The sequence below is a fragment of the Trifolium pratense genome, linkage group LG2, assembly GCF_020283565.1.
Source record: "Trifolium pratense cultivar HEN17-A07 linkage group LG2, ARS_RC_1.1, whole genome shotgun sequence".
Taxonomy (NCBI): domain Eukaryota; kingdom Viridiplantae; phylum Streptophyta; class Magnoliopsida; order Fabales; family Fabaceae; genus Trifolium; species Trifolium pratense.
The window spans coordinates 48,106,737-48,250,915 of NC_060060.1; the positions used below are offsets into that span (position 1 = coordinate 48,106,737).

The window sequence follows — 144,179 nt, forward strand, 5'->3', positions numbered from 1 at the left end:
CACTTTTTGTAGGAAAATTTGGATTTAATGGAATTTGGAATGAAGAGATAAAGATTTTGAGTATAAGTTGTTGGCTAAGCGACGACAAAGCGACACAAGTTGTCAGAAAATGCAGAAAAATCAGTGTCGTCGCTGAGCGAGAGATAGCGAGGGATTACGAGTCAAGTCAGTGGCAGGATGAGCTGTAGCGAGAGATAGCGAGGGATAGCGAGCTGTAGCGAGAGCCAGCGAAGCTGTGGCGGCTAAAGAGTACTTAAGGGTGAAGAAACCTTCGTCGCTAAGCGAACAGTTCCGTCGCTAAGCGAAGATCCACTTTTCTGTCACTTATAAAAGGCCATCAGACTTCATTTTTTCATATCCCATTCACTTTCAACCGCTCAAAAACACGTCTAGAAGCAGAGAGAGACCCCAGGAGCCAGAACCAAGGAGATTTGAGGGTGGATCTACAACTTTTGTTGGGAAATCATCATTGATGTTTGTTCATCTCTCTTTTCTTCTTATCTTTTATAAAGCTATCATGAAAATGAATAGCTAATCTCTATTTTGTTGGGATTAGGTATAAATTACTCTATTAATATGTATTTATCTTGATCTTGTTATATATGTTTTAGTTTATCTATCAATATTGATATTATCTTTGAATCTCATGTTTTATTTTAAGATTTGAATTGTTATAGACATATACTCTTTGAATCTAAAAGAACTAAGATGATATCTATTAAAGCTTAAATGCTAGACATAGATTTAGGTTTAACATTTACTTTTTGTATCGGATCTATTGTATTGATTGATCATCCGAGACATCGGAGGTTAATAGGTATAATAGATATCTCGGCGTTATCTGGACACAAAAACGTACGACGAGCGATACGTGATAATATTGGTAGATGGCTAAAATCTATATAACTAATTAGGGAAATACAAATGAATGAGTTAATGAAATCTAATCCCAACAATCTTATCTCTATGTTATTTCCATCATTTCTTTATCGTTGCATACTTTCTCGAACTTTCACGAACAAACACTTTCAATCACTTTACTTAAAATTATATTAATTGTTGAACGGCATCGATATCACATCAATCCCTGTGAAGACGATAAAAATATACTTACTTTTGTACTTGATGACATTAGTCATTACATGGAAATAAAGACCATTTTCAAGTATTTTTAGAGGTTTTTGACCTAAATCATGAAGAATGAAACATTGATTTGAAGCTACATGCGAAGAAAGATAGCAAATGAAAATTGGTGGATTGTATAGTATTTTTACGCCTAAAACGGAAGTTTTTCCGCCTGGGGCGGAAATTTCACTGAAGAACCAAGATTGCTCTCTGTTTTGCCGTTTCAGGCGGAAAAAGCTGTGCCTGAAACGTAATTCTTTACGCCTGAGGCGGAAATTCTGTGCCTCAGGCGGAAAACGTTACTTTTGATCATTTTTATAAAAAGGAAACATCAGATCTGGATCATTATCGAATTTTGACGCAAAAGAACAGCTATTGGAGCGATTTTGGAGGATCAAGAGCGACCAAGCAAGGATTCCAGTGTGGAAACACATCAAGATTCTTCTTGTAATCATGCTTTCTTTCATTTTATTTGATGTAATTTCTGAATTTGCAATGTCTAGCTAAATTCTCATGATTGGTCCTTAGGTGATTCTAATTACTTTTGATCTTGAATTATGTGATTGTCATATGATATGATTAATGAATTACGAAGTTAGTTTCTATTGATTGTTCTTTGTGCTTAATGCTTTGTATGAATTCGCGACTTATATGATGATTGCAATGATTTGTTTTACTATGACGATAGGAATAACTCATCGATCTAGGAACGATTGATCAATTAATTTTCACTTAAGAAATTTTGGATTGTTAATTGAGATTAAAAGATTAAAGGTTGTAAACCTCAATTGATCATAGATTACCTAAGACATTAGGAATCGATGATCAAGGGAGAGGATTATGTTACCAAGACATTGGGCATAATCATTTTTGATTTAATCTAATCATGAAACTAATTTGAATAATTCGTTATCATACATGGCGTTACCAAGAGAAATAGTAATTAGATGACCCAAAAAGGACCAATCGCTTTTCTTACATCAATCTAAACACCAAAGCAATTCCAAAGTTTAAAAGTTTGAACTTGAAACCAAACAAGAACCCCCTTTTTACAATTTATGTCAATTTACATGAGTATGTCTTCAAATTACAATTGATTTACAACAATCCCTGCGGAAAGAACGATTTTATTATACTACTTGACGGCTATTTAGTACACTTGCTAAATTTCTATCAAGTTTTTGGCGCCGTTGCCGGGGATTGTTGATTAAATCAACAAGGCAATTGAGTCATACTTTTAAATTTTATTGTTTTATTGATTAAGTTTTTGTTTATTTTAATTATAAATATATATAAAAAAAAAATATAAGTTCTGAATTTTATTTTCATTTTCATTCTTGTGTAGTGCAGTTGCTTCTTAAGGTATTTTCTGGTTGTTTATGCAAGGTAGGAAAGTAGCAAGAGAACTTGTCTTTGATCCTGAAATAGAGAAAACAGCTAAAGCAAACAGGAAAGCAGTTCGGTTAGCCCGAGAGGCTGCCCGGTTAGCAGGTGTTGCACAAGAGAGTAGTGAAGAAGCGGTTTCTAGTCCAAACACAACGGACAACGAAGCCAACATCATGGCTGAAAATCCACCACCACCTCCACCAGTTGTGCCTGAGAGGATGTTAGGTGACTATGGGCAAAGAAACAATGGAGAGCTTGCCAATCTGGGTTTCCAACCGAGAAATCATGTGTCATTTGATATCAAGAATTCAGTGCTCAGCGCCCTCAAGGAGAATCAATACTCAGGGGCAGAAACACAATGTCCAAATCTCCACCTGGAGCATTTCTATGAAGCTTGTGACTATACAGACCCACCAGGAGTATCTGAATCAGATAAAAGATTAAGGCTTTTCAAGTACTCGTTAACTGGAAGAGCTAAAGACTGGTTGGACACAATACCACCTAACACCATCAATACTTGGCAAGAGCTAGAGATGAAGTTCATGGATAGGTACTTCCCAATTCATAAGTATCTTGAAAGAAGAGCTGACATTACAAGTTTTGAGCAAGGAGACTCCGAAACATTGTATGATGCCTGGGAAAGATTCAAACTGAGCCTGAAGAAGTGTCCTAAGCATGGGCTTGATAGTCATACTCAAATGCAACATTTCACACAAGGATTGAGAGCTCAAACTAGAATGTTTCTAGATGCATCGGCAGGTGGATCCTTGAAAAATAAAAATCAAACTCAAGCTAGAGAGTTGGTGGAATCCATGGCTCAAAATGAGTACAGAGTTGAAAATGATCGTGGTGCAAAGAAGAAGGCAGGCATGATAGAGCTTGATACTCAAACTGCTCTTTTGGCCCAATCTACATTGATGAATTCTCAAATGGCAGCTGTGTTGAAACACCTCACTAGCACTCCTAATGCCCAAATGCCAGTCATGGCAGCTAATGAAGTGAAATGTGATTTTTGTGGACAAGGGCATGCTAATGGCCAATGTTTTCCTGAAGGGTCAGAAGAGGCAAAGTACCTAGCCAACTTCAAAAGGAACAACCCAAAGTATGATCCATATTCAAACACTTATAACCCAGGTTGGAGAGATCATCCAAACTTTGGTTGGGGAGGAAATCAAAACTCAAATCAATCTCAACAACAATCTTCTTCACAAAACTCTCAACAAAGGAGACCTTCTCAATTAGAGGATACACTTACTCAATTCATAAAGGTGACTCAAGGGAACTTCGAAGCTATGAAGGTTAGCCAAGATCAAATGAAAGCCAACCAAGATGTTGCCAACAAAAATCATGAAGCTTCAATTAAGAACTTGGAAACTCAAGTTGGGCAATTGTCAAGGCAATTCGCGGCTACTCAAAATAATGGTTTTGAAGGTTCTACAAAGGATAATCCGAGGAATGAAAGTTGCAAGGCGATTAATTTGAGAAATAGAGTGGTTCCTTCACCTGAGATTGTAACGAAGAAAAAGAGTGAGCCTAGTGTTGAGGGAGTGAAAGAAAAAAATAATGTTGAGGGAGAAGTTGAACATGAGAATGAGGGAGAAGTTGAGAATGAGAAAGAGAAAAAAATTGAAAAAGAGAATGATGAGAAGTTAGTTGAAAAGAAAGGCAAGGGTGTAGAGGAGAAAGAAAGTTCTGTCCATGCTAAATTGCCATATCCGCGCAAGAAGAAGGCAAAGGCTAATGATCATCAACAATTCAAAAAGTTTATGAAGATGCTTCATGATCTCCAAATTAACATTCCTTTTGCTGAAGTGTTGGAACAAATGCCTGTTTATGCCAAATTCATGAAAGATCTCTTGACAAAGAAAAGGAAACCTCTTGATGATGACACAGTTGATATGACAGAGGAATGTAGCGCCATAATTCAAAAGAAGCTTCCTCAAAAGAAGAAAGATCCGGGAAGTTTTACTATCCCATGTTCTATTGGCAACATTTCCGTTGGTCGAGCTCTATGTGATTTGGGAGCAAGCATAAATCTCATGCCATTGTCAATGATGAAAAAGATTCCGGGAGCCGTTGCTAAACCTACAAAAATGCAACTCTCTTTGGCTGATCGATCAATAGTACATCCATATGGCATACTACATGATGTTTTGGTAAGAGTTGCTGAATTTGTTTTTCCGGCTGATTTTGTCATCCTTGATATGGAAGATGATGCAGATGTAGAACCGTTATTATTGGGTAGGCCATTCTTAGCTACCGGAAGAGCATTGATTGATGTTGAGATGGGAGAACTTATGTTGAGAACACATGGGGAACAAGTCATGTTTAACGTGTTCAAAGCTATGAAACACCATGATGATGAGCCACAATGTTACAAGGTTGACGTGATTGAGGAAGTGGTAGAAGATGTCTTAGTGGAAGAAACACCATCCCTACCATTAGAAAGAGTAATTGTTAATTCCATTGATGATTTGGAAGAGGAATGGGACAAGGAGATTGAAATTTGTCTCCGTCAACTTGAAGCATGTAAAGAAGAAGAAGCACAAAAAGATTTTGAAAACGTTTATGCTGTGGAAGAGAAAGTTAGTGGTAAGAAGGACCTAAAAGTTACTATTCCGGAGTTGAAAGAGCTCCCACCTCACTTAAAATATGTTTTCTTAGGAGAAGATGCTTCACAACCGGCAATCATAAGCAACAGGTTGAGTTCTTTGGAAGCAGAGAAGCTAACTAGAGTCTTGCGAGAAAATAAAGAAGCCATGGGTTGGAGCATCTCTGATTTGAAAGGGATTAGTCCCGGATTCTGTATGCATAAGATAAAAATGGAAGATGAATACAAACCTGTGGTGCAACCTCAAAGAAGACTAAATCCAACCATGAAAGAAGTGGTGAAGAAAGAGGTTCTTAAACTTCTAGAAGCTGGTATGATTTATCCAATCTCGGATAGTGCGTGGGTTAGTCCTGTCCATGTGGTCCCGAAAAAAGGTGGTATGACAGTTGTGAGAAATGAAAAAAATGAACTGATACCCACTCGAACCGTCACTGGGTGGCGGATGTGTATAGACTACAGGCGGTTGAACTCGGCAACAAGGAAGGACCATTTTCCTCTTCCATTCATGGACCAAATGTTGGAAAGGCTTGCAGGGCAGGCCTATTATTGCTTTTTGGATGGATATTCTGGGTACAATCAGATTGTGGTAGACCCAGAGGATCAGGAGAAAACAGCTTTTACTTGTCCTTTTGGAGTATTTGCTTACCGGAAGATGCCTTTCGGGTTGTGCAACGCACCGGCCACATTCCAGCGGTGTATGCTATCTATTTTTGCTGATATGATGGAGGACACAATCGAGGTATTTATGGATGATTTTTCTGTGTTTGGTAAGTCTTTTGATAAATGTTTAGCCAATTTGAATGCCGTATTGAAGAGATGCATAAGTACCAATTTAGTTTTAAATTGGGAAAAATGTCATTTTATGGTTAAAGAAGGTATTGTGCTTGGACACAAAATCTCTTCAAAGGGCATTCAAGTTGACCAAGCAAAGATAGAGGTTATTAAGGAATTGCCCCCTCCCGTTAATGTTAAGGGAGTGAGAAGTTTCTTGGGTCATGCCGGTTTCTATCGGCGTTTCATCAAAGACTTTTCGAAAATAGCTAAGCCCTTAAGTAACCTCCTTGTGAAGGAAAATGAATTTAAATTTGATGATGAATGTTTGAATGCTTTTGTTGTGATTAAAGAAAAGTTGGTCACCGCGCCCATAATCGTTGCACCTAATTGGGATCTCCCTTTTGAATTAATGTGTGATGCAAGTGATTATGCGGTTGGAGCGGTGCTTGGCCAACGTCATGCGAAATTTTTCCATGCTATATATTATGCAAGCAAGGTTTTGAATGAAAACCAAATCAATTACACAACTACTGAAAAAGAGTTGCTTGCAATAGTGTTTGCTTTGGAAAAATTTCGCTCTTATCTAATTGGATCGAAAGTTGTTGTTTTTTCAGATCACTCGGCACTTAAGTACCTCCTCACAAAAGGCGACTCAAAGCCTAGACTCTTGAGGTGGGTACTACTTTTGCAGGAATTTGATTTGGAGATAAAAGACAAGAAAGGTGTGGAGAATGTGGTCGCGGACCATTTGTCAAGGTTAGAAAATCCAATGGTGACCACAAAAGAGAAGTGCATTAACGAAGAGTTCCCGGATGAAAAATTGCTGATGGTTTCTAAAAGGCCTTGGTTTGCTGACATGGCTAATTTCAAAGCAGGAAATGAAATCCCGGAGGACTATTCCTATCAGCAAAAGAAGAAATTCTTTAGAGATGCTAACTTCTATTTTTGGGATGATCCATACCTATTTAAGGTGGGGCAAGATGGTTTGATCCGTAGATGTGTTGATGAAGAAGAGGCGCAAAGTATAATGTGGCACTGCCACAGTTCTCCATATGGTGGTCATCACAGTGGTCCACGAACAGCAGCAAAGGTGCTTCAAAGTGGTTTCTTTTGGCCGACACTGTTTGCAGATTGTGTAGAATTTGCTAGAAGATGTGATAATTGCCAGAGGACCGGCAATGTTTCAAAGCGGGATGAGATGCCTCTAAACCAAATGCTCGAAGTAGAACCTTTTGATTGTTGGGGGATTGATTTCATGGGACCTTTTCCATCTTCACGGTCTAACCTTCATATATTGGTGTGTGTAGATTATGTTACAAAATGGGTGGAAGCTATTCCTTGCCAAGCAAATGACTCTCATACCGTGGTCAAGTTTCTTAAAGAAAATATTTTTACTCGGTTTGGGGTTCCTAGAATTCTCATTAGTGATGGAGGCAAACATTTTTGTAACAAATACTTGGAGAATGTCTTGGAGAAATATAATGTTAAGCACAAGGTGGCCACTCCATACCATCCTCAGACAAGTGGACAAGTTGAAGTATCTAACCGGCAATTGAAACAAATTCTGGAGAAAACGGTTTCTACTTCAAGAAAAGACTGGTCAATGAAGCTTAATGATACACTTTGGGCTTATAGAACCGCGTTCAAGACACACTTGGGGTTCTCTCCGTACCAACTAGTTTATGGCAAAGCATGTCACCTACCGGTTGAGCTAGAACACAAGGCATATTGGGCTGTGAAATTTTTAAATTTTGATGCAGGTCTTGCGGGTGAGAAAAGATTGCTTAAGCTGAATGAACTTGAAGAATGGCGGATGCAAGCATATGAAAATGCTGTGATTTTTAAAGCAAGAACAAAGAAGTATCACGATAAAGGGCTGGTAAGAAAGGAGTTTAAGAAAGGACAGCAAGTCTTGTTGTTCAACTCTCGTTTAAGGTTATTCCCGGGTAAGCTGATGTCTCGGTGGTCTGGTCCGTTTGTCATTAAGGAAGTTTTTCCACACGGGGCTGTGGAAATTTTTACACCAGGAGAGGAGGAGAAATCTTTCAAAGTAAATGGACAAAGACTCAAGTTTTATAAGGGAGGAGATTTTAATCGCCACAAGGTGGCAGTACTTTTCGAAGACCCTTGAGATTTCGAGACCGTCAAGCTAATGACGCTAAAAGTAGCGCTGCTTGGGAGGCAACCCAAGGTTTTATTTAACCGTAATAGTTTTTCTTTTGATTTTTTGTGTTTTGCAGGTCAAATTGAAAAAAAAGAGGAGTGTGAAAAGTGTACAACCAGGAAATTACGTTTGGGGCGGAAAAAATGGAGCCTGGGGCGTAAAAAAAATTCTGGAAAATGTGGGTTGTTCTCTGTGTGCCGTTTGGGGCGTAAGAAGTGCCGTTTGGGGCGGAAAAGTTTGAAGAAAAAAACATTGCTCTCTGTTTTGCCGTTTGGGGCGGAAATGTTGGTGTTTGGGGCGTAAAAAAATCCTGAAGAAAGTGGCTGTCATTTATTTTTCCGTTTGAGGCGGAAGGGTTTCCGCCTGGGGCGTAAAAAAGTCTGAAAAATGTTGGTTGCCCTCTGTTGTGCCGTTTGGGGCGGAAAAGTCACGTTTTAGGCGGAGAAACACATGAAACCCTCATTCTTTCTCTCAAACTTCATCTTCTTCAACAAACCTTATCCTTTCTCTCAAACTTCATCTCCTTCCTCACACAAATTCTCCATTAACCACCATCCAAACCTTCAAACCCAACACAAATCCTTCATTAAAACAACAACCACAACAAATTCACCCATTATCTTTCATCAATTTCATCCTAAATTCTCAAACCCCTCTTGAACCTAAACCTCCCAAATCCTTCAAACTCCATTAAAACAACAACCTCTCTCACACCCATAACACCAAACCCACGAAATTTCTTCCATCCAACTCTATTCTTCAAAACCCATCATCAACAACAACCAATTCTTCAAATTTTTCCAAAACCCAAAATCAAAAACCCTTCAAAACCCTACACGAAAATTCATCCAAAACCACCATAAATTTTCATCTTTTCCATCAAACACCCATAACACCAAACCCACGAAATTTCTTCCATCCAACTCTATTCTTCAAAACCCATCATCAACAACAACCAATTCTTCAAATTTTTCCAAAACCCAAAATCAAAAACCCTTCAAAACCCTACACGAAAATTCATCCAAAACCACCATAAATTTTCATCTTTTCCATCAATCACCCATAAACCATTACCCTTCTCAATCTTTACCTTTCTCACCATGAAGAACATATTCAAAAAATCCTCAAAAGACAAGGAAGTTGAAGTTGGGTCTTCAAAATCAAGGTCAAAAGTGGTGAAGAAAAGGAGAGTAGTCCGAACTCCTACACCGTCACCTTCGCCTTCTCCTCCACCATCACCGCCTAGAGAGCAATCACCACCTCCTCCAACGCCGGTTGTGACTGAAATTCCTCGGTCACGTTTTGTTCGTCCAACGGCCTACAATCGGTACCAGACTCTCAAAAGTAAGGACTTCAAACCTGAAAGGCGTCTCACGGATGAAGTGCTAGCATTTCCCTTAATTGAAGCAGAATTCCGCAACAGGCATTGGTATGAGTTTAATTTCTGTCTTCGGTCTGGAAATCGTACTTTAGCATTAGAATTTTTGAGTAATGCATGGCGAGTGAAAAATTCGTCACCACGGATTGCTAAAGTACGCGGGGTAGATGTAGACTACTCCCCGGAAACTATAAATAGGATATTTCATTTCAATGTTCCTGAATTCTGTGTTCTGAATCATCGACGTGAGAATAGGGCAACCATGGCATCAGATAAGCGTGAGGCTTTAAAATCTCAGCTGACTGCACCCGGAAGTGTGTGGGTGAGACCATCTAGGCAGCTCCCACCCCAGCGGTTTAAAACCGCTCATTTGTTGGATATTCCACGGATTTGGGCTGAATTTTGGATAAATAACGTGGAGCCAAGTGGGAACAATTCTGAGATTCCTATGGATGTAGGGCTAGCACTTCAAGCTATTTTGTTAGGTGAAGACATAGACTTGGGCACAATTCTGAGTGATGATTTGTCTGCAATTATCCAGAAAGATCCCGGGTCATATAGTCTAACACATCTCTGTTTGATCACTAAACTGTGTCTGGATCAAAATGTTGCTACTTTTGATGATGATCAAATGGAAGAGCCTAGAAAAGTCACTACGGCTTTTATGAGAGATGTGAGAAGAAAAACTTTCGGGAAGACATTCATTCCATTTGCTGATGTGGATGATGTAATGGATTACACGGTGGAGGGAGGAGGTGAAGAAAGGGAGGAGAATGTTGAAAACGTGATGCACCATGAAGTGCCACAGGCTCCGGAGATGGAGGGTTTTCCAGCTCCGCAATTTGATGTGAATGTTCTTGCTGACATGGTGTGGAAAATGGACATGAGCACCCAACAGGGCATTGATATGGCGGACCACTATGACACTTCATCCGCTTTATGGCAAGCATCCATGCGTTACCGGGAGCAAGTCCCGGCATATTTCTATCCGAGATATCCAACAATGCATGAATTTGATGAAGCTCACAATCAAAGAGTTAGGAGCATGGCGGCTACACATGAAAGGAACCGTGCTACCTACATTCGCCAAAGGAGGGCAGCTGGCCTTCCAGATGAAGGAGGGTCCTCATCAATGCAATTTCCTGGAAATCTGCCTCGTTTTGATCATGATCACAACATGCCCGAGCAGGATTGAGGTTTTGTGCCATTCACCTTTACTGTTCTTCTCCGCTATAGATTCTTTTTGGCCTGTGTATTATGATTCCTTTGTTTAATTTGTTGCATGCTTGATGTTGGTCTATAATAAGTACTTGAGCTAGTCGGTTTGTTTTCTTTGAATGTTTTAGTCTTTTTGAAAACTTCACACTATTGAAATTTGTTTGGCTATCATCTTAGATTCAAAATTGTTGACCAAATGTGTGATATGAATTTGTGATGTTTTTGATTGTTTCGGATGCATCATAGTGATGATTTAGGCAAGGCTTAGGGACTCTCACAAATATTGACCATAGTTTAATTCAGCAAAAACTGTGAGATTTTGAGCCTAAACACTGATTTCTTTTGATGATTATGAGAATTCCACACTTAGCTATGTCTCTAGAATTTGCGCATGTTCTCTTTAATTGATTTATTGTTGTGATGTACACACGAGGCAAGTTGTTTGGTACCTTGAGCCTGTTCTAGCCACCCTTATCATTGCTTATCCGTTGTTTAACCCCTTTTGAGCTTAAAGAAAAATGTTTTGTTTGTATCTGACCCAAGTTATCAAAATAATATAAAAAAAAAAAAAAAAAAAATGATTTTCTTGGAAAATTAGATACCTTTAGTGGTTTTTGCACAATGCATTTCACTAAGTTTGGGGTTGCTTTTGGAACTAGCAACAACTTAAGTTTGGGGTGGATATACTATACTAGAGAACTAAAAAAATTATGAAAGAAAAATTCAAAAGTTCACCAAGAAAAGAAGTATCGAAAAAAAAAAAAAAAGAAGAAAAAAAAAAAAAAATAATAATCATGGTGATCTTTTTGAAAACAAAAAGGAATTTTGTGAATTGTTCTCTAAGTATAAATTCTTACAAAGTAGGGTGGGGTGTTGTATCTATTTGACTCAGTGGTATCTAATTTCAAGTTTTTTTTTACTCACTTACCAGAAAAGCCACCATCCACCTTTTAACCAGGCCACGTTATAACCTTTAAAAGTCCTCTAATGTGTGTGCTCATGACATGGTGATTGATTTTTGAGAATGTCTGCAAATTTATAGTAGTCTAGTTATGATGTGTTGATTGAGTGATTATATTACCCTTAAACAGGAGAGTCGGTGAGGGTGTGAAGAAATTAAGTATGGTCAATCTTTGTTTGATGCTCTTTGTTTTGCCTAAATTTGAAACTGTGTGTACTTGAATCATGACGAAATTGATCATTGAAATATCATGCAAATTACGTCTAACTTGATTGGGTTTGAGTTTGTTTAGCCAGATGAATCGAGGTAGTGTTTTGTTTTCCTGGAGATTGAGATATTCCTTGAGGACAAGGAAAAGTTCAAGTTTGGGGTTGTGATGACATTAGTCATTACATGGAAATAAAGACCATTTTCAAGTATTTTTAGAGGTTTTTGACCTAAATCATGAAGAATGAAACATTGATTTGAAGCTACATGCGAAGAAAGATAGCAAATGAAAATTGGTGGATTGTATAGTATTTTTACGCCTAAAACGGAAGTTTTTCCGCCTGGGGCGGAAATTTCACTGAAGAACCAAGATTGCTCTCTGTTTTGCCGTTTCAGGCGGAAAAAGCTGTGCCTGAAACGTAATTCTTTACGCCTGAGGCGGAAATTCTGTGCCTCAGGCGGAAAACGTTACTTTTGATCATTTTTATAAAAAGGAAACATCAGATCTGGATCATTATCGAATTTTGACGCAAAAGAACAGCTATTGGAGCGATTTTGGAGGATCAAGAGCGACCAAGCAAGGATTCCAGTGTGGAAACACATCAAGATTCTTCTTGTAATCATGCTTTCTTTCATTTTATTTGATGTAATTTCTGAATTTGCAATGTCTAGCTAAATTCTCATGATTGGTCCTTAGGTGATTCTAATTACTTTTGATCTTGAATTATGTGATTGTCATATGATATGATTAATGAATTACGAAGTTAGTTTCTTCAAATTACAATTGATTTACAACAATCCCTGCGGAAAGAACGATTTTATTATACTACTTGACGGCTATTTAGTACACTTGCTAAATTTCTATCAGTACTTCAACACGAGTTGTTGTTACCATAGAATGAACACACATAACATGAAAATAGTTGTTGATAACATGAAAATCGAAATGAACACACAGAGTTGTTGTTACCATAAATCGAAATGAACACACATAACATGAAAAGAAAGCAAAAAACGTTGCCAATAATACAACTTTCAATGACGACGACGACAACAACAACAACAACAACAAAAACAACATGAAACTCGTTCTAATATCTTATTCGCAACAACAATCACAAATTGGAGTTGGAAATATGAAGATGTAAACTGAAAATGTAAAAAGAAGATATGCATTTGGTGAACTTACCTCAAGAATTTGCTAGCTGTTCTTTCTGTAATGTGAAAAAGGTGATATGATGTTTATATTGAAAGAAGTAATAATAGACGACCTTAGGAAAAAAGAGGGAAAGAAGGTAGTATTTAATGTAAGTGCCGCATGTATTTTTTTTGAACTTGTGAAAGGTAAGGGGTATGTCGGTCATTTAATAGAATATTTCTTTGTTGGATAGAATTAGACTAGAGATAAGCTATTATTAGAATTAAGACTCATGGGTAGTTAGGGAAAATCTTAGTATAACCACATATATACCCTTCATTCGTAAGTCTAATATGAATTAAGGGTCCGTTTGACCCTACTTATTTTCTACTTTTTTTCTTCTCCTTAAAAGTAGTAAAGAAGTAAAAAATTGTGTTTGACTCAACTTCTCCTTATTTTCTACTTCTTTACTTTATTTATCTAATTCTTTTAAAGAGAAATAGCGCCAAATACAATTTTCCACTTCTCTATTTCTTTTAAGGAGAAGTAGAAAAATAGAAAATAACTAGGTCAAACAGTATAATTAAGTTGAGTATCAGTTCATCATTAGATTTATTGATGGATGAAATATGCCACATTCAATTTAATATCAATTTTAGCTTCTGGGCAAATATCAGGGTTAACCTTTGGGTTAGTGTGGATTCCTGTATATTATTAAGAATCTCATTAGGTTATAATCGTGAGCTTCAACCGTGTTGATGTTTTATATATGACAGATAGACTAGTCAGACCTCTGAGATTGGCTTAACTCGGAGTGTCCTTCAAAAGTTAAAATGAACGAGATAATTAAATTGTGTGATACACTTTATTCATGTGCTAAATAACCATGTTATGTAAGTTTATATTATTTTGGAAAGAGATTAAAATACATAAACAGACAAAGTAAAAGAATGTTACACAAACAACCAATAATGTTTTGTGTTTCTGCAATATCACCCCACTCATGTATAAATATTTTAAAACTACTTATATGGCATGAAAGAGTGATGGTTTCTCATTGAATGTCTGTGTAAACTTTCATTACACTGACTGCTTACCATCTTTAAACTCTTTTGAAAATGGATTGGATTCAATTGTTTTTTTTTGTGCAGTCATGCAGTTATCACATTTTTTATGGCCGTCTGATCAGATCAAACAGTCTATAAAAAATGATCTTATTTTTATTTTAAAATTCTTAAAATTCTGTAGTTAAACCAGGACCGTCCGATTGGGACGACCAATAATATCCAACTGTAGTGACTTTTTAACCGTACAGAATCCAGATCCACTCAAAATTAATCATTGTCACCCGAGAAACAAAGATGAACTCAACTGAATCTTAAATACACGTGCAATTTAGGTAAGATAAGATGAATGGAAGAGACCCGTGTGTGACGTGTCCCAGCGTACTTCAAACAGCAAATTCCCCACATTACCCTTTTCCTCTAACAATAAACAAAACAAAATCAGAGCAAAATCTTCTCACTTCCAAAATCATCACCACCAAAATCCAAACTACTGGATTCTTCACAAGGCAATGCCTTGCTCTTCCATCACTTCTACTACAACCGGCACCGATAACACCACCGCCAAAAACAACAACAACGAGAAGAAAAACAACGATGCTTCTTCTCTTCTCGATTTCAAACTGAACGAATCTACCTTCTTAGCTTCACTCATGCCGAAGAAAGAAATCGGAGTTAATCGATTCCTTGATTCTAACCCTAATTACGATGGTCGTGGTGCTCTAATCGCTATTTTCGGTACTGTTTTTACTACTCAGTTGACTTTCACTCTTTCATTTATCGCTTGTGAAAATTATTAATCTCAATTAACCAAACATTACTGTGTGTATTTGGATTGATTAATTAATTAATTTATTGCATGTTTAACATTTTTTTGATGGTTATTGCATGTTTAACATGATCACACTATGAGGCACCGACAGTGATATAGTTCATAAGTGTCCGTGTCTGGACATGACACAGACACCGACAAGGACATTGACACATCAACACTCTTAATAATTTGAGAAAATGACGCAGTTCAATGTTTCATAAGTGTCAGTGTCGTGTTGTATAGTGTTGTATACACACCTCTAATCTGAGGAGTGTCCGTGCTTAGTAGTTTTTTTTTGTTAGGTAGCTTAGTGACTAGACATTCCACCTTTTAAGATGGATAAGTGGAGTGTCCGGGGTTCGAACCTTGACTCTGCATTTAAAATGCCGATGTCCAATCTGAGCTAAACTCACGGGACTATGTGCTTCTTAGTTATCACATGTTATGATGTTATGTGAGTAAATACATAATTTGGTCTATGAAATTGAAGAATGTATCAATCTAAGTGCTTTACATTAACAATATTAAAAGCGGTACACAATTGCCTCTTAAACTCGTGGTTTAAGATATTAGGTCCACCGAAAAGGGTACAGAAATACTGAATACTCTCAACTAATTAAAACGATTAAAAGAACTAGGCTTTTTTGTGAATCTTCCCCCAAAATGACAATATAGCGGGCGTGGAACCGCTCTGACTCCGGGATTGTGCTGCAATGGCGCTGTTACTCAGCCGCTATTCCCGGTCGCTATGACTGCTTCTCTCACTAGCGCTTCACGGCTCTCTGGTGTGGAAGTGGAGGGCATCGCGACGATGCTCTTGCGCAAAATCGACAATATAGGTTTTAGATTCTCTAAAAAATATTTTTTATATAAATAATTTGGAGATTATTCTTCAGAGACTTTTAAAAAGGTATAAACATTGGATGGAAAAGTATTCAAGTTGAAAACAGTGATGCATGCTAAATAATTTTTCATTAATATGGTTAAAAAGCATAGACATTATTAGAATTGGGAGTTGGACCTAACTCAACCCTACAAAACCAACTTGTAAGGCGAGGATTGCCTCTACTTTATAAACCCATACACAGGCCATTTCACATCCTAATGTGGAACTTCTTAACCAACACCATAAATTATGATTTTCTCTCCATTCTATTAAAAATGGTTTTCGTCAAAAGCTAATCAATAGCTATTTCATTTTCAACATCAAATGCATTATTCATAAATATGATTTTTGAGAATAGTCTACACATAAACATACTTAGAACATAAAAAATGATTATAAAAAATCTAAAACAAATGGCCCTTAGTATGTTTCAATTATTGAATTGGAAATTTATGGATATGCATAATTGTGTAAAATTATTTTACTTGCAGTCTTGATATGCTGCTTGTATTCTAATGTGTTATGCTGTAATTGTTTTTGTTTAGTGGTTCATATTACATATTTGTTCAATCATTGTATCTGGTATTTGCATGTGTACAGATTCTGGTGTAGACCCGGCTGTTGATGGATTGCAGGTTACCTCAGATGGGAAACCGAAAATTCTTGATGTCATTGATTGGTAAACAGAAAGCTACTTCATGTTGAATTTTTATCTGATAATCCTTGTTAGTTGTACTTGATTTTCTGAGAATGATACTATGCCTTTTCTTTCTTCAGTACTGGGAGTGGTGATATTGATACCTCAAAGGTCGTGAAGGCTGATGCAGATGGTTGTATATCTGGGGCATCAGGTTAGTTCTAGAAAATTTCAAGTAGGATGTAAATGCAAATCATCGTAGTAAGACATTCTTCAATACTCGTTAAATTATGGTTGAGCCTAATTCTATTCCCCAAAGCCGGTTTGTAAGGTGTGAAATACCTCCCACTTATAAATACTTTTTCAGGCCTATCAGTATGTCACGTGATACATTTTGGGACTCTTAACAAATAATATATTGTAGTTTAGAAAGAAATAGAGGAATGCTACTATGTTTATTCCTCAGCCTTTGGCCGGTTTAAGTAAAGAAAATACAGTTAATAATATTAATCCTTGAATCAAGGAGAAGTTTTAGGAACATAGAAACAATAATTTAAAAAGAGAAAGACTTACACGGATTCTCCAACACCCCCCTCAAGTTGGTGCATAGATATCTATCATACCCAACTTGCTTATCAAACGCTCAAAGATGGGTCTGGCCAAGCTTTTGGTTAAGATATCCGCCGTTTGTTGACTAGAAGTCACAAATGGTAGACACATGATTCCAACATCTAATTTTACCTCTATGAAATGGCAGTCAATCTCAATATGCTTGGTTCTGTCGTACTGAACTGGTTTCTGAGCAGTGCTAATGGCTGCTGTACTATCAGAATATAATTTCAAGGGAAGCTCAATTTTTTATTTTACTTTACAAAATAAAAAAATAAAAAATATTTTGAAACTGTTATTATTTTTATTATATTTTGGAGGAAAATAATATCAGAAAACACTCTTCCAGACAGTTTACTTATTTTTTAAAACAAAAATTATTTTCGGAACAACAACCAAATAGACAAGCTCTAGAGTTTTCTTCTTTCAACTAGTACTAGCATGAAGTATTCATTTATTTATTAATTTTCTTTCTATTTTCCCTTTGAGTATATTTTTGTATCTTACCTTGCACATATCACCTTACTTTTGAGTTTGTTTCTTCTTTGTTTTCCCTTCTTGTTCTTCATAAAAAATTATTTACAGGGGCATCTTTGGTTATCAATACTTCATGGAAAAATCCTTCTGGTGAATGGCATGTGGGTTATAAATTGGTTTATGAGCTCTTTACAGAAGATTTGACCTCTCGTTTGAAGGTAGCATTTCAGTTCTATGAAATGTTTTAGTTCTCTTACCTATGGCTAGTAGATCTAATTTCCATTTTCTTCTCCTGAATTTTTGATTGGCAGAAAGAAAGAAGGATAAAATGGGATGAGAAAAACCAAGAGGAAATTGCGAGGGCTGTAAAACAACTTGATGATTTTGATAAGGTTCTTTGTAAAATTTGATTGATTGTTAAATATTCCAAAATCATATATTGTCAATTATGTAATCATTACTCTTTTTAATATTTTATGTAGTATGCATATTACAGGGGCAAGCTGTGTTCTGTTTTTGTTATTGCATTTTCTTATCATAATATGTTAATTCATGTCCTGTTGTATTTGCATGCATTAATTAATTCTGTTTTCAAGAAAGAACATGAAATTTCTCCTTTCGAATTCCTGCCTGTTGTAATTAATTCTGTACGTTATATGCTCTTATGAACAGAAGAGAAAGAAAAAATAAAATATGAATGTTGCTGAGAAGGGAAAGATATGAGAGACATGTTGAATTACAGAGAATATATATAGAAAGAGTCATAAATGCACGTGTTTTTGTACTTCACTTTTTTAAATTTAATTAGCAGGTCACGTTGCATTTAATACTCCTAATTTTGTAAATACTACCACGTCTTCTAGATTTGACATAGTTGTTTTGTTTGCATTTTATTATATTTGCTTATGCTTATTACATGTAACTCAAACCATCATGCATTTTGTAGCAACACATCAAAGTTGAGGATGGAAAACTTAAGAGGGTTCGTGAAGATCTGCAACACAGGCTTGATCTTCTTAGGAAGCAATCTGAGGTGAGTGTTGATCATGTCACATTACTTTGTTGCTCTTTGGTTATTGCTGTCTTTCCAGTCTTTGAAATTGAAAGTGAGTAGTTTATTCCAATTTATTATTCCTTATAGAACTCAACTCTAAGGAGTGAAATCATAATATTGAGAGAATGCTCCATGCTAGGAAATAATGTTGTAAAACCATTTCATGTCCCCTCAGAAACAATGAAATTCATGTGTTTTTGTCTATCCGACTCTTATGCTGAACACTCAAACTACGGCATTTATGCTTGTGTTTGTGCACTATTCCCAAATTTTGTCAATTGAAATTCCTTACTTTGAAAAGTGAATGCTGTTTGTTCCAGAGCTATGACGATAAAGGACCTGCTGTAGATGCTGTTGTCTGGCATGATGGGGAGGTCTGGAGGGCTGCTCTTGACACACAGAGTCTTGAAGATGATCCAGATTGTGGATTGCTTGCTAATTCTGTGCCTTTAACTAATTATAGGTACACTTTGTTTCTTGTTTTAATTTTGTTTTTATGAATATCTATTTTTTATTTATAGCTGTTGTGCAGAGATATCTAGTGAAATCGATAGATACTTACTAAGTATTACTTAGTCTTGGCAACATATTTTCAAGCCTAACAAAATTTTACTTCACCTGTCACTACATACATCCCCTGATTTGAAAACCGTATAGTCCTATTGATTCATAGCGTGTTTTCTTGATTGATTTCTTCTGCAATAAAATGCTACTGTAAAGGTTGTATATATGAAGATGCATGCTAATGTGAATAAGTTTCATGGAATTAGCGCCTTAGTGAGTTGTTCTTGTGTTTCTTGAAATATTTATTTCGTTTGAAACAATTCAACACTAACCATTTTATAAGATGTTGATAATATTTATATTGAACAGATTTGTTTATTTATTTTATGGTTGTACAATCATATTGAACAGTTTACATGACATCCACAAACTGCACTTCTCAATATATTTGGTCCTACTCTGCTTTTATAGATTTCTATACTGTTTTGTGTATAACTGAATAAAATCACATATTGATGTTATTATTTCCTTGGAAAAGAGAAGCTAACAATTACGCACGTAGAACTCGGTTATTACATATCTTTTTCATAATTGAGACATTCCTGAAATAATATAATTCACAGTTGAAGAAATTTTATATGGTCTAGCTATTGAACCGATTACCATTTTATTTCTTCAAGTATGATGTAATTTTATTCCATTCCAATGCTAACTATGACATCCTTTTATTTCAGGATTGAGAGGAAATTTGGCGTCTTCAGCAAATTAGATGCTTGTACATTTGTTGCTAATATCTATAATAATGGGAATGTTTTAAGTGTTGTAACAGACTGTTCTCCCCATGCCACCCATGTTGCTGGTATAGCTGCAGCTTTCCACCCGACGGTACTGATAATTTGATCTGTGCTTTGAAACTCTTATGAGGGATATTATACCTATTCATACATGATATTGTTTTTAGGAGCCTTTGTTGAATGGAGTTGCACCTGGAGCACAATTAATATCCTGTAAAATTGGGGATTCCCGCTTAGGATCAATGGAAACCGGAACTGGTTTAATTCGGGCACTGATAGCTGCTGTGGAGGTGCAAAAAATGTTTTTGTTTTTTGTAGTCTTCTGCTGATTATACTTTGATATTCCAATAAGTGATATTTGATTTTCCTTTTGCTTCTTATATTTGTGTTTGCCGAACTTTGATTTGCCTATTGCACGTTTCTTTTTCAGCATAAATGCGATCTTATTAATATGAGTTATGGTGAACCAACTTTACTGCCCGACTATGGACGCTTTGTTGACCTTGTGAATGAGGTATTTTCTTGGGATTTTGATTTCAACTGGGCACTTATATATATATATATATATATATATATATATATTTTTTTTTTTTCCTTCTAATTATAGAGGTTTTGGTTGTTCTACATCTAGGCGGTGAACAAGCATCGTCTGATATTTGTGAGCAGCGCTGGTAATAGTGGTCCAGCATTGAGCACTGTTGGTGCACCGGGTGGTACATCTTCGAGTATCATCGGTGTTGGTGCATATGTTTCTCCTGCAATGGCTGCTGGTGCTCATTGTGTTGTTGAAGCTCCATCAGAGGGGCTTGAATACACTTGGTATATTTCTTTTATACGTTTTATCCTTAATTTTTTAATTTTAATTTGTGTTGTTATCATTGTATGATTGATTAGATTAACTTGCAGGTCTAGCCGAGGGCCAACAGCTGATGGAGATCTTGGTGTCTGTATAAGTGCTCCTGGTGGCGCTGTTGCTCAGGTTCCTAAGTGGACTCTTCAACGGCGCATGCTCATGAACGGGACATCCATGGCATCACCATCAGCCTGTGGAGGAACTGCATTGCTCATAAGTGCAATGAAGGTTTTCGGTTGCATTTCTTTTGCAGTAAATTTTATTTGATTGGTACTACCTTGCTTACATTTTTATGATTTTCTGATGTGTATGTTCCCCGCGCAGGCTGAGGGAATTCCTGTGAGTCCATATAGTGTGAGGAAGGCCCTTGAGAATACCTCAGTTCCCATAGGTGATTTACCTGAAGATAAATTAACCACTGGACAAGGGCTTATGCAAGTTGACAAGTTAGATAATTTACTCATTCTTTACATTCAGAGAAACTTAGTAAAAATATAATTTTATAAGATTCATATTGACTTAAATCATATCCTCTATGACAGGGCTTTTGAATATATACAGAAGTGTCAAAATTTTCCATGTGTTCATTATCAGATAAATATCCAGCAAACTGGAAAAACAAGTGAGTTTACATTCTACCACGGATATTTAACCTCTCCGTTCTATGTAACCAAAGGAAGGCTGCATTATGTTTCTCTGTTGGCTTTTCTTTATATTTATAATTGTAGAAAGTACAGTATGTTAGTAATAAATTTGAGATACTGTGATTTCAAACCATTCACGCTCCTTCACTTAATAACATAATTTTTTCTTTTAGGATACATATTATCAGAGACTCTATAATCATGCAGTCTTGACTCTATAATCATACATATTGTCATTTCGTCTATCTACCATTAAAAATAAGAAATGAACTTTGTCCTTCCTTATTAGAGTTTGAACTTCCTTTCTTCAGTCTAAAGTTAGTAATGAAGTTATATTCGTACCAAATTTGTAAAACTCGGTAGATTATGCCGAGGTTTTCAATAGCACAGAATAGTGCCGTGATTGCTCCGGTGCAGTGCGGAACAGGGGCTGGTCACTTGTTGTTTCCTTAAGCTAGATTTAGGGAAAAAAGGGCAACATTTGGGTCCTTAAAGCCCACCGCAGAAAATATATAACTGAAGACTTTTAAAATAGAATAATAGTAGTAATAAAACAATAATAAAATAAGTTAATAAAAACTTACGTCCTTTATATGATTGATTAATGCAGGTCCTTCATCACGAGGCATCTACCTGAGGGAGCCTAGTGCTTGTAGGCAGACTACTGAGGTGAGATCATTCATAAATTTTGTGTTCACCACTTCATTGATGATGAAGATTATTGAGTCAGGAGTTTCAAAACTTGTAAATGATTAAGTCAGAAAACCAATTACTAATGTCTTGAATCTAATCTTGGTTAACTAGTACAGAGATCAAATCAAATAATGACAAATTATAGACTAAGGGTCCGTTTGTTATAGATTAAAAAAATAGTGATTTTGATGTAAAATAATTTAGAGATTAGTTTTTAGAGATTTTTAGAAAAGTTGAATTTACTTTGTGTTTGTTTATTATAATAAAAATCACTTTTTTTTTTTAAATAAAATAATCTTTAGTTTGTTTGGATACAACTTATAAAAGTGATTTTTTTAATTACAAATAACTTTCTTCTTTTAACGTTTCTTTTCTCTCTCCTCTAAAAAAAATCTATTATTTTATAAGCTACTCTTAGTAGTTTCTCATTTTTAGCTGTTTTCTGATTATTTTTAGCTTCTGATTAATATACAAATCTGTAACAAACATATGAAAAACAATTAAAAGTGATTATTTTTATTAAAAAAGTGATATTTTTTTCTAAAATAAGCTATAAAAAACGGCCTCTAAATAATCCTAAACAAGTTTACAATACTTGCTAAGATATTGATGAAGTAACTCTAACTGACAATTCTGTTGTTAAAAATTGATGAGGGGTTATATGATGAAATGTGATAACTCCTATTAGTGACATAGTTTGAAAAATTCTATTATATCTAGAGCTCAGAGCTTTGAAGTGGTATAGAAAGAAGGACATAGCCAGAGAAAATGTGAAGGGTTGTAGTATGAGACACATTGAATCTGGTGAACACCTGCATCTAATTTAGACAAAAGATTAGAAAATAGTGGATTGTTTTATTAGACTTCTGATTTCCAACCGTATTTAATTATAATCAGTTGGCCAATTAATTTGGTTCCGTATCCTGGAATACATTTTGAATTTTTGACCCAGATATTGATTCACTTTAAGTGCCTTTCTGGTTGCTTCTGTTTTATCTCACATCCCAATCATTTTATCACATACCAGTAAATTTTAATGAGTCCTCTTATTTCAATTGGTAGCTCTTTAATTTGTGGTTGTACTTATTCACAGTGGACAGTGACAGTTAATCCAAAGTTTCATGATGATGCCAGTAACTTTGAGGAAAAGATTCCTTTTGAGGAATGCCTTGAGTTATATTCTACTGAAAAGACTGTTGTGAAGACCCCTGACTATCTATTGCTCACTCATAATGGTCGCAGCTTCAAGTTAGTTTACATTTGTTCACCATTTTTTTCATGCTTATATATTTTCGTATGCAAGATAGTCAAAATCAATATTTTACATAGGACCGGGAAAGGGATTCGAGGACCTGTATCGCATAATATAAGTAAAATATAGGATTAAATATGTTTTTCGTCCCTATAAAGATAAAAAAAAATTTATTTTAGTCCCTGAGTATCTTTTAAACTTTGTCCACCATATTTTCTGCTACAATTTTAGTTCACGCTTTTAAAAATATACACCTGTCTAACGGAAGTCTACGTGGTTGTTTTGGACGATGGGACATTGGCAAGATCTTAAAATATCATTAACTTAACAATTTAACCATTTAATCTTTAATTTGGAGTTATCAATAAATTAATAAACATTAAAGATAATTGAAGATTAAATGGTTAAGTTGTTATGTTAATGATATTTTAAGGTCTCAACTCTCAACAATGCCTCATCATAAAAAAATTCACGACACATGTGACATAGACTTCTGTTAGACAGGTGTACTAAAAAAGACAGGTGTACGTTTAAAGTGAGGACTACAATGGTTAAGAAAATCTATGTGTGGGACAAAAGTTTAATGGAATTTTTTGTAGCAACTTAAAACGAAAATTGGTATATTTATAGGGATGAAAAACATATTTAACCCTAAAATATAATTCAAGTAAAAAAGTAGATATTTATTATATTAGTGATTAGTGATTATGAAAAAAAATCTATTTTTTCCTATAAGGAAATAGGTCAAACATCTGTTCACTTCTAGATTGCAAAATTTTGTACTGCGGAATTTAGAAAATATGAGTAATTCCCACAATTCTAAACTAAAAACACAGTATCTTCTTCATTATGACATCATCCATGAGGGTGCCTTCACCAGGCAGAACTAAAACAAAATAAGTGTGTCTATTGCTATTGATTTCTGTTAAATGATGTTAATTTTTAGTTTTATTTTTTAATGACTTACAAGTTGTTTTCATCCTCTCTCAGTGTAGTTGTGGATCCTTCCAATCTATGCGATGGTCTTCACTACTATGAAGTCTATGGTATTGATTGCAAAGCACCATGGCGTGGTCCTATATTCAGAATTCCTATTACCATAACAAAGGCCAAGGCTGTAACCAACCAGCGTCAACAAGTTGTATTTTCAAATATGTTATTCCAGCCAGGTTTGCATTAGCCCATTAAGTTAATCTCCTACATTCTGCTGGCGTCCTACTACTAAGATTTAAACTGGGCTACATGTAATGAATTCCAACAAAAACATTTGAGCTGCTTCCCAGGGGCCTTTTGGTTTCTCCCGTACATCGTTTGTTTGAAATTGAAGTTTCTTAAATTATATACCACATTGCATTCACAACATAGGTGTAGTATGTCTGGTATTCAGTCCTGTTAGAATATATGAATAAAATATTCGTTCACATAATTATTACATTATAATAAATTATATTAAACTATTTTAGTTTATCTCTTAAGATTAGCTTTCATATTTCCTTATATATAATTATGACTGTGCTTACTCTATTTGTGTGTGTGCGTGTCTGAGTGAGAGTGTCTCTATGCGGATTGTCAAATTTTATATTGGGCCTAACTCATCCCTATAAAACCGGCTTGTAAGGTGAGGACTACCACTTGCTTATAAAGACTGCACAGGCCATATCTCTAAGCAATGTGGGACTAAATCCACCCCTTCACACCCAACAGAATGAAGGTGTTGGAGGCTGCAATGAAGGCAACCCAAATGCCGCAATTAGGCGGATGGGGGCGGACCGCAATGAATGCGGAATTTCCAACACGGATGCTTCCAACTTATTAGCTAGTCTGTCTATTATAATGTTACTATTCGTGTTAGAGTGAATGCAAGTATTTACAAGTGTCCTATACATATGCCCAGTCATACTTATCTTTGTCCAAATACAAACAGTCAAGTGCATAATACAGAGTCTAACACTTTCAATTATTTCTTCTATTTCGATAGGTCATATAGAAAGGAGATATATAGAAGTGCCACATGGTGCATCTTGGGTCAATGTATCAATTAAAACATCAGGGTTTGACACACCTCGAAAATTTTATTTGGATGCTGTTCAGGTAAAATTTGCAGCTTTAAATGTTTGTTTGATTGTGGGGTCCATTTTCACACGATTTCTTTGTCCAGTTGTGCCCATTGGAAAGACCTCTGACATGGGAAAAGGTGGTAACTTTTGCTTCTTCGGGTATCAAAAGCTTTTCCTTTAAGGTAATAAGTGGTCAGACATTGGAACTAGTCATATCTCAGTTTTGGTCAAGCGGCATAGGGAGTCATGAGACTGCCAGTGTGGATTTTGAGGTAACATAATCATTATTAAGATAAACTTGTTTTTCCCACCTGATATTTGGATAGACTTTGTTGTTTCTTATATATAACTGAAAAATGTTTCTAATTTTTGAAATGATTGGCATATGATGAATGTTCCTATTACTTTCTATAGTGGTCTTGATGATTATCTTGATTCATTATATTACTTTTTTCAGAGGTTGATAATTTGTCATATTTAAGCAATAGAACACGAATTATAAATAACATGTTGAAATGAATAGACAGGTCATAAACACGATTTTGTCCTTCCTCATAGGCTAGTACTTTTATATTTGTCTGTATACATGGTGCAGCCTCTGAAAAAAGCATCATGGGCTAGTCTTCTGTGGAGGGGATCGCTCTGTTTTTTTGCATGTGTTATCTATCTCTAGGGATTCTCTCTGTTTTTTTGCATGTGTTATCTCTGCTTAAAAGCAGGGATGTGATGTGTTATTTCATTCCTCATTGAAGACACATTGGTGTTAACATGGAATTTCAGGTTGTTTTTCATGGGATAAAAGTGAATCAAGAAGAACTTATACTTGACGGAAGTGATGCACCAGTCAGAATTGATGCTGAAACACTACTGATATCTGAGGAACTTGCTCCATTGGCTATTCTAAACAAGGTCATATTTCAAAGTTTTAATACCTTTTCATTTTGTTCTTTTCCATTATGCTGTTGACGTCGGATGCCAATGAGAGTTTAACCTGTTCCATTTATGTATACTTCTATACAAAACATGCAGATTAGGGTTCCATATCGACCAATAGATTCTAAGATTTATGCACTCTCAGCAGACCGGGATAAACTTCCATCTGGAAAACAGATACTGGCTCTGATTTTGACGTGAGTTTTGAATTTATTGTGTTGTTTGACTGTGGATCATTTAGACAGCCTTTTTATCAGTATTCTGATATTGCAGCTACAAGGTCAAATTGGAAGATGGAGCTCAAGTAAAACCTCACATACCATTGCTAAATGACCGTATATATGACACTAAATTCGAGTCCCAATTTTATATGATTTCCGACTCAAATAAGGTATGGTAATACTATGTGATTTCCCTTTTGTTTTGAAAATGAGTTGGGTAGTTTCCATTTTTATAAAATACCCCAATCATACGAGTAATAAATTGCCTGCAAGTTATGCATGTACTTAGGCATGCTGACTTTTATATTGCTTACTATGCCATATTTCTAGTTGATAAAGAGATGCGCTAATGTTGTACCAAAAAAAAAAAAAGAGATGCGCTAATGATATTGGGTCATAGTGTGTGTGGCAATCAATAATATTTTTCTTTACTTGATGGCTTTCTTTCTTCCATCATGTTTTCAATTTTGGTAGATTCATTTGTGAGACCAAGATTATTTTTCAATTCATCTCCTCCTGCCGAGGTTCAATTCATCTTCTAGAAAGGACTGTAAACCATCTTAGTGTTTAGCTTTGAGACTAACTCAACCCACTTATAATCATATTTAGACCATATCAATGGCCGCCGTGAGACTCATTTTGACATAATGGCTTTCTTTATGTGATTCCAACAATTTTTGTATTTTGGTTGCTTCGTTTGTTTCATACATTAATCTCTTTAGTTTTTTCACTGTTCTGATAATAGCGTGTATATTCACGTGGAGATGCCTATCCAAGCTCTACAAATCTTCCCAAGGGAGAATATAATTTGCAGCTCTATTTAAGGTATATGAACTTTTCTAGGCATATATGAGTGCATACACATTTTTGTTCCCACTGTAGCTTTCTATAGACCTGATGAAGTTATTAACTCCAAACTTGTATATTTGAAAATTTTGAATTCATTAAATTCCTAGTATTGTTTAGAGGACTTTGAAGTTTGGTTTATATATTAAATACTTGTTATAAGAAGTTGTTCATAAAAGATTTACACAAATGTGTTCATTCAAATTATTCCTCTACATTCACTATAATGTATTTGTTTCAGGCATGACAATGTGCAAATTTTGGAAAAGATGAGGCATTTGGTGTTATTCGTTGAGAGAAATTTGGAGGAGAAGGTAGTTTATTGCTTCAATATTATGTTTTTCTCAAATGGTCAACTGTTGCTTAAGTCTATTGTGGTTTAAGTTTTTGAGATGAGATTATACAATTTATATGACTCATGATAAAGTTGGGATCTATGAACTACGAACCCTGACACAGACACCTGACATGACACTGCTAATGTAAACAACATATTAATTTAATTATTATATTTTTTAAAAATATTAATATTATTTATAAAAGATGAAATTTGAGAATCAAAACCTATACACGTGCATCTAAATTGTGCAATTTATTTCATTAAAAAAATTCCTAAAACAAGATACGATGATGGTATTTGACCTTTATTTATCCATCTATTATTGAAATAGCTAAAAATGTTGTGACCAAATTTAATGTCTATAACCCTTCATTGATCAACATTGCTTTGACTCATCTTTAACCCTTGTAAATGTGTCCAAGGTGTGTTGAAGCAATTTTTTTTTTGGACAATTGTCCAAGCTGTCAGACATGTGTTGTACGAGTGTCATACAAGTATCCTTCTTTAATTTAAATTTTAAACATTTATTACTTAATATGTTTTGAATTTTGTCTCCAGGATGTTATTCATTTAAATTTTTTCTCTCAACCTGATGGCCCGCTTATGGGAAATGGTTCCTTTAAGTCCTCACTATTGATTCCAGGGTATGTGAGTAGGTTTTATAGTTCCGATTTTTTCTCAAGTATTAAATGTTTTCTTGTGATGTGGTGTTGATGTTTTTCTTAAATGTTTATAGTATAAAAGAAGGATTGTATCTTGGTCCACCACAAAAAGAAAAGCTTCCCAAGGTATATTGTTCACCGTTGTTAACTCTCTAGATATTACCACTAATAGTGCATAATGGTATTTGTATATTTCTGTAGAATTCTCAACAAGGTTCTGTATTGGTTGGGGCAATTTCGTATGGGAAACTGATAGATCAGGAGAAAAAAGATCCGGAAAAGCACCCTGCTTCATATCAGATTTCTTATGTAGTTCCTCCAAATAAGGTCACCCTCTGTCTTATAAAGTTACCTCCCTTATAATAATTATAATTGCAGATCCCGTGCTTGTCTAGGGTTGATTTCAACATTCACCTATGTGTGCTGTGGTTGAATCTACTTTCATGTTGACCTTGATTAATGTCTAATTAGATTTCTCTTCTGTTGAAAGGTTGATGAGGACAAGGGAAAAGGTTCTTCCTTCTCTACCAAAAAGACTGTTTCTGAACGTATAAAAGAAGAGGTATAGTAGTCATCATACTTCAGTAAAAGAGCTCCCTGTTGTTTTTGTATCCTAGTATCTCCTTGTGGTTAAATATATGCCTTTTATGCATTTATTTAATTTTCTTTCCAACTGTATTGCACGAACCATATTTTATACGTTGGTTCTGTTATTTTAATTAATGTATAGGTTATTTGCTCAAAAAAATTAATTTGTTCAATAATTCAATTAATGAACAAATATTGGTTAGTGGGTGGTTTTAATTTTTTTACTTTATTTGTCAACTCGTGTGAATCTTTATCTCTTTAAAAGTTATGCTTTTTTTGATGAGTATAGAGAAAAAACAATGCATGTATTGTTAAGCTGAAAATGTAAGCATAGAATTAGATTTATGAATGAAACGATTGTAAATATATTGTACTATATTTTAATTATGACTTGACTTTACTATCTTAATGTGGATTTTATTCTATAATTCACATTTTTGAATGGTTAACTTCAGATGTCATTGCTATCTAATTTTACCTTGACTTTTAAATCAGGTAAGAGATGCAAAAATAAAAGTTCTGGGAACACTAAAACAGGAAAGTGATGAGGAGCGCTCAGAGTGGAAAGAGCTAGCCGCCTCACTTAAAGTCAGTATTTGGCTTCTTTTGTTTCTCTGTTAAATCCTGTGTTCAATTTAGTATTGCAAAAGCTATTGTATTATTTCAGTAGAGAATTCACTCCTTAAATAGGAGAATTGTACATAATATCTAATATCTAATTATCTATGCCTTGGACTAAGGAATGATAGGATCAAAAAGAGGGAAATAAACAAAATAAAATATTGATCTTAATAATAATTGCGCATATCACCAACAATGAATTGGTCCAAGTGGTAAGAGACTTGGGCCCCTTATGCAGGTGGTCAGGGGTTCGATCCCTGACTCGTGCGTATGGAAAAAATTTGGTTGGGAGGGGAGAACCCACCTTGTGTGCCCCACAGGTTCCCGGGCGGAGATTAGTCACTGCTAAAGGCGGTGGGAACTTCGTACACCTAACATGGTAACCAAAAAAAAAAAAAATCCAAATATCCTAATAATAGGAAAGTAAATGAGTGCATATTTGTTTTGTTAAATCTGTGATATCTTCTACACTATTTAATATCTTTTCTTTTACAAGATTGTTGCTTTTCTTTTCTATTTTATGTTTATCAAAATTATGATATATGTATTCAGTTGTCTATTCTCTGCGTTACATATTTACTAATATATACATGATATGATATGTTTCATTGCAGTCGGAATATCCAAAATACACTCCATTGCTAGCAAAGATTTTGGAAGGTTTAGTTTCTAGGAGTAATGTCAAAGATAAAATCCACCATGATGAAGAGGTACGCATTTTCTGTAGAAAACGATTAACATGAATTGTTCCACCACTACCTTTCTTCCCTCGTCTCTCTCTGAGTTTCCTGTATTTTAGTTATAATATCATCTTATGGAATATTATAATAGTGTGGCTAATCTATAATCATTGTTGGAGCATGATCTACTAGGTGTAAACTTTTTATCGAGGCCTTATTCAAGGCCTTATTCAATAACTCTAGATTTTTTTTACCTCCCCTCCATCTTTTTCATCTCTTCCTCTTGCATATTTCACACATCACTTCCCATTGCTCGAACCTGCAACATATGCAGGGTACTTATAACAACATCTTGCGTCACCTTTGCAGCTTATCCTTGCTACCTCAGTAATCTTATCTATAGTCATATGAGTAAAAGGTTTTATTGAAATTCTCGCAACCGATATGGGACTTATTAACAAAATTGTTTATCTTGTAGAATTTTGTACTGGTGTGTATAATTATGAATAACAGGGTTATTTTGTTCAGGTGATTGATGCAGCAAACGATGTGATTGATAGTATTGACAAGGACGAGTTAGCAAGATTTTTTGCCCTAAAAAATGATCCAGAAGATGAGGACGCAGAGGTGTTCTTTCTCCCTAAAATAATGAAACATTCGTTCACTTTTTTCAAATATTTACATATATTTAAAAATTAATAATCTTGTATTTACAAGAATAAAATTGAATTGGGCTAGTTTCCACGATTCTGAGGTTCCCTATGCTTCATAAATTTGTTTTATTTCCAAAGCTATATAACAAACACTTTTATCATTACCAACTTTAGCTATTTGAAATATGTTTACATTTAATGATCTTTTAATCTGACTGCAGAATATCAGGAAAAAGTTTGAGTCTACCCGAGACCAGTTAGCAGAGGCACTGTACCAAAAGGGGCTCGCGCTGGCAGAGATTGAATCCTTAAAGGTTAGAGCTTTTATTCTATTTCCGATCATAATTATAGCAATTTTTGTGTTTTTTCATTACTTATATCATGGTTTCGTAGGCAACAAGATAGAAACTTGGGTTCGACGGGTGTATATAAAATACAAAACTAATGCTCACCACATTATTTTTACATTTCCATGTTCATTGAGTATTTACACGTCTTAATTTGGAAATAACATTTTGAGCCTATTAACATTGCTAGCTTAGACAAGTGTTTATAAAGCTCACAATGGCTATAGATACATAGCCTTGAGGGTAACATCTACTAGGAAACTAAACTAGTCACTGGCCTAGAAAATTGTTATTGTCTTACACACACTTATGATGATATTTGTCAACATTGTTGCCCGCATGTACTATATAGGTATAAAAGCTAAAAGCTTTTCACATAGTCTCATGTGGTTAGGTTGAACTGAGTCATCTGCATTTTGCTTGTGAGGAAAATGTCGGAGGAGTCAGTTACCATCCTTAAATGAGTCACATCCATTATGATAATGATAACATTTACTCCCTCTGTTCCAAATTATAAGTCGTTTTGATCATATTACACAAATTAAGAAATGTAATTATGTTGTATGGAAAAGAGAAGTTATGAGTTAGTATACAAAATTGTCCTTCATTAATGGTATGAGAAAGATAAATTGAAGAATTAAAATAAGATAGAGTAATAAATATTTAAGGTTATAATAGGAAAAATAGCATTAAATACTTCAAAGCGACTTATAATTTAGAACTTATAATTTAAAACGGAGGGAGTAATTATTTTTTTATCAATTAAAAGTTGGCAGACTTGACTTGGTGTATATTGTCAAAGGATTTGGATGCAACGGAACAAACAAAAGATGTGGACAGTGAGCAATCTAGAGATGGTGGCAGTCATCCAGACTTGTTCGAAGAGAATTTTCTAGAACTGAAGAAATGGGTTGATGTAAAGTCGTCTAAATATGGAATTCTCACAGTAACACGTGAGAGGCGTTCTAAAAGGCTTGGGACAGCATTGAAGGTATTTTCTTTTCAAAAACTGTTTCATTTGTTGCTGTAGGGATGATAACTCACTAATTTTTTAATTACTAACTGTATCATTTATGATTCTGGTGTCCATCTGAGCAACATAGACTCAAATACACTTGCGCCAGAAAAACCCGTGCTCCAAATAAAATAGAAAATATAATATTTGGAGCACGGGTTTTTGTAGGATTCTTAGTTCCTTAATAATATTATTTGTACGTGTTTTCCTAGTTAATTCTAGGCTTGCCAATGTTATTAAATATTTTTTATTTATAATATAACAACTAATAAACCAATATACCGAAAGTAATGTAGTTTCATTATAAAGTGACATGATGATACTTCCAAAGTTCAGTAGTCATATCATTCATAATTTCTTAATGTTACAAATTGCCAATGAAGCCCAAATACTTGATACAATACGGACATGGAGATACACGAAGATTTTAAGTACACAATTTAAAATGCTTTCTTCTCCTAGAGACATTTTTTCTGTCCAAGAGATGAAACAAAATAAGAGAAGAGATGATACATAGTGTTTACTTTAGAGAGAAGACGAGAAAAAACAGAGTATTTAGAAAGAAGGAAAACAACAGAGAATGTAGACTGGAGACAATAAGAGAAAAAACAGAGCATGTAGAGAGAAGTAACAGAGAACATGTTGAGAAATAGGACAGAAATGGTGAAAAATATGAAAAAAAAAAACTGGCTTTTGGAGTATAAAGTATCCTGTATGTATCCTTGCCATACAGCCGTATCGCAAACATATTTGCCAATTTTGTTTTTTAAAAAATAAAATTTAATTGTTACTCCCCGGATATGTATCGGGCCGTATCAGACACATATCAGTGTCGGATACGTGTCAGACACCGATACTTTGGCATTTTTGGAGTATCGGAGCTTCCTAGCAAATTGCCATTTAAAATAGGCTCAGACTAATATTTAAAATAATGTCTTCTAGCCCTTTAAGAAAAACATTACGACCTTTTTTTAGGGACGCTCCAAATTGGTTCTTGTGGTTCTTTTGCTGATGAGAAACTTCAACCCCAGCGAATGATAAAACAACAGCAACTGGTTCGTAGGAGGCTCCCACTATACATATGTAGTTTGTAGGAAGGATAGGATGTCATAGGAAGTATTATGGGTTGTTTGAAACCAAATCGTTCCGGTTTTCATCATTACATATCATAACTTGTGTGATTAATGTATCTTTATATTCAGGCAAATCTAAAACAATGAATCAATGTAAGTGATGAGGAAATACTGATCTTATATGAATTTCTGCCTTTCCTGGATTCAGGTACTGAGTGACATAATTCAAAATGATGCTGAGTCTGCCAAGAAGAAATTCTATGAACTAAAGCTCTCATTGCTTGATGAGATTGGATGGAAACATTTAGCCACATATGAGAGACAATGGATGCTTGTGCGTTTCCCTCCAACCTTGCCCCTTTTCTAGGGTCTGCCTAATGGAATTAAGTTTGATAGCAATGTTGCAAAATAAGGAGCCATGTCCTCTTTGAATAATCTTTGTGAGAATAAACATGTAGCATTGATATTATTAGAACTTTTATATGTATGACCTAGTGATGGATCATGGTTTGTGGCAGGTGGCAACTTTCATATATTAAAATTGATGTTAAAACTTAAAAGAGGATATGGAACAGTATGGTGCAGTTTTACTTAAAAAGATGTATTTCATACATAAAAATAAATTGTATGGTAAATTCTCAGAAACATAAAGGTACATTTTATATTCTATTGGCAAAGAATAAATTCCAATGTCTTGTATACTGGTGTTTTTTAAAGGTCTTGCTGACGAGTGTCTTTAGGATACTCTTTTAGCATTTCATTTAAAGAAATTATTTAAAATGTGAAACATTTCAATTTTTAATGTGTTGACTTTATATATTTTTATAATTTTTTTTACAAATCTTACTATTGAATGTTAGCATTTTCCATATTATCTAATACCATTCCAAATTTCATATGACAAGAGTTGAAATATCTAGTTTTTAATTTTCTGTAAATCAAACTTACCTATAAAGTGGATGGATAACTTAAAAATCAAAACCAAAATTACACATAAAAATATACTGAAATAATTACACACTTGCGGTGCAATGATAGTATTTTATTTTTCTGTAAATCAAACATACCTATAAAGTGGATGGATAACTTAAAAATCAAAACCAAAATTACACATAAAAATAAGAATTTAATTTATATGCACCGTCAATGTAATGTTATTTTACACATGCGTCCAATAATATACCGAAACATCATGTATGATATTTAAAAATATACTGAAATAATTACACACTTGCGGTGCAATAATAGAACGGATAAACGGACATGTAAGTGTGTGAAGAAAAGAAATATAAGATTTCATCAAATTCATCCTAAAATTATATATTTCGAGAATATATTTCTTAATCTAATTCTTTTATTTAGTTATGAAAAATTACTTATAAATGAGATATCTAATATGTTAAATGTTCTTTTTTGGAGTAATTAACAAGCAACTTGCTTTAAGTATAAAATTATAGCTATGTCAACTCAAGCACATGATATTTGTCCATATTATATGGTTTGGAAAATTAACGCCTTCACCTCTCGATCTTTTGATTTGATGTTCTAAGATTTTATAAAAAGTAGGATACAATATGACATGAATAAAATTTCTTTAGAAATTCCATCAACAAAAGTATAAAATAATAGACTATGGAAAATATATTATTGGATTACTTTTCGTAATTTTATTTATTTGTTTTTTTAAGTGTTAACATTCCGGTTTTTAGGAGAAGGGGGCTTAATAATCCAGAGTTCGGCTTCATGGTAACTTGGTAAGTAAAGTTTGACTAATAAGTTGTTCTATTCAGGAACCGAATGATCCATCATTTGGTGATGCTCATTAACCATTTAAGTCTAATAACTTGGTTACTTTTTGTAATTTACGATGAAAGAAAATTACTCACATATGAATATGGTGAACAAAATAAAAACAGTATTATCAATTGCCAAAGGATGAGCACAATATTTATATTTGGACAAAGTATTATCGACAAAGTATTATCAATTGCCAAAATCCTCTATACGCGTGCGTGAAGGAACAATTATATTATTAATAACTATATATTATAAAAAATAAATAAGAAAAAACACAAAATGAAATTTAAGGGACCAATCTGGATCTTTTTTTTCTTCTTTAAGGGACTATTGTGAAATGTCTTTAAGGAACCAATAAACTAATTAAGCCTTAAAATTATTATGAGAAGAATGTACTAAGAAATTGTTACAAGACTGTTTATGAGAGTTTATGAAGATAACTTTTTTCTTTGAATGATAAATATATTATATATTAATATAAAAATAAAAAAGTACATGATAATAATATAATGTTCAGAAGAATACCCAACAATCTCTAAGGTAAGACATGAAAGCAAACAAGTAAATAAAACTACAAGAAAACACCAACAAACTAGAAGCCCTCAAAGACACCACTATGAAAAGAAGAATACTCTCAGAAAAAGAGAATCAATGATCAACCATAAGTAGGACAAAGTAATAAGGGGCACTCCAATTTCCCTGACCATCGAGACCCAACACGACACCCAAGAAACCTTACCGTTCCGTGACCATCGAGACCCAACATGACACCCAAGATACCTTACGGTGGATACAACTTATTAAAACAACTTATGACATGTGTATAAGTTGTTTTAAACTTATTTTAATAAGCTTTCAAGAAAAGTCTGACTTTATTTAATCTTTTATTCTAAAGTTAACTTATAAAAAACTTATATAATAAGTGTTTATACTATAAGCACTTAATAATGCTATCTAAACTGGGCTCTAAATGGACTGGACTATTAGAGGGAGCCCATAGGCTGGCCTTAGGGAGAGCATAAAAGAAGGTGAATGGATATAAGTTGGGGAGATTTTAAAACTAAATCTAGAGAGAAGAAGGGTTAACACTATCTTATACTCCATGAAGCTCAAGTTTCTACCAATACACATTCTTCCTCCAAACCCAAAAGGTAAGTATCCCATTTTTTGGTTGCATCCACCATTTACATCGTCCATGAACCTTTCTGGTCGAAACTCATTCACATTTTCTCCCCACAACAATGGGTCATGGTGCATCGCGACAACGTCGATCCACATGTTGGTCCCGTTAGGAATTGTTAAATTATCAAATTTAATGTCTTCTCTAGCTTGCCTTTGAACATTTGGTGCTGATGGATAGAGCCTTAGAACTTCATTCATCACCCACTTCATCTAAATATTTGGACAAAAATCACATTGAAAAAATATATCTTAGTGAATGCAAGAAAACATCATATTATTAACTACCAAAACAAATGAAATTTACTATTGAATTTTTTGGGTACATAATTTACTATTGGATTTATACATAAAAATCTATGAAATCCATTTCTATTAGTAAAATACTGTAAAAACATTTGAGATAGTGTAAATTCATGGTACAAATTCGTCCGATCTAAAATATAAAAAAAATGATTGGTAATTTTTTTTTAGACATAATTAATCCAAATTTTTTATCAAATACATCAAATTCCTTACCAATATTCCTTAATATTTTTGAAAGGAGTAGTACAATTTTCTCTGTATTTACTATGTGAGTGTTTTTTATTTAATGTGTGAATGTTTTGCATATACACACGAAAAGAATGAAGTAGTTTGAAAGTGTGGTATTGACCAATTCATAGTGGGAATTCATCTATACGTAAGCTGTTAGATATGCAAACTTGGTTTTGTCTCTCACACAACATGACAAACAACGTAACATAGATATTGCAGCATCGGTAGAGATCCTCTTCATTTTCCAAAAAAAAATTGTGCGGTTTATTATTATAGTTTTGAAATAAATCAATAATATAAATTTATATTTTTTGAAAAGCATTAACATTATTTGAATATTTATACACCAAAATTTTAATAATTATAATTTTCATTTCTTTTAAGAAATTGAGAGATCCTAACTCGGAGCATTACACGAGCTCTAAAGGAAATTATTAATTAATTTGTTTTGTGGGCCATCAAATTATGGATACAATAATGCTACATTTTAAATCTCTTAGCCACCTTTAGTAAAAAAAAAAAACATCTTAGCCACCATATACGTTTTAAATTAATTTTCCTTGAGGCTATTTATACCCAATTTTTTTTTGTGGTCTATAGCTTGTTGGATAAAAATTCCACGTGAATAAATAGAATCTCCGTGGTTCGAATCTCAACTCTTGTATATATAATGCGATGTCCCTATCAATTGAGCTAAACTCACGGAGACGATACCCAACTTTTTCTATTGATAACAAAGAATTCTCCAACATTTTAAATGAGAATACAAATTTATTTAAACAATAAATACATTTAAAATCTATAACATTTTATTATTGTTTTTATAAGCTATGAATTTTTATTATAAATATAACAAAAAAATTCTCTTATAATAAAAAGACTAAATTATGTTTTTGGTCTCTTACCTTAATATTAGATTTTTCCTTTGGTCCCTAATTTTTTGGTTTTATTTATGTCCGTTAACTTATAAGTAATCAACAATGAATACTTTGTTTAAAAAAAAATGGATATTTTAGTTTTAAATAATGAATATTTTAATTCTTTAAAATACAAATATAAGTTATTTTGATCTCTGATAAAAATAATTGTCCCTTAAAATTAGAATGAGAGGTAGTAAATTGAATGACTATATATATAGTGCTTTAAGTTTCACCATAAAACAAACATGAATGATTTATTTTTTTGGAGTAATTTTTGGTGTTTCTTATGTATATTTTTATTTTGTTTTTGAGTATTTCTGGTACTCCTTCTCAGTATTTCGACTGTTTTATCATATATATATATATATATATATATATATATATATATATATATTTCCATTAAAAAACACATGAATGATTTATATAAATTACCTTTTTCAATCCAGCAAGCACATTGATATCAACTTCTTTATCACCAACCACTTCTCTTATCTCATCTCTCAATTGATTTTGCCAATCTTCATTCATAGCTAAAAGCATCAAAGTCCAAGAAATAGCCAATGCTGTTGTCTCATGACCAGCAAAGAAGAATGTCTTGCATTCATCCACCAATTCTTTTGTGCTCAATCTTTTCCCATACTTTCCATCAACTTGATTTTCATGCAACAACAAATCCAACAAATCTTCTCTACCTTTTCTTTCCACTTTTGATTCCTTTCTACTTTCTATGAAACAAAGCAAAAGCTTATCTATCTCCTTTCCTAGTTTCTTTGCCTCTAGGGTTTTTTTGATGTCAATGAACTTTATATATGGAACACCTACATATCTTGTTGTCTTGAAAAGTGCCATTTGTAGGGTACGTAATTTTTCACATATTTTTCTTGCATTGTCATCGTTTATACCAAAGCTTGTTCTAGCTATGATCTCTCCTGCGGTTGCAACGATCTCTCTTTCAATATTAATTTCGAGGTTTCCGGAGTTGATTCGAGTAGTCCATCTATCCATCATTTTCTTTGTAGATTCTACCATCATGCTTGACATTGCCTAATATATCATTACACACAGAGTTTGTATATGTTAGTAATAAATTAATTACATAAATGTCTTCATGAATATCGCTCAATTGATAAATAGGACGATGTGTATATATTTGGTGTGAAATAATATTGTGTTCCTATATCATTTTTGTAATCTAAAAGATGACAACAAACTTAGCCAAAAAAAGAAAAGAAAAGGAAGACAATTTAGATAAACATTATTTAAAAGATGTATGCATATTATTTAAATGATTTGACTACGTTGAGATGTCCTAAGACATTTGAATATGTCAAATCATTTGATGAAAAAATTAATAATTTGTACTACGTACGTATTATAATACTTTTTTTTTTTTGACACAACGTATTATAATACTTAAAATTCAAGTATTTTTTTTGTGTGTGATTAATTTAATCTTTTTTATCTTAATGGTTCATTTCAAGTGTTCCGTGTATTTTTTTTTTTGTCAAATAGTCTAGTGACTAGAAATTTCACCCTTAAAATGTAAAAGTGGAATGATCAGAGTTCGAACCCCAACTCCCTTCTGCCAACTGAGTGTAACAATCCTTTAACTTGCTTTCAATGTACCTAAAGTGATTTCTTTTGAATTGTAAGGGATGAGTACCCCTTGTACTCCTTATAATTCAAATTTTTGCTTATATTAAAAAAAACCATAATTTTCTCTAGAAAGAAAGAGGGAAAGAATTAATTAGACCTTCAATTTAATAGGAGAAAATGTTGGGGATATAACATGCCTATGATGAACCCACTCATTGCCTTCAACCATCACCAAACCCTTTCCAAACATAGGCTCTCTATCATTTCTAAACACATTTGGTTTTCCCCATCTCTTTGCTATAACCTCTGTGGACATTTTCTTCAAGAATTCTGGATCTGCAATGTATAGAAAAGGTTCTGTCCCTAGCCAATAGATGAAAACCTTCCCTACAAAAAAAAAATTACATTTACTTTGTTATAAAAAAATACAAAAATAAATTATCCAATTAATAATTTAACAAATGTTATGAATTTGTTCACATATTTATCGTTTTTCATTTTTAGCGATGTTGAAGTATGACACAAGGTTTTAAATTGCGATTCGCATCCGCAGTTACGGCTGGTATTACTAATGTTGTAGCCTCCGCAACTGCATCGCACCGCAATTGCGGTGTGATTTTCATTCACATGTATAGCCGCATGATAATCGCATCAGAAACAATATATCAGACGATTTTGGAGACCTAAATGCATATGTGGAGTATACTATATATTTTGGAGACCTAATATAATTACCATGAGAATTTTGCCACCTAGAAAAATAGGGGAAAACAAATGAATGTATATCATGGGTTAGCTTTGAGGACCCAAATGAAGAATGAACACCATTCTTCTTTTTCATCTCTTGGACATTTCCAAATGGAAAATTTGGGGGTGGCCCTTGAAATCCACATCTATGAAGCTTATGATTTCTTTGAGTTGGTGAAATCCACCAAGAAAATATTAGTTTCAATAATAAAATGAGAGCTAATATTGCCAACAAAGTTAATATTCCAAATAACACCATTCTCTCTTTTTTTCTTCTTAGTATGAAATTATCACTCTTAAGATTTTAGAATTTAAGTTATGTTTTTGTTATGGAAAATACAAGTGCAAAATGATTATTTATAGAGTGAGATACTGAGTAGGAAAAGAGAATAGAAATCATGCTTGACTTTTGACCATGAAAAGTTTGAATATTTGCTAGGTTGCTAGTTTAAACCTTTTTGGCACACATTTGTGTTTCTCATTATTAAACCTTTTTGGCCCACACTTGTGTTTCTCACTACTTTGCATTTTGACATTTAATTTGGTCGGAAGGAACATTGATAAATTAATTTAATTTTTTTTTTAATAATCAAATTGATAGTCTTTAGCCGATTTTTAACACCTTTTACACTTGGATCCAAAATAATTGAGTGAATCAATCGTTTTTTTTATCCAATAGTAATACATTTATCGCATAATAGTAATACATTTATGATTTATTGCATAATAGTAATACAAAAAAAGCTAACCGCTATGTTTGTCAAACATATCCTAAATCTAAGTATAAATCCTTGACATACAAGATTTAGTTTTAATGACCATCCTCTAGGATAGTGTATCGATTTATATCTCGGAGAAGTTTTAGACTCTAGAAGCTAAAAAGTACTCCCTATGTCCTTATTTATAAGAGTTAGTTTGACAAAACACGGGTTTTAAGAAATGTGGTTTTAGTATTAAATTGGTTGACAAATTATATTGATTTTTCACATTTACCCTTAATAATCACTTTCGTATAATTAATAGAGTATCCACTTACAAAAAAGAATTAAATGCTATTCAAAAAAATATGTAAAGTAAATAAGAGTAATATTGGAAAGAAATAATCAATGTCATTGATAATTGCAAAAAAATCTTATAAAAGGGACAATTTTTTGTCAAACTAGCTCTTATAAATAACGATGCTAAAGGATCCAAATGGATTAAAATCTGGTTAGAAAGCAACTTGAAAATGATCTTGTCATAATGAAGATCCTCTTCAACCTAATTTATTTTTTTTGGCTTTTACACCGGTTTAATTTGGTTTTGGGTCAGTTCAGACATCAATTGATTTCAGCCTCTCTCGATCGTGGTTGTAGGGGACCGAACCGTGATTATCCTTATCAAATTTAGCATCAATCACTACCGAATCAACTAACGATTCCTCTCCCACCTCATTTTAAGGTAAGATACTCTGAATCTTGTCTTAAATAGCTTTTACTTTTTGTTTACATGTTTAAAGTTCTCTTATTTGGATTCATTTTTCTTTATTTGGAGTAATTTTCTTTATAAGGTTTGTGTTTGTTTTTTTTTTTTTGGTAGAAAGGTTTGTGTTTGTTTTATCCGTTGGATATTGTTCTGAGAGAGAATTAATTTTAATTATGTTGAACAGTTAACTAAAATAGTCCAGATATATTTTAAATTAAGTTTATTGGATTTTCCTTGATCTTGGCACTTTCAATTTGGAATTGGAATTGAATAGCAATTAATTTGGCCCATTTGGTTAAGTTTGCCCCAAAAATTCTTTGTGATCCTACACAGTTAACTATATAAGTAAGTTTGACATCGCATCTTAACTAAAATCTTAAGGCATTAGGTTAATGGATCCTCTCGTTTATATGGTGTTCAACATCCACTTTTCTATCCATTGTGTGATTTAACTGTCACTTGAAATACCAACAATCTATCCCTCAAGTGTGACTCCATCCATTTTTTATGGGTATGCTCCCCCTAAAACAAAAATTTCCACTTGCATCGCCATTATAAATTCATCAACGGGACACGCCGTCTTAATACATTGGTCAGGAGAGATATATTGACTCCAAGAGTAAGTTTTAAAACTTACTCCCTCCGGCCTCTTTTTTTTTATAAGCCCTCCGGCCTCTTTTGTAAGCCAAAATTCTATTTTGGACAGTTAATGAGTTACTTTTTTGTCTTTATTTTATGTGAAATTTTTATTACAATTCCTAAACTGACATTCTAATAGTATTAAATTGACATTGAGACTCTACAATCAAGTAAAAAGTTGAACAATTAATTAGGGGTACTTTTAGAATGATAGCATTTAATGAAGTTACTTTTGATAACTTTTACTTATATTTAAGGCCAATTTTTTTGTTGACTTTTGCTTATAAATAAGGTCGGAGAAAGTACTCCAAATCACGACCTTTCATTATAATTTCAATTAATGGCTAGAATTGATCGATAATAATTGTTAAGATGACATTTTTTTTTTGATCTAAAAACAAAGATTATCAAAACATGCTTCAAATAAAATACATTAATTTTAGTCATTAATTGTCAAAAGAATAATTCTTCTCCCTTTTCCCAAAAAAAAAATGTCTCTCTTTGTTTTTTTACAATAAAAAAATCCTCTCCCTTGTTTATTGTTTTTTTATAAATAAGAATCGTATTAAAAGAATTTGATTATCTTACTGGAGTTAATTATTTTAATTTAATCACTTTTGCTTCTTTAAATGAGGTTTTTTATTTTAATTTCTCATGTTATTATAAGAGAATGTACCAATTTTTCGGGTTTTTTTTTTGTCAAGACCAATTATTTGTTTATTATACAATCATTTTGATAATTGTATTTTAATTTGTGTTGTTATGAAAATGAAAGTTTGAATTCGTAAAAAAAAAAAACTAAAAAGGGAGATAGAATATTTGTTTTGACAATTAATGTGTAGAATTAATTCATTCAAATAAAAGTATGAAGTATGTGTTCACAAGCTTTGTTTTCCAAAGCATCAAGGAAATAACTCTCACTTTAACAATTATTATCAATCGATCATAGCCATTAATTAAAAATTAATTGAAATTAAAGGTCATGATTTGGAGTAAGTTATAAAACTTACTCTTGCGGTCAATATATCCCTCCTCATATGTATGTATGTATATAAATATATATGGGTCAAGATCAAATGACACCAACTAGTTTGACATCAAATGTTACACCTCTCAATAACGTTCTAACCGATATAAATTTTATAAAATTCACCGTTGGATTGAAAGTTTATATCATATAGATCATTTATGTAAAACTTAGACAAATCCAAAATCATTTGATATGATATTGAGATACATCAAAATTAGCGGTTTGTGTCTTTTTTTAAATGGCGTTAATCTTTATGTGTCGCAATAGCATATATGATATAAATTTTCAATCCAACGGTGAATTTTATAAAATTTATATCGGTTAAAACGTTATTGAGAGGTGTAACATTTGATGTCAAACTAGTTGGTGTCATTTGATTGATCATGTCCATATATATATATATAATTTCTAATACATCTGTGGGACAGGCTCGGACACATTGAGTACATCCTATACATGTATCATAAATCTTTACCGAATGAGACATTGTAATTTTTGAAAATCAAAAATGACAATTATCGATCTAGTAAATTCGTCAATGAATCATATATTTATGTACCAGATGAATCAATGATTTGTCATAATATTTGAAAGTTTATATCATATATACCATCAATGTTAAATTTTAAAAAAATATAAAAATTATTTGATATGTTATAGAAACTGATCAAGATTAATGGTATTTCATAAAAACACATAAACCGTTAATTTTGACAAGTCTAAAAACATATTAAACGGTTTTAGATTTTTATAAAATTTAACATCGATGGTCTATAAGATATGAACTTTCAATTCAACGGTGAATTTTGTAAAATTTGTATTCGTTAAAGTGTTATGGAGCGGTGTAACATCACTCAAGTGTTACACCGGTATAATTTGATTCCTCCCGGTGTATATTGAAAATTTAAATGATATATGTTGAAATGATCCCACCGTACTAAAATATAAGTTGTTCTGAGAAAATTTTTTGTACTAAATTATAAGTCGTTTTATAATACCAATAAAATATTTCCTACAGCTCATCTGGCTTACTTGTGTTTGAGTTGTATGGACGGAGAGAAATCACCGATTGTTCAGAGGCTCAGTAGATATGCCCCATATTTTGTTGGACAATATCAAGCTGTTTTCATTTAGGTGGTTGAAGTCGACGAGTATTACGTTAGCTTTAAACTACCATAACTGGTGGTCTAGTCCTCGACTTTGTTTGGGCCTTGTATGACTTTTGTATATGTTTTTTGATTGTTTTGACTCTTCTTGTAAACTTTTGTAGTGTACCTTGGTACGTCTTGTGCCAGGAAGGCTGATTTGGTTAATATATCTCATTTTGGCTTGTTAAAAAAAAATACCAATAAAATATTTTACGTTATTTTTCCTATTATACTCTTAGCTATTTATTATGTCACTTGAAGAGTTTGGTTTGCCCCTCTCTTTGTATCCTTCTGTTGTAGCAAGTGTGAGTGGTTAAGTCCCACATTGCTTAGAAAAGTGGAGGTTGAACACTTTATAAGTGAGATGACCCATAAACCTAACACCTTAAGGTTTTGGGTAAGAGTGTGGTGTCCAACTCACTTGTAGAGTTGTTCTTAAGCCCAATGTGGATGATCCCCCGGCTGCCCCCTCGTGATGACCCAACAGTGGTATCAGAGCCGATGGTTCGACGAAGGGTTGAACTGGCTCCTTGTATCGAAAGTCTTCCTGACAAAGGTGGTCAGGCGGCGAGTCCCGTGGAGCAGTGTGGCTTACGGCGGTACAAGTGTAGGATGAAGAAAGCTTCCGCTTGAGGGGGAGCATATCCAAGAGTGGATAGACTCACACTTGAGGGGGAGATTGTTGTAGCAAGTGTGAGTGGTTAAGTCCCACATTGCTTAGAAAAGTGGAGGTTGAACACTTTATAAGTGAGATGACCCATAAACCTAACACCTTAAGGTTTTGGGTAAGAGTGTGGTGTCCAACTCACTTGTAGAGTTGTTCTTAAGCCCAATGTGGATGATCCCCCGGCTGCCCCCTCGTGATGACCCAACACCTTCTTTTTCTCTTAATATATGGGTGATGCTTTAGCACACCTCAGTTCTATAAAAAAAATTATTCCTGTCACTTCTTTCAATTCTTCTATTTATCTTCTTTATACGATTAATGAAGGATATTTTTGTAAACTAATTGTGAAGAATATTGAGCTTATAATTTCTCTTTTCTATACCCCTCCGTCCTAAAACTTTAGTCTTTTAAAGTTTTGCACATGAGTTAAGAAATAATAAAGATTGATAAATTAAGTCATTTTAGTAGAATGGGAATACATTGCGGCTACTTTTGTTTTCCAATTCAATCCAAATTAAATTGTTGTACACACACCTAGTACTGGTACTATTCTTGAACATATTGGTAGTTGGTCTTAAATATGCATCTGTATATCCCATGCAAATCACATTAACGTTCACAATTTCTTTTTCCTCAACTCTTGTGGCTCACTATATCTCTACTTTTCTCTCTTACTTGTGATTGGCTGGCTCCCAATTGCTCTAAATAAATACATACTGGTCCATCTTTTTAATTGCCAGGAGTACCATTTCAACTTCCCTTTTGTATGGGTGAGATGCGTAGTTCAGCTGGTTAAGCTAGTTGAACTAAGGGTAAAACAACATGAAGTCTAGGGTTCAAGTCTTGGCAAAAAAGAAAAAAATTAATATAAATATAACATTATAATACTAACAACTAACGTTGCTTATTAAAAAAATTTACCTTTTTCATTTTACTAGTTACTAGTACTAACTACTAATATATCCATGCTTATACACGTGATGATTTTATTCTAACTTATATCAGTATTGAGTACATAATGAATAAAGATTAATGTTTTATTATGTTACATCAACATATTAAATATATTGTTTGACAAATCTCATGTGGAAGTAGGTCAACATGATCTATTGACAAATAGTGGTTTTTCAATTGCATGCTCAAGTACTTATTATCTCTTGAAACTATTCCAATTTTCCAGTCAGAATTTCTATTCATGAACATATGAAACTCTGTTTAATGTGTTGATTTTATTTTCCTTAGGCAACAATCAAACTCTCTTTTTCCTCTTTCAAATCCAGAGGCGTCTCGCACACATGTTCGAGGTGTGCGATGGCATCAGACCTCAAAATTTTGAGGGTCTCAACTCAAAATTTTGAGGTCCTATAATATTACTTATATATTATTTATACCTATAAAATATCAAATGTATATTAATAGATTAATTTTTAGGCATTAAAATAATAGTTATATATTGTTAATGTTCATAAAATATCATATGTATCAATAGATTAGTTATCTATAATCGTAAATATAGTTCTAGTCCATTTTAATCTTTGCATACAATTTGATCTTAGATTAGGATGTTCCTTTTTGACGTTATATACAAATATAATTATTTTTTATTTCTTGTTCCATTTAATTTAATGTAATTGATTTAATATTGGTAATTTATATGTTTATAAGAATGATTTTTTTTTTATATTATATATGCAATTTAAATCAACAATTTTTTTTTAAATTATATTTTTTTATTAAGGGACAATTTTTATATTTTGCACAGAGTCTCCTAAAACTCGGAGACGCCCCTGTTCAAATCTACTGCTAATATATTAAAGGTTTAAATATGAAAATGGTCTCTGCAATTACGTCTTGTTTTGATTTTGACCCCTGTAAAATAAAAAGTTTGATTTTAGTCCCTGCAAAATCTCAAAATTTTTAAAAAGGTCCATGAGGTAGACTTTTTGCTGACATGTCAAATTGTTGATGATTTGCCTGATGCTGAATAGGATTTGTTGATGACGTAGATATTTACATGTAATTTTTATTTAACTTTTAAATTGAAAATTACATTTATCATTTTTCAGAAAAAACAAAATATATTGAAAAATAAGTTAATATGATAAAAATAAAACCGTAGCTTCTGCTCTGTTTACAAAAAAAAAAAAAACCATAGCTTCTGCTTCATCCATTTTTGTCTCCCAGCAGAAATGGCTTCGGCCGCCGCAAAACCCCTCCAGACACTATGTAGCTTTTGGATTTCCCTTTCTTCCAATTATAAGAACAAAACCCAAGCTTCTGCTTCCTCCATTTATCCCCCCACTAGAAATGACTTGCGCTTAATTCATTCTGAACTTATTTTGAATGGAGAATAAATTTTAAAATCTGAACAAAATTTACATATATAAGTGTCAAGAAGATTGCAAACCTTTTTATGCTTATCAGACTTAGGGGGAGAGCTTGCAAACCTCTTCTTCTGAAAGCTAAGTATGAAATTTTAGTCAAATTTTATAATTTAATTTTAAACTGATTTTAATTAATCATATATGAAATTTTAGTCAAATTTTATAATTTAATTTTAAACTGATTTTAATTAATCATATATGAAATTTTAGTCAAATTTTATAATTTATTCTTACACTGGTTTTAATTAATCATATATCAGAATCAGGGGGAGCTTGCAAAGCTCACAAACTGATGATGAAATGATAAATTAAATCAACAATAATCGGCAATTAATACTTATAGTCATAATAAAAAATGGGGAGATTGTTGGAACAAAATTGGTTCTAAAGCCCTAAGTAAAATTATAAGTTTTGATGATAATAACTAGAATATCGACCCGTGCGGTGCACGGGTCTGATTAGTTGTAAGATATATAATGATTAAATAAGATATGATAATTCCGATAATGTAAGGTATATGAAAAAAGTTGAGTAACATTAAACGATAGTTCAACAATAATTTTAGATAAATATTCATACAAAGAAAATTATGTTATATTACGGAAGACTTCCTTATAGACCGCATTCGAATTCTTAGTCGTATCTTCACCGTTATCATCGATGATCAATATTTTTAATCATTTTCAAGAAGTAACTCTTGAAATTGCAACATACAACTGACCATGTGAAAACACTGGCGACGGAAGATATATCCCAACATGCTTTAAAGATTGTCCCTGGCTCTTATTAATAGTCATCGCAAAAGAAATCATTATAGGAAATTGTCTCCGTTGAAATTTAAAAAGAATTCTCACGTCAGATGGTGTTAGAGAAAATCTAGGTATGAAAACCTGATCACCAATATTACTTCCTGAAATAACTTTTCCTTCAAGAGCACGTTTTCCCAATCTCGTAATAATAAGTCTTGTTCCATTGCACAATCCTAATTTTTGATTCAAATTCCTTAATAGCATAACTGGAACTCCAAATTTAAGTCTCAACTTGAGATTTGGAAGTTTCGACGTAGAAATCGTGTTCAAAAATTCGGGAGTATGAACATCATCCACTGTTTGACCGTCTACATTTTGTGTGAGTGGAGTATCATAACTCAAATATGTTTTTTCTTCACCATGAATTAAATCCAACATATAATCATTTATTGTGTCGACTATTGAATTTTTAGGAGCTAGTATAACTCTATTTTGGAAATACGTTATATCGTTCATGTTTTGTAAAAGTTGGGGATATGTACTTTCAACGATAGAAGCAAGAGGATCATATGAATTTGGAATCAAGAAATCTGATGGAATGTCAAGTTCTAATTCATCGTCGTTGTCATCTCCATCGCCAACACCCAAAACCCATTCAGAAAACAATCTTATTTGTTCAACGTCTACACTCGAAGCACCACCGAGAAGCCTCATATTTTTACTAAATGTTAAAACTTCACAAAAATTTCAAAGAACCGAAGAATTAATACTAGCATGAACAACTTCTGACCTTGTACCTTTGGGTATTACTGGTAGAATTTGTCTAAAATCTCCACAAAAAACAACAACTTTTCCACCGAAGGGAATGTGTTTATTTTTTTTCATCAACAGACTTGAGAATATCTTTTAAAGTTCGATCAACAGTTTCGAAACAGTGTTTGTGAATCATTGGTGCTTCATCCCATATAATGAGCTTTGCTTTTTGTATTAATAGCGTCAAAGGGCTTTTAGGAACTATGACACATGTTGAAAACTCGTCAACATTTAGAGGAATACAAAACCTTGAATGTGTTGTTCTACCGCCAGGTATAAGCAATGCAGCTATCCCACTTGAGGCAACTGTTAAAACTATCTGACCTTTTAAGCGTAATGCGGCTAACATGGCCCTCCAGATAAATGTCTTCCCTATACCGCCATAACTATAAATATAAAACACATCAGGTTTGTTTTCATTAACTCTTGTCATGATTGTGTCATATACTTTACGTTGCTCTGAAGTCATAGTTGACATCAATCTAAAATGTTCTTCAGCTAATGATTGTCTGTTATAATTCAATTCGTCGTGTATTAAACTATTTTGTATATCAGGAACTAATGATGTGTCTGCTCTAGGCATTGGAGGATAATCTTTTAAACTCTTTCCACAACTACATAACATCATCTCAATATCTGCTAGTGCATATTGTATCAATTGATCATCGGTTAATATTAAATTTGCAATGTTAAAATCAAAATAATGAATGTGATTAGTAACATGACTATGGTTGTGTTTTGGTTGTATTGCAAAAAAAATTGATTTAGCATAATTGAATTTGATAATAACTTTCCAAATCACACGTGATAATTATTCTCTAAATTTATGATCCGGTAGAAAAAAATTATTGATCAGGAAAGACATAAAAATATTTTGTGATGAATAATATAGTAAAAAATAATTATGATATGATATACTTTTAAAATTAATGGTGCTTATCAATTATTGCACGTAATTTTAATCACAATTGGTATACTTGCCATAGTGGTTGGAAATATTGTCTTGCATTGAAGTGTTGCAGGTTCGAATCCTAGTCAAGACAAAATTGTATTATTTTTTAATAAAAATTGCAAGATAAAATGGAGGGAAAACAGGAAAAACAAATTAGGGTTTAGGGTTTGCTTGTGTATACAAGCTTATAATATAAAAGATAAGTATTAAAATGCGTAATTGGTAGTACTGACATTTAATCCAAGTGTGCAAAGATGAACAAGAGGCTCTTGCCCACCAGAAGACTATGAAGCAAGAAGCTATCAGAGGCAAGCATAAGTCAGAAGCATCTGACCATCAGAGGCAAGAAGCTACAAGAAGTTGGTTGAGTTGATAAGTATCAATCATGCCAGAAATTTTAGAGAACGTTGGGAGTAAGCCAAAATGATCTTTCTCTGTTTTGGCATGAGGAATCTTAAAAGGACAATCAAGCTTATCAACCTTATTCCAAGTTTGGAGGAGCGTGGAAGTCAAACTGTGAAAGTTTCTCTGTTTGGTATAAACATCTTTCAAAGACACGAAGTATGGTAAACTCATTACCACTTTGGTATGACAAATCACTCTCACCGCTCAGTCCAATTCAGCTGGCTACAACGCCTTTACACAACAGTCATCTATGCATGGAGCGTTCTATTCAACTATAAAAACAACACTCAATTGTGAAGATCATTGACGAATACGTTATCTATCCTCTGAACCTTTGAATTTTATTGGCATAAAAAATACTTTAAAGTCTGTATCAACTCATTGTATTTTAGCTCTGAGGTTTCATTAGTGCTTTGTATTATCAAAACAATCTTTATTCATACTTTAGATTGAGAAGTCTCTTGTTTAGTGCTTGAGCATTGTGTAGAAGTCTTTTGTTGTTTGCTTGAGCATATATAATCTTGTGTGATTATATTGGAAATCCCTTGGAAGTTCAATGGGACTGGACTACTCCCGGTTTGTGAGAGGAACCAGTATAAATTTGCTTGTGTTCATGTTCTCTACTCTGATCTCTTTATACTTGTGTTTGTTTTGTGGTGTCCGTTGCTTTTAAGCTTAAACTTGAAAAAGTTTTAATTTGTCTTAAAACACAATTCATTCCCGCCCCCCCACCCCCCCCCCCCCCCTTTTTTTTTGAAAACTTGGTATCTAGTCCTAGGACCGACTAATTCAAGGGGACCAATCCCACCGCCCACTTGCGGGGCCCCATTTAAAGCCAGAGTTTTTGTGCTCTTTATGGACTTAGTCCACCGAAATTGACACCAGGGGGAATCGAACCTGAGAACTTGAGAGGAACATACTTCAAGGACCCAAGCCAACACCACTAGACTAATCCCAAGCCAACACCTTCGGTTCCAACAATGTCTGGCACATGAGTTTCCCCAAACAGTGTGTGATGAAGTGTAAGAGAAGACTTTCTTGTCATAGGGACATCAATTGCATTCTTAATATCAGGATGTTGTTCTAAGATTATCCCACATAATAATGAAGGAAAAGCAATAGGCATCTTTATATCCAAGGAATTGCCATGTTCAACAGTTTCACCAAAAATATATGCACCAAAATCAAACAGAGTTTTAGTATCAACAAAATAAATGAATTTTCCCAAACATGTAGCCACATCATATGTGTGAGTGGTAGGGACCCAATTGGCTGCACCAATTCTGTTGAGAATAGCATATTTGACAGATAGTTTTGTAGTAGACAACTTCATCAACTTTGGCCAAATTTTAACTTTCGCAGTAGTAATTTCCTTACTCACAGCACTATCAGATACCTCTAGCTCAACTTGAGGTTTTTCACTCCTTCCCAAATATTTGTTGATCATAGCAGGGGAGAAGTTCACACACATTCCTCTAACATGTACTTTCTGATATTCCTTGCTCAATGGATTGTCACAATCTTCAAAAATATTCGCCAGAAACTCTCTTACAAGTTTTTCATAACAGGGACCAAATCCGTTCACAATCTTCATTAAACCTGCTTGCTCAATGAGGTCCAAGATGTCTTGACATTCTAGAGCATATTTTCCCAATTCTCTCTCCAGTGCAAGTCTTCTTTTGCACACAAAATCTCATCTCTGTGCATAAACAACATAATGGAATGAAACATTGTCATAGGGAGCAACATGAACATTTTGAGGGATCTTTATTCCACCAGACTTCTTCTTTGAGGCAGAGGGTGTAATGTTTGGCACATTCTCCTCAACATCATACTCAGAGTCACTAGATGAAGCTTCTTTTCTTTTGAGACTCTGCTTCTTCTTACTAGTAGGAATAGATACTTTACTCCAGCCCTTCTTTGGCCTAACACCAGTGGTCTTTGTTCTAGTAGCAGGTGTCTTGCTTGAAGTAGGCACAGCTTGCCCTGAATTTCTTCATAACCTCTTGGCCATACCATGATGAGTTTTTTTGGGATTTTTCTTTTTGGACTCATAGTTTTCAACATCCACAACATTGTCTGATACTGATTTCTCAACAGACTCAGTTTTCTCATACACATCCTTTTTAGAATTAACCACTTCTTCATTAAGTGTCTCAGTTTGATCAATCTCTTCAGTTTGAGAGACCCTTTCAGTTCCTTATGAATCCTTATTTGCCTCAGTTTCAGCTTTGCTTTGTGATTTTGGATCTTTATCAGAAGATTCAGGCCCTGATTCTTTATTAGATGAACCAGGTGGAGCCACATATGCTCCAACATCCTTCTCAACATTCGACTCAGGAGCAGTCTCCTTGAGTAAATCAACATCAGGACCAAAAACATCACCTGTTGATGGCACAACATCAGTAGTATTAGTGGTTTTACCACTATCAGCTATTGTAGTTGTGGTATCTACAATATTCACATCAGGTTGCCATAAATTCCAAGACAAATTGTGATTTTCAGAAATTAGGGTTTCACCAACAAAGGATATACCAGAATCTGGGATTATGGTATCAACAACAACCTCTTCAATGGTTTCAGCAACTGAGGGTTTGATAGATGTGTCAACATTGGATTTGACACCACAAACCAAATCAGACATGGTGAGAGGTACTCTAGAGGTAGAATCTCTCTTTTTCTTCTTTGAACTTATTTTATCAGATTTAATCACAACAAATAAACACATGACTCTCCCTGTCATGGATAACCAATGTTCCTTCAAAAGATGAAAACTCGAGTACTAGATGAAAACATGCGAAAGACATCATGCTTTCGTGTTGAAGAGGGTGGTGTGAAGGTGGAAAAACACAAGAAGGGGGGCAGTTGAATTGTGTTTTAGTATTTTAAAACTTTTTTGAATTAGCAGCGGATAAAACTAAAGCACAATATAAGAGGATAAAGGGTAGAGAAGAACACACAAGAATTTATACTGGTTCCTCTCACAAATCGAGAGTAGTCCAGTCCTCTTGCACTTCCAAGAGAGTTTCACTAAAATAATCACCAAGATTACAACCACTTGCTCAAGTTAAACTAACAAGAGACTTCATACTTGAAATTCTGGCAGGCTGGTGGAAAGATGCTGCGAAAGATGCTACAACATCTCGTACCAGTACAGAACACAATAGATAAGTTATAAATAAATTAAGTGCAGGAAGATAAATAACACATATCGTTTGTTAACCCAGTTCGGTGCAACGTCACCTAATCCGAGGATACCAATCCAGGAATGAATCCACTATAATAGCTCTAGTTCAAAGCCCTCGACCAACACCCGGTACATGACTTATTGCCTAGACACTACCCGTGCAATCCTAACTAGGAACCTCCTAGATAATGAGACCCCGTCCCAAATTCCCTCTAACAACACGTACTGTGTTGCTGTCAATTTTATAACGATCAAAGATGGAGACACCCTCCTAAGAAACTAATACCTAGCCAACACTTGACTAAGTTCACAATTTGGAGTTGGTTACAAGCTTCCTCAAAGTACAATACTCAACTCATTACCTACAAGTTTCTGAGTGAGGACATAGTGACCATCTCACAACCCGAGTGATTTACTTACACCAACTCTCCTAGAGAGTGGCTCAAGGACACGAAACCCTAAAGACTACATCTTGATGAACAATAGTTTCGGTGCACAAATAGGTCTGAGTCTTCAAGTATTTATAACCTGAATTTGTCTTGATACGCAAGCTAGGTTTCCAGACTCACACTTGTAAGAATTGCGGCCAACCCTAGTTTTAAAATTAAAACAATATTTGATTTCACGCAAAAATATATTATGTATATTTTTTTTTCACATAAAGCATGCAAACCGCCTTTCAGAAGCTTGAGGAGCAAGACTTCAAATAAACAGCTGGAATCTTCATTGGCCAGCTCACAAGATTTACTTCAAAATAATTCTTCAACAAAGATTTACTCCAAAACAATATTTGATTAAATTCAAAAATATATCACGATATATTTTTGTATCAAATAATAACACATAAACCGCCTTCAGATACTTGTGGGACAAGGCACGTCTTAGCTTGTTAGATAAGCACAAAAATTATATCCGAAACAAATCTTCCAAAGATGTGATATAAAAATTCTGCGTAAAATAGAGCATCAACAATGCTGTACGCGATGCTACAGCATCCTGTGTAGCATTATGGCTGTAACTTATTTTTGCAAAATGTAGCCAACATAAAAACCTCAACAATACTCAAGTGCTCAAGTTACCTAAACAAGAGACTTCGAATAAACACAAAGGTTTACAAATTAAAGTATAGAAATACACCTACGACTTAAATAAACACAAGTATGATAAGTTACAAGTGTTTTAAGAACTATCAGAGTATGACAGAACAAGAGCTTCAGAGTTTTAAGTCTTTTGTGCAGAGATTCTTTCAACTCGTTTGTGTGCGCAGGAGAGTTGTATGTAGCAATGCAATTCGTCTTGTATTTATATGCCAATGAAGTTATAGACGTTGCATATGACCGTTGATGAAGGAAAGATTATCTGCTTGAACTTGTCTTGACATGGATTTGAATAGCGTCCAAATTTGAACAAGAGTTTCAGCTACTTTGGGTTGATGCAGAGAAGACTTTCCATTCTTAGCTAAGAAGACAGACAAACTACGTTCCTTCCTTAAGACTAGGGATTATGTAAGAAGGCTATCCTGAATCACTTGTGTAGTCGCTTTCTTTATTGATAAAAGTGTTGATGCAATGATTCAAACTTCATAACCCAGTCTTTACAAAGATCAAGATCAATCCAGAGGTTTATCATCTTCTGACTTATCAACTACTGAGGCTCTCAACCTCTGAAGCTTACATCTTCTGAACCTTGATATCCTCTGAGCTTTGAGAACTTCTGAATGGTCATCTTCTGCCATTTTATCAAAACTTATCTTCAAAATAATTCTGCATTAAAAGCATAATTAGTAGTTTTGTCTTTACATTAAAAGCATGGTATGAATAAAACAATAGATATATAATATATCTTTCATTGATTCATCATTAGTATTATACCAAATTATAAAGACAAAACCCCTAATTTAATCTAATCCACCAAAAATGTTCTTACCTTTGCAAGCACAAGTGCACAACAGTTGATCGACGGCCAAAACTTTCAAACCAAATCTCAATTAAACAAAACCAGTTACAAAAACTTGAAACAGAATCACATCACCACCCTCTTCAATTTAAAAAAAAAAAAATTCTATAGCACACAAACGCTGCACAACATTAACACATCAATTTAGTATATTTTGCACCCAATCTAAAAGAATAGGAGAAGACAAGAAACAAGTAAAGGGGAATCAAAAGCCATTGAATAAATAGGAGAAGAAACGAAATGGAAAAATGATATTTAAGTCGAACTAAGCTTACATTCTACGTTCTAAGTTGAAAAGTAATCAATTTTAAGTGATTTAAGAATACAAATATGAAAGGTAAATCGGTCGTTGGCTTTTCTATTATCAGGTACTACTAATTTACAACGTATCTTCACATATATTTTCTTCTTCCTTTTATCTTCCTTCATTAAATGCTAATATGCAAATCCAAATAAAGAAAATCAAAACCAAACAATGCTTCGAATTAATACCAAGCCATGCGAGTTCTTTATAAATGTCTCTTCCGTTACAGAGCTTGAAACGATTATCGAAGTTGCTACTATTGTTATCGTCATTTTATCGGAGAGAACAAGCGGAGTTGGAGGTGGCGGTGGTTGAAACTCAATCGGAGAGTTGCGGCTGTGAAACGGTGTTGTTGGAGGAAGATGAAGACGCGAGAAGACAAATCGATGAATCTAGGAAAGGAAATTGAGAGCGTGCAAAATGAAATTGGAAACTTATATAGTCTGGGAATCTTTTACAAGTAAAAGGAATGTTGAGTTGCTCACAATCAAGTATTTTGATGATGTGGCACTCTATAAGAAAAGTTTACAATCTCTATTAAAAAACTTTTTCATCATCTCCTTTAATTAAATCATTTTAATTATCAATATATCAAATTATCACTATATAACTTCTTACAATTATCATAAAAAAAACCTTCTTACAAATTATGGCTACCAAATCCATAAAAAATTTATACGGAATACTCTTCTTTTTTGCTCATCATGTTGCATTGCATAACTATTTACATACTCAATAGTGTTCTAATGCAAAATCTAAAATAAATAATTTGTTTGTTTCACTAATAAAAAATTTATACTACTTTTTTTTTACTTTTCATATGATGATGATGTGACACCTCAAAAAAAATTTCATGCAAAATTTAAAAGAATTAAATGTATTTTTTTTTATTTGTTCAATTATTTTATATTTATTTATTGTTTGAAATTATAACATTTTATAAATTTATTTTCAACTATTTATTTATTTTATTTATTATGATCTACAACACAATTTCCTTTTCTGAACTATTTTTTTTCCTACTATTGAGTTCTTTAATTATTATGATGATCTAAAAGATTATTTTTTCTATTATTGAATTCTTTTTTGTTGACAATGAAAGATATATAACATTTTGGTGGTCCGTATAACAACGTATCAATTGTGGCTCTTTTGTCTTTCTCTCATCTACTTTATTATGTAACTCCCACTTAATCATTCCCACATTTACTTTATCATGTAACTCCAAGTAATTAATATTTGTAACCACTGCATGTGTGACTCTCTATAGCCAAACTCTTCGTATTTTTTTTTGGGTCACATCCTAACACTCTTCCTATATTCTTTTTTTGAACAAGCCTAACTCTTCCTATATTCATAACATACATTAATTGGTTCCTATATAAATGTGTCCATTCCTCATATACTCATCACCTTTCACACCCAAGAAATATTTTAATTACACAACTAAGAGAGTTACCACATCATGTCTGCTTCTCAAAGTAATGCAAATAAGTAAGCATATTGTTCTTACATTTCATACACCTATGCTCTTCACATGCAATATTTCCAATTACATAAGACTTAACCCTTTATACATATACAATCTTGGTTTGTTTTCCTTACAGGCCAACAGGAGCTGGAGATCAATAACCTCGACAATGCGACAAATGAAAGTAGTATAAAAGTGTGCATTGCTAGAATGTGGGACAATCTGCAGATTCAACAAATATTTAAGGCTTCCTATTTTAGCGATATGGTATAATTTGTTAGTCTAATTTTTAAGCATATTTTCTTATTTACTTATACCGATATCGATTAATATGAATATGACTATTTTTTCATGTGAAGGAAACAAACAGGATGTGTATTTAACTCTGATGGCAGTCATGTAACCATCCTTTTTTATTGATATAATGTTTGTTACTAGAAAAATCTTCTTTTTTGTGTATTATTTTATTAGTCTAATGTTTTAGCTTATTTGTTTCTTATATTCTTATGTTGATTAATGAGAATATATTTAATTTTTCATGTGAATAAGTTGAAGAGGATAAAAGAGACTTCTATTTATTGATTTTGTAGTGCCTTAAAATTTATATAGATTGAGGGTATGTATCATTGATGTTGGAGGCATTCAATCAAAGGAGGGCAATCCAAATAATTTAGAAATATAAATATGTGTTTCAACTCATTTTTAAATACTATATTGTCTACAATGTGTAGGTGATATATCTCAAGAGAAATACAGAAAGATGAAGTAGTATTTCAATTTGATATATCTCAATCTATGGTGATATATTGTTTCACTAATTTTCTTGTTGTGAGATTCATATATTGGCATCATGCTTTATTTTGTATTTTGTTCTGACTTTTGCATACTTGTATTGCGCATGACACAGAGGGATAAATATCCATATGAAGGGTACGAAAAAAGAGCTTCATCGGAGGATTCTGAAAATTCCTTACACTTGGATTGCTCTCAGTCTCGCGTCAATGTTTCCAATGGTGATTTAGATGCTAATATCTGTCATAAAAAAGGCACAGTTTGAGACCTAATTTCTGAAGTGAGAGAAACTTTGTATCCTCATCGACAGGAAGGCTTTGAAGTCATTTGGAAAAACTTGGCAGGAAGCATCAGTCTTCAACTTTTTAAGACTGATGCTTCCTGCCAAGTTTTTCCAAATGACTTCAAAGCCTTCTTGTTGATGATGATACAAAGTTTCTCTCACTCCAGGAATTAGGTCCCAAACTGTGCCTTTTTTATGACAGATATTGGCATCTAAATCACCATCGGAAACATTGACGCGAGACTGAGAGCAATCCAAGTGTAAGGAATTTTCAAAATCCTCCGATGAAGCTCTTTTTTCGTACCCTTCATATGGATATTTATCCCTCTGTGTCATGCGCAATACAAGTATGCAAAAGTCAGAACAAAATACAAAATAATGCATGATGCCAATATATGAATCTCACAACAAGAAAATTAGTGAAACAATATAAGTAACGGTGCATATAACTACTAGAAATAACTTTTTACATGAAGCAAGTGTTATATGCACCGTTAGAGATTATTACATGAACAACTTTTTTTTTTAAAGCAAACATGAACAACTTTTATCCATTTAGAGAATTGTGTATAACTACAAAAAAGATAATCAAGAACCAAGTGCGTTTGGGAACAATTTTGCTCCATTTGAAGCTTTTGGGCATAAGTGTAAGAACATATTCATGAACCATGTGCATTTGATAAAATTTACTGTAAAGAAATATATTTATGATGGGATTAATCATTTAAATATTGTATATAACTATTCAAGAAAATTGGTGATAAATGAATCTTGCACCTTTATTACACAATTTTTAAAGTTTGATTTATTTAATCGAACTTAATAGTGACAACAAGTGACCTCTCTTTCAATTTTATCCTGATGTTTAATATTGGCACACATATCACATAGCAATTTAATTTTTCACAATTATTTTGAGTTTTTTTTTTTTACGCAATTTATTTATTTTAACTTTTAAAGCCATTTGGTTATCACACTTTCAAATATTGACCTTAACAGCAAGAGGAAAGCTTAAACTTTTTACCGATATGTCTCATGTAAACAGCTTTGATCATCAAGTCGACATCTCCTTCGGACTATATCCATCTTGGTCCTGCCGCTGCTTCGCCATTGTTTCTTCCGCCGCCTTTGCTGCATCACCTTCTTTCGCCATAGAGGAGCATGTGTGGCTGCCAGAGAGGAGCATGTAATGGATTCTAATCAGTGTTGTTCTTCCAATCTTCTTGAACTATGGCCCAGTTTTATGTCTCAACACCAGATTTATTTCAGGAAGGTATGAGTGTGGTGTTGGTTTCACCAACTCAAGTTCTAGCACCGTTGATGGATGAATATTGGGCAAGATCTAAGTTCTAGCATGTGATTGTGAACACAAAAATGAGATTAAGCTGTTGTTTCTCACTACAAGAAAACTGCCTTGTAGCTTCAACATTTTAGCGTCGGCCACGACACGGACGCTACTAGCGTCACAGTTACGTCTGTTGAGTGGACGCTATAACTATTTTCCATTTAATTTTAATTTTTAAAGAATCATTAAACATAGCATCCGCTCTTGTTGACGTTACTTCGAAGCTAAACGAAAATGAAAATTACAATACATATTAGCGTCTGATTAGATAGACTCAAATACTTCTCTTTTTTATTAGTTAATTAACAAATTTACTAGCATCTGCTGGAGCGGATGCTAAAGAGACTGAATTAAATAAATACTTAAATAAAAAAATTAACAAAATCTTGATATTTTGCTTTTAACCAAGAAATCCTCTTTTATACCCTTTCATTTTTTATTTCCCTTTCTCACTCATTCTCAAGAACCCTATCTCAAGAACCCTAGTTTTGATTTTCAAAAAACCCAATTCAATAGAAGGGAGGGAACCCTCTTCACTGCTTCATATGAACCCTAAAACCTTTTTCCTCAAATTCGGTGAACGGTTCACCACTTCACAAAAGCTCACTCAATCAAAGGTCACATGATTTTCTTAGGGTTTTCTTTCAACCGAATCCCTTTTGTTTTTTTCCAAAAAACACGTCGCTGAATCCATCGTCAAATCATCCACCTATCGCTTTCTCCTTCTTCAATTTCTCCATGCCAACTAACGATGGGTTCAACAACGACGATGCGGAACATCTGTTTCAGATCTAAGGTGACAAAAGCTCCAGGTATCAAATACCAGATGTTCTTCTCAGATTTGGATTTGATTTTCGATTTTGATTTCTCAAACACCTTACCGAACAACAACAACATCATACGTAAGTGAATTTGACCAATTTGAATATAGAAACTCAACTTTGACACTGTTGTGGAATTAGTTACAGTTCTTTGTATCTCTAAAACTATTTGGTCATTGATTCTATTGCAAAATACTGAGTTACTTATGCATCTCTAAAGCTATTTGGTTATCATGCAAAATACTAGATTTGTTGGTCCTTCATAGGTATATTTTATTTTAATCAACATAATTTACTATATTATGCATACCACTTAAATTTGGTGACAACAATTTGGTTATAATATACTACTTATAGTTAGCTATGCCATTGTTGAGGTCACAACTTTCTATCTTGAAACTTTACTATGGTATTGCTTGATTGATATGTCCTTTGAATAAATGTTGTTGAATGTTTATAGTTTACCTGGTGGCTTATCATATTGTGCTTTCTTCATTAATTAATCCATCCCTTTTTCATTATCCCTGCATATTCCCTCTAAAAGAAAAGAAACCCTAACTTTGTCTCTTTGTGCGAATCTTGTAATCCCATTATTGACGCAATCCCGCCAACAAAGCTGACCAACAACTCCCATTCGTTGAGGAAACAACCTTCAAGAAGAAACCTCTTCCGCAGGTTTCCTCATTTCCATTGAATTGGACAGATCTATTCATTCTCTACTTTGTTTTATTCTCTCATTTCCTCTTATGATCTGTTTTCCCATTAGGAAGATGACGATGCTCCTATTGTTGAAGACAACAAAGACGAATCTGACGACTAAGAAGACGAAGCTCAAGGTACTTTTTGTAATTTCATTTTCATGGCTTACAGAAAATCGTTGTTCCTTTTTTGTATTATACATCATTATTATTAACATTGTTTGATGTCAAAATTACTATATAATAGAACAAATATAATCACAAAACATGTATAATTATAAAACTTTTGAGCCTTGTACAGTATAAACCAAACCACCATTATAATTATAGATATAGATATGAGAATGCAATTTTACAATTACTACTATCCTTACATTATTATAAAATAAATGTCGATATCGATGGATATGGATATTCTTTTTCAATGATATAAAACAAAGTTCTTTGGGATTGTAATTTTGGAAAAATGAAATAATGTGAAAGATTTTAGGATCATAGTTATAGCCTTATCTAAAGAAATCACAATTTGCATTTTATTATCATGAATGTATCTTCAATTGAAAATACTATATACATATTGGCCTCTGATGTTGTTATATTTTGATTTGTTTAATTGGACTTTGAGATGTAGGTGGAACTGAAGGCTCTAGGCAAAGCAGAAGTGAGAAGAGTCGAAAAGCAATGTTGAAGCTGAGACTAAATTTATTGGTTCGTAGCTTTCATCACTCCTCCCCAACAGTTTGTCGTCCTCAACTTTTCTGCCACCATACATCCCCAAAATTTATTGGTTCGTAACTATTGCTCTTTGTTTAAGGTTTTTCTCAGTGAAATTTAGGGTTTTGTTCTTGTTTGGTTAAATGATGAAGTTGCTTGATTCTTGAAGGTTAATTTCATTTGAGGAAATTTAGGATTAAATAGATTTTTGCATCAGTACTCTACTCTATTCATTGCAACAAGTGTGAAAATTAGGATTAAATTGTGTTGTGTGACTCTTTGGTTGATTGTCTGATAGTTGTGATCTCTCGTGCTTTGTATTTTTAAATCATGTTTTGCATATCTATATCATGCTTGGAATGAAAGTGTATAAAATAGCATGCTTATGCTGTGGGTGATCCATAAATATATGTACATTATGGCTGTTTCTTTTCATCTCTAACATGTTGGAGAAAGTACATGCTTGTTGCTTATAGAAATTGCTAAAGTCTATTAGTATTTGTGGCATTTCTTGAATCTACTATGTTTTTAATTGGTTCTTTCTTCCCTCACATTGAGCAAATAAAAGTCCTGATTGCTTGAGTCTAATTGGCATTTTGTTATATACGCATGGTTTTAACTTGTTCCAAAATGCATACTTGTTGTCGTTGTTTGCTTCTCCACTCTATGTGAGCCTTTCTCTCAAAAAGGTTATGACCTCAAGATTTTGTGGGATGTGTGCTATTGGATTTAATGTCTTGTATCAGTTATTGGCATAAATTTTGCAATTTTTTATCCCACTCAGCTTGTGAGTGATTAGTTCTTCTATTTCTTCAAATACATATTCACACATTTAATTTTCTTTGAATTTGGACGACTTTTGATGTGCTTGAATGGTGGCTAAAGTATCCAATTTATGTTTAAGATTTATTATACTTTAAGGGAATTTATTCTTTTTAATTTTTTAAAAATGCACGAGATCAACCAATACGAAGCTTGCAATTGCCTTATCTTTAGCTAATTACACATATGTATGTGCATATAATTATCTATCTCTATAACAAAAATACTTCAAAATCTGATTTGCATTTGTTTAGTTTTATCCCTAAGCTTCCCAGTTGTATCTAATTGGTCCTTACTCTTTGAATTGCCTCATGATTAATTTAGCCACTAATTTGGTGCAATATGAGCTAACGATTTGAGTTATTCATTTAGTGTTTTATATCCTTATTGGGATCTTCACCAATCTTTCTTGTGTATAAATTTTCAGGTTGTCACTGAAGATTTGGAAGGATCTTCACCAAATAGGTTTTTTCGGTGTAGACTTTACTCTCGATTTGTTAGACATATATTTGATTTGTTTTTCTTAGTGTTATTGTTGTATAACATAATGGTTGCCAATCTCTTGAGATTCTTAAAATTTACACCAAATAAGTTTAGTTTGTTTGTTGGTTGAGATATTGTGTTTGTCACTTTGTATGACTATTGATTTTATGGATTTGTATGTGTGGTTGGGAGAGAGTTTAATTATAAATATATATTTTTTTTAAATAAAATAAAATAGCGTCTGCCAAGCCGACTCTATTGGCTAATAAATAGCTTCAAAATAAAGCAGACGCTAGAAATAGCGTCCGCTACACGGACTCTATTGGCAACAATTAATAGAAGCAAACCATACACATAGCGTCACACAAACGCCGAAGCTACTAGCGTCTGCCGTATACCTGTGATTGTAGCTTCAACATAGCATCTCCTCAGACGGACGCCAAATAGCGTCTACTGGACGCAACTGTCTAGCTTCAGGCGTTTAAGTGTCCGCCATGACCTGGACGTTAAGCAGACGCTAAATACCTTGTAGCGTCCGTTTTTTGCCATTTAGCGTCTAATTTTGGCCGACGCTCCAGAGCAGTTTTGTTGTAGTGTCTAGTGAATTTGTCTACGTTCTTTCCATAACTATGTTCAAAACTTCACTTAGGAAGACAACTCATTTTTATATTCACAATCAAACTTAGATCTAACCTAATATTCATCCATTAACGGTGGTTGGTAGGATCATCGACGACGGTGGTAAGGAGGATGGTCTATGATAGTGGTAAAAAGACCATCCGATATGTGGTTGGCAGCTATAGTGAGGGTAGTTGAAGGGCTAACCCTTGATTAGAGGCTTCAAAGGTAGGGAGCCTATTGGCCGTGAGAGGTACTATGTTAAAATTGTGCATACCTTAGCCTAAATGATGAGTTAGGTTTTATAGTGTGAGAATTAGGGTTTTTAGGCCCTAGAACCTTCTATTGGATAGCTGTCCTGGTAGCCATGTGTAGGAAGATCGTTGAAGGCCTTTGATCCAACGGATCTGACTTGTTTACAGGCCCTAATCTGGTATTCCTCTAGGGCATGTCCACCGTATGTTCTGCCTAGCGTTAGGCCTTAGGGTGACCCGGTCTATTGTACGAAAATGGGCCGGAGGCCTAGTCCAACAAATTTCTAAACCGATAGGACAACTATTTTCCTTTTTTAATTAACCATATAAATGAAAATCTATATTTGCTATATTCTAAATTTAAAAATATTAAAAATTGATATTCATGAATGATTTAACAATCCTCTTCTTTTTCAAATTTATATTTACACATAAGGAAAATTCAACAATGAATACCAATATTAATAAGATTTTTTTCTGTTAATTGTTTTTCCCTTAGTAATATATTTTCTTTTAAAATTTTAATATAAAGATATAAAATATGCTACTCAAAATAAACAATTAAATTATTATTATTATTATGGGTTAAATATAATTTTAGTCTCTATAAAATTATCAAATTTTGTGTTTGTTTCCATAAAAAAATGACGGCATGTTTTGGTTCCTACAAAATTATTATGCATATCATTTTAGCGTTTTTTTTTTTTTGAGAAGCATATTATTTTAGTCTTTGCCGTTAAACCAATGTTTATTCTTGAATGACTATTTTGCATACATGTTTAGAACATTACAAAAAGTTCTTAAAAAAAAACTCAAAATTTGATTTCCAAGTGGATATTTACGTTACTTTTATCTATATCTTCAAAATTTAAAAATTCATATTAAATTCAAATTACACTATTGAGATAAGGTCTAGCCTCCATGTATGATAATAAGAAATTAATAAAAATTGTTAAATGTCAAAATATTAATTTAGATCTTGCATTAGTACAATCTTTTTAAAAAAGTAGTATAAATTTTTGATTAGTGAAGCAAAGAAATTACTTTTGGATTTGGTAACCATAATTTGTAAGAAGTTTTTTTATTTTTACGATAATTGTATATAGTGATAATTTGATAATTAAAATGATTTAAAAAAGAGATGATGAAAATGTTTTAATAGAGATTTTAAACTTTTCTGCCACATCATCACAATGCTTGCTTATGAGCAACTCAACCTTCCTTTTACTCTTCGAAGGTTCGTTTTTATACAGTTAGGGCCATCGAACCGGCCCAACCAGCAACCAGAGCTGTACCTTTCCCCAATTTTGAAGTTTTGCTGCTTAGCCAAAGGGCTTAAACAAATGTGGGACTATGAAGTTATGGCAGGAACTAAGACAAGCAAATAAGATTTCTCTAATTCCTTATGTAAACATAATTATTACTATAGAAATATTATCATATTCGTTCAAAGCGCATCAAGTTTAAGTTGGAACTGATAGAAATATTTGAGATGACGACAATTCTTGGATTTATGACATATTTTCATGGAATGGAAATCAAGCAAAGAATGCAGAGAAGTAAACACTCCAATGAACTCGTGAGGAGAAGCTTTGCAAAGAAGATGGAACTGAAAAGATGTGTGATGCGTCAAAATAACTTTACACCACACAATAATTAATTAAACTCACATCCTTCCATGTATGTGTAAAATAACTAATTAAACTCACATTATTGGATGTATGTGTAAAATAACTTTACACCGACGATGTAAAATAATTAATTAAACTCGCATTATTGGATGCATGTGTAAAATAACTTTACATCGACGGTGCACAATAATTAAACTCGCATTATTGGATGATGATGCATGTGTAAAATAACTTTACACCGACAGTGTAAAATAATTAATTAAACTCACATTATTGGATGATGCATGTGTAAAATAACTTTACACCGACAGTGTAAATTTAAACTCACATTATTGGATGATGCATGTGTAAAATAACTTTACACCGACGGTGTAAAATAATTAATGCATGTGTAAAACAACTTTACACCGACGGTGTAAAATAATTAATTAAACTAATGCATGTGTAAAATAACTTTACACGGGTGTAAAATAATTAATGCATGTGTAAAATAACTTTACACCGACGGTGTAAAATAATTAATGCATGTGTAAAATAACTTTACACCGACGGTGTAAAATAATTAGTTAAACTCATTATTGGATGATGCATGTGTAATAACTTTACACCGACGGTGTAAAATAATTAATGCATGTGTAAAATAACTTTACACCGACGGTGTAAATATTAATGCATGTGTAAAATAACTTTACACCGACGGTGTAAAATAATTAATGCATGTGTAAAATAACTTTACACCGACGGTCGGTGTAAAATAATTAATTAAACTTATTGGATGATGCATGTGTAAAATAACTTTACACCGACGGTGTAAAATAATTAATGCATGTGTAAAATAACTTTACACCGACGGTGTAAAATAATTAATTAAACTCACATTATTGGATGATGATGCATGTGTAAAATAACTTTACACCGACGGTATAAAATAATTAATTAAACTCACATTATTGGATGCATGTGTAAAATAATTAATTAAATTCACATTATTAGATGCATGTGTTACATTAATTAAACTCGTAACCAAATAATTTATGTATATACACTAAAGTTATTTAATAAATAGATTTACTTCGAGATATCATCAGTGTTGAGTACCAGTTAGGCATCTTGACTGTATTCCGGTCTCTTTTAATAGCCCATTACATAATACACTGCTTGTAAAGGTTAAAGTTCAATAAGAGATTAAAAGTTAACAATATTTATTTTTCAGAATAAAAAAAAAAAGATTGAACTAAAATTGTAGGACTTAACCCCGAAGGGAGTCCTTCCAAAGGGTTTGGAAATAGTTTTCAACCAGCAATAGACACGCTCATTAGCTGTGTCATTGCCCCAAGCGCAAAGATGCTTATTCTCATAGCCTAAGCTTCAATTTATATAACATCACATTCATCTTATTTCTCTTATAAGCAATGTGGGACTTTGAATCTTCTCATCACTCTTTGGCTTAAACAAGTGTGGGATTATGAAGTTATGGAGGAACTAAGACAAGCAAATAAGATTTCTCTAATTCCTTATGTAAACATAAGATTATTTAGACCTTATGTTAGTAGAATAGATTTTTTATGACTTTTAAGAGTATGTTACACTGAATAAACATAAGAGGGAGAAAATAATTTTAGAATTTAGAGTCCAGAAGCAACAAAGTTATCATAAGATGGAATCAAAAGACCCTTGTAAATTGTAAGACTTATACTTCATACTTCAAAAGACACTCTGTAATGGATTCTAATCAGTGCTGTCCTAGTAGACATGTGTAGGAAGATCGTTGAAGGCCTTTGATCCAACGAACCTGACTTGTTTACAGGCCCTGATCTGGTATCCTCTAGGGCATGTCCACCGTATGTTCTGCCTAGCGTTAGGCCTTAGGGTGACCCGGTCTATTGTACGAAAATGGGCCGGAGGCCTAGTCCAACAAATTTCTAAACCGATAGGACAACTATTTTCCTTTTTTAATTAACCATATAAATGAAAATCTATATTTGCTATATTCTAAATTTAAAAATATTAAAAATTGATATTCATGAATGATTTAACAATCCTGTTCTTTTTCAAATTTATATTTACACATAAGGAAAATTCAACATTGAATACCAATATTAATAAGATTTTTTTCTGTTAATTGTTTTTCCCTTAGTAATATATTTCCTTTTAAAATTTTAATATAAAGATATAAAATTTGCTACTAAAAATAAACAAGTAAATTATTATTATTAGTATGGGTTAAATATAATTGGCTTAAATGCAGTTTTGCCCCCTATTTTGATTAAATCGGAATTTTACCCCCCGGTTTTAAAACGCGGACTTTTACCCCCCTGTTTTATAATTTTTTGGATTTTGCCCCCCCCCCCCCCCCCCCCTTAAAATTCTGTTTTCAGGTCACAACTTCAAAGCTTCGCACACAACTCAATTTGGATCAATAATTCACCAAACGGATATCGAAATGACCGTAATCGAGTTATCTTTTCACAGAATCAAACCCCACTAAATTTGGAGTTACAAAGAGAGATTAATTACAAACCAAAATAAAAGAAAAAGCATTACAATCGAAGAGAAAAGAAAAAATATAACAAACCAAGTAAAACTCAATCTGAAAGCCTGCCTCTAGACCGGATATGATGAACCTGAAAACCCTTCTGCATATTTTTTTCTTGGCCCTAGACACCACCTTAGTGAAAGACTCTTTACTAACAGTAGCACGGTTTTTCAAAAAATTGATATAAGCCATTAATTACGCAGTATAAACTAAATGGACTGAACTATTAGAGGAAGTCCATAAGCTGGCCTTAGTGAGAGCATAATAGAAGGTGAATGGATATAAGTTGGGGACATTTTAAATCTAAATCTAGAGAGAAGTAGGGTTAACACTATTTTATGCTCCATGAAGCTCAAGTTTCTACCAAGACACATTCTTCCTCCAAACCCAAAAGGTAAATATCCCATTTTTTGGTTGCATCCACCATTGATATCGCCCATGAACCTTTCTGGTTGAAACTCATTCACATTTTCTCCCCACAACAATGGGTCATGGTGCATCGCGACAACGTCGATCCACATGTTGGTCCCATTAGGAATTGTTAAATTACCAAATTTAATGTCTTCTCTAGCTTGCCTTTGAAGATTTGGTGCTGATGGATAGAGCCTTAGAACTTCATTCATTACACACTTCATCTGAATATTTAGATAACAAACACATTGAAGAAATATATCTTAGTTAATGCAAAGAAAACAACAGATCATTAATTACCAAAACAAATTTACTATTGAATTTATACACAAAGAAATATGAAATCCATTCTATTAATAAAAGACTGTAAAAACATTTGAAATGATGTAAACTCGTGTTAAAAATTCATCCGACCCAACATATAAAAGAAATATGGTAATTTCTTTTATTGTATTTGGTCTAAATTTTAACCAAATACATCATTATTTTTTATTATTTTTTTAAATATTTTTAAATTTTTAAACAAAATAGTATCAATTTTTTTTCTATATTTAATATGTGTGTGTTTTGTCATTAGACTATACACACTCAACAATTACTTATGACTCACTAATTAAGTGGTTCTTCCCTGAATGTCTAGTTCAATGGTAAAAGGTTGAAAACATTGAAAGAGTTAAAAAGGAAATTTAGGGTTTACTTTATGAATAGTTGAATACTAACATTTTTCACTCTTTCTCTTACAATATGTACTAACAACCTCTGTCAAAAAAAAAAAAAAATGTACTAACAACCTAACATTTGCCTATAAAAAAATTAATTAATGTGGTTCGACCATATACACAAAGTTTAAATCTCATTGTTTCAAAAAAAAAATCTCATTATAAAAATGAAAAAAAGACTTTATTTTAGTTTTGTACTAGTCCATTTTGAGTGTCACTTTGATCCCTTAATTTTTATTTTATTTTATGGGTCTTGTTAACATGTGTCCTTATGTTAAGATATCCCAATATAGAAACTCGACATTTAATGATACAAGAAATTTAATGCTTCAAAAATTTAAATGCACAAATTTAGGCACATGTTAACATACTCCTTCTTTTATTTTAGCTCGTTAAATTACAAACATACAATTTTTTACATAAACTCTTTTCATTTCATCTTGGTCCTTTTAGGTTATAAATATTGGAGACTTTAGTCTCTTAGTATATATATTAAATATTTTGATCTCTAATAAGAAAGACTAAGATTACAATGAGAGGTATACTAAATTCAATGACTATATAATGATATTTTTTTGGGTTGCCATATAGATACAAAATTGTATTCTTCCCTCCCGACAGATTTTTTTTATACGCATTAGTCATAAACTTCTGACCAACCTTCTGTTTAAGCGGCCTAATACATATAATAAATTAAATTAACATGCTTGAATTACCGATAACGATAATGAATTAGTTCAAGTGGTAAAGGGTCTTGGTTCTTTAAGTATATAGTTACATGCTCGATTTCTGACTCAAGGTTATTGAGAAAATTCGGTTGGGAGGAAAAAGCGCACACAAATTCACCAACGAAAATTAGTCATCGCGCTAACAGCAATCCAAACTTCGTACTAATATCATAGTAAATTAATGAAAAAAAAAATTAACTTGCATGAATTATACGACATTACCTTTTTCAAACCAGCAATCACATTGATGTCAACTTCTTTATCACCCACCACATCTTTTATCTCATCTCTCAATTGATTTTGCCAATCTTCATTCATAGCTAAAAGCATCAAAGTCCAAGAAATAGCCAATGCTGATGTGTCAAGGCCAGCAAAGAAGAAAGTCTTGCATTCATCCACTAATTGTTTTGTGCTCAATCTTTTCCCATAGTTTTCATTTTCATCCAACAACAAATCCAACAAATCTACTCTACCTTTTCTTTCCACTTTTGATTCCTTTCGAGTTTCTATGATACAAAGCAAAAGCTTATCTATCTCTTTCCCAAGTTTCTTTGCTTCTATGGTTCTTTTTATGTCAATAAACTCTATAAATGGAACACCTACATATCTTGTCTTGAAAAGTCTCATTTTTAGGGTACGTAATTTTTCACAAATTGTTCTTGCATTTTCATCATCTATACCCATGCTTGTACTTGCTATGATCTCTCCTGAGGTTGCAAAGATCTCTCTTTCGATATCAATTTCGAGGTTTCCACCGGGGTTGATTCGAGTAATCCATCTATCCATCATTTTCTTTGTAGATTCTACCATCATGCTTGACATTTCCTATAAAAGAAAAAATAAAAAATAAAAGAAAAAAATAACATGTGAGTTGTGGTCCTGGCTAATTTTTTTCTTATTTTCCTCAAATTATAGGAGTGAAGTATAATATCTAAATATTTATTGTTTTTGGAAAACGATATTTGATACTAAATACATACATCTGACCCTGTTCACTGAATTTATATGGTAAATATATAGTATTTTTTTTATTGTCAAATAATTTTATAAATTTATTTTAATATTGAAAATTTGTAACACAAAATTAAGCTATTTCATTAACCTATTTCACTACTTCATTAATTACAAAAATGTATATATTCTTAAAACCTTTTTTAACAAACATCTTATTAACTGCTTTTTCTTTTCTTCACAAAATCTTATTAACTACTTTGACTACTTCATTAATAGAAAGAAAAAATATAACTCATTTACCACAAAACCGGCCGTTTATTTCGAGAAGTTGAAAGAAGAAAGATAAATAAAAAGTGAGGAGCGCATGCTAGTCATATAACACGTGCTCGAAGGGTGTTCCCTCTCACATGTCTTTATGAACATTTGGTAATCCAGACACTATAATAATTTTGAGGAATTATTGCTTTTTTTTTCCGGACACTAGAATAACTTTGTTTTTTCATCTTTTTCTTTTGGGTAAGGCCTAGTAAGTCCCTCCTTGTAATTATCTTTTTTCTCTTCCTTTTTAATAGAGAAATTAAAAAGGACGGGGTGCCAACTGAGTTGAGATGTCTATCCCTACCTTAATATCTAAATGTTTTTAATTTCTAAATATTTTTTTTGTGGTTAATGAAGTAGAGAAATTGATCAATGACAAAACTCAATTTGTGGCACCTCTTAATAAAAAAAACAATTTTTAAGAAAAATAAAAAATATACAATTATGTTCCTGTAACAGTTTTGTAATCTAAAAGATAATGACAAACTTGGTCACAAAACGATAGAAAAAAATGTGGAAGACAATTTAGATTTTTTTTGTTAAATAAAAGACAAATTAGAGGGAAAAAAAAGACAAATTAGAGAAACACTATTTAACAAATGTATGCGTATACTATTTTTTTTTTAAATGGAAATTATTAGTATCTTAATTGTTATTGTTATGTTAGTTTGTTTATATTTGCTTGAACCCTAAATTCTTAATTTATTAACTTTTAGTTCAACCAACTCAACCGATTAAGTTACTCATCTCATCTAATATAGTAATATGCATATATTATTTAAATAATTTGACTCCATAAAAGTGAGATGCCAATTAATAAAATAAGACATTTCAATAATCATTTGATGACAAAATTAATAATTTATACTGTAATTAATACATATGATTCATGCATTATGTATTTAATTTTGGCTTAAATGCAGTTTTACCCCTCCTGTTTTGAAAAATGTGGAATTTTACCCCCCCTATTTTAAAATGCGGAATTTTACCCCCCCTATTTTATAATTTGTTGGATTTTGCCCCCCACCAAAATTCTGCACAAAATCTGCTTCTGATCCTTAAGTTCAAAGTTTCGCACAGAACTTAATTTGGATCAATAATTCACAAAACTAATACCGAAACAACCGTAATCGAGTTAGCTTTCCATAGAATCAAACCCCACTAAATTTGGAGTTATAGAGAGAGATTAATTACTGTTTTAGTGAAGGTCTGTCCAATTACTAATTCTGCAGAAATTTACATGTGACCTTCAAATTCAACATCGTCTACCGAACGCATCGTAACTCCAAATTCGACGAAATTGAAATGCCAACAAAGGTAATTTCGTTAGCTTTCCATACATGTAAATAGTATTCAAAAATGAGCTACAAGGTGAGAGGCATGACGAAAATACCAGTAGTAGTTTCATACGATAATTAATTTGAACATACCTTCACTAAAACAGTAATTAATCTCTCTCTGTAACTCCAAATTTAGTGGAGTTTGATTCTGTGGAAAACTAACTCGATTGCGGTCGTTTCGGTACCATTTTGGTGAATTATTGATCCAAATTGAGTTCTATGCGAAGCTTTGAACTTAAGGCTCAAAAGCATATTTTGTACAGAATTTTGGTGGGGGGGCAAAATCCAACAAATTATAAAATAGGGGGGGTAAAATTCCGCATTTTAAAATAGGGGGGGTAAAATTCCGCATTTTTCAAAACAGGGGGGGTAAAACTGCATTTAAACCTTTAATTTTTATTGATTTTATGTTTTTATGGTATCCACTACGACTTAATTGATTATTTTCCTGTATCAGTTTTGTAATCTAAAAGATAATGACAAACTTGGTCACAAAACGATAGAAAAAAATGTGGAAGCCAATTTAGATTTTTTTTGTTAAATAAAAGACAAATTAGAGGAAAAAAAGACAAATTAGTGAAACACTATTTAACAAATGTATGCGTATACTATTTTTTTTTTTAATGGAAAATTATTAGTATCTTTTTTTTTTTTTTGACAATAACAAAATGATATTCATTCATTCAAATTGATAGATTACATCAAATACAACCACATAATCAACATCGCTAAAAACGTAAAGGATGAATCTGCGAACAAAACTCACAGCATCCGAGTTAATAGCATACAACGGCAAAATGCCTACAACAAATAATATGATAAAGTTAAAGTCACCGAAGTATCCATGCCTTCGGATTTGCAGCGTTGAAGCCCAAATCATTGGTTGAATCTGTAATTGACTGAAGCTGATCTTTTCAATAGGAATCAAATGAACACCGCACAATACGGGACAACAAAAACGTCGCACAAGACGACGAACAACACAACGCCGCACTCAGACGGCGAAATCACAAAAAAGAAAATACAAAAGAAAAACTTGATCAATGTGAAGATCACTTATTTAAATAAAGAAGAAAATGAAAAACAATTATGAGGGGTGATTTTGGGTCAAAAATTGACCCTAAAACCACCCCTCCTTGATAGATCAAGAAGAAAAGAAAATTAGGTTAAGGTGGGGGGCGGCGGCTATGAAGAAAATGAGAAGAAAGGAAATATAAAAATAAATATCCAATAAATATCCAATTAATAATGAAGAAAATTAGTATCTTAATTGTTATTGTTATGTTAGTTTGTTTATGATTCATGCATTATGTATTTAATTTTTATTGATTTTATGTTTTTATGGTATCCACTACGACTTAATTGATTATTTTAATTTAGACAACAAATCTTTATTACAGACTAAACGTTACACTTGGTGTATATACTCTATTCACATGAATGAGAATGACAAACATTTCATTATCTTACATATTATAGACTTCTTTTTTAATGGCGGAGATAATAGACTTTCGAAATGAACAATATTCATTTCTTGAAAACAAAAATGCCATAGAATATTTCCATCATTAATTTTCAAAATGTATCATCTCAAACTAACATTTTAACTACCAAAACTATATATAATTTTCTCTAGAAATAAAGAGGGATAGAATTAGCTAGAGACCTTTAAGTTGAGAGGAGAAAATGTTGGGGCAATAAGATGCCTATGATAAACCCATTCATTGCCTTCAGCCATCACCAAACCCTTTCCAAACATAGGCTCTCTATCATTTTTAAACACATTTGGTTTTCCCCATCTTTTTGCTATAACCTCTGTGGACATTTTCTTCAAGAATTCTGGATCTGCAATGTATAGAAAAGGTTCTGTCCCTAGCCAATAGATGAAAACTTTCCCTACAAAAAAAAAATGTACATTTACTTTGTTATAAAAAATATAAAAATAAATATCCAATTAATAATTTAACAATGTTGTGAATTTGTTCACATATTTATAGTTTTTCATTTTTATGACATTCAATTACATAAATGTATATGTGGAGTATACTATATATATTTTTATGGCCTAATGTAATTACCATGAGAATTTTGCCACCTAGAAAAATAGGGGAAAACAAATGAATGTATATCATGGGTTAGCTTTGAGGACCCAAATGAAGAATGAAAACCATTCTTCTTTTTCATCTCTAGGACATTTCCAAATGGAAAATTTGGGGGTGGCCCTTGAAATCCACATCTATGAAGCATACGATTTCTTAAAATTGGTGAAATCCACCAAGAAAATATTAGTTTCAAAAATAAAAAGAGAGCTAATATTGCCAACAAAGTTAATATCCCAAATAACACCATTCCCTCTTTTTTTCTTACTATGATATTATCAATCTTAAGATTTTATAATTTAAGCTATTAACAAGATGATATATAAAAGCTTAATTTCTATGTTTTTGTTATTGAAAATACAGGTGCAAAATGATAATTTATAGAGTGAGATATTGAGTAGGAAAAGAGAATAGAGAATGTTTGACTTTTCAACATGAAAAAGACCTTAATACAATGTTTCAAAATTTGCAAGGTTTACCGAATGTTAGTTGGTTCAGTGGTGATTAGCGCTGAACTTGGTAGGAAGGTTCACAATTCGATCCCCTACAATTGTATTTAGGAGGGACTGAAATCACTTGATGTCAGAACTCGTCCCGAACTCTGGAATAATAGGACCTCCTTTCTCTAGGAACTAAAGGGTGAAAACCAAATTTTTTTTGTAAGGTTTTGCTAGTTTAAAGTTTAAACCATTTTTTGCCGACAGGATATTTTAGAACGTTTAATTTCCTTAAATCACTAGTAAATGTGTTTCCATTTTTGCTCTTAGCCGATTTTCAACACGTTTTACATCCAATATAATTGAGTGTGCGCCTTTCATGGAATAGGGGCCTCAGAAAAAAAAAAAAAAAAGATATTAGTATTTGTAATTAAAGGTATAAAATTAAGGATTGTGAGGCTTTTAAATGAGAGATCGTGGAGTTCAAATATTTTGAGATTCTTTTTATTCTAAAATAAAGGATTTATTAGTTACAAAAAATCTTAAAAAATATTTTTTTATTGTCAATAAATTTTTAGATACTTTATAGCTAATTACTATACTATAATTTTATTTAATGAAAAAACATATGATAGAGATTGTTTTCTTTATCAAATGAACAACAAACTATGTCGCTAACCCTTTTTAAATAACAAAATCAATAATCATAAAAATAATATTCATAATTCTAGGAGACACAACATTATTTTGCAAAGATTAACAACCTCTAGTCTGTTGGCGCAGCTGAAGCTTTTGGCTTGGATCACTTTGGCCTGCACAGGCCTAGCAGACAAGGATACACGCGCGCGCTGCACTGCACTCTGGCCACACCAATGAGCACAGTTTCTGCAGGATCTACTATCCTTGTTGCTGCAACAATGGTGAATGGATGGAAGGAATGAAAAGCACTTGTTTAACAGAGGAAGAAGAAGAAGATTAGGGAAAAATAGAATCAGTTTTATTCATCCTCAATGGGGAAAAGTAGTTGAATACAATCACTAATCATGAGCCAATTATTTATACTAGATCATCACAATGGTTGATGATTCTCTTAGGCCCTAACCAACTAACAACTCCCTAACTGACTCTAAAACACTTTAACAACCTAGGTGAAACAAACACTAACTGAATCTAACAAACTCTATTAACAAACTAACTAACTTGCTTCTCAAGCAATTAGTTACACTTTCACTTTTTTTGCTAGCTTGCACACCAAGTCAGCTTATGCACAATATGAATTAATCATCTAGAGTCCTCTTAGATTCAACACACCCCCTTAATTCATGTTGTCCACTGTTTCAATTCCCATTTCACTTCTCAATTTTTCAAATACCTGTGTTGTTACAGCCTTGGTTAACAAGTCTGCAACTTGCTCTTCACTTCTGCAGTGCATTAGGGCCAAGTTACCATTGCTTACCTGCTCTCTTAAGTAATGGAACCTTAGCTCTATATGCTTGCTTCTTCCATGAGCAATAGGGTTCTTTGCAAGATTGATAGCAGACACATTATCAATCTTCAAAGTCACTGTCTCACACCTGTCTTGACTGATCTCTTCAATTAGGTTTTTCAACCAAATAGCTTGACAAGTGCTGAGTGATGCTGCTATATATTCAGCTTCACATGAGGATAAGGCTACTACAGGTTCCTTCTTTGAACACCATGATATTGGTGATCCACCATAAAAAAACATATAGCCAGTTGTTGATTTTCTATCTTCATGATCACCACACCAATTTGAATCTGTGTAGCCTATCAGCTTGCATTCTTTGCCTTTATCACTTGCAGGGAACATAATACCATAGTTTATGGTCCCTTTCACATATCTAAGTATCCTTTTTACTGCAATCAAGTGTGAACTTTTAGGCCTTTCCATGAACCTGCTAGCAATCCCTACACTGTAAGCCAAGTCTGGCCTTGTATTGCACAAATACCTCAGAGAACCAATCATCTTTCTATAGAATGTAGGGTCTACATCCTCTTCTTCTGCACACTTTGTTAGCTGTGACCTTGGCTCAGCAGGTGACAATGCAACATTGCATTTGTCCATCTCAAATTTCTTCAAAATCTCTGATGCATATCTAGTCTGGTGCATTAAGATTCCTTGCTCATTCCTCAGAAACTCAATGCCTAGAAAATATGTCATGAGGCCTAAATCTGTCATTTCAAACTCTTCCTTCAAGTCACCCTTGAACTCACTGATATAAGATTCATTGCTCCCTGTGATGAGCAAATCATCTACATATAGGCAAATTATAATGACTCCCTTTGCAGCATCTTTCTTGACATACACTCCATGTTCTGTGACACATTTCTTAAACCCTATTTCATTTAAGAATTTGTCAATCCTTTTGTTCCAGGCTCTTGGAGCTTGTTTCAGACCATAGAGTGCCTTCTTAAGCTTGTACACCTTAAGCTCTTGACCTTTCACTTCATAACCAGGTGGCTGGGCAACATATACTTCCTCTTCTATAGGACCATTCAGAAAAGCTGACTTCACATCCATTTGATACATTGGCCAATCATTTAGGTTAGCAAGAGCAGTTACTAACCTAATTGTTTCCATTCTAGTAACAGGTGCAAACACTTCATCATAGTCAATACCTTCTTTCTGAAGAAATCCCTTTGCCACTAGCCTTGCTTTGTATCTGGTTATTTCACCCTTTGAGTTCACTTTCAGCTTGTAAACCCACTTTACATCTATTGCTTTCTTTCTCTGTGGAAGATCCACCAGCTCCCATGTTTGATTGCTTTCAATTGAATCCAATTCTTCTTTCATAGCACATCTCCACTTTTCACTTTGTAGAGCACTATGCACATCAATTGGTTCAGATTCAGCCATGAATGCTAAATGGATCAACTCACCATCATTGTTCACTTGACCATCTGAGTTCATTTCACACTCTTGTAATCTTGCTGGTAGAACTCTAGGCCTATTTGATCTTCTCACCTCAGGCACTGGCTGATTTACTTGTTCTTCACTAACTTCTTCAATCATCACACTAGTTGACTTCTTTCTGTCATTAGTGTTCCAGTCCCATTCCTTGAGTTCATCAATTATTACATCTCTACTGATCACCACATTGTTGTTGATTGGATCATAGAGTTTGTAACCTCCAGTTGAGTGATAACCAACCAATATCATCATTGTTGACTTATCATCCAACTTCTTCCTCAATTGATCTGGTGTGTGTTTGAAAACTAGTGAACCAAACACTCTCATATGATTCACATTTGGCTTGTGTCCTGACCAACATTCTTCTGGTGTGATACCCTTCAATCTCTTTGTAGGGCACCTGTTCAATGTATAAGTAGCAGTAGAAACTGCTTCACCCCATAACTCCTTAGGTAAATGCTTTCCCTTCAACATACACCTCACCATATCCATTATTGTTCTATTTTTTCTTTCAGCAGTCCCATTTTGCTGTGGAGTATATGGTGGGACTATGTCATGCACAATGCCTTCATTGTCACTGAATTTTGCAAATTCATGTGATACATACTCTCCACCCCCATCTGTTCTTAGGGTTTTGAGCCTCTTACCACTTTGTCTTTCAACTGTAGCTTTAAATTTCTTAAAAGTTTCAAACACATCACTTTTCTTGCTTATCAAGTAAGTCCATAGTTTTCTGCTAAAGTCATCTATGAAACTTACAAAATACCTGTTACCTCCAATTGAGTTCACTTGCATTGGACCACATACATCTGAATACACCACTTCAAGTACACCATTGGTTTTACTTGCTGCATGCTTGCTGAAGCTTCCTCTGTGCTGCTTTGACTGCACACACTCTTCACAAATTTCTTCAGGCACTTGCAGGCTTGGCAAGCCTGTCACCATCTTTGATTTTTGCAGTAAGCTGAGGTCCTTGAAATTCAAGTGCCCCATTCTATAGTGCCATCTTCATTCTTCTCTTCTTGATGCAGTCATCAAGCACTTGTGATTCAGAACATTGAGCCCAATCTTGAATGTTCTATTCTTTGACATTTCAGTTTTTAACATCAAGTTGCCTTTAGTGTTGTACACTTTCAGCAACCTATTCTCCATTATAATTCTGTAATATTTCTCTAGCAATTGGCCTATACTGAGTAGATTACATTTCATACCTGGTATGTACAATACACCAGAAATCACTGAACACTTGCCATCCTTTCTTTTGATTGTTACATCACCAATAGCTTGTACTGCAAGACTGCTATTGTCTGCAAACTTGACATTGTGATTCTGAGTAGCCTTCATCTTGAAGGTCACTTTCATCTTTTGTAGTTACAAGAAGCATAACTGAGCCTTCATCATCATCGTCATTTCTAGCCATTTTGGCTTCAGCATCACTTGATTCCTCTTTGAATCTACATTCATCTGCAAAATGACCATAATTTTGGCAATTATAGCATTGAATGTGTTTCTTATCAAACTTGCCTCTTCCACCTCTGCCACCTCTTCCACCTCTTCCACCTCTTCCACCTCCATTGTAACCACCTCTACCACCATTGAACTGTTTCTTCTGATTTCCACCTCCTTTGGTATCTTGATTCTCTTTTCCATTTCCATTCTGATAACTATCTTTTCCCTTATTGCCTTGCCATTTTCCCTTTCCTTTCTTATTCTTGTTACCCTGCTGTACTTGTAATGCTACCTCACCATTGGATTTATCAGAATTTCTCTAATTCATCCTTTGCTCATGTGCTTCTAAAGACCCTTGCAGTTCCTCAACCTTGATAGTGTCAAGATCTTTAGACTCTTCTATTGCAGCTACCACATAGTCAAACTTAGGAGTTAAAGATCTCAGTATCTTTTCAACTCTCATTGTACCAGACACAATTTCACCACATGCTTTCATTTCATTAACTAATTTTGCAATCTTTGTAAAGAATTCACTTACAGTTTCTTTCTCTTCCATTTGTAGCTGTGCAAACTTGCTTCTTAGGGTTTGTAGCTTCACTTTCTTCACCTTCTGATCTCCAGCATAAGCTGTAGCCAAGATATCCCAAGCTTGCTTAGCTGATTCACAATCTCCAACCTTTTCAAAGATATCAGGGCTTACACTTTGATGGATTATGAACAATGCCTTGTAGTCTTTCTTCTTCAATTCTTTGTGTTGAGTTCTTTGAACCTCTGTTGCACCTTCTGGGAGTGATTCCACACCATTAATCACTTGATCCATCACATCTTGATAATTGAACAAAACTTTCATCTGTTTGCTCCAATTATCATAATTCTTTCCATCCAAGACTGGAAGATTCGCAGGGAATTGACCATTGTTGAAGGTTGCCATGGTTAAAGCACGAACCAGGCTCTTGATGCCAGATGTTGGCGCAGCTGAAGCTTTTGGCTTGGATCACTTTGGCCTGCACAGGCCTAGCACACAAGGATACACGCGCGCGCTGCACTGCACTCTGGCCACGCCAATGAGCACAGTTTCTGCAGGATCTACTATCCTTGTTGCTGCAACAATGGTGAATGGATGGAAGGAATGAAAAGCACTTGTTTAACAGAGGAAGAAGAAGAAGATTAGGGAAAAATAGAATCAGTTTTATTCATCCTCAATGGGGAAAAGTAGTTGAATACAATCACTAATCATGAGCCAATTATTTATACTAGATCATCACAATGGTTGATGATTCTCTTAGGCCCTAACCAACTAACAACTCCCTAACTGACTCTAAAACACTTTAACAACCTAGGTGAAACAAACACTAACTGAATCTAACAAACTCTATTAACAAACTAACTAACTTGCTTCTCAAGCAATTAGTTACACTTTCACTTTTTTTGCTAGCTTGCACACCAAGTCAGCTTATGCACAATATGAATTAATCATCTAGAGTCCTCTTAGATTCAACATAGTCCTCTAATATTAAGAAGTCAAAAATATCAAATCCATAACAGTATAAACACATATTTGATTTCCCAAAAAACTTTTGAGGCAAGTTAAATTATAAGCAACCTTTTTTGTTGGCAGAATAGAAGTTTCGGGAAAAAGGCGTGTCCACCCTAGCTTGTGTGTTGTCGTATATATATATATATATATATATATATATATATATATATATATATATATATATATATATATATATATATATATATATGTGGCAGGATTCTTATCTCTCTATATATGTACGTATGTGGTAAATATTTGTGGCAGGATTCTTGTGTCTTTCTTGGTCTTACATTCACACGATTCTTATCTCTCTAAATATTTGTGTTTCTTGGTCTTATCTCTATATATGTATGTGGTGATCAACCATAAAATGCTACGATGATCTCAATACTATTATAATGAATATAAATTTTATAAAATTTATTGTTGGATTGAAAGTTTATATCGAATAGATCATCTATAAAAAAATTTAGAAAAATTTAAAATCATTTGATATATTATTGAGACTTATAAAAATTAACGGTATTTAAGAGAAACTCATAAAACGTTAATCTTAATGGGTCTATAACATATCAAATAATTTTTAATTTTTCTAATTTTTTTTATTGATGATCTATATCATATAAATGTTGGATTTATCTCCTTTTAATTATTGATGATCTGTTCCAACAATGTCTGGCACATGAGTTTCCCCAAACAGTTTGTGATGAAGCGTAAGAGAAGACTTTCTTGTCATAGTGACATCAATTGCATTCTTAATATCAGGATGATGTTCTAAGATTATCCCACATAATAATGAAGGAAAAGCAATAGGCATCTTTATATCCAAGGAATTGCCATGTTCAACAGTTTCACCAAAAATATATGCACCAAAATCAAAAAGAGTTTTAGTACCAACAAAATAAATGAATTTTCCCAAACATGTAGCCACATCATATGTGTGAGTGGTAGGGACCCAATTGCCTGCACCAATTCTGTTGAGAATAGCATATTTGACAGATAGTTTTGTAGTAGACAACTTCATGAACTTTGGCCAAATTTTAACTTTCCCAGTAGTAATTTCCTTACTCACAGCACTATCAGATACCTCTAGCTCAACTTGAGGTTTTTCACTCCTTCCAAAATATTTGTTGATCATAGCAGGGGAGAAGTTCACACACATTCCTCTAACATGTACTTTCTGATATTCCTTGCTCAATGGATTGTCACAATCTTCAAAAATATTCGCCAGAAACTCTCTTACAAGTTTTTCATAACAGGGACCAAATCCCTTCACAGTCTTCATTAAACCTGCTTGCTCAATGAGGTCCAAGATGTCTTGACATTCTAGAGCATATTTTCCCAATTCTCTCTCCAGTGCAAGTCTTCTTTTGCACACAAAATCTCATCTCTGTGCATAAACAACATAATGGAATGAAACATTGTCATAGGGAGCAACATGAACATTTTGAGGGATCTTTATTCCACCAGACTTCTTCTTTGAGGCAGAGGGTGTAATGTTTGGCACATTCTCCTCAACATCATACTCAGAGTCACTAGATGAAGCTTCTTTTCTTTTGAGACTCTGCTTCTTCTTACTAGTAGGAATAGATACTTTACTCCAGCCCTTCTTTGGCCTAACACCAGTGGTCTTTGTTCTAGTAGCAGGTGTCTTGCTTGAAGTAGGCACAGCTTGCCCTGAATTTCTTCATAACCTTTTGGCCATACCATGATGAGTTTTTTTTGGGATTTTTCTTTTTGGACTCATAGTTTTCAACATCCACAACATTGTCTAACACGGATTTCTCAACAGACTCAGTTTTCTCATACACATCCTTTTTAGAATTAACCACTTCTTCATTAAGTGTCTCAGTTTGATCACTCTCTTCAGTTTGAGAGACCCTTTCAGTTCCTTATGAATCCTTATTTGCCTCAGTTTCAGCTTTGCTTTGTGATTTTGGATCTTTATCAGAAGATTCAGGCCCTGATTCTTTATTAGATGAACCAGGTGGAGCCACATATGCTCCAACATCCTTCTCAACATTCGACTCAGGAGCAGTCTCCTTGAGTGAATCAACATCAGGACCAAAAACATCATCTGTTGATGGCACAACATCAGTAGTATTAGTGGTTTTACCACTATCAGCTATTGTAGTTGTGGTATCTACAATATTCACATCAGGTTGCCATAAATTCCAAGACAAATTGTGATTTTCAGAAATTAGGGTTTCACCAACAAAGGATATACCAGAATCTGGGATTATGGTATCAACAACAACCTCTTCAATGGTTTCAGCAACTGAGGGTTTGACAGATGTGTCAACATTGGATTTGACACCACAAACCAAATCAGACATGGTGAGAGGTACTCTAGAGGTAGAATCTCTCTTTTTCTTCTTTGAACTTATTTTATCAGATTTAATCACAACAAATAAACACATGACTCTCCCTGTCATGGATAACCAATGTTCCTTCCGAAGATGAAAACTCGAGTACTAGATGAAAACATGCGAAAGACATCATGCTTTCGTGTTGAAGAGGGTGGTGTGAAGGTGGAAAAACACAAGAAGGGGGGCAGTTGAATTGTGTTTTAGTATTTTAAAACTTTTTTGAATTAGCAGCGGATAAAACTAAAGCACAATATAAGAGGATAAAGGGTAGAGAAGAACACACAAGAATTTATACTGGTTCCTCTCACAAATCGAGAGTAGTCCAGTCCTCTTGCACTTCCAAGAGAGTTTCACTAAAATAATCACCAAGATTACAACCACTTGCTCAAGTTAAACTAACAAGAGACTTTATACTTGAAATTCTGGCAGGCTGGTGGAAAGATGCTGCGAAAGATGCTACAGCATCTCGTACCAGTACAGAACACAATAGATAAGTTATAAATAAATTAAGTGCAGGAAGATAAATAACACATATCGTTTGTTAACCCAGTTCGGTGCAACGTCACCTAATCCGGGGATACCAATCCAGGAATGAATCCACTATAATAGCTCTAGTTCAAAACCCTCGACCAACACCCGGTACATGACTTATTGCCTAGACACTACCCGTGCAATCCTAACTAGGAACCTCCTAGATAATGAGACCCCGTCCCAAATTCCCTCTAACAACACGTACTGTGTTGCTGTCAATTTTATAACGATCAAATATGGAGACACCCTCCTAAGAAACTAATACCTAGCCAACACTTGACTAAGTTCACAATTTGGAGTTGGTTACAAGCTTCCTCAAAGTACAATACTCAACTCATTACCTACAAGTTTCTGAGTGAGGACATAGTGACGACCATCTCACAACCCGAGTGATTTACTTACACCAACTCTCCTAGAGAGTGGCTCAAAGACACGAAACCCTAAAGACTACATCTTGATGAACAATAGCTTCGGTGCACAAATAGGTCTGAGTCTTCAAGTATTTATAACCTGAATTTTTCTTGATACGCAAGCTAGGTTTCCAGACTCACACTTGTAAGAATTGCGGCCAACCCTAGTTTTAAAATTAAAACAATATTTGATTTCACGCAAAAATATATTATGTATATTTTTGTTTCACATAAAGCATGCAAACCGCCTTTCAGAAGCTTGAGGAGCAAGACTTCAAATAAACAGCTGGAATCTTCATTGGCCAGCTCACAAGATTTACTTCAAAATAATTCTTCAACAAAGATTTACTCAAAAACAATATTTGATTAAATTCAAAAATATATCACGATATATTTTTGTATCAAATAATAAAACATAAACCGCCTTCAGATACTTGTGGGACAAGGCACGTCTTAGCTTGTTAGATAAGCACAAAAATTATATCTGAAACAAATCTTCCAAAGATGTGATATAAAAATTCTGCGTAAAATAGAGCATCAACAATGCTGTACGCGATGCTACAACATCCTGTGTAGCATTATGGCTGTAACTTATTTTTGCAAAATGTAGCCAACATAAAAACCTCAACAATACTCAAGTGCTCAAGTTACCTAAACAAGAGACTTCGAATAAACACAAAGGTTTACAAATTAAAGTATAGAAATACACCTACGACTTAAATAAACACAAGTATGATAAGTTACAAGTGTTTTAAGAACTATCAGAGTATGACAGAACAAGAGCTTCAGAGTTTTAAGTCTTTTGTGCAGAGATTCTTTCAACTCGTTTGTGTGCACAGGAGAGTTGTATGTAGCAATGCAATTCGTCTTGTATTTATATGCCAATGAAGTTATAGGGGAATGGATTCTCTCAAGTGTGATTTACACTTGAGAGAATAAAGTGTAATCTAACACCATCTAAATTCATTTTCTCTAAATTTTTATATGTTTCTCTCTCTTGATCAATGGTAACAAACCACACTTTATTCTCTCAAGTGTAAATTACACTTGAGAGAATCCATTCCCAAGTTATAGACGTTGCATATGACCGTTGATGAAGGTAAGATTATCTGCTTGAACTTGTCTTGACATGGATTTGAATAGCGTCCAAATTTGAACAAGAGTTTCAGCTACTTTGGGTTGATGCAGAGAAGACTTTCCATTCTTAGCTAAGAAGACAGACAAACTACGTTCCTTCCTTAAGACTAGGGATTATGTAAGAAGGCTATCCTGAATCACTTGTGTAGTCGCTCTCTTTATTGATAAAAGTGTTGATGCAATGATTCAAACTTCATAACCCAGTCTTTACAAAGATCAAGATCAATCCAGAGGTTTATCATCTTCTGACTTATCAACTACTGAGGCTCTCAACCTCTGAAGCTTACATCTTCTGAACCTTGATATCCTCTGAGCTTTGAGAACTTCTGAATGGTTATCTTCTGGCATTTTATCAAAACTTATCTTCAAAATAATTCTGCATTAAAAGCATAATTAGTAGTTTTGTCTTTACATTAAAAGCATGGTATGAATAAAACAATAGATATATAATATATCTTTCATTGATTCATCATTAGTATTATACCAAATTATAAAGACAAAACCCCTAATTTAATCTAATCCACCAAAAATGTTCTTACCTTTGCAAGCACAAGTGCACAACAGTTGATCGACGGCCAAAACTTTCAAACCAAATCTCAATTAAACAAAACCAGTTACAAAAACTTGAAACAGAATCACATCACCACCCTCTTCAATTTAAAAAAAAAAAAAAATTCTATAGCACACAAACGCTGCACAACATTAACACATCAATTTAGTAAAGGGGAATCAAAAGCCATTGAATAAATAGGAGAAGAAACGAAATGGAAAAATGATATTTAAGTCGAACTAAGCTTACATTCTACGTTCTAAGTTGAAAAGTAATCAATTTTAAGTGATTTAAGAATACAAATATGAAAGGTAAATCGGTTGTTGGCTTTTCTATTATCAGGTACTACTAATTTACAACGTATCTTCACATATATTTTCTTCTTCCTTTTATCTTCCTTCATTAAATGCTAATATGCAAATCCAAATAAAGAAAATCAAAACCAAACAGTGCTTCGAATTAATACCAAGCCATGCGAGTTCTTTATAAATGTCTCTTCCGTTACGGAGCTTGAAACGATTATCGAAGTTGCTACTATTGTTATCGTCATTTTATCGGAGAGAACAAGCGGAGTTGGAGGTGGCGGTGGTTGAAACTCAATCGGAGAGTTGCGGCTGTGAAACGGTGTTGTTGGAGGAAGATGAAGACGCGAGAAGACAAATCGATGAATCTAGGAAAGGAAATTGAGAGCGTGCAAAATGAAATTGGAAACTTATATAGTCTGGGAATCTTTTACAAGTAAAAGGAATGTTGAGTTGCTCACAATCAAGTATTTTGATGATGTGGCACTCTATAAGAAAAGTTTACAATCTCTATTAAAAAACTTTTTCATCATCTCCTTTAATTAAATCATTTTAATTATCAATATATCAAATTATCACTATATAACTTCTTACAATTATCATAAAAAAAACCTTCTTACAAATTATGGCTACCAAATCCATAAAAAATTTATACGGAATACTCTTCTTTTTTGCTCATCATGTTGCATTGCATAACTATTTACATACTCAATAGTGTTCTAATGCAAAATCTAAAATAAATAATTTGTTTGTTTCACTAATAAAAAATTTATACTACTTTTTTTTTACTTTTCATATGATGATGATGTGGCACCTCAAAAAAAATTTCATGCAAAATTTAAAAGAATTAAATGTATTTTTTTTATTTGTTCAATTATTTTATATTTATTTATTGTTTGAAATTATAACATTTTATAAATTTATTTTCAACTATTTATTTATTTTATTTATTATGATCTACAACACAATTTCCTTTTCTGAACTATTTTTTTTCCTACTATTGAGTTCTTTAATTATTATGATGATCTAAAAGATTATTTTTTCTATTATTGAATTCTTTTTTGTTGACAATGAAAGATATATAACATTTTGGTGGTCCGTATAACAACATATCAATTGTGGCTCTTTTGTCTTTCTCTCATCTACTTTATTATGTAACTCCCACTTAATCATTCCCCCATTTACTTTATCATGTAACTCCAAGTAATTAATATTTGTAACCACTGCATGTGTGACTCTCTATAGCCAAACTCTTCGTATTTTTTTTTGGGTCACATCCTAACACTCTTCCTATATTCTTTTTTTGAACAAGCCTAACTCTTCCTATATTCATAACATACATTAATTGGTTCCTATATAAATGTGTCCATTCCTCATATACTCATCACCTTTCACACCCAAGAAATATTTTAATTACACAACTAAGAGAGTTACCACATCATGTCTGCTTCTCAAAGTAATGCAAATAAGTAAGCATATTGTTCTTACATTTCATACACCTATGCTCTTCACATGCAATATTTCCAATTACATAAGACTTAACCCTTTATACATATACAATCTTGGTTTGTTTTCCTTACAGGCCAACAGGAGCTGGAGATCAATAACCTCGACAATGCGACAAATGAAAGTAGTATAAAAGTGTGCATTGCTAGAATGTGGGACAATCTGCAGATTCAACAAATATTTAAGGCTTCCTATTTTAGCGATATGGTATAATTTGTTAGTCTAATTTTTAAGCATCTTTTCTTATTTACTTATACCGATATCGATTAATATGAATATGACTATTTTTTTCATGTGAAGGAAACAAACAGGATGTGTATTTAACTCTGATGGCAGTCATGTAACCATCCTTTTTTATTGATATAATGTTTGTTACTAGAAAAAACTTCTTTTTTGTGTATTATTTTATTAGTCTAATGTTTTAGCTTATTTGTTTCTTATATTCTTATGTTGATTAATGAGAATATATTTAATTTTTCATGTGAATAAGTTGAAGAGGATAAAAGAGACTTCTATTTATTGATTTTGTAGTGCCTTAAAATTTATATAGACTGAGGGTATGTATCATTGATGTTGGAGGCATTCAATCAAAGGAGGGCAATCCAAATAATTTAGAAATATAAATATGTGTTTCAATTCATTTTTAAATACTATATTGTCTACAATATGTAGGTGATATATCTCAAGAGAAATACAGAAAGATGAAGTAGTATTTCAATTTGATATATCTCAATCTATGGTGATATATTGTTTCACTAATTTTCTTGTTGTGAGATTCATATATTGGCATCATGCTTTATTTTGTATTTTGTTCTGACTTTTGCATACTTGTATTGCGCATGACACAGAGGGATAAATATCCATATGAAGGGTACGAAAAAAGAGCTTCATCAGAGGATTCTGAAAATTCCTTACACTTGGATTGCTCTCAGTCTCGCGTCAATGTTTCCAATGGTGATTTAGATGCTAATATCTGTCATAAAAAAGGCACAGTTTGAGACCTAATTCCTGAAGTGAGAGAAACTTTGTATCCTCATCGACAGGAAGGCTTTGAAGTCATTTGGAAAAACTTGGCAGGAAGCATCAGTCTTCAACTTTTTAAGACTGATGCTTCCTGCCAAGTTTTTCCAAATGACTTCAAAGCCTTCTTGTTGATGATGATACAAAGTTTCTCTCACTCCAGGAATTAGGTCCCAAACTGTGCCTTTTTTATGACAGATATTGGCATCTAAATCACCATCGGAAACATTGACGCGAGACTGAGAGCAATCCAAGTGTAAGGAATTTTCAAAATCCTCCGATGAAGCTCTTTTTTCGTACCCTTCATATGGATATTTATCCCTCTGTGTCATGCGCAATACAAGTATGCAAAAGTCAGAACAAAATACAAAATAATGCATGATGCCAATATATGAATCTCACAACAAGAAAATTAGTGAAACAATATAAGTAACGGTGCATATAACTACTAGAAATAACTTTTTACATGAAGCAAGTGTTATATGCACCGTTAGAGATTATTACATGAACAACTTTTTTTTTTAAAGCAAACATGAACAACTTTTATCCATTTAGAGAATTGTGTATAACTACAAAAAAGATAATCAAGAACCAAGTGCGTTTGGGAACAATTTTGCTCCATTTGAAGCTTTTGGGCATAAGTGTAAGAACATATTCATGAACCATGTGCATTTGATAAAATTTACTGTAAAGAAATATATTTATGATGGGATTAATCATTTAAATATTGTATATAACTATTCAAGAAAATTGGTGATAAATGAATCTTGCACCTTTATTACACAATTTTTAAAGTTTGATTTATTTAATCGAACTTAATAGTGACAACAAGTGACCTCTCTTTCAATTTTATCCTGATGTTTAATATTGGCACACATATCACATAGCAATTTAATTTTTCACAATTATTTTGAGTTTTTTTTTTTTACGCAATTTATTTATTTTAACTTTTAAAGCCATTTGGTTATCACACTTTCAAATATTGACCTTAACAGCAAGAGGAAAGCTTAAACTTTTTACCGATATGTCTCATGTAAACAGCTTTGATCATCAAGTCGACATCTCCTTCGGACTATATCCATCTTGGTCCTGCCGCTGCTTCGCCATTGTTTCTTCCGCCGCCTTTGCTGCATCACCTTCTTTCGCCATAGAGGAGCATGTGTGGCTGCCAGAGAGGAGCATGTAATGGATTCTAATCAGTGTTGTTCTTCCAATCTTCTTAAACTATGGCCCAGTTTTATGTCTCAACACCAGATTTATTTCAGGAAGGTATGAGTGTGGTGTTGGTTTCACCAACTCAAGTTCTAGCACCGTTGATGGATGAATATTGGGCAAGATCTAAGTTCTAGCATGTGATTGTGAACACAAAAATGAGATTAAGCTGTTGTTTCTAGTGAATTTGTCTACGTTCTTCCCATAACTATGTTCAAAACTTCACTTAGGAAGACAACTCATTTTTATATTCACAATCAAACTTAGATCTAACCTAATATTCATCCATCAACGGTGGTTGGTAGGATCATCGACGACAGTGGTAAGGAGGATGGTCTATGATAGTGGTAAAAAGACCATCCGATATGTGGTTGGCAGCTATAGTGAGGGTAGTTGAAGGGCTAACCCTTGATTAGAGGCTTCAAAGGTAGGGAGCCTATTGGCCGTGAGAGGTACTATGTTAAAATTGTGCATACCTTAGCCTAAATGATGAGTTAGGTTTTATAGTGTGAGAATTAGGGTTTTTAGGCCCTAGAACCTTCTATTGGATAGCTGTCCTGGTAGCCATGTGTAGGAAGATCGTTGAAGGCCTTTGATCCAACGGATCTGACTTGTTTACAGGCCCTAATCTGGTATTCCTCTAGGGCATGTCCACAGTATGTTCTGCCTAGCGTTAGGCCTTAGGGTGACCCGGTCTATTGTACGAAAATGGGCCGGAGGCCTAGTCCAACAAATTTCTAAACCGATAGGACAACTATTTTCCTTTTTTAATTAACCATATAAATGAAAATCTATATTTGCTATATTCTAAATTTAAAAATATTAAAAATTGATATTCATGAATGATTTAACAATCCTCTTCTTTTTCAAATTTATATTTACACATAAGGAAAATTCAACATTGAATACCAATATTAATAAGATTTTTTTCTGTTAATTGTTTTTCCCTTAGTAATATATTTTCTTTTAAAATTTTAATATAAAGATATAAAATATGCTACTCAAAATAAACAATTAAATTATTATTATTATTTTGGGTTAAATATAATTTTAGTCTCTATAAAATTATCAAATTTTGTGTTTGTTTCCATAAAAAAATGACGGCATGTTTTGGTTCCTACAAAATTATTATGCATATCATTTTAGCCTTTTTTTTTTTTTTTGAGAAGCATATTATTTTATTCTTTGCCGTTAAACCAATGTTTATTCTTGAATGACTATTTTGCATACATGTTTAGAACATTACAAAAAGTTCTTAAAAAAAAAAACTCAAAATTTGATTTCCAAGTGGATATTTACGTTACTTTTATCTATATCTTCAAAATTTAAAAATTCATATTAAATTCAAATTACACTATTGAGATAAGGTCTAGCCTCCATGTATGATAATAAGAAATTAATAAAAATTGTTAAATGTCAAAATATTAATTTAGATCTTGCATTAGTACAATCTTTTTAAAAAAGTAGTATAAATTTTTGATTAGTGAAGCAAAGAAATTACTTTTGGATTTGGTAACCATAATTTGTAAGAAGTTTTTTTATTTTTACGATAATTGTATATAGTGATAATTTGATAATTAAAATGATTTAAAAAAGAGATGATGAAAATGTTTTAATAGAGATTTTAAACTTTTCTGCCACATCATCACAATGCTTGCTTATGAGCAACTCAACCTTCCTTTTACTCAAGCCTTTCCCCAATTTTGAAGTTTTGCTGCTTAGCTAAAGGGCTTAAACAAATGTGGGACTATGAAGTTATGGCAGGAACTAAGACAAGCAAATAAGATTTCTCTAATTCCTTATGTAAACATAATTATTATTATAGAAATATTATCATATTCGTTCAAAGCGCATCAAGTTTAAGTTGGAACTGATAGAAATATTTGAGATGACGACAATTCTTGGATTTATGACATATTTTCATGGAATGGAAATCAAGCAAAGAATGCAGAGAAGTAAACACTCCAATGAACTCGTGAGGAGAAGCTTTGCAAAGAAGATGGAACTGAAAAGATGTGTGATGCGTCAAAATAACTTTACACCACACAATAATTAATTAAACTCACATCCTTCCATGTATGTGTAAAATAACTAATTAAACTCACATTATTGGATGCATGTGTAAAATAACTTTACACCGACGATGTAAAATAATTAATTAAACTCGCATTATTGGATGCATGTGTAAAATAACTTTACATCGACGGTGCACAATAATTAAACTCGCATTATTGGATGATGATGCATGTGTAAAATAACTTTACACCGACAGTGTAAAATAATTAATTAAACTCACATTATTGGATGATGCATGTGTAAAATAACTTTACACCGACAATGTAAATTTAAACTTACATTATTGGATGATGCATGTGTAAAATAACTTTACACCGACGGTGTAAAATAATTAATGCATGTGTAACATAACTTTACACCGACGGTGTAAAATAATTAATTAAACTAATGCATGTGTAAAATAACTTTACACGGGTGTAAAATAATTAATGCATGTGTAAAATAACTTTACACCGACGGTGTAAAATAATTAATTAAACTCATTATTGGATGATGCATGTGTAATAACTTTACACCGACGGTGTAAAATAATTAATGCATGTGTAAAATAACTTTACACCGACGGTGTAAATATTAATGCATGTGTAAAATAACTTTACACCGACGGTGTAAAATAATTAATGCATGTGTAAAATAACTTTACACCGATGGTGTAAAATAATTAATTAAACTTATTGGATGATGCATGTGTAAAATAACTTTACACCGACGGTGTAAAATAATTAATGCATGTGTAAAATAACTTTACACCGACGGTGTAAAATAATTAATTAAACTCACATTATTGGATGATGATGCATGTGTAAAATAACTTTACACCGACGGTATAAAATAATTAATTAAACTCACATTATTGGATGCATGTGTAAAATAATTAATTAAATTCACATTATTAGATGCATGTGTTACATTAATTAAACTCGTAACCAAATAATTTATGTATATACACTAAAGTTATTTAATAAATAGATTTACTTCGAGATATCATCAGTGTTGAGTACCAGTTAGGCATCTTGACTGTATTCCGGTCTCTTTTAATAGCCCATTACATAATACACTGCTTGTAAAGGTTAAAGTTCAATAAGAGATTAAAAGTTAACAATATTTATTTTTCAGAATAAAAAAAAAGATTGAACTAAAATTGTAGGACTTAACCCCGAAGGGAGTCCTTCCAAAGGGTTTGGAAATAGTTTTCAACCAGCAATAGACCCGCTCATTAGCTGTGTCATTGCCCCAAGCGCAAAGATGCTTATTCTCATAGCCTAAGCTTCAATTTATATAACATCACATTCATCTTATTTCTCTTATAAGCAATGTGGGACTTTGAATCTTCTCATCACTCTTTGGCTTAAACAAGTGTGGGATTATGAAGTTATGGAGGAACTAAGACAAGCAAATAAGATTTCTCTAATTCCTTATGTAAACATAAGATTATTATAGACCTTATGTTAGTAGAATAGATTTTTTATGACTTTTAAGAGTATGTTACACTGAATAAACATAAGAGGGAGAAAATAATTTTAGAATTTAGAGTCCAGAAGCAACAAAGTTATCATAAGATGGAATCAAAAGACACTTGTAAATTGTAAGACTTATACTTCATACTTCAAAAGACACTCTGTAATGGATTCTAATCAGTGCTGTCCTAGTAGACATGTGTAGGAAGATCGTTGAAGGCCTTTGATCCAACGAACCTGACTTGTTTACAGGCCCTGATCTGGTATCCTCTAGGGCATGTCCACCGTATGTTCTGCCTAGCGTTAGGCCTTAGGGTGACCCGGTCTATTGTACGAAAATGGGCCTGAGGCCTAGTCCAACAAATTTCTAAACCGATAGGACAACTATTTTCCTTTTTTAATTAACCATATAAATGAAAATCTATATTTGCTATATTCTAAATTTAAAAATATTAAAAATTGATATTCATGAATGATTTAACAATCCTGTTCTTTTTCAAATTTATATTTACACATAAGGAAAATTCAACATTGAATACCAATATTAATAAGATTTTTTTCTGTTAATTGTTTTTCCCTTAGTAATATATTTCCTTTTAAAATTTTAATATAAAGATATAAAATATGCTACTAAAAATAAACAAGTAAATTATTATTATTAGTATGGGTTAAATATAATTGGCTTAAATGCAGTTTTGCCCCCTATTTTGATTAAATCGGAATTTTACCCCCCTGTTTTAAAACGCGGACTTTTACCCCCCTGTTTTATAATTTTTTGGATTTTGCCCCCCCCCCCCTTAAAATTCTGTTTTTAGGTCACAACTTCAAAGCTTCGCACACAACTCAATTTGGATCAATAATTCACCAAACGGATATCGAAATGACCGTAATCGAGTTATCTTTCCACAGAATCAAACCCCACTAAATTTGGAGTTACAAAGAGAGATTAATTACAAACCAAAATAAAAGAAAAAGCATTACAATCGAAGAGAAAAGAAAAAATATAACAAACCAAGTAAAACTCAATCTGAAAGCCTGCCTCTAGACCGGATATGATGAACCTGAAAACCCTTCTGCATATTTTTTTCTTGGCCCTAGACACCACCTTAGTGAAAGACTCTTTACTAACAGAAGCACGGTTTTTCAAAAAATTGATATAAGCCATTAATTACGCAGTATAAACTAAATGGACTGAACTATTAGAGGAAGTCCATAAGCTGGCCTTAGTGAGAGCATAATAGAAGGTGAATGGATATAAGTTGGGGACATTTTAAATCTAAATCTAGAGAGAAGTAGGGTTAACACTATTTTATGCTCCATGAAGCTCAAGTTTCTACCAAGACACATTCTTCCTCCAAACCCAAAAGGTAAATATCCCATTTTTTGGTTGCATCCACCATTGATATCGCCCATGAACCTTTCTGGTTGAAACTCATTCACATTTTCTCCCCACAACAATGGGTCATGGTGCATCGCGACAACGTCGATCCACATGTTGGTCCCATTAGGAATTGTTAAATTACCAAATTTAATGTCTTCTCTAGCTTGCCTTTGAAGATTTGGTGCTGATGGATAGAGCCTTAGAACTTCATTCATTACACACTTCATCTGAATATTTAGATAACAAACACATTGAAGAAATATATCTTAGTTAATGCAAAGAAAACAACAGATCATTAATTACCAAAACAAATTTACTATTGAATTTATACACAAAGAAATATGAAATCCATTCTATTAATAAAAGACTGTAAAAACATTTGAAATGATGTAAACTCGTGTTAAAAATTCATCCGACCCAACATATAAAAGAAATATGGTAATTTCTTTTATTGTATTTGGTCTAAATTTTAACCAAATACATCATTATTTTTTATTATTTTTTTAAATATTTTTAAATTTTTAAACAAAATAGTATCAATTTTTTTTCTATATTTAATATGTGTGTGTTTTGTCATTAGACTATACACACTCAACAATTACTTATGACTCACTAATTAAGTGGTTCTTCCCTGAATGTCTAGTTCAATGGTAAAAGGTTGAAAACATTGAAAGAGTTAAAAAGGAAATTTAGGGTTTACTTTATGAATAGTTGAATACTAACATTTTTCACTCTTTCTCTTACAATATGTACTAACAACCTCTGTCAAAAAAAAAAAATGTACTAACAACCTAACATTTGCCTATAAAAAAATTAATTAATGTGGTTCGACCATATACACAAAGTTTAAATCTCATTGTTTCAAAAAAAAAATCTCATTATAAAAATGAAAAAAAGACTTTATTTTAGTTTTGTACTAGTCCATTTTGAGTGTCACTTTGATCCCTTAATTTTTATTTTATTTTATGGGTCTTGTTAACATGTGTCCTTATGTTAAGATATCCCAATATAGAAACTCGACATTTAATGATACAAGAAATTTAATGCTTCAAAAATTTAAATGCACAAATTTAGGCACATGTTAACATACTCCTTCTTTTATTTTAGCTCGTTAAATTACAAACATACAATTTTTTACATAAACTCTTTTCATTTCATCTTGGTCCTTTTAGGTTATAAATATTGGAGACTTTAGTCTCTTAGTATATATATTAAATATTTTGATCTCTAATAAGAAAGACTAAGATTACAATGAGAGGTATACTAAATTCAATGACTATATAATGATATTTTTTTGGGTTGCCATATAGATACAAAATTGTATTCTTCCCTCCCGACAGATTTTTTTTATACGCATTAGTCATAAACTTCTGACCAACCTTCTGTTTAAGCGGCCTAATATATATAATAAATTAAATTAACATGCTTGAATTACCGATAACGATAATGAATTAGTTCAAGTGGTAAAGGGTCTTGGTTCTTTAAGTATATAGTTACATGCTCGATTTCTGACTCAAGGTTATTGAGAAAATTCGGTTGGGAGGAAAAAGCGCACACAAATTTACCAACGAAAATTAGTCATCGCGCTAACAGCAATCCAAACTTCGTACTAATATCATAGTAAATTAATGAAAAAAAAAATTAACTTGCATGAATTATACGACATTACCTTTTTCAAACCAGCAATCACATTGATGTCAACTTCTTTATCACCCACCACATCTTTTATCTCATCTCTCAATTGATTTTGCCAATCTTCATTCATAGCTAAAAGCATCAAAGTCCAAGAAATTGCCAATGCTGATGTGTCAAGGCCAGCAAAGAAGAAAGTCTTGCATTCATCCACTAATTGTTTTGTGCTCAATCTTTTCCCATAGTTTTCATTTTCATCCAACAACAAATCCAACAAATCTACTCTACCTTTTCTTTCCACTTTTGATTCCTTTCGAGTTTCTATGATACAAAGCAAAAGCTTATCTATCTCTTTCCCAAGTTTCTTTGCTTCTATGGTTCTTTTTATGTCAATAAACTCTATAAATGGAACACCTACATATCTTGTCTTGAAAAGTCTCATTTTTAGGGTACGTAATTTTTCACAAATTGTTCTTGCATTTTCATCATCTATACCCATGCTTGTACTTGCTATGATCTCTCCTGAGGTTGCAAAGATCTCTCTTTCGATATCAATTTCGAGGTTTCCGCCGGAGTTGATTCGAGTAATCCATCTATCCATCATTTTCTTTGTAGATTCTACCATCATGCTTGACATTTCCTATAAAAGAAAAAATAAAAAATAAAAGAAAAAAAATAACATGTGAGTTGTGGTCCTGGCTAATTTTTTTCTTATTTTTCTCAAGTTATAGGAGTGAAGTATAATATCTAAATATTTATTGCTTTTGGAAAACGATATTTGATACTAAATACATACATCTGACCCTGTTCACTGAATTTATATGGTAAATATATAGTATTTTTTTATTGTCAAATAATTTTATAAATTTCTTTTAATATTGAAAATTTGTAACACAAAATTAAGCTATTTCATTAACCTATTTCACTACTTCATTAATTACAAAAATGTATATATTCTTAAAACCTTTTTTAACAAACATCTTATTAACTGCTTTTTTTTTCTTCACAAAATCTTATTAACTACTTTGACTACTTCATTAATAGAAAGAAAAAATATAACTCATTTACCACAAAACCAGCCTAGAGTCCCTCCTTGTAATTATCTTTTTTCTCTTCCTTTTTAATAGAGAAATTAAAAAGGACGGGGTGCCAACTGAGTTGAAATGTCTATCCCTACCTTAATATCTAAATGCTTTTAATTTCTAAATATTTTTTTTGTGGTTAATGAAGTAGAGAAATTGATCAATGACAAAACTCAATTTGTGGCACCTCTTAATAAAAAAAAAACAATTTTTAAGAAAAATAAAAAATATACAATTATATATATATATATATATATATATAATTGTATATATATTATGTGAAATTTTATTATGTTCCTGTATCAGTTTTGTAATCTAAAAGATAATGACAAACTTGGTCACAAAACGATAGAAAAAATGTGGAAGACAATTTAGATTTTTTTTGTTAAATAAAAGACAAATTAGAGGAAAAAAAAGACAAATTAGTGAAACACTATTTAACAAATGTATGCGTATACTATTTTTTTTTAATGGAAAATTATTAGTATCTTAATTGTTATTGGTATGTTAGTTTGTTTATATTTGCTTGAACCCTAAATTCTTAATTTATTAACCTTTAGTTCAACCAACTCAACCGATTAAGTTACTCATCCCATCTAATATTATATACATATACTATTTAAATAATTTGACTCCATAAAAGTGAGATGCCAATGTACAAAAAAAAAAAAGCGAGATGCCAATTAATAAAATAAGACATTTCAATAATCGTTTGATGACAAAATTAATAATTTATACTGTAATTAATACATATGATTCATGCATTATGTATTTAATTTTTATTGATTTTATGTTTTTATGGTATCCACTACGACTTAATTGAATATTTTAATTTAGACAACAAATCTTTATTACAGACTAAACGTTACACTTGGTGTATATAGTCTATTCACATGAGAATGACAAACATTCCATTATCTTACATATTATAGACTTCTTTTTTAATGGCGGAGATAATAGACTTTTGAAATGAACAATATTCATTTCTTGAAAAAAAAATGCTAGAGACATTTTATCAAAATGTATCATCTCAAACTAACATTTCCATCATTAATTTTCAAAATGTATCATCTCAAACTAACATTTTATCATCTTTCTATCTCAATGTTTCATTTCAAGAGTTTCGCGTGTTCTTATTAGCACATTATTAAAATAAATTCATATTTTATAAAATGAAAATAGACAATTATTTTTGCAAAGTAAACAAACTATATACAATTTTCTCTAGAAAGAAAGAGGGAAAGAATTAGCTAGAGACCTTTAAGTTGAGAGGAGAAAATGTTGGGGCAATAAGATGCCTATGATAAACCCATTCATTGCCTTCAGCCATCACCAAACCCTTTCCAAACATAGGCTCTCTATCATTTTTAAACACATTTCCCATCTTTTTGCTATAACCTCTGTGGACATTTTCTTCAAGAATTCTGGATCTGCAATGTATAGAAAAGGTTCTGTCCCTAGCCAATAGATGAAAACTTTCCCTACAAAATAAAAAATGTACATTTACTTTGTTATAAAAAATATAAAAATAAATATCCAATTAATAATTTAACAATGTTGTGAATTTGTTCACATATTTATAGTTTTTCATTTTTATGACATTCAATTACATAAATGTATATGTGGAGTATACTATATATATTTTTATGGCCTAATATAATTACCATGAGAATTTTGCCACCTAGAAAAATAGGGGAAAACAAATGAATGTATATCATGGGTTAGCTTTGAGGACCCAAATGAAGAATCAACACCATTCTTCTTTTTCATCTCTAGGACATTTCCAAATGGAAAATTTGGGGGTGGCCCTTCAAATCCACATCTATGAAGCATACGATTTCTTAAAATTGGTGAAATCCACCAAGAAAATATTAGTTTCAAAAATAAAAAGAGAGCTAATATTGCCAACAAAGTTAATATCCCAAATAACACCATTCCCTCTTTTTTTCTTACTATGATATTATCAATCTTAAGATTTTATAATTTAAGCTATTAACAAGATGATATATAAAAGCTTAATTTCTATGTTTTTGTTATTGAAAATACAGGTGCAAAATGATAATTTATAGAGTGAGATATTGAGTAGGAAAAGAGAATAGAGAATGTTTGACTTTTCAACATGAAAAAGACCTTAATACAATGTTTCAAAATTTGCAAGGTTTACCGAATGTTAGTTGGTTCAGTGGTGATTAGCGCTGAACTTGGTAGGAAAGATCATGGTTCAATCCCCTACAACTATATTTAGGAGGGACTGAAATTACTTGATGTCAGGACTCGCCCCGAACTCTGGAATAATAGGACCTCATTTCTCTAGGAACTAAAGGGCGAAAACCAAAATTTTTTTTGCAAGGTTTTGCTAGTTTAAAGTTTAAACCATTTTTTGCCGACAGGATATTTTAGAACGTTTAATTTCCTTAAATCACTAGTAAATGTGTTTCCATTTTTGCTCTTAGCCGATTTTCAACACGTTTTACATCCAATATAATTGAGTGTGCGCCTTTCATGGAATAGGGGCCTCAAAAAAGAAAAAATATAGGATAGTAGTATTTGTAATTAAAGGTATAAAACTAAGGATTGTGGGGCTTTTAAATGAGAGATCGTGGAGTTCAAATATTTTGAGATTCTTTTTATTCTAAAATGAAAGATTTATTAGTTACAAAAAGTTTTAAAAAATATTTTTTTATTGTCAATAAATTTTTAGATGCTTTATAGCTAATTACTATACTATAGTTTTATTTAATGAAGAAACATATGATAAAGATTGTTTTCTTTATCAAATCAACAAAAAACTGGATCGCTAACCCTTTTTAAATAAAAAAATCAATAATCATAAAAACAATATTGATAGTTCTAGGAGACCCAATATTAATATTCATAATTGTGAATATTTTGCAAAGATTAACAACCTCTGGTCCTCTAGTATTAAGAAGTCAAAAATATCAAATCCATAACAGTACAAACACATATTTGATTTCCCAAAAAACTTTTGAGGCAAGTTAATTATAAGCAACCTTTTTTGTTGGCAGAATAGAAGTTTCAAGAAAAAAGGAGTGTCCACCCTAGCTTGTGTGTTGTCTTGCTTGTGTGTTGTCTTTTTTGAGTTTTGGAGTTTTGTTTCTTGGTCATTACTATGTACATTTAAAAATATCATTTTTTAATGATATATATATATGTGGCAGGATTCTTTTTAAAAGTTGTGGCAGGATTCTTATGTCTCTATATATGTACGTATGTGGTAAATATTTGTGGCAGGATTCTTGTGGCTTTCTTGGTCTTACATTCACACGATTCTTATCTCTCTAAATATTTGTGTTTCTTGGTCTTATCTCTATATATGTATGTGGTGAACTGGTGATCAACCATAAAATGCTACGGTGATCATTTTACATGTGGTTTACTGTGAACAAGTGATCAATAATATTATAATGAATACAAATTTTATAAAATTTATTGTTGGATATTGAAAGCTTATATCGAATAGATCATCTATAAAAAAATTTAGAAAAATTTAAAATCATTTGATATGTTAGTGAAACCTATCAAAATTAACAGTATTTAAGAAAAAATCATAAAACGTTAATCTTAATGGGTCTATAACATATCAAATAATTTTCAATTTTTTTAATTTTTTTTATTGATGATCTATATCATATAAATGTTGAATTTATCTCCTTTTAATTATTTATTTATTAATTTAAATAAGTGGAAATTACCACTAAGTGCACATTGTGGTAATTACCCATTAAGTCTAAAATGTGGTCTTTATTCTTTCCCTCAAATATAGTAACCGTCAATCAAGATAGTGAGACAATTATGATTGCACGTGAAATACTTTTGTGATGGACAAAAGTTATATAAAGAGTGTAGTCCCTTTTGTTTTGGTTCCATAAGTCTCATATCTCTAAGGGAGATTGTAGACAGTTTAGAAGAGTCTCAACACCCTTAAGCAAGCAAGAGCAACAACACTCATACAAGAACAATCTTTGAGCAAGAGCAATGACTGTAGGTATTTCGGCTATTTAATTCAAACTGTGAATTTTGTGAAATTTGTATTCGTTGCAATGTTATTCATGACTGATTCACCATGAACCACTTGAATAAGTGGTCCATATTAAAATTTGTCGTGAAAGATATCCTGAAGTTTGGGAATCATTTGGAGAAAATAGTATGAATAAAAGGAAAAAGAAATAATAACCAGTCACAGTGAGTTAGTGGTGATCGTATTCGAACCAATTCAAATGTAAAACTGCAAACCGAACCAATTTAAACCGAAATCGCAAAAAAACCGCATTTAGTTTTAACCGCATGGTTCATTTTTCTTCCAAATCGTACGGTTTGGTTTGCGGTTTTAATTTCATAAAACCGAACCAAACCAAACCAAACCGCAATACTTAACTTAGCTCTATCAACTATTAGCAATTAATCAACCCAAATTGAGTCTGTAAAACAATAAGCTGTCAAAACATATTATTTCATGCGATCGAGATTTTAGCTATACATAACCTTAAGGAACATGTTTAATCATGGTTTTACATTGAGATGATGGGCTAAAAATTAATAAACTCTTTTTAATAAAATCCTTTGACTCGTAATCCATCATCATATAGTGTATGTAATCTCTCCCGACGATTGAATATGAAGTTAGCTGGTCATGGTTTTGAGAACACTAGCAATATAGGTTTCCCCGAGACAGGTTATGTTGGCTAGGTTAATTGTATAACTTAGAAACGATTATGCATGGATCCTATGGATCGTTCATGTTGCCCCGGGTTGGGTTATGATGGTTAGGAAAACAATTATGAATTTTGGTTAGTCAGTTGATCTTTGTTGTGGATGTTTATATTCCACGAATCATGTTATGACGGTGGTTGAAGCTGAACCGCCGTATTTGTTGGCTTATGTCATTTTGGGATTCGTTTTAGAATCCAATCTTGAATAATAAATGTAAGCTTTTGCCGTGATGATTCATTATTATTGAAGACCGAATTTTTGAGGCCTCTGAGATCGGCTTACCTCAGAGTGTCTTATTTGAAAAAAGAACAAGATAATTTAATTGTGTGATACATCTTTACTTTTTGCAATCATGTAAAACTACTACTTTTGTGATCAACTACAAATTCAGGTTTCCCTTAGTATAGTCACCATCTTAGTTGGATAGTAGGAATCCACTGAGACTTAGTAGTCTCATCCATCATTTATTGTTTATAGGTGACAGGTCGATCCGAGTCTTGGAGCAAAGAGTATGGCTTTGAATGGATCACTTCACGCCTTAGAGTTAACATCATGTCATCTTATCATTATGTATATGTTGGAACATGATGAAGAATTAGAGGAAACTTGGTATTGAAGTAAACACATTTGCTAGAACCATGTGTAGTGTGAATTGAAAAAAGGCTTTTTGAGTCCCACATTGGAAAAATCACACTACTTGGTAGTGTTTATATATCACAAGTTGGCAACCAAGGGTGTGCCCTTGGGGTACCCACTTTTGTAAGAAAGGGAGACCACACACAATGTCGAATATCACACACGCGCGCGCGCGCCGCCGTCCGTCCGACGGGCCGGGCTTGGGCTTGGGTGATATATTAATTTTTTAATACTAAGAAAAAGAAATTTTTGAAATTTAAATTTCTTTTAGTGTGTCCCTTAATTCGCACATGTTAAATGTGCTTAGACCAAGTCTTGAACGGATTTCTTTTCTGTTAAACGGTCAAAATACGTGTCCTTTAAATCCCTGATTTTTTGCCACGTTTTTGCCTTTGACTGAGCAACTTCAGCTCCTGAAATCTCTCTGATTCCAGCTCCCTACTTGCCTATAAATACACTTCACTTTCTTCAGTTTTGTATCACTTCCTTTTCTCTGCATTCTGAGAAAACTGCTTCTTTCCTTCTCTTATTTTTCCTTCTTCGAAAATTATTTTGTTGTTTCATATTTTGAACGGTTGTAAACCGTAGAATTGATATTCGTGTATCAATTAGAGTGGTTCGAAATTTTTGACCATACTTGGTGTTATTCTGGCCGAACTACAGTGCAGTAGTTTATCGGTATTTCCAAGAAAACGGCTGTTTTATCCTGGGGACTTCGCGGTTGATATACTACAGTGCACTATTTCGAGTAGTTCCGCGAAACGTCTTAAAGAAAGCGACCTAGTACGCGACTCAGCCAATAATAGTTTCGTTGCCATTTTGAAAAAAAATCGTTTTTCTGTTTTTTATTAAACTCAGTAAACCGTTTTACAACAATTTTAAGACGTTTCGAAAATATCATGGCAAACGAAGAGATTATTGGTAATTCTTCTGTCGGTGCTACCGAAAGGCCGTTTAAGTTTGAGGGCAATCATTTCAAACGTTGGCAACAAAAAATGTTTTTCTTCCTAACTCTTAAAAAGTGTGCCTACGTTTTGAAACAGCCCATTCATGTGGTTCCTGCTGAAGCTTCGGCTTCTGCTTCTGGAACTAATGAATAGACCGTTAACACCAACGGTGATGCTGTCTCTGCCGAAAAAGACAAAGGCAAGGCCACGGCAGAACAGCTGAAAGAGAAAGCGCTGCAGCTAGAAATAGATAGGCAGCTCTGGATTGATAATGATTATGTTTGCAAAAACTATATCATTAATGGATTGGAGGATGATCTGTATGATTATTACAGAACTTATAACACAGCCAGTGATGTGTGGGAGGCTCTGAGTAAGAAGTATGATACTGAGGAAGCTGGTGTGAAGAAGTATGCTGTGAGTAGGTATTTGAAATACCAGATGGTTGATGAAAGGTCAGTGGAAGTGCAGTCACATGAACTGCAGAAGATTGCTCATGAGATAATAACTGAAGGTATGCCTTTACATGAGCAGTTTCAAATTTCTGTTATAATTGATAAGCTGCCCCCTAGTTGGAAGGATTTTAAGAATCAGCTCCGTCATAAGACAAATGAGTTTTCCATTGAGGGTCTGATTACCCGTCTTCGTATAGAAGAAGAATCTCGGAAACAGGATATGAAAGAGGAAGAAAATATATTGGTTGTTTCTAACACCAATAAAAAGAAATTCGGTGCAGCTCTGAAGCCTACGGGCAAACCTTTGAAAAATCAGAATCAGAGCCGCATTCAAAACCGAGTTAAGAATGGTAACCCGGTTAGGGGCCATATTGCTAAGCAACAACAGCAACAACCACCTCCTAGAAATGACGCTGTTGAGCCATTTTACTGCTTCAATTGCTGGAAGACAGGTCATATATCAAAGAAGTGCAGAAATCCAAAGAGGCCTAAACCGGCTAATCTTGCACATATTAATGTGAATGTGGCTGATGAGCCATATGCTGCTATGATCACCGAAATTAATATGGTCGGTGGTACTGATGGATGGTGGATAGATACTGGCGCTACCCGCCATGTCTGTTATGATCGTGCTATGTTTAAAACATACACGAATGCTGAAAATAAGAAGGTGCAGATGGGTAATGCTCATACATCTGATGTTGCTGGTGTTGGAGATGTGGTTCTGAAGTTCACATCTGGAAAGACTCTTATCTTGAAGGAAGTCCTTCATGTTCCTGAGATGAAGAAGAATCTTGTTTCTGGTTTCCTCTTAAATAAGGCTGGGTTTAATCAAACTATTGGGGCTGATATGTACACCATCACTAAGAATGGTATTTTTATTGGGAAAGGGTACGCCTCTGATGGCATGTTTAAACTCAATGTTGATTTTAATGTTATGAATAAAATTTCTCCTTCTGTTTACTCTTTGTGTGATTTTAATATTTGGCATTCTAGACTTTGTCATGTTAATAAACGATCTATTTTGAATATTAGTAACTTAGGATTAATTCCTAAACTTAGTTTTAATGACATAGAAAAATGTGAATTTTGTAGTCAAGCTAAAATAACAAAGGGCAAACATAAATCAGTAATACGAGAATCTGAACCAATGGACCTTATACATTATGATATATGTGAACTAGATGGAACCATGACTAGGAATAACAAACGTTATTTTATCACTTTTATTGATGATTGTTCAGATTATACTTTTGTTTATTTAATGAAAAATAAAAGTGATGCTTTTGATATGTTCAAAATTTTTGTGAAAGAAATAGAAAATCAATTTAATACGAAAATCAAGAGACTTCGTAGTGATAGGGGAACCAAATATAATTCTAGTTTATTTAATGATTTTTATAAACAACACGGAATTATACATGAAACGACTGCACCATATTCCCCTGAAATGAATGGTAAAGCAGAAAGAAAGAATAGAACTCTTACTGAATTAGTTGTTGCTATTATGTTAAATTCCGGTGCCGCTAAACATTGGTGGGGGGAAATAATTTTGACTGTCTGCTTTGTTTTGAATAGAATTCCCAAATCTAAAAGAAGCGAATCTGCTTATGAAATATTAAAGAAAAGACAACCAAACTTGTCTTATTTAAGAACTTGGGGATGTCTAGCCTATGTCCGTAAACCGGACCCGAAGCGAGTTAAACTCGCTAGTAGAGCCTATGAATGTGTATTCATTGGTTACGCAGCAAACAGTAAAGCATATAGGTTCTTCGACCTAAATGAAAAAGTGATCATAGAATCTAATGATGCAGATTTCTATGAAAATAAATTTCCCTTTAAATCAAGAAATAGTGGGGGCACTGAACAGGATAATATTCCTGAGTCGAGTCACTTACCAGTGATACCAAATGATGATAGCAATGACGAAGTAGAAAATGAACTTCGTAGAAGCAAACGTGTAAGAGTTGCTAAAGACTATGGTCCAGACTATGCGACCTTTACATTGAATGAAGATCCGGCAAATCTTCAAGAAGCCTTGTCATCGATGGATGCAAATCTTTGGCAAGAAGCTATTAATGATGAGATGGATTCTCTAGAATCTAACAAAACATGGCACTTAGTAGACTTACCTCCCGGTTGCAAACCAATTGGTTGCAAATGGATTTTGAAAAAGAAACTAAAACCCGACGGCACGGTTGAAAAATACAAGGCTCGCCTTGTAGCCAAAGGTTTTAGACAAAGAGAAAATATAGATTTCTTCGACACATTTTCACCTGTCACTAGAATAACGTCCATTCGAGTACTTATTTCAATAGCAGCTATTTATAACTTAATTGTACACCAAATGGACGTTAAAACTGCTTTTTTAAATGGTGACTTAGAAGAAGAAATCTATATGGAACAATCCGAAGGGTTTGTTATACATGGACAAGAAACTAAGGTCTGCAAGTTAGATAAATCTCTGTATGGTCTTAAACAAGCTCCGAAACAATGGCATGAAAAGTTTGATAATTTAATGATATTGAATGGGTTCAGACTCAATGAGAGTGACAAATGCATTTACTATAAAAGTGATGACAACATTTGCACTATAATATGTCTCTATGTAGATGACATGTTGATATTTGGCTCAAACCTTTCTGCCATAAATAATGTGAAATCAATGTTGAGTAACAACTTTGATATGAAAGACCTCGGAGAAGCTAGTGTGATTCTTGGAATAAAAATCACTAGGTCTGAGAAGGGGATATCCCTAGATCAATCACATTATGTGGAAAAGATCCTAAAGAAATACGGTTACTTTAACTGTAAACCTGCCTGCACACCTTATGATCCCAGTGTAAAACTGTTTAAGAACACTGGTGATAGCGTAAGACAAACAGAATACGCGAGCATCATTGGTAGTCTTAGGTATGCCACTGATTGTACTAGACCCGACATCGCCTATGTCGTGGGACTCTTGTGTAGGTTTACCAGCAGACCCAGTGATGAGCATTGGCACGCTATTGAGAGAGTCATGAGATACCTGAAAAGGACCATGAATCTCGGATTACACTATCAGAGATTTCCAGCTGTACTTGAAGGGTACAGTGATGCTGATTGGAACACCTTGTCAGATGATTCCAAAGCAACTAGTGGCTTTATATTTAGTATAGCCGGTGGAGCTGTATCATGGAAGTCTAAGAAACAGACCATTTTGGCACAACACAGTGAGAGAGCTCATCACTACAGGTGCTGTGAGAGTGGATCATGTACGCACTAATGATAACCTAGCAGATCCTTTGACGAAAGGACTAGCTAGAGAGAAAGTCCACAATACATCTGTCAAGATGAGACTAATGCCTATGAAGTGAATTACTTATGATGGTAACCCAACCTAAAAGACTGGAGATCCCAAGAATTAGGTTCCAATGGGTAAACAACAAGTTGTGAGTAATATGAGATGAACATGCATATTAAGAGGCATGAATCCTGTAATGATAAAGGTTGAGTTAGCAAAACTCTTAATGAAATCTATACTCTATAGGAGTGGAGTACATCAGGAGTTCTCTTGATAGAATCACCTATATGAATGTGGAACTGAGGCCGGTTCCTCTGGAGTTTCGGGGCGAATTCCTAGAGCATTCATGAAACTGGGATAGACGTGCAGGGCCATTAATGCACGGGCCTTAGAAAACACCTTAAGAAAGGTTGTGTGCTGGTTTGAGAAAAATCTGAGATAGAGTTCCAAGACTAAACGTCACTCTTGCTTAATCAGGCTCTTACTGGCTACGTGAAGGTTCCAAGACTTAGCTCACCTTCGCTTATGCACAATCTTACTGAAACGTTTAACGTTATGACTGAAACAACTTTTTTAAATTCAAGTGGGGGATTATTGGAACATGATGAAGAATTAGAGGAAACTTGGTATTGAAGTAAACACATTTGCTAGAACCATGTGTAGTGTGAATTGAAAAAAGGCTCTTTGAGTCCCACATTGGAAAAATCACACTACTTGGTAGTGTTTATATATCACAAGTTGGCAACCAAGGGTGTGCCCTTGGGGTACCCACTTTTGTAAGAAAGGGAGACCACACACAATGTCGAATATCACACACGCGCGCGCGCGCCGCCGCCGCCGTCCGACCGGCCGGCTCGGTTCGGGCTTGGACTTGGGCTTGGGCTTGGGTGATATATTAATTTTTTAATACTAAGAAAAAGAAATTTTTGAAATTTAAATTTCTTTTAGTGTGTCCCTTAATTCGCACATGTTAAATGTGCTTAGACCAAGTCTTGAACGGATTTCTTTTCTGTTAAACGGTCAAAATACGTGTCCTTTAAATCCCTGATTTTTTGCCACGTTTTTGCCACGTTTTTGCCTTTGACTGAGCAACTTCAGCTCCTGAAATCTCTCTGATTCCAGCTCCCTACTTGCCTATAAATACACTTCACTTTCTTCAGTTTTGTATCACTTCCTTTTCTCTGCATTCTGAGAAAACTGCTTCTTTCCTTCTCTTATTTTTCCTTCTTCGAAAATTATTTTGTTGTTTCATATTTTGAACGGTTGTAAACCGTAGAATTGATATTCGTATATCAATTAGAGTGGTTCGAAATTTTCGACCATACTTGGTGTTATTCTGGCCGATACTACAGTGCAGTAGTTTATCGGTATTTCCAAGAAAACGGCTGTTTTATCCTGGGGACTTCGCGGTTGATATACTACAGTGCACTATTTCGAGTAGTTCCGCGAAACGTCTTAAAGAAAGCGACCTAGTACGCGACTCAGCCAATAATAGTTTCGTTGCCATTTTGAAAAAAAATCATTTTTCTGTTTTTTATTAAACTCAGTAAACCGTTTTACAACAGTATAAGATTCTGTTTATATATGTATTGAATTAGTTGACTCAACACTCAAGCGTGTAAACCATCTCGGATTAAATGTAAGAATTTCCATGTTGGAATTTTTGTATTGTAATTTTAATGTATCCGGAATCATTTTGTTTTTTTTTTTTAAACTTGATATTCGACCTTAGGACCGACTAATTTAAGGAGACCAATCCCACCACTCACTTGCGGGGGTCCCATTTAAAGTAGAGTTTTTTTTTTGCTTTGTATGGACTTAGCCCACCGAAATTGACACAAGGGGGAATCAAACCTAAGATCTTAAGAGGAGCATACTTCAAAGACCCAAGCCAACACACTAGACCAACCCCAAGTGGGTTTGTATCCGAATCCATTATGTATGCTTCTATTGATATTTTAGACTAATCGATATGGGGTGTTATACCAATCTATCCTTGTAAACTTCAAACTTAATATTTTTTTTTATAATAAAAAGTTGTATTAATTAATAAGTAGTACAAGGAGCTGGTACTCAAAATTTTATAATACAACACGAGGACCCTTTAAAGTTTTTTAAGGCACTTTAACGGTTGTGTGAGCCAATCAAAGAACACAAAGTCGCTAAATTTATCCGAGCCATCGATAACTCAAAGCAAAAAAATGAACTTGATTTGGTCCATTAACCGATCAACAAAGAAAAGCCATATGTCAAAAAAGAAAAAGCCATAAAACAACTAGGTTTTCCTTAAAAAAAAAATGTGGTGGGTTTGAATGTGGACGGAGTTATTTTTAATGTGAACACATTTATTTGAATATTTAATAATTTTTATTCTTTTATTTTTGTTAGGTATAATTTTTATTCTTTTAATGGTATGAAATAGTAACACACATTTTTGACTAATTTATTGTCGAAAGTTTTTTTTTTTCAAGTATCCTAATGGCAAGACCCACACATTTAAATGTGGAGAAATGCAGACTTTTTATTAATATCTAAAATTTTTTTAAACCACTCATGAAATAAGTTACAAGAATTTTTTTTTTTATGATATTCCCTCTAAAACGATATATAAGGAAAATAACAAAAGTAGAATGAAATAAAAAAGAAAATGTATTTGATAAAGAAACTGGATAAAATACGTTTGATTTTTTGAATACCTTTTAAATATATGTTTGCTTATATTTAATTTTTTTTTTGACTAAATGCTTACAGTTCCTTTTAAACACATTTTAATTTGTAAAGTATAAAAAATTATTCAAATTATCAAATATCTCATTTATTATGTATTTGACTCTTTTTCTTTTGTCGGAATATGTATTTTTTTTTTTAAGCAAATGAGGAGTATATGGTGACCCATTTGCAACATCCTAGATAAATATATAAAATGAAACAAGAAGAAAAATAGAAGTTGACATGAACCAAAATCTTCTCAAAACTAATAAGAAATAAAGAAAAAAGAACAAATTAAGAAAGCTCTATCTAACATCCTACCCCCTAGAGTGGGTATTACGAACATGAAAATTCGTTCTGCAAATCCTTTTTCTTGGCCTTAGACACTACTTCCGTGAAAGGTTATTCCCTAGCAGCTTCACAGTTCTTCAAAAAATTGATTGTTTCCGCTCTCTTCCTCATTGGTATAAACCCTATGTCCAATGTCACTGCCATCATTTTTCTTCCAATACTGTTATAAAATTGTCAAATCATGAGCAATATTGGAATTTAAAACCTCATGAGTAACAATGACTTGGGAAGAACTAATACCACACCCAGATGAGGGTGTGATCTCATACAGATCAGTAGTATGAACTTCTTCAACATGTATTACATGCACATGATCTGCTCCAACAGAAATGTCAAAAGACAGCTCTTCCTCAAAATTTAAAACATCTCATACGAACATACTAGTTGCTGCCATATTTATTCAAAATTGAATAAAATTAACTTTAACATAAAAAATATGTTTGGCCTTTGAATAAAATCAACTTTAACACAAATAAATTGAATAAAATACGTGTTCGTAATAAATGAGATAACTTTGGCCTTTGATTAGTTTGCCTTCCCTTGCTCCTCTGTTTTGGGCAGTTGCTAGTCTCTGTGTATTGTTGTGTTAAGCTGTTGCTCCCATATATATATATATATATATATATATATATATATGGGGTTTTCTAACTTAGACCCTAGTTAGGTCTAAGTTAGCAAGGTGCACCTTTTGAGTTGGACCAAAATACCCATTCTTTTAATTTTTGAAAGAATAGAGCAACAGGGGCATTTCTGTAATTTTACATAAAAAAAAAAATAATGACACGCGCCCCCACCTTCTTAAAAATTAATAGACGTGGATCCAGTGTCGCGCGCGTACGGAAGGACCATGGTTACAGACCGTTGATTTCCATCAGACAGCCAAGATGTGATCTCATTAAGGCTGTCTGATTGATCAGACAGCCCAGATCATCCTACCATCATGTCTGCGCCACACTAGATTATAAGCTGGAGAGAGAAAATTTTACTTTTGAAAAAGGCAGCCACGTGTCAGCATATGACTGGGTCTGCCTGATTTTTTCCATTTTATGCTTTAAACTCGATTATTTCGTCGTAAATTAATTTTTTATTTTTTAATTTTTATACCAAAATTCATAATTTTTTTTTCTCTACAAATAGAGACTTGGTTCGTTTGATTTGGACACCGAAAAAAAAACGCGATTTTTCACTACTTTAAACTCGATTATTTCGTCGTAAATTAATTTTTTATTTTTTATTTTTTATACCAAAATTCATAATTTTTTTTTCTCTACAAATAGAGACTTGGTTCGTTTGATTTGGACACCGAAAAAAAAACGCGATTTTTCACTACTTTAAACTCGATTATTTCGTCGTAAATTAATTTTTTATTTTTTATTTTTTATACCAAAATTCATAATTTTTTTTTTCCTACAAATAGAGACTTGGTTCGTTTGATTTGAACACCGAAATCCTTCTGAAACCATTTATATGGTAGAATGGTTTCAGAGAGTTGTAATCTGAAACCATTTTGCTGGTAGAATGGTTTCAGTAAGTTGATTACTAGTTATTTGCTTCTGAAACCATTTAGCTTGTAGAATGGTTGCACATAGTTGTATTCTGAAACCATTTTACTGGTAGAATGGTTTCAGTGAGTAATTTATTAATTGTGTTTGCTTCTGAAACCATTTATCTGGTACAATGGTTTCAGAGAGTTGTAATCTGAAACCATTTTGCTGGTAGAATGGTTTCAGTGAGTTGATTATTAGTTATTTGCTTCTGAAACCATTTAGCTTGTAGAATGGTTGCACATAGTTGTATTCTGAAACCATTTTACTGGTAGAATGGTTTCAGTGAGTAATTTATTAATTGTGTTTGCTTCTGAAACCATTTATCTGGTACAATGGTTTCAGAGAGTTGTAATCTGAAACCATTTTGCTGGTAGAATGGTTTCAGTAAGTTGATTATTAGTTATTTGCTTCTGAAACCATTTAGCTTGTAGAATGGTTGCACATAGTTGTACTCTGAAACCATTTTACTGGTAGAATGGTTTCAGTGAGTAATTTATTAATTGTGTTTGCTTCTGAAACCATTTATCTGGTACAATGGTTTCAGAGAGTTGTAATCTGAAACCATTTTCCTGGTAGGATGGTTTCAGTAAGTTGATTATTAGTTATTTGATGAGATTAAGGTAGTGAAAAATTGAGTTTTTTTTTCTGTGTCCAAATCAAACGAACCAAGTCTCTATTTGTAGAGAAAAAAAAATTATGAATTTTGGTATAAAAAATAAAAAATAAAAAATTAATTTACGACGAAATAATCGAGTTTAAAGTAGTGAAAAATCGCGTTTTTTTTTCGGTGTCCAAATCAAACGAACCAAGTCTCTATTTGTAGAGAAAAAAAAATTATGAATTTTGGTATAAAAATTAAAAAATAAAAAATTAATTTACGACGAAATAATCGAGTTTAAAGTATAAAATGAAAAAAAATAAACGCAGCCAATGAAAGAGTGACACGTGGCCTTGCCTTTTCAAAAAGGCTTTCTCTCTCCGCGTCAGGCTTCAGCCACGCGCGCCTGTCGGCGCGTGTGATGCACGCGCGTGATTTTTCTCCAATAATCGCGTGACACGTGTCCTGGGGGGGGGAAAAAGAAGTGGGGGCGCGTGTACTGTTGCATAAAATTACAGAAATGCCCCTGTTGCTCTATTCTTCCAAAAAATTAAAAAATGGGTATTTTTGTCCAACTCAAAAGGTGCACCTTGCTAATTTAGACCCAACTGGGTCTAAATTAGCAGCCCCCTATATATATATATATATATATATATATATATATATATATATATATATATATGTATTTGTGTATTTCATTCTCTCTAACTTAGACATTTCTTGTGTTTTGAGTTGCGTCATAAATATATAAAATTTGCTGTTAAAAAAAAACATAAATAATATGTATTTCCATTTTTTTGCAAGAAAATGTTTAGTAATGTTTTAAATATGGTTGAAAAAATCATTCAAAATATTAGGAGTTTAAGGAAATTCAACAAATTTATTTTAGTAGTCCCTAAAACTACGTGTAGGAACATTATTTTTTAAGGTTAAAACAAATAATTAAAACCTCTTTAACAATGACCAGCCGAAGTATATTTGATGTTTTTTTTTGAACAAGCCAAAACGACATATATATAAAAGACAAGAAGTCTCCTCAGCATAAGACATGCTAAGGAAGACTAAGAAAGGTACATTATAGTCAAAATACAATATCCAAAAAGAAACTATACAAAGCCTAAACAAAGCAGATGACTAGACCACCAATTATGACAGTTTAAAGCTAAAGTACTACTCGTCGTTTTCAACCACCTATAGGAAAAAGTTTTGATATTGTCCAACATAAGATGTAATGAATTTGTTGAGCCTCTAAACAATTTGTGGTTTCTTTCAGTCCACACAATCCACATGCAAGCAAGCCATATGAGTTGCATAAAGGAACGACGTGAATCGGGAAAATTGGAGATAAATGAATCGTGCGCCTTTAATACACAATTTTTAAAGTTTGATTTATTTAGTCGAACTTAATTTAATTCTCAATCGATGAATTTATAAAATTTCAACCCAACACTATTTATTCAAATGAGACAAAATAAAGGTTCTCAAACTTATATGGTCTACACTATAAACTTGGTGATCTCGATAGATTTCAAAAATATGATATAAATTCTGTCATATTTTTGGGAACTGTCGAGGTCACTGAGTTCGGTGAAGACCGACCTTTATTTTCTCTCATATCCATCTTTGAATAAATAGGGTTGATATAGATTTCATAAATAAATCTACTGATAATCAAATAAATTTTGATTGATTAAATAAATCAAAATTGAAAAATTATAAACTAAAGGCACAAGATTTATTTACCTTTCATTCATTTTGTTGAAGCATTAAATTTGAAGAATTTATGCTATTATTAATATTTTACTCTTGACTAATTTTTCTCAAATGCACGTAGTTTATTATGAAAATACGTTCATACAAACATACACACAATAATAGTGACAACAAGTGACCTTTGTTTCAATTTTATCATTTTATCATGATGTTTAATCTCAGTGGAGAACATTGCCACACATCACATATATAGTAGCAATTTGAATTTTCACATTTATTATGACATATAACGTGTCATGGCATATATACATGGTTATCACACTTTCAAAGACCTTAACAGCAAGAGGAAAGCTTAAACTTGTTACCGATCGTCTCACCAAAACAACTATGATCATTGAGTCAATGTCTCCTTCGGACTGTATCCATCTCGGTCCTGCCGGTGCTTTGCCATTGTTTCTTCCGCCGCCTTTGCTGCATCACCTTCTTTTGCCATAGAGGAGCATGGGATTGGTTTCACCAACTCAAGTTCTAGCATCAGCACCGTTGATGATGAATATTTGGCAAGATCTAAGTTCTAGCATGTGATTGTGAATAGAAAAATGGGAACGGGTTGTCGTTCCTAGTGAAGTTGTCTATGTTCTTACTACAACTCGTTCTCATTTTTCCATTCAGAATCACGGTGTGCGAACTTAGAACTAGCCAAATATTCATCCATCAACGATGGTTGGTAGAAATATCGAAGGCAGTGGTAGGGAGGATGGAAGATGATAATGGTAAACAGATAATCAGATATGTGGCTGGAAGCTATAGTGAGGGTAGTTGAAGGGCTAACCGTTGATTAGAGGCTCGAAAGTTTGGCAGCTTGTTGGCCCTAAGTGATATTATGTTAAAATTGAACATACCTTAGCCTAGACCATAAGTTAGCCTTTATAGTATCAAAATTAGGGTTTTTAGGCCCTAGAACTTTCTACTAGACAGTTGTCATGGTGGACATTTGTACGAAGATCGTTTAAGGCCTTTGATCCAATGAACCTGATATGTTTACAGGCTATGCTCTGCTGTTTCTCTAGAGCATATCTATCGTATGCTCTGCCTAGCTTTAGGCCTTGGGGTGACCCGGTCAATAGTACGAAAATGGGCCGGAGGCCTAGTCCAAAAAATTTCTAAACCCGTAGGACAACTATTTTCCTTTTTAAATTAACTATATAAATGAAAATCTATATTTGCTATATTCTAAATGTAAAAATATTATAAATTGATATTCATGAATGAGTTAACAATTCCGTTCTTTTTCAAATTTAAATTCACACATAAGGAAAAACCAAAACTGAATACCAATATTACTATGATATATTTCTGTTAATTGTTTTCCCTTTATAAAATATTTCATTTTAAAATTTTAATATAAAGATATAAAATATGCTACTTAAAATAAAAAAATAAAAAAATTGGTAATTATTTATAGTCCCTATATTTAACCTTTAGGGGCTAAAAAATTTGTTTAGTCCATATATATATATATATATATATATATATATATATATATATATATATATATATATAACTCATGGATTAAATATATTTTTAATCCCTATAAAATTAATAAATTTTGTATTTCGTTCCTATAAAATAAAAGTGCCATGTTTTGTTCCCTACAAAATGATTATGCACGTTGTTTTTTTTTTTTTTTTTTTTTATAAATTAAGAGCATCTAGATATCAATGTAGGAACATAGTTCCAACTATATTGGCCCCCCTATTCCTCCCCATCCTCAACATATAGCTCATATTATTATCAAAAACAAGAAAAATAAGATAATTACAAGGGGGGATTGGGCCTTGCCCCAAAGAACTGATCGTAGAACAATGAAGCATACCCAACTCCTATTTAATCCTAAAAGGTAAAATAGAAGTCTCTAGTAACTAAAGGCAAATCCACCGATCGTCAACACGAAATGGTCCATGTACCCACTACTCCCTACAGTAAGCAGCAAGTGATGATGGCTTTTTAAAGCTAAACAGTGTGAAATCATGGAATGATACAGATATTGGTTACCCCAACACTAATTTGCTAGAAACCAAAGCATCCCAGTACCAATCGATAGCCAGATCGATGGATGGTCAATCAACGAGATTGAGCACCACAAGCACAATAATAACCAAAAAAATATTTGCGAGCCCAATGGCACAAGGAGCGATTACAACCGTCAACACGGAAAAACTACGTACCGAGCCCTTTCGAGCAAAAGCGGGCCAAATAAAGTCTTGAGAGGCTTCTAACTGAAGAGTGCATAGAGGTTTCACCATGTGTAGCAGAGGATGATGAATGAACCCAACCGCCAACACGGAAACATCATATCCACGAACCAACTATTCTCGGCGATGTCGACGATGACAACCACGAAACAAACTAATATCAGCGGTGGTGATTTAATCCCAGCCGAAGCTAGATCCAAGAGAGAAATCACAGAACTCGAAAACTGAACGCCGTTCACCAATTCTGCAACAAAAGAAACAAACCTCCACCATACACAGGTGGCGGTCCTGAGATAACGTACAACAACAAACGTTGCTCTGTCCATCGCCCAAACATTAACCTCGTTAGCGCTAAAGCTTGTGTCATCTATGAGGCGGCCCCGTTTAACTACCCCCAAGGGTTGGGGGTGGTGGTGTCGCGACCACTGGAGACAGTGGGGAGGAAGGTGATGAGTCTGACTTTGGGTGAGACGTGTGTTGAGTGGATGGTGGAATTCTGCACGTTGGTTTAGTCTTTACTATTAAATCAATGTTTATTTTCAAATTATTATTTTGCACATATGTTTAAAACATTACAAGAAGTTCTTCGAATTACTTTTATCTTTATAATTTAAAAATTTATATTCATTTCTTCACATTTTAAAAAATTCTAAAATTTTGTAAAGAAACTTTTTATAGTATTCTAAATTTAGCTGAAAAAAAATTCCAAAATTTTAAAGTTCAAGAATATATAATTAATTTTTTAAAAACAAAAATAGCAAAGAGTAAAACTGCATGCATTAAATGTTTTATGGACCAAAACATGTCACTTTTTTTATAGAACCCAAACATATTTAACACACACCCCAATGTGCATATTTATTTCTCTTTTTATTTACACAGTATGAGATATTTAATGTGGAGAAACCATGCATTAATTCAAACAATGCTAAACTGATTAACGGTGAACAAGTGCCTATGGAAGGAATTCAGCAAGTCAACTTAGAAGCTACAAAGGACAAGAATGACAATCAGCTGCATTTTTTATCGGCAGAGCCTGGCTCCCAGACCTGCCGGACATCGTGAGTATGTTAAATTGGAGCTGCCGAGGTCTGGTACATCCTAAGGCAGTTCCTAATTTGAAAGACCTTATCCGCGTCTATAAACCGGATAACGTATTTCTCATTGAAACTTTGGCTCATTCTAATAAAATAAAAAACCTTTGTTACTTGCTTGGTTATGATTTCTCTTTTGATATTGATAGAGATGGTAGAAGCGGTGAACTAAACGTTCTTTGGGAGGAATGGATAGCAGTCTAAGGCTCACAAAACATACAAGAACAGCAGCAACCAGCGCAAATAATAGTGCAGTGCCTGACTCATGTTCATGGTCTCTACAAGTGCAATGTCAATGCTAGTTTCTACAACGAAGAGGGTGCAGTGGGGTGGGGCTGGTTTATCCGTGATTACTGAGGGCGGTTCATTCTAGTAGGTTCCAACATATTTTGATTAATGAAATGATTTGAGTTTGTTATCGTCACAAAAAAAAACACACATACACACCCAATGTGCATATTTATTTCTCTTCTTATTTACATAGTATGAGATATATATTCAATCCTTGATACCTAGATGCTTCAAGCTTTTCTAAAAAAAATTATACCAATTAATTCTCATTTAAAAATATTATGTCCCTTAAGGTGAAGTAGTAATAATTAATAAATGTCACAAAAAAAAGGGGTTTGAATTGTGACACTTTTTAAAATTATTTTATCTTATGTTAAATAACTCAAGACAATATTTCTTTTAATTAGTTAGTTAACAAGGACCAAAGAACTCTGGATAAATGAAATAATTAAAGAGCAAGGACCAAAAAATTCTGGATAGTTAGAGCTGAATTAATAAATGTTAAGGACCAGAAAACTCTGGAAATGGTTAGTTAGTGTGTGTGTGTGTTTTAAAGATGTAAGAGTTAGAGAGAAAGAACACACATAAGTTATCCTGGTTCATCCAACGTGGGTTAGTCCAGTCCTCACAGCCTTGTAAGATTATCCACTAAGATGATCAGCTCATAACCTTCTGCTTGACACCACACCTTTGTATCGGAAGGGTTACAATGATTTGTATGGAATTTGGTATTTACGCAACTCGGGTATGAGAGTAAGTATATATCTTACATTATCAATGTTAATTATTTTTTAATTTGTGACAAAGGGTGTATAATTGATTTCATATAATTACTATTTGTTTTTAAAAGATATAATTACAATTTGTGATTTGGTAACATTGTTGAAATTAGTGTGTTTGGTTCTGCTGTGGCGAAAATTGAGTTTAGTAGAATTGAGAAAATTTAATAACTAATGCTCCATAACACAAAACAATAGGATATTAAGAAAATTTAATCTCTTTTTTCCAAAGAAGCGGTTAATTCAATCCTTGTTGTTCCGTTGTTAGAGTTAGCAAGAGAGGATAATTTGATTTGGAATGAAGAAAGTGATGGGTGTACTTGGTATGATTGGGATATCGCAAACTCATGAAGGAGAGGAATTTAGGATATAGGCCGAGGGAAGGAGAGGATTCAAGTACTAGTCTATGGAAAATACAAGCCCCACCAAAAATCAAACATTTGTTTAGGAGGATTTGTAAGAAAATTTCTCATCTCACCTACCACTTTCTCACCCACCCCCTGAAAATTCCATTTTTGTCCTTGATCAAAAGATTCGGAACACATTTTCCGAATTTTTTTTGCCTTTAAAAACCACTTTGAAATGTGTTTTCCGAATTTTTTCCAATTTTGAACTAAAAAAATTCGGAAAACGCGTTCCGAATTTTTTGACCAAGGGCAAAAATGGAATTTCCAGGGGGTGGGTGAGAAAGTGGGTAGGTGGGATGAGATATTTTCGATTTGTAAGGAATGCTTACCGACCCAAACGTGTTTGAGAAACCGTTATGTCCAATGTCCGGGCGTGTCCTTTATGTTTATCACAATATGAAGAAGAGTGGCATTTGTTATTTGATTATGAAAATTATGAAGGAGGGGCTGTTCCAAACTATGCAGCATGAACAGTTTTGATGAGATTTAATTTTTGATATTACTGGAAAGAGAACAAATCAATTGCAGGCAAGGTGGCAGTGCTCATATACATGGGCGATGGTTCACGACTTAGTAGATGAACAACAACAGCATGAACAGCAGCAAACAGCAAGTCACAGTGCACAACAGTGGCAGCAAGTGTGTTTTGACAGCTCTAGGCAGCAGCCACCTCCCGGCTACTTGAAATGCGAGGTTGACGCAAGCTTTTACCACACAGTTGAAGCAACTGTAGGGGATGGTGTTTACGTGCTCACCAAGGCAAGTTCAAACTAGTTGGAATTAATCTCATGAATTCAAAGCTTAACGCTTTGTAGGGGGAAGCCATGACTATTAAAGTAGCAATTGAGGAAATGACGTAAAGAGACTTGATAAATACTCTTTCCACCTCCCGTGATTCTTTTTCACCATGTGAATTTCCGTTTTTACCCTTCGATAAAAAATTCAATTTTTGTTTATCGAATATTTTGCCTTGAAAAAAAAAATTGGATTCTGTTTACTGAATTTGCACTAGAAAAAATTCGGTTTCTGCATACTGAATTTTTCCGCAAGGGCAAAATTGAAATATTCGGGGGTGAAAAGGAACCACGAGAGGTTGGAAGAGAATTTATCAAGATAGTTTTGAAAGTGACTTAAAAATTGTGGATGATGCTATTTCTTTTAGACAAGTTGTGTTATCCGAGTTTAGTATCTTGATTTCTCACATTAAGTCTTTACTTATGTTGAATAACAACTTTGAGGACAAGTTTGTCAAGCGACAAACGAATATAATTTCTCACACTATAACGAGGGCAGCCTATTCTATGTCTAGTTGCTATATTTTCAAGTTGATTCCTCGTTATATTGATACTTATTTAATTAATGAATGTGTTAAATTTGCTTTTCTAAAAAAAAATTAAATTAGATTAAATTGAAGGATTAATTATGCCATCACAAATATATTTCTAGAGTAACTTTTCTCATGATACAAATAATTCATGAATATGTTCTTGCAGTTATGCACAAATCTCCAATTGGAGCATATATTATATAATAACATATGTATATGAATTTAAAAAAAATATAACACTATTAAACTATTACACATTTTTAATAAAAATGTTTATTATAATATAATATAAATATAATGTGAATATGTCAACAAAGAAATGAACTTTAAGAGGAGGTTAGTAAAATTTTTGTTTATAATTTTCATGAGTAAATATTAAATTTTTTTTTAAAAATTATTTATATTAAAATGATATGATATTTCATAATTGATCGATTTATTTTTAGCAAAAATGCGGGTAACAGGTACGGGTATGGGTACTTAAGTACCCATAGGGTATGGAGATGAGTACAAATATTGTTACCCACGCGGGTATGGGGATGGGTACGGGTATTTTTTCACACTGCGGGTATGGGGATGGGTACTATAGTACCCTACCCATACCCCACCCATTGTCATCCCTAGGTTGGAGTTTGTTTATCGTATTTGAAGGAAAAAGTGAAAAACATAAACAACCAAACACTCGAAGGTGCAAGTAAGATGGATCCTTGTGGTATAACATAGAAAGAGGTGACTCAAAATTGATTATTTTGCTTGGTAAAATATTTAAAAGATATGTGGTCATTTCAAGAGCATGATGCCAAAAAAAGGGGGTAGAGATGCGTGAATTTATAAAGTTCGAATAATATTGTTAATATTAATAAATCTGCAAACTTATAATTCTTTGACAATTTCATAATTTATTCAATATTTGTATATTAATATATGCAAAATAAAATTATTCAGGACTGCTCACCAATGATTTAATAAAATTTAGGTACAATTTATTATAATGATATGAGTGCACCACTTAGTAGTTTTGCACTTTTGTTTGATGTTGAATATACTGAATTATATTATCACAGTTTTCCATTCGATGTTGATTTTCAATTTCAATTGCAGAATGTAATCCAACTTTGAGAATGTTGGATTAACATTTTGCAATTAAAATTGAAAACCGACAACGAATTGGAAAATGTGATAAAATAATTCAATAAATTAATTCAACATCAAACTAAAGTGCAAAACCACTAAGTGGTGCACTTATAGCACTATAATAATTTGTACCTTCTATATTGATTTGAATCAAGAAAATTGGAGATAAATGAATTGTGCGCCTTCAATACACTATTTTTAAAGTTAGATTTATTTAATCGAACTTAATTTAATTCTCAATCGATGGATTTATAAAATTTCAACCCAACACTGTTTATTCAAAGATGGACATGAGACAAAATAAAGGTTCTCAAACTTATACTCATATGGTTTACACCAAACTTGGTGACGACGGAATCCAAAAATATGATATACATTCTATCACATTTTTGGGAACTGTCGAGGTCACTGAATTCGGTGGAGATCATATGACTTTGAGGACCTTTATTTTCTCCCATATCCATCTTTAAATAAATAGGGATAGGTATAGATTGTTAGATAATAAAATAATAGGTCATGTTATTGGCTCTTGTTAGTTTATAGTCCATTAGGTTTTACTATATAATTACAAAAGATTATATAGTAAAACCTAATGGACTATAAACTAACAAGATCCAATAACATGACCTATTATTTTATTATCTAACACCTACTCTCAAACTCATGATGCATCAACAAGAAGCATTATGAATTTGTCAAACAAAATACGAAAAACATCTACCAATTAAAATAAACTTCTAACATAGATTTCACAAATCTACTGAGAATTAAATAAATTTTGATTGATTAAATAAATCAAAATTGAAAAATTATAAAGTAAAGGCACAAGATTTATTTATCTTTCATTCATTTTGTTGAAGGATTAAATTAAATTAAATTGAAGAATTTATGCTATTATAAATATTTTACTCTTGAAAATATGTTCTTACAAATATACACACAATAATTTTGTACTTACATTGCGATCAACCCCAACAATTTTGTACTTTGGTTTGATGTTGAATACACTGAATTATACTATCAAGCACCAAGTGTGTTTGGGAACAATTTTACTCCATTTGAAGGTTTAATTTGGGCATAAGTGTCATGTACCATGTGCATTTGATAAAATTTATTGTAAAGAAATATATTTATGATGGGATTAATCATTTAATTATTGTATATAACTATTCAAGAAAATTGGAGAAAAATGAATCTTAGCACTTTTAATACACAATTTTTTTGAAGTTTGATTTATTTAATCGAAGTTAATTTAATTTTCAATCAACAGATTTACGAAATCTCAACCCAACCCTATTTATTCAAAGATCAACATTAGATAAAATAAAGGACCTCAAACCCATATGGTCTACACTAACATTGGTGACCTCGACAGATTCTGAAAATATGATATAAATTTGGTCACATTTTTTAGTATAGTCGAGGTCGCTGAATTTTGTCACATATGACTTTGAGAACTTTATTTTCTTCCATATCCATCTTTTAAAAATTATCGTTGGGTGTAGATTTTGTAAATCTACTGATCGAAAATCAAATAAATTTTGATTGTTAAATAAATCACAATTGAAAAATTATAAAGTAAAGGCACAAGATTTATTTGCCTTTCATTTTGTAGAACTATTAAATTAAATTGAATTAGTAAAAAAAAAAGTTATCACACACAATAATAGTGACAACAAGTGACCTTTCTTTCAATTTTATCAGGATGTTTAATAATATTGCCGCAGATATTACATTCACATAGCAATTTTTTGTCCCAAAAAAAAAAATCACAGCAATTTAATTTTTCACATTTATTTTTTACTTTTAAGGCCATTTGGTTATCACACTTTCAAATATTGACCATAACAGCAAGAGGAAAGCTTAAACTTGTTACCGATTATCTCACCTGTTTAACTTTGATCATTGAGTCAATATTGTCTCCTTCGGACCGTATCCATCCTGGTCCTGTCGGTGCTTTACCATTGTTTCTTCCGTCGCCTTTGCTGCATCATCTTCTTTTGCCATAGAGGAGCATGGTGTTGGTTTCACAAACTCAAGTTCTAGCATCAGCACCGTTGATGATGAATATTTGGCAAGATCTAAGTTATAGCACGTCATTGTGAACAGAAAAATAGGAACGGATTGTCGTTCCTAGTGAAGTTGTCTATGTTCTTACCAGAATTGTGTTCACAACTTCACTATAAGGAGGACAAACCATTCTCATTTTTCCATTCACAATCATGGTGTGCTAACTTAGATCTAGCCAAATATTCACCCATCAACGGTGGTTGGTAGGAATATCGAAGGCGGTGGTAGGGAGGATGGAAGATGATAATGGTAATGAGATAATTGGATATGTGGTTGGAAGCTATAGTGAGGGTAGTTGAAGGACTAATCGTTGATTAGAGGCTCCAAAGTTAGGCAGTATGTTGGCCCTGAGAGGTACTATGTTAAAATTGTACATACCTTAGCCTAGACCATGAGTTAGGCTTTATAGTATGAAAATTAGGGTTGTTAGGACCTAGAACCTTCTACTAGACAGCTGTCCTGGTGGACATGTGTACGAAGATCGTTTAAAGCCTTTGATCCAATGAACCTGATATGTTTACAGGCTCTACTCTACTGTTTCTCTAGGGCATGTGTATCGTATGCTTTGCCTAGCTGTAGGCCTTGGGGTGACCCGGTCAATAGAACGAAAATGGGCCGGAGGCCTAGTCCAAAAAATTTCTAAACCGATAGGACTATTTTCCTTTTTAAATTAACCATATAAATGAAAATCTATATTTGCTATATATTCTAAATTTAAAAATAATAAAAATTGATATTCATGAATGAGTTAACAATTTTGTTCTTTTTCAAATTTAAATTCACACATAAGGAAAATTCAAAACTAAATACCAATATTACTAAGATATATATTTCTGTTAATTGTTTTCCCTTTATAAAATATTTCATTTTAAAATTTTAATATAAAGATATAAAATATGCTACTTAAAATAAAAAAATTGGTAATTATTTATAGTCCTTATATTTAACTTTTAGGGACTAAAAAATTTGTTTAGTCCATATATTTAACCGATGGGTTAAATATATTTTTAATCCCTATAAAATGAACAAATTTTGTATTTCGTTCCTATAAAAAAAAAAGTGGCATGTTTTGTTCCCTACAAAATTATTATGCACGTTGTTCTAGGTTTTTTTTTGATAAATTAAGAGTATCTCGATATCAGGGTAGGAATAGACGTCTAACTATATTGGCACCCCTATTTCTCCCTGTCGTCCACCTGTAGCTCATATTATTATTAAAAAGAAGAAAAATAAGATAATTACAAGGGGGATTTGGCCTTACCCCAAAGAACTTAACGTAGAACAATAAAGAATACCCAACTCCTATTCAATCCTAAAAGATAAAATAGAAGTCCCTAGTAACTAAAGGTGAATGCCCCGACCGTCAACACGGAACGTTCCATTTACTCACTACTCCCTGCAGCAAGCAGAAAGTGATGATGACTTTTTCAAGCTAAACAGTCCGAAATCATGGAATGATACAGATATTGTGGTAACCCCAACATTAGTTTTCTAGAAACCAAAGCATCCTAGTACCAATCGATAGCCAGATAGAGGGATGATCAATCAACGGGACTGAGCACCACAAGAACAATAATCACCAGAAAAAATATTAGCTAGCCCAATGGCACGATGAGCGATTACAACCGTCAACATGGAGAAACTATGTATCGAGCCCTTTCGAACAAAAGCAGACCAAATAAAGTCTTGATGAATGTAGGTCATGAGTAGCTTCCAACCGAACAGTGCATAGAGGTTCCACCATGTGAAGCAAAGGACGGTGAATGAACCCGACCGACAACACAGAAACGACATATCCACGAACCAACTGTTCACGGTGATGGTGACGATGACGACAACCACGAAACAAACAAATGTCAGCGGCGGTGATTTAATCCCAACCGAAGCTAGATCCAAGAGAGAAATCACAGAACTCGAAAATTGAACGTCGTTCACTAATTCTGCAACAAAAGAAACTAACCTCCATCGTACATGCGGTCCTGAGATAACGTACAACAACAAACGTTGCTCTGTCCATCCGCCTAAACGTGAACCACGTCAGCGCTAAAGCTTGTGTCATCTATGAGGCGGCCCCGTTAATTACCCCTAAGGGTTGGGGGTGGTGGTGTCACGACCACTGGAGATGGTGGGGAGGAAGGTGACGAGTCTGACTTTGGGTGAGATGAGGGTGGAGAGTGTGTGTTGAGTGGATTACTGAACTCTGCACGTTGTTTTAGTCTTTCCTGTTAAATCAATGTTTATTTTCAAATTATTATTTTGCAGATATGTTTAAAACATTACAAGAAGTTCTTCGAATTACTTTTATCTCTATCTTTGTAATTTAAAAATTTATATTCAATTCGTCACATTTTAAAAAATTCTAAAATTTCGTAAAGAAACTTTTTATAGTATTCTAAACATGGATGGAAAACAAAATTCAAAAATTTTAAAGTTCAAGAATATATAATTAATTTTTTTAAAATTTTGTAAAAACAAAAATAGCAAGGAGTAAAAGTGCATGCATAAAAGGTTTTATGGACCAAAACATGTCACTTTTTTTATAGGAACCAAAACTTTAATACATATTTAACCCTATTATTTCTCTTTTTATTTACATTAGTATGGAATATCTATTCAATCCTTGATGCCTAGATGTTTTCAGCTTTTCCAAAAAAAACTATACTACTTAATTCTCATTTAAAAATATTATGTCCCTTAAGGTGAAGTAGCAATAAATGTCACAAGAAAAGAGGGTTTGAATTGCGACCCTTTTTAAATTATTTTATTTTATGTTAAATAATTCAAGACAATTTTTTTTTAATTAGTTTGTTAACAAGGACCAGAGAACTCCGAATAAATGAAATAATTAGAGAGCAAGGACCAGAAGATTCTTGATAGTTAGAGTTGAATTAATAAATGTTAAGGACCAAAGAACTCTGGAAATAGTTAGTGATGATAGTAAATTATATGATGTTTTTAGTACTATTTTAGAGTAGTTTTAGTAGCAATTGAAGACCAAAAACAAGCAAATATCTAAAGTTACGAAATCACTTGACCAAGAATAAAGAAAAGTGGAAAATGCATAAAAAAAAGGCAAAAAAAGAAAGAAATTGAAGAATCCATCGCACCATGATGGATGACCATCGTAGCACGATGAGAAGGCGGTAACCAATCAATCCATCGTAGCACGATGGGTACGATGCACAAGATTGAAAATTGAAGAAATACCACATCGTACCAAAAACGTCATAACTAGAGCTACGAGTATCGGATCGAAATGACCGTAATCGAGTTATCTTTCCACAGAATCAAACCCCACTAAATTTGGAGTTACAAAGAGAGATTAATTACTGTTTTAGTGAAGGTATGTCCCCCAAAAATTCTGCACAAAATCTGCTTTCGAGTCACAACTTCAAAACTTCGCACAGATTTCCATTTGGATCCATAATTCATCAAACGGATATCGAAATGACCGTAATCGAGTTATCTTTCCACAGAATCAAACTACACTAAATTTGGAGTTACAGAGAGAGATTAATTATCATTTTAGTGAAGGTCTGTCCAAATCAATTATTGTTTGGAACTACTACTGGTATTTTTGTCATGTCTCTCACCCTGTAGCTCATTTTTCAATAGTATTTACATGTCCGGAAAGCTAACGAAATTACCCTTGTTGTCATTTAAATTTCTTCAAATTTGGAGTTACGATGTGTTTGGTAGACGATGTTGAATTTGAAGGTCATAAGTAGATTTCTGCAAAATTAGTAATTGGACAGACCTTCACTAAAACTGTAATTAATTTCTCTTTGTAACTCCAAATTTAGCGGGGTTTGATTTTGTGGAAAGATAACTCGATTACGGTCATTTCGGTATCCGTTTGGTGAATTATTGATCCAAATTGAGTTGTGTACGAATCTTTGAAGTTGTGACTCGAAAGCAGATTTTTGCAGAATTTTGGGGGACATACCTTCACTAAAACAGTAATTAATCTCTCTTTGTAACTCCAAATTTAGTGGGGTTTGATTCTGTGGAAAGATAACTCGATTACGGTCATATCGATATCCGTTTGGTGAATTATTGATTTAAATTGAGTTGTGTACGAAGCTTTGAAGTTGTGACTCGAAAGCAGAATATTAGGGGGGCAAAATCCAAAAAATTATAAAACAGGGGGTAAAAGTCCGCATTTTAAAACAGAGGGGGGTAAAATTCCGATTTAATCAAAACAGGGGAGGCAAAACTGCATTTAAGCCAAACGGAAATTAAAATTGTCCAATTTTATACAAATGAAAAATATATTTAACCTCTATTTTTTTTTTGGGTTACCATGATATTGGTACTAAGATTTCACCGTCGTTTGCGAAGACTAATCTTCGTCAGAGAACCTGTGGGACACACAATGTGAGTTTTCTCCTCTCAACCAAATTTTCTCCATATGCATGAATCAGGAATCGAACCCCTAACTACATTGTTTAAGAGGACCAAAATTCTTACCAATTGAATCAATCCATTGTTGTTTTTTTTTTCTTTTCATGAATTCATTGTTGATTTTAACCTCTCATTTTAAAATGTGTAGAGTAGATAACATAACTCAACTATTTGTAAAAGAAAATAAAAAAAAAAAAAAAGAGAGAAGAAGAAAGTAATCAAAAAATAAAATAAAATAAAATAAAAAAGAGAACAAGAAAGTAATCAACTGTGTTTAGTCCATGCTCTGACCATGCGAAGAGTTGCAATTTGTTCCGCTTATGATGGAGGAAAACAACATGAAAATCAATCAACATAAAGATTTTTCTTCCGTCTATGCCAAACTTCCAAGAAAATAGCACCGAAATTAGAGCAAACTATTATTTTGTGTTACATTGGTCTTTAAATCAGTTTTGAACCGAAACTCTTTTAAAAACTAGTTACGATTAGAACTTCGTGTTGGAATTTAACTTAATATTAATCATAAAACATGTTCTAAATAACAAAGATTAAAATCATAATCTTACTTTAGTGCGGAAGTCAAATAAACATATGAGCATGTATCTTTAAACAAGATCTACGACATGTTGATTTATCAAGATTATAGTAATAGGAATACCTGGATGACGAATTCATTAGATGAACTAACCGTTGTAATCCTGAAACACAAAGAGAGACGGACGACGAGCATCCGTTGACTTGTGGTTCTTCCTCAACCAGGACTCCTTATGCCTTTAGGACTCTTCTGATGGGGAGAATAGTCAATATGCGGTGTGTCTGGTATATTGGGGATCATAGCCTATATATAGTGTGATGGCCAATTAGGGTTCCCATTATTCCGAAATGGGCCATCCTGACATCCACTCATGTTGAGTCCATATCCAATTAATTAATTAATTCTAAATAGAAATCTAATTAACCTTATAACTTTATTTGATCACTTAATCAATTAAGACTCCTAATTGATAAATAGCTAATATAATTATATAAAGATATTTGCCCACATACTATTATTGGAATATTATAAAATATTCCAACACTTCGACCCGCGTGGTGCACAGTCTAATTAACCGTAATGTGAAACAATAAAAAAATATTAATACTAAAAGATATATAAAAACAATGAGTAACATTGGATAAATATTCATACAACAGAAATTATGATAAATTACGAAATACTTCCTTATAGTTTATATTGAAAGTTTTATTTGTATTTTCACCGTCTTCGTTGATAATCAAAATCATTAATACTTCTCTAGAAATAACACTTGAAATCGCAACACAACCGACCATTTGAAGATACTAACAACAGAAGATATATCCCAACATATTTAAGAGATTGTCTCTGCTCTTTATTTTCAATTTTGAATAAATATTAAAATGTCACATTGTGATCTTAAATTGAATTATGATTTGTTTGACATAAAAGAATAGTAGTAACAAAAAAAAATAAAAAGAATGAGATTTTTTATAATTTTTACTATCATACAATTATAAATATGGGTAATGCAGGCATGGGAATAGTATTTTCTAACTATTAATTTTTAGGCAAAATTACACTACAAGTCCTTTATCTTATTTTTTTGTAACATTTTGATCCTTTATCTTATTTTTGTAACAATCTGGTCCTTTATCTTTTTTTTTGTAACACTTTGGTCCTTATCTTATTTATTTATAAAAAATAAAGGATTAAAGTGTTACAAATAAAAAAAGATAAAGGACAAAACTGTTACAAAAAAAAGGACTAAAGTGTTACAAATAAAAAAAATAAAGGACTAAAGTGTTACAAATAAAAGATAAAGGACCAAAATGTTACAAAAAAAAGATAAAGGACCAAAGTGTTACAAAAAAATAAGATAAAGGACTTGTAGTGTAATTTTGCCTAATTTTTATTATCGTACAATTATAAATATTACAATGTCCGTTCGCGTTGCACATTTGGAGATGGTTAGGTGCATTGTTGCAGTATGTTCTTGTTACTAACTCTATTTTATCTTTATTTGAGAATCTCCCACAATTTGGAGTTCGGTTTAACAATTCGGTTATTACGTTACAAACGGCAAAGACGAAAATTCTTACTGCCGTTGTTACAAGTGCTCCCGGGCTGAAAGGGTACACATCTAATCAAGGTTGTCAGAACTGGACCGGTCATCGAACCGGCGAGCTCACCGGTTCAAGGTTCAATTGGTCGGACCGAGTTCAATCGGGGTCGAACCGTTTTTAATTAAATATATATTTTAATTAATATATAAATAAAAATATATGAATAATTGCTCAATATTTCATAATTTCACACATTAAAAAGATAAAATATCACAAGTCAAAATAAAATAAAATTTATAATTCAAACCAAATGAAAAACAGATGAAAAACAAAAACATTTCCTATTCCTACGACGTCGTTTTTTTGTTTCAATTTTTTTTTTTTTTAAAAAAGGTTAAAACGATGTCTTCTTGCCCTTTTAAAAAAAAAACTACAAAACCGTTTAAACCGCCCGGCCGGTTCGCCGGTTCGACCTGGTTCAACCCCGGTTTATGCGTTTTTTTGCCGGTCGGTTTCCTATCCGTTTTTTGCTCAAAACCCAACCGTTTTCATGACCGGTTCACGGTCCGACCGGTCCGGTCCGGTTTTGATAACCTTGCATCTAATACACTCATGGAACAACAAATATTGCAGCATTTCCATCTTGCTCCTAGGCTGCGTAAGGCTCCTCAAATCAAGCTTGTTCTATGGAAGGCGCCTAATATTTGGTGGCTTAAAGCTAACACTGATGGTTCCGTCGTGGGCAACACGGCGGCTTGTGGTGGATTGTTTCGCAATCATATGGCTGATCATGTCGGCAGCTTCGCTTATAATCTTGGTCCAGTTTCCATTTTACATGCAGAAATCACGGCGATAATAATCGTAATAGAACTAGCTGCAGCTCATGGTTGGCAGCGCATTTCGATTGAGAGTGATTCCATGAGTGCTTTATCTTCTTTTGAAAATCCATCTATAGTTCCTTGGGACCTCCGCAACCGTTGGAGCAATGCGATCTCTCTTGGTTTAACTGTCATACATACTCATATTTTTCGGGAAGGCAACATGTGCGCAGATAGGCTAGCTTCTCATGGACACTCTATTGTTGATTCCATGTGGTGGGACTCTCTACCATCTTTTGTCCGTGATTCTTTTCTACATGACAAGTTGGATTTGCCTTGTTATAGATTTGATTAATTTTCTAGCACTACTATTTTTATTATGGGGTACGGTTTGGAAACATGTGTCAGAAACTAAAACTTTGAATCGTGTAGAGTCTCCGGATTGACTTGAATCGTGACTATTACAAAACTTTGGACCTTTAGATACGATGTTGGAATTGACAAAATAGAGACACGAAAGAACAATACTTCTTTGTCCTAAAATATAAGAGCTAGTTTGATTAATGCACGTATGTTAACGCACAATTTTGATGAATAATATTTTTAATTATCTATTAATAAAAATTATATATTTTGAAAATATTCATCGAGACGAATCAAACAACATCTCATATGTTAATATTTATATCTATATATTATTAAAAAAGTATGATCAAAACAAGATAAATGAATAGTGTCATTTAGTCAAAATAACTCTTATAAAATGGGACACACGAATATTTTGTTTACTTTCAAAACGTAAATGCCACACTTAGACACAGACACACAGTAGTGGAACAATCAACAATGTATCCTCCGTTAATAGCGGTTATTGACTATAGTTGACTAGTAGTAACTAATCACACACAATTATTCAATCCATGCATTTGGAGGGATTATGATTCACTGCTATGGAACTTATCCCTCCAGACACATTTATAATAAAATTTGACTTTTTTTTGTACATCTATTTAGACCATAGACATCTATTTTTCAGTGGACTAAAAAAGTCAAATTTTTTTATAAATATCTCCGGAGGGAGTTTCTTACCGTAATTAATGTCAACCATTGAATATACTCCCTCTAGTTCTATATATAAGAAAAAGTTTTCTTTTTATATTCGTTGTAAATGATTTTCAATTTTTCTAAATTTTTTTATGGATGATCTATATGATATAAACTTTCAATCAAACGGTGGATTTTGTAAAATTCGTATTCGTCATAATGTTATTCATGACTGGTCCACCATGGACCACTTGATGAAGTGGTCATATTAGAATTTACCGTATTATTAAATGTAAACTTTATATTTTAGATACTTTAAGGGAATCTCAAATGGTGATACTACTTTGAGTATCATACATTCCTAATAAGTATCCCTACAATTAATGTCATGTAATACTTATACAACTTATACATATTTTGCTTCAATAGTGATATACCACTTTGAGTATCATACATTATTAACAAATGGTTCATTCTATATTACTTTTTTTAACTTAAATTGTTGATACGATACCTTAAATAAGGTACCGTATCATCAATTTTCATACATTCATGAAACTCCAATGATAAAAAAAAATGTATGGATCATTAACCTATGAAACTCTCTTTGATACTCTTATTAGAGATGCTCTAACATGTGCTCTTAGTACACATGTTAGATGACCCTTTTTTTTTTGTTCTTCTTTTTTGACAATTTTTATATTTTTGTTCTAAAGTTTTGGTTCTTTTAAAATATCATGGTATAATTATGGGACATGTTAAACAGTGTACCCGGTGCACTTGTTAAGCATACCAAAAATAGAAATAAAACATAAAGTTAATGTTTATAAAAACCAATTTTTACACTTTCTATGCATTGAATGCACGAATTTCAAGACAAAATTTTCTTATTTATGTGTTTAACTAGTGCACCAGGCAGGTGCTGGTGCACTGTTTAACATTTTCCTATAATTAATGATGTTCTACTATTTGTATTCTTACGGCGTGTCCTTGTGAGTTTAACTCATTTGGTAGAGACATTATATTATATATACATGAGTTGGAATTCGAACCATAAACACTCAATTTATGCATCCTTAATAGTGAAATTCTAGTCAATAGACCAATAAATTAAAAGTATTTTTTAAATAAATTTCACTCTCTTAATAAACTATAGATAAAATAAATTTAACTTATTTAAATTTTTTATTTCTTAATTCATATGTCCAACTCTAATTAATTCATATGTCCAAACTCTAAAACACTGCACATGATTATATCTTTCCTTCATAATTAAGTCCAACTAATTTGGAACCATTCTCTCTTTATAATTAAGTCCAACTAATTTGGAACCATTCTTTCTTCTGCCCAATTAATTTGTATGCATGCATTGAAAACTCTACCAAACTAATAAAATAAGAGTAACATAAATATTTGAGATATATTTTTAAGGTTGTATTAGATCTTCTAAAAATAAGATATAAGTCGGGACAACTTTAATTGTACTGTGTTTGATTTTAAAATTGTTTCTGATACTGGACAAACTAAGGGTCAAAAGACAGGACAAAAACTAAAATTCATGTCCCCACTGAACCACACGATGACGTTTTATTCTCCGCACAAGTTGTCTAAAATATCAAAATAATCATTTGTCAATGAAACATCGCACAACACAAAATTTGTTCCATATCTTAAACGTTTGTCATGTGTTGTTCTGTCTTGTACTCTTCTGTAGTGTTATGTTTGATACTTATGTTTTGCATATCGAACGAACCCTAAGAGTCTTAAATAATACTGTATTCTTGAATTTAATTACATTTATTAACTCATGTAATATGCTCAAAATCACTTATACTATTTTAATACGGGTAAATTTTTATAAAAATATGTAGAGTATGAAAATGAAATGTTTAACTTTTAAATATATAATACTATTCTTTAAATTAAATTCTTAAAAATTCTAGAGAAACTCATTAACAAGACCATAAAATATTATTATTCCTTTTCTTCTTAGAAAACGTGTCAAGTGCTGCTATAGGAAAAAACCACTATAAATACACTCGCTAACTATCTCACTAATGCATCCCAACAATATCATTCCTCCTAGTACCAACATAAACTTGACATAGTCAAATTACCAAATTCCCAAGTTGTTTAGGTCATTCCTTTATTGTTCTTGAGCAATGGCCCTAAACATTAGCTTGAGAAGTTTGATAATAGTTGCCATTGTATTTTTTGTTGCCGTGCAAGGAACTCTTGGTAAGTCTCTCAAAACCCATCAATGTCCTAAACTTCATTTCTCAAGTTTATAAATTCATATTTCATATAACAAAATAAAATTTATAGCCCTTCATGTTAATCTAAATATAAATGAGTTAAATTATAGTCCATCGTTGTTGACATGTATGGTTAATTCTACCCATTAATTATGTATTTATAAACTTACTTCTGTTAGTAGAGACATCACATTATATATATGTAGACATCAAGGTTCGAATTAAATTAAGTCCCTGCAACGTTATATCTTTCTCTCACATTCTAACATATGGTGAAATTAATATTGCAGGAAGCATAGAATGTGAGAATTTGAACCAAGACACATGTGCATATGCAGTCTCATCAGAAGGAAAACGTTGTGTGCTTGAAAAGCATGTAAAAAGGAGTGGTGAAGAAAAATATACATGTAGAACATCAGAGATTGAAGCTGATAAATTAAAGGACCATATTGAAACTGATGAATGCATCAAGTCATGTGGGTTGGATAGAAAATCTTTTGGAATTTCATCTGATTCTCTTCTTGAATCTAGTTTCACACAAAATCTTTGTTCTCCTCAGTGTTACAAAAGTTGTCCCAATATTGTTGATCTCTACTTTAACCTTGCTGCTGGTGAAGGTATACATATTTACATGATTAAGCTTATTTATTTTTTTAAATTTAAAAATTAACTAATATTAATTATTAAATATTGTTTCAATCAAGGGACCCTATTTCCTTTAACCAATTCAACGCATATCTGGACAGTGATTCACATGTCACGTCAGCATGTCATGTGAGTTACTGTTCACATATGTGTTGACTTCCTAACATGATATGTGAGTCTTGTTCACGTGTGTGTTGATTTGATCATAATTAATGGGGGTCAGCCTTTTGCAAAACGGGCTAGGAGTCAAAAATAATTATAAGAGTTAGGGGGTCAAAATTACAAGTTTGTAAAAGTTAGGGGGGCACAGAACAATTTTATAAAAATGTTCTACTTAAAATTAAAAAAAAAAAAAAAAAAAAAAAAACTAATTTATTTATACCAATGATGCTAAAATGTCTATGTATGTTTTAATTATGTATAGGTGTGTTTCTTCCCAAGTTATGTGAAGCTCAAGGTAACAATGCTCGTAGACAAATGGCTGAGATCAAAAGCTCTGGCATTGTTGCACCAGGACCATTCCACTCTACTCAATTCATAGCTACTTCTCCACAATCTTCTGAAGGTGTAAAACTCACAGCTGAACCTCCAGTTACACCAGCACTGCCACCATTCTAAGTAGTAGTAGCAACTTTTGAATAACAAATAATAAGTTATATTAAATATATTTGATGCTTAATATATATCAACTAAATTATATCTAGTTTGTAATAAGGTAAAGGAAGTTGTTTACCAATAAATTTATACATCTTTTTTGGAAGGAATTATTAAATATTAATATATTTTGTGTACAACTGCCGACTTAAGAATTCTTGCTCAGATTTTATTTATACCTCTCCGTTGAAATTAAAACTTTGTTTGCAAGGTTAGAGGGGAAGTGGATTTTGGAAAAAAGAAATGAGCAAATGCAAAAAGAATAGAGCCCTTTGGGAGGGAAGAGTTCTAGAATATTTTTTTTTTCTTTCATAATACAAAATCCTTCAAATTTGGCGAAGGAACAAAAATATTGTATTGGAGAAAGGTTTTTTAAAAGTTTTGAGGGAATACGATAATTCTTCAAATTCAATCTATATTGTTATAATATCTTAAAATTAAAAATATATTAATCATAAACATTCATTTATCATTCTCTACCAAAAGAATAAAAAAATTTCAAAAAACATGAAGAATTTCTCTATGTTATTCTTCCCCGTTATTCCCCCGAAAGTTTTCACTTCATCATCTAAACTCCCAAACAAAATCTAAATTACCAAGACTTTCTTCCGCTGAAAACATGGAGGTCCAAGACTATAATAAAATATACCGAATTTTTTGGTTTACAATGAATTGTGAATCGAACCCAAGACCTATAACATACTACCCAAACCCCTCATCACTAGACCAAATCTAGTGGCTCAAAATATACCGAATTTGTTTTGCCTAATAAACTTCGTTTGTTTTTTTATTAATTCTTCGGTTTAAAAAAAAGGTATTTCAGATAATCTAAAATTTGACGTCAAAGGGAAAAAAAATTGAACCGAGAAACTCATACTTTAAATAAACCACATTTTGCTTGCCTAATAAAGTTCTAATAGAGTTGAAAATTCAATGGAGAAAATCATATTTTAAATAAAATACATTTTGCTTTCTAACTAACTGATGGGTGATGAAATCATGGCAAAATTCTCAATTGTCAACAAATAACTAACTGACCTTCCTAATCTATTTCAACAATTTTAGCCCCATGATTAGCGGAAGGTCAATTAATCACCAAAATTCAAAAAAAAAGAACTTGGTCGTTTTTTTGATCAAAAGAGAAAGAAAAAAGAACTTGGTCGTTTTTTCTTTAAGTTCGTTTAGAAAATGGAATCTAATTGCAACCGTATATGTCCTATGCAATGAGTCAAGAACCAACATAATTATTATTATTATAACTCTTGTGTTTTATATAGACATGGCAATGGGGCGGGGCGGGGACGGGTTTTGCCCTCCCCAAACCCAAACCCATAAAGTTCGGGTTTCCCCAAACCCATCCCAAATTTGAGCGGAGATAAAAATGATAACCCCAAACCCATACCTAACGGGGATCAGGTATCCCATCAGGTTTCGGATATCCTCATTACGTCTCTTTCCACATGAATTTAGATTATATTTTAGTATTTTTTTTTTTAGAAAAAAAAGTTAAATGTCCAAAATTATTTTCTCTCAACAATATTTTTTAAATAAAGAAAGAAAAAAAAAAGAGAAAATGGTTTGCTTAATACTCAAATTAAATTAAAAAAAATATATAAATATATGAACGTAATTTAAGAGATTGTTTAAGTGTTTTTAATTTAAAAGAGGTGAAATCTAATTTTTAGTATAAGCGGGGCGGGTTCGGGGATGGGTTCGGGGTGAGTATCAATGTACCCATTACCCGCCCCAAACTCATCTTTTGAAATCGGGGAAAACCCAAACCCGAACTCAAACCCAGTCAACTCGGGTTTTCCCCGTCAAAACGGGTATGGTTTGAATGGGTACCCGCGGGTATGAGTTTTATTGTCATGCCTAGTTTTATATGACCTGGATTGCATGCTGTTGAAGATTGGTAAATGTACCGCCCTTGGTGATATTTGAATCGTTTGATTAAGATTAAACAATTTATATTTTCAGTTAAATTTTATATTTAAAAACAATTAAATTTTGATTCTAATATTTAGAATATCTGTTATTGATCGGATAATTCAGATGTTCTACCTGCATATAGTCAAATTGCACATAATCCAAATTCGTTTTAGTCAGGGATGGACCCAAGGGGGGTAAGCAGGGGCTTCAACCCCCCTCCCCAATGCATATATGTTTAATATGTATAACTTTTAATGTATATGAGTTGCTAACGGCACCTCTTAATTTACCCACTTTTGTTTTAGGTTCTTCTAAATAAATTATTGTGATTTTATGTTATAATTTTGAGTTAAATATATTTTTTGTCTTTATAAATTAAGAGTTTTTAAGATTTGTCCTTCAAAAAATTTACTTTTAGTCCATATTTGTATTTTATAGCAATTATTTTGAGGACTAAAAGTATCAATTTTTTGTAAAAATATTTGAAAATAGGGACTATTGTTACCAAACTACAAGATTTTAGAAGATATTTTCAGTTAAAATTTAATAGGACTAAACATAAAAACTTGTTATTTTTTAAGGACAAAAAATATATTTAACTCTATTATTTGTTATTAAAAAAAGAAATTCAGCCCCCCATGTGATTGATTTCTGGATCCGTCCCTGGTTTTAGTACGATAAAGGAAAAAGTCATTTTTTTTATGTCAAAAGAAAAGGAAAATGTCAATTTAATCATTATTTCTTGGCAAAATAAAGCAAGACTAGCAACGACATCTCAACTAGGTTGCATCACGGCCCAATCAAACAATTGCAATAATTTTGGAACACAATCACACACCGAAATAATATACAGTATGACATTTTTTTTGGGTTTTTTAATTTTTTTACTACTTTTTTTGGCTACCTTGGTGTGCACTTCTTTTGAACTTTTTAAATTTTTTTTTTGCAAAAAATGTTATTTAAATACAATTTTTTAACAAAAATACAACAAAATTACTTTTTGCTTTTTTTTCTAATATTTGTTGCACGCCTCGATATTCATGGTGTGAGTGGAGAAAATACAATGTCATATTTTTGTCCAATTTTTTTGTGTTTATATAGCACATCTCTTTTTTTGCTACATTGGTTTCTATGCCCTACTATGCCTTTACTCCATCCGTAACACTTTATAAGCAAATTTCACCTTTCTAGGTTCATTGCATAATTAATTTATTTTAGTCCAAATACATTAGTTATACAATGAACCTAAAAATGTGAAATTTGCTTATAAAGTATTACGAAGGGAGTACTTTTCTACCTGATGTCGCATATGGTGTATGTAGGCTAACTAGTGTAAGACCCGTGCATCGGCACGGTGTAATTATCTTTGTTAAAAAAAGAATTTTTTATATATAGAATAAATATTATCAATAATGTAAAAATAAAATAGATGTATCATAATTTTATTATAAAAAAAATGTGTCACAATTATTTATTTATCAATTATAGGTGTTTTTTTATATAGATTTATGATTAGCAAATATTTGTACCTTTTTACTGTATTAATGATCAACAAATTTCATGTCAAAAAAAAAAATGATCAACAAATTTGTAAGACAAATAATGAGATTAGATATAAATTTAATACTACTAATACAAATAGTAATATAAAACATTACACTTGAATAAAATTTTAGATAAGGTTACTTCATACATTCATCCATTTTATAAACATGAGTTACATCTATATTCATGAGTTACTTATGCACGGGTGTAAATATCACTATTTATTAAAAATAAATATAATGTGTAGTTTATTTTGCGGTAAAAATATTTAACATGTAGTAATAGTATAAAAATATTTAATTTTTTTGTGAAAATGTAATATATATATATGGTCAAATGATGTAACTTTATGGTGTACAAATTAACGAAATTAGTTTGTTATTGATTATAATTTTCAACATTTTTAAAAACGGTCCGTTATTATAAAAATGGCTGCGACAAAACGATATAAGTGGTGTTTGTTAAAGTTTTTTCCGTTTTAATAGTGAATAAAAATGACATAAACGACCGCGGCAAAATGATGTTGCGCCGTGATGAAACTCCGTTACAGCTGTGGAAAATAGGATGAAACAAATTTATTAGTGACAGCGTTTGGGTTAAATTCGAAAAAAAAAATGAAAATGACATCCGCAAAAAATGCCATGCGTTTAAGATCTCTACGTATAACTACTTTTAAGATCTCTGCGTTTAAGATCTCTTGGTTTTTTGTTGTTGGAGGTGTCTTACTTAGTTTTCTCTTTAATTATTATGCTAATTAAATAGTGTGTTCTCATGTTGTATTTCGTTTTGTATAAGAAAGGACTTTATCACTTTGTTCATGTTTTTTTATTACTTTGTTCATTGTGAAAAAAATAACCTCTCAATATGCCATATGATTCAATATAATGGCATGAAATGAAACATTATGTGTAGCTAATATTTTCTTTTTAAAATTATAGTTGATAACGGCAATTCCATGATGACAATTGATCATATGTGATGCTATGTTCTTAATCACTGTTTTATGTTATTTTGAACTCATTCAAAGAATTTATGTGCCAAACACCTAGCAGGAATATCCCCTTCATCATATAGTATAATGGTAAAAAAAAAAAGGTTAATATGCTTTTACCCCCTGCAAAGTAGGCGAGTTTTGCGTTACCCCCTGTAATTTTTTTTCTTGAGATTACCCCCCTGCAAAATTTATTTTTTTGATTTACCCCTTTTTGCTGACGTGGCATGCAAAAGTCAACTGCCACGTCAGCAAAGTTCACTGCCATGTCAGCAAAAAACTTGACTTTTTGCCTGCCACGTCAACAAAAAGAGGGTAAATCAAAAAAATAAATTTTGGAGGGGGGTAATCTCAAGAAAAAAAATTACAGGGGGATAACACAAAACTCGCCTACTTTGCAGGGGGTAAAAGCCTATTAACCCAAAAAAAAAATAAAGCACCATATAAAAGAATGAATTTCATGTGCTTGATGACATGATCTCTAGCCATAGTGCATGAAATGAAACACCAAACCAGTTAGAAAGATCTGATTCAAGTAATATTCCAATTTGATAAAGCTAGATTTGGAAAAATCAAATAAAAAAGTGAATAATTGATCTGGAAGAGTAAGTTGTTTTTTTTACTAAGAATCTAGAAGAGTAAGTTAATAAGAGATATCTTCACTTGAGATTGGAGTGTCAGAATCCACATTAGAATTGGTGAAAATCAAATAGAGAAACAAAAATGAAATAAACAATTTCATCTTTTTTATTGTTGAGTGCTTTCTTCACATCTATTATTCCTTTTTACTTCACTTCTAGATACATGCTTTAGAAAGTTGGGCAATAGTTTGGTATTTATAGACAAAGAATTTGAGAAGGGAAATTGAAAATAAGATCCGAATATAGGTATTTGTGTGAGACGTATAAAGTTTGTGAGCTTTGAAAATAGAATATAAGAATAATGTAACAATTTAGTACTGTTTAATGATTCCAAAAAAGTAAATAAAAATAATATAATCGATTCTTCTCTAAAAATGATTAAAAAAAATGCACACTTCAGTTTTTTTTTTTTTTTTTGTAATCATAATATTCAGTTCAGTTTTTATCTTCTTCTTCTTTAACAATTTAGTTTGATTAAAAAATGCACAGTTCAATTTTAGGTAAAGGTAGTTCCGATTCAAAACTCAAAATTAATGTACCTAATCTTTATACCAATTCAGTTTTACCGAATTGTTATAATGATTCAATTGGATTTGTTCTTTCTTTCTAAGTTGAATCATGAGCAGTCCTAGTTATGAGAGCAGAAATACAAAGCTCATGTTGATGAAGGAATTAATATAAGAAGAATAATATTGAGAACATTTACTATAATAATAATTCTAAATAGAGACACACGCACATATAATGAATGTAAGTAACTATAAGTACACTGTGTGGGGTCAATCAAAACTACATTCTTAAATATGATACTAATAAGCATGAGCAACAACCTTCACAAATATGTGTAGATATTTTTCTTAGCATAGGACTCAGTCCCGCAAAAATAGAGAAACACACATCTGATTTGATCAATCCAATTCATAGAGAAACAACAACAGGATAGCAAAGAAGCCTATTAAATGTTGGAGTTTGTCCAACAAAACAAAATCGGTTAAAATAACATTGAGGTGGAGCTACATTCAGATTTGTGTTGTGATGTCAAGAAGAGCCATGCCATGATTCATCAACTGTCTTATTAGTGGTTGCTACTGGATAAGTTGTTTGATATGATGCCCTAGCAGCAATATTGTACATACAAAAATAGCAGTTAGTATGGATCCAAAACATCATAATAGAAAAGTCCAGTCATAGTTATAGTCTATCACTCTACTTAGGTTTGAGACTAACCCAACTTCACAAACCCCGATGAATATAGGATAAGCTCACATGTCACAATAAGTTCTGTATCAAATTCAATCCTACAAAACCGACATATCTTAATCTATGTAGCACCGACACTTCACATGGAATCTGTGTCCGCTGTCTGACATGTGTCAGTGTCCATGTAATTACAATCAATTATTCAATTTTTTTCTTCAAATTATTACCAGCAATCGACATGTTCGTGTTATTGTTGTGTCTATATCATAGATCTCTACTAAAAAGCTCCATCCAAATTCTAGACTTTAATTCTATTGACAAAGATCAAACAATCAAATACTTTAAGATTTTCATCATTTGATTGAGAGAGATCTGGCTTACCTATTCTTCCTTTTCTCCAAGAACCACTGAAGTGAAGCTTTCCTAGTCATTGGTAAATTTGAAAATATGAAAACAAAAGTCATGAATGCAAAAAACACAAAGTAAAACAACAAAACATTATGATACAAATCAAGCATATCCTCTAAAATATTATACATCCAAGTTACTATATTGACAGAATTTCTTGGAAGAAATGATAGATAAGCAGCATAGTTGTCGGTGGAAAAAACCATAATGTCTTTAGCTTTTTCATCTGGAATATCATCAAGCACAATCACTTTCCCGTCATAAAAGATTGTCATTTGTGCACATTTAGTTTCTTCCTTTTTAATACCCTTCATTACACTGTAAGGGTGTGTGATGTTCAGTGAAAAAAAGGAATAAAAAATGACAAATGATTCCTAAGTAAGGAATAATGTAATAGTTGAGTACTGCTCAATGATTCTTAAAGGAATAAAAACTGACAAATGATTCCTAAGGAATAATGTAAAAGGAATAAATACTAAATCTTATGATCTTATCCAATTTCAAAAGCAAAGTATTATGGAGAAGAACACAATTGGAAATGTTGAAGCTGAGGTAATTGAAAACTCTCATTTTTGGGATGAGTAGTGGTGTTAGTGTGATTCTGCTTATAGATTCCAAACAAAAAGTAATCTAGTCGTAAATGACCATCTTTTAGCTAATTGATTAGAGTCAAATAATTAACCAACATCAAATAATTTTCAAGTAACTAAATAATGGCACCTTTTTTAGGATATTACAATGAGTTTGATGATGGAGTTCCACTTCATTTTGGTAAGCTTATAAATCTAACTCATCTTAATCATGCAAATTGTAGTTTGAAAGGCCTAATTCCACCTGAGTTAGAGTGGAGTTAGAGTGGTGCCATATGCCTGCACATTCCAAATAGAAGCATATTTAGTTTATTTTCAATAAAACTTCAACAATATTCATAGGGAAGGTGTTAACTTTTTCCATGAACTGCACAATATCTAATATGTCCAAGTTTAACGAAACTAAAATAAATATGTTTCCTGATCTCATTTTGCATATGCAAGTAAAATTAAGATAGAATCTGACCTTCAACCTAAATCAATCTGACCATTGAGTAATCTGGTTTGGGTTCATTTGTTTTTGATTCCATATCCATTCATTCCTATTATGCCACAATCATCATAAATCAATTCACCACAGCCTCGACTTCTCACGAACAAATATCTAGCACCACTTCTGCTACTGAATTCATTCTTTGAACTCTGTCCCAAATTTGAGGCCATAATCCTGCTGTTTGCCAGCTCTGAATACTCATATCACACTAAAAAAGAAAATGCCAATCACTCTCCACCGAATCATTACAAATTACACAGTTTATAGGACAAGCATTGAAGGATTAAAAAGCGAATTCTGGGCCAAACATAAATAAGTCACAATGTGCATTAGCGTCAGCTAC

The 144,179-nt window shown here is 32.9% G+C and overlaps 5 protein-coding genes, 2 long non-coding RNA genes and 4 pseudogenes across 17 annotated transcripts in view; 3 read left to right on the plus strand and 8 right to left on the minus strand.

Annotated features, from left to right (window-relative positions):
• The first annotated feature begins 14,325 nt into the window (after positions 1–14,325).
• LOC123906451 (tripeptidyl-peptidase 2-like) lies at positions 14,326–33,963 on the plus strand. Of its 2 annotated transcripts, none has more exons than XM_045956363.1 (34): positions 14,326–14,764; positions 16,327–16,405; positions 16,504–16,577; positions 17,558–17,667; positions 17,761–17,841; positions 18,396–18,482; positions 18,824–18,966; positions 19,742–19,892; positions 19,969–20,091; positions 20,232–20,315; positions 20,433–20,620; positions 20,708–20,882; positions 20,979–21,100; positions 21,197–21,276; positions 21,909–21,967; positions 23,085–23,239; positions 24,234–24,412; positions 25,222–25,334; positions 25,402–25,572; positions 26,081–26,209; positions 26,330–26,430; positions 26,507–26,624; positions 27,200–27,279; positions 27,542–27,614; positions 28,199–28,284; positions 28,377–28,428; positions 28,504–28,629; positions 28,793–28,864; positions 29,386–29,478; positions 30,126–30,221; positions 30,720–30,818; positions 31,066–31,158; positions 31,994–32,182; positions 33,488–33,963. In XM_045956363.1, the coding sequence occupies exons 1-34, from the start codon at positions 14,539–14,541 to the stop codon at positions 33,644–33,646; spliced, it is 3,966 nt and encodes a 1,321-aa protein (XP_045812319.1). In that variant the 5' UTR covers positions 14,326–14,538; the 3' UTR covers positions 33,647–33,963. The 2 variants fall into 2 exon arrangements, with proteins under 2 accessions (XP_045812319.1, XP_045812318.1); XM_045956362.1 differs by having other exon boundaries at positions 14,369–14,764; positions 31,961–32,182.
• A 2,068-nt stretch (positions 33,964–36,031) lies between these two features.
• LOC123909718 (cytokinin hydroxylase-like) lies at positions 36,032–40,369 on the minus strand. Its single transcript, XM_045960601.1, has 4 exons — positions 40,044–40,369; positions 39,466–39,695; positions 38,145–38,756; positions 36,032–36,468 (listed from the first exon to the last, which is right to left on the minus strand). Exons 1-4 carry the CDS (start codon positions 40,312–40,314, stop codon positions 36,043–36,045), a joined length of 1,539 nt encoding a protein of 512 aa, XP_045816557.1. The 5' UTR covers positions 40,315–40,369; the 3' UTR covers positions 36,032–36,042.
• A 7,701-nt stretch (positions 40,370–48,070) lies between these two features.
• LOC123910002 lies at positions 48,071–49,085 on the minus strand (annotated as a pseudogene).
• Positions 49,086–60,241: 11,156 nt separating this feature from the next.
• Positions 60,242–63,369, plus strand: LOC123909744. The gene is made up of 4 exons (XR_006810001.1): positions 60,242–61,140; positions 61,232–61,301; positions 61,795–61,950; positions 63,127–63,369. It is a non-coding gene; the product is annotated as an uncharacterized LOC123909744 (long non-coding RNA).
• A 3,520-nt stretch (positions 63,370–66,889) lies between these two features.
• Positions 66,890–67,031, minus strand: LOC123911931 (annotated as a pseudogene).
• Positions 67,032–68,119: 1,088 nt separating this feature from the next.
• Positions 68,120–75,124, minus strand: LOC123908621 (cytokinin hydroxylase-like). The gene is made up of 4 exons (XM_045959314.1): positions 74,770–75,124; positions 74,358–74,587; positions 70,302–70,904; positions 68,120–68,856 (listed from the first exon to the last, which is right to left on the minus strand). Exons 1-4 carry the CDS (start codon positions 75,038–75,040, stop codon positions 68,431–68,433), a joined length of 1,530 nt encoding a protein of 509 aa, XP_045815270.1. The 5' UTR covers positions 75,041–75,124; the 3' UTR covers positions 68,120–68,430.
• A 4,043-nt stretch (positions 75,125–79,167) lies between these two features.
• On the minus strand, positions 79,168–80,539 carry LOC123904832. The gene is made up of 4 exons (XM_045954442.1): positions 79,979–80,539; positions 79,684–79,882; positions 79,480–79,623; positions 79,168–79,370 (listed from the first exon to the last, which is right to left on the minus strand). Exons 1-4 carry the CDS (start codon positions 80,537–80,539, stop codon positions 79,168–79,170), a joined length of 1,107 nt encoding a protein of 368 aa, XP_045810398.1.
• Positions 80,540–93,365: 12,826 nt separating this feature from the next.
• LOC123911932 lies at positions 93,366–93,505 on the minus strand (annotated as a pseudogene).
• A 1,154-nt stretch (positions 93,506–94,659) lies between these two features.
• On the minus strand, positions 94,660–99,829 carry LOC123908864 (annotated as a pseudogene).
• Positions 99,830–134,542: 34,713 nt separating this feature from the next.
• Positions 134,543–136,180, plus strand: LOC123908610. The gene is made up of 3 exons (XM_045959297.1): positions 134,543–134,723; positions 135,031–135,357; positions 135,810–136,180. The coding sequence occupies exons 1-3, from the start codon at positions 134,648–134,650 to the stop codon at positions 136,001–136,003; spliced, it is 597 nt and encodes a 198-aa protein (XP_045815253.1). The 5' UTR covers positions 134,543–134,647; the 3' UTR covers positions 136,004–136,180.
• A 5,705-nt stretch (positions 136,181–141,885) lies between these two features.
• LOC123907823 overlaps positions 141,886–144,179 on the minus strand; it is a 10,895-nt gene continuing 8,601 nt past the window's right edge. For 7 of the 10 annotated variants that reach the window (XR_006809502.1, XR_006809501.1, XR_006809506.1 and 4 more), the window contains 4 exons: positions 143,810–144,179; positions 143,474–143,622; positions 142,727–142,768; positions 141,886–142,259 (listed from right to left, as the gene is read on the minus strand). The exon at positions 143,810–144,179 is cut by the window's right edge. This is a non-coding gene — a long non-coding RNA (uncharacterized LOC123907823). The remainder of the gene's footprint in view (positions 142,260–142,726; positions 142,769–143,473; positions 143,623–143,809) is intronic. The other 3 variants (XR_006809505.1, XR_006809500.1, XR_006809499.1) reach the window with 1 other exon arrangement.

What these genes read in the sequence shown, in the direction of transcription:
- LOC123906451 (XM_045956362.1), top strand. Translation starts at nt 14,539, where the DNA reads ATGCCTTGCTCTTCCATCACTTCTACTACAACCGGCACCGATAACACC. An exon ending in AAATATGTTATTCCAGCCAG is followed by an intron (nt 24,413 to 25,221) that starts GTTTGCATTAGC and finishes CTATTTCGATAG; the next exon opens with GTCATATAGAAAGGAGATAT. An exon ending in CAGAGATTGAATCCTTAAAG is followed by an intron (nt 31,159 to 31,960) that starts GTTAGAGCTTTT and finishes ATCAATTAAAAG; the next exon opens with TTGGCAGACTTGACTTGGTG.
- LOC123908610 (XM_045959297.1), top strand. Translation starts at nt 134,648, where the DNA reads ATGGCCCTAAACATTAGCTTGAGAAGTTTGATAATAGTTGCCATTGTA. An exon ending in TGCCGTGCAAGGAACTCTTG is followed by an intron (nt 134,724 to 135,030) that starts GTAAGTCTCTCA and finishes TTAATATTGCAG; the next exon opens with GAAGCATAGAATGTGAGAAT. An exon ending in TAACCTTGCTGCTGGTGAAG is followed by an intron (nt 135,358 to 135,809) that starts GTATACATATTT and finishes AATTATGTATAG; the next exon opens with GTGTGTTTCTTCCCAAGTTA.
- LOC123904832 (XM_045954442.1), bottom strand. Translation starts at nt 80,539, where the DNA reads ATGGCAACCTTCAACAATGGTCAATTCCCTGCGAATCTTCCAGTCTTG. An exon ending in AAGATCTTGACACTATCAAG is followed by an intron (nt 79,883 to 79,978) that starts GTTGAGGAACTG and finishes TTACAAGTACAG; the next exon opens with CAGGGTAACAAGAATAAGAA. An exon ending in AGGTGGCAGAGGTGGAAGAG is followed by an intron (nt 79,624 to 79,683) that starts GCAAGTTTGATA and finishes GTCATTTTGCAG; the next exon opens with ATGAATGTAGATTCAAAGAG.
- LOC123908621 (XM_045959314.1), bottom strand. Translation starts at nt 75,040, where the DNA reads ATGGTGTTATTTGGGATATTAACTTTGTTGGCAATATTAGCTCTCTTT. An exon ending in TTTCTCCTCTCAACTTAAAG is followed by an intron (nt 70,905 to 74,357) that starts GTCTCTAGCTAA and finishes TTTCTTTTATAG; the next exon opens with GAAATGTCAAGCATGATGGT. An exon ending in TGATTGCTGGTTTGAAAAAG is followed by an intron (nt 68,857 to 70,301) that starts GTAATGTCGTAT and finishes CTAAATATTCAG; the next exon opens with ATGAAGTGTGTAATGAATGA.
- LOC123909718 (XM_045960601.1), bottom strand. Translation starts at nt 40,314, where the DNA reads ATGGTGTTATTTGGAATATTAACTTTGTTGGCAATATTAGCTCTCATT. An exon ending in TAGGTGGCAAAATTCTCATG is followed by an intron (nt 39,696 to 40,043) that starts GTAATTATATTA and finishes TTTTTTTTGTAG; the next exon opens with GGAAGGTTTTCATCTATTGG. An exon ending in TTTCTCCTATTAAATTGAAG is followed by an intron (nt 38,757 to 39,465) that starts GTCTAATTAATT and finishes ATGATATATTAG; the next exon opens with GCAATGTCAAGCATGATGGT.